Source organism: Cnephaeus nilssonii, assembly GCF_951640355.1.
Source record: "Cnephaeus nilssonii genome assembly, chromosome: 7".
Classification (NCBI taxonomy): domain Eukaryota; kingdom Metazoa; phylum Chordata; class Mammalia; order Chiroptera; family Vespertilionidae; genus Cnephaeus; species Cnephaeus nilssonii.
In genome coordinates, this window is record NC_137078.1 from 9,154,539 (window position 1) to 9,298,717 (window position 144,179).

A 144,179-nucleotide genomic window follows, 5' to 3' on the forward strand; every position below is an offset into this window, starting at 1 on the left:
AATAAAAACAGTGAATAAACATTTTAAAAGCTACTGCAAAGGTCAAACAAAAAAGTATCAAACTCAACTCACACTACAATAAGGAGTTAGGAGATACATAACCTAAAAAGATCTAAAACAGAACACTAATAACATAAAGTGTGTCAGGGAAGTGGGGGGTAAAAATGTAGTCCTTATAGAATATGTTCAAATTTAAATGCCTATCAGGTTAAAATAGCTGCTAAGATATGGAATTATATTCAGAAACCTCATGGTAACCACAAGTCAAAAACCTACAAAAGATATACAAAGAACAAAAGGAAAGGAACCCAAATAAAGCACTAAAGAGAAACAGTAAACCCCAAGGGAAGAAGTCAAGAGAGAACAAAGAAACAGAGAAGTATAAATGCAACCAAAAAAATAATGACCAAAATGGCAATAAGTACATACTTATCAATAATTACTTTAAATGTAAATGGATTAATGCTTCAAAAAAAAAGGAATACGGTGTTTAAATGGATTAAAACAGATGACACCCTGCATGCTGCTAATAGGAGACTCATTTCAAATCCAAAAATACATACAGACTGAAAGGGGTAGAAGAAGATATTCCATCTCAATAGAAACGTAAAGAAAGCTGTGGTAGCAATGCTCATATCAGACAAAATAGACTGAACAAAACTGTAAAAGAAAAAAAAAGACAAAGAAAGACATTCTATAATGATAAAGGGGTCAAACCAAGAAGAGGATATAACAGTCATAAATATCTACACAGCCAACATAGGAGCATGTAAATGCATAATGCGATTTTTAATGGACATAAAGGGGAAAATCCACATATACAATAATTGTGAAGGATTTTAACATTAATGAAAATATGGCCTTAATACCACATGATACCAGATTGACTTAATAGACATTTCTAGAACATTTCATTCAAAAACTGCAGAATACACATTTTCTCAAGTGCACATGGAACATCCTCTAGCATAGATCAAATATTAGGCCACAAAACAAGTCTTAATAAGTTCAAGAAGATTGAAATCATATCCAGCATCTTTTCTTTATATCACAATGTCATGAAACTAGAAACCTACTACAGGAAGAACACTGGAAAAAAACCCTCAAATATGTGCAGACTAAACAACATGCTATTAAACAACCAATGTATTGAAGAGGAATTCAAACAGGAAGTAAAAACAATCTTGAAACAAATGAAAATGAAAACACAACTTTTCAAACTATGGAATGCAGCAAGAGAAATTCTAAGAGTAAAGTACATAGCTATACAGGGCAACCTCAAGAAACAAGAAAAATACAAAATAAACACTCTAACTCTACACCTAAAGAAACCAGTAGAAGAAGAGCAAACAAAACCCAAGTAAACAGAAAAAAGGAAATAGTTAAGATCAGAACAAAACAAGAAATACAAAATTTAAAAACAATAGAAAAGATCAATGAAATTAAGAGTTGGTTCTTTGAAAAGACAAACAAAATTGACAAATCTTTAGCCAAACTCATTAAGAACAAAAGAGAGCCATTAATAAAATTATTAATGAAAGAGAAGTTACAACTGACACCAATAGATACCAAGAATCATTAAAGAATTCTATGAGAAATTATATGCCTGTGAATTTAGCAATCTAAAAGAAATGGATACAGTTCTAGAAGTATATGACCTCACAAGACTGAACCAGGAATACATTCAAAATCTAAACAGATTGCTTATTAGCAATTAAATTGAAGCAGAAATAAAATAAACTACCAACAAATAAAAGTCCAGGACCATACAGCTTCACTGGTAAATTCTACCAAACATACAAAGAATTAATAGAACTCCTTCTTAAACTATTTCAATAAATCACAGAAGAAGGAACACATCCAAACTCATTTTATGAAGCCAGCATTAACCAGATACCAACACCAGAAAAAAATCACCAAAAAAAGAAAATTATAGGCCAATATCCTTGATGAACATAGATACAAAAATTCTCAACAAAATATTAGCAAACCAAACTCAACAACACACTAAAAGGATTATACACTATGACCAAATGGGATTCATCCTAGGGATGTGAGTATGGTTCAACATCTATAAATCCATCAATGTGACAATGATACAGTTGTAATTAGGAAGTTATTAATAATGGGAAAGGAGCAAGGGAAAGGCCAATATTATAGGCATGTCATTTAGACAGTTTCACCAGGAAGATGCAATTTCACACTCCCAGGGAGGGAAAGGATCCAACAAAAGGAAGATAGATGCAGGCCCCTTAAAATTGTGATGACATAAGGAAGATACTTGATTGTCAATCACACCTGGGAACAGAGATGGTTGGCCAGAATGGGCATGGCCACTGCAAGTGCCATTTGGAATACATAATCAGCTGAACAAAAGAGCTCATTTTCTTGTGTTTTCAGGACTCTTGGGACTCTTATTGCTCAGAACACACTCTCTTATTTGTCTTGCATTCACCCGTATGGCCCAAATACATGCATACCCCACATGCAATGGATTAATGGACTGCAGCGGGCCTGATGCTAAATTGGACCTAGCTCAAACATGGAAAGGAAACTCTGGACACTGGCTTTTATTTTAGCTTTACTGAAACCCCAGCTACACTTCCATGAATGGACTAAGGGAAACGGGTATTTGGAAACCCAAGTGTGTAATTCAACAGAAATAGAACTTTCTATCATATCTCATCCTCCCCTGGGGGTCTCCAGAAATGCTTATTCCAGTGGTACCCCAAAGACCCCACTCCTACTAGCAATGGGGGAAGATGAGGCACACTCCCCTCCAATAACAATATATCATATTGACAAAATAAGAGATTAAATAAACATATACTCATCTCAATCGATGCAGAAAAAGTTTCTGACAAAATTCCGCATCCATTTATGATAAAAACTCTCAGCAAAGTGGGAGTAGAGGAAACATATCTCAACATAGCAAAGGCCATAAACAACAAATCCACATTTAACATCATACTCTTTGGGGAAAAGCTGAAAGCCTTTTCTGTAAGATCAGAAACAAGACAAGGATGCCCACTATCACCACTTCTATTCAACATAGTACTGGAAATCTTACCCACAGAAATCAGACAAGAAAGAGAAATAAAAGGCATCCAAATCAGAAAGGAATAAGAAAATCTCTCATTATTTGTAGGTGCCATAATACTTTATATAGAAAACCCTAAAGACTACACCAAAAAATGATTAGAACTAATAAATGAATTCAGTAAATTTGCAGGATACAGAACCAATAAACAGAAATATGTTACATTTCTATACACCAATAACAAATGAGCAGAAAGAGAAATTTTAAAAAACAATCTCTTTTATAATTGCATCAAAAGCATAAAATGCCTAGGAATAAATTTAACCAAAGAGGCGAAAGACTATACCATGAAAAATATAGGGCATTGAAGAAATTGAAGATACAAATAAATGGAAGAGTTATGCTTTGCTCATTGATTGAAAGGATTAATATTGTTAAAATGTTCTTACTACCTAAAGTAATATTCAGATTCAATGCAATCCCTATTAAAATGTCAATGGCATTCTTCTCAGAATTAGAACAACTAATCCTACAATGTATATGGAACCTCAAAACACTCCATATAATCAAAGAAATCTTGAGAAAGAACAAAGTAGAAGGTATCACACTTGTTAATATCAAACTATACTACAAAGCTACAGTAATTAAAACAGTATGCTATTGGCATAAAAACACATACAAATCAATAGTATAGAATAGAATACCCAGAAATAAATCCTCACTTACGTGGTTAATTAATCCACAAGAAAGGAGGCCAGGACATATAATGCGGTAAAGGCAGTCTCTTCCAGGAGTGCTGTTGGATAGAGTCATATAAATAAGTAAATAAATAAATAAATAAATAAATAAATAAATAAATTCCTATATAATAAAAGCTAATATGCTAAGTGTCCAGTCATCCATTCAATCAATCAAAGTGTAATATGCTAATGATATGCTAAGGCTGCTCAAGGGCTCACTATGACATGCATTGACCACCAGGGGGCAGATGATCCAACTGTTAGGTTAGCTTGCTGCTGGGGTCCAGCTGATCAGTACTGAGCGAGACGGGCCGGACACACCCTGGAGCCCTCCCACAGTCCCTCTCCGGCTGGCCAACTTCCCGCATCTCTTGTGTACCGATAGGGTCCCTTGGCCTGGCCTGCGCCCTCTCACAATCCGGGACCCCTCAGAGGGGCACATTGACTGTCAGGTATTTCCATCCTATATAATAAAAGGCTAATATGCAATTAAACCAAATGGCGAACGACCAGTTGCTATGACATGCACTGACCACCAGGGGCAGATGCTCTGCGCAGGAACTGCCCCCTGGTGGAAAGTGCGCTCCCGCAGCGGGAGTGCTGTTCAGCCAGAAGCCGGACTCATGGCTGGCGGGCACAGCGGTGGTGGTGGGAGCTTCTCCGACCTCTGCAGCAGCCTCTTCCACCTCAGTGGCAGCACTAAGGTTGTCCGACTGACAGCTTAGTCATGGGGGAGTGGGCTTAAGCCAGCAGTCGGACATCCCCTGAGGGCTTCTAAACTGTGAGAGGGTGCAGGCCAGGCAGAGGGACCCCTTGTTCCCCGAATGCAGAATTTCGTGCACTGGGCCTCAAGTAAGTAAGTAAATAAATAAATAAATAAATAAATAAATAAATAAATAAATCTGGACCATTTTCTTCCACCATATACAAAAACAAACTCAAAATGGATTAAAAACTTAAATGTTAAGACCCCAAACAATAAAACTCCTAGAAGGAAACACAGACAGTAAACTCTGACATTGCCCTTAGCAATATCTTTTTGGATATGTCTTTTCAGGCAAGAGCAACATAAGAAAAAATAAACAAATGGGACTACATAAAACTAAAAATATTTTTACACAGTGAAGAAATCATCAACAAAATAAAAAGGCAATTCACTGAATGGGAGATTATATTCACAAATAATACATTGATAAAGGGTTTATATCCAAGATATATAAAGAATTCAGACAACTTAACACCAAAAAATTTAAAAAAGGGCAGAGGACTTGAATAGAAATTTCTCTGAAGATAACATACAGGTGGCTAACAGACATATGAAAATATACTGACTGTCACTAACCATCAGGGAAATGCAAATTAAAACCATAGTTTATCACCTCACATCTGCCAGAAGGGCTATCATCAATAAATCAACAAACAAGTGCTGGTGAGGATGTGGAGAAAAGGGAGCCTTCATGCACTGTTGGTGCAAATGCAAATTGATACAGTCACTATAGAAAACAATATGGAAGCCCCTGAAAAATTTTTAAGAATAGAGTTGTCATATAACCCAGCTATTCCACTTCTGGGTATTTATTTGAAGAAATCTAAAACACTAATTTGAAAAAATATATATATATATGTACCAATGTGTTGGTTTCAGAATTATTTACAACTATGACCTGTTGCATGAAAATTCATGCACTGGAGCGGGGGGTCCCTCTGCCCGACCTGTCCCCTCTCACAGTCCAGGAGCCCTCTGGGGTGGGAGGCAACCTGGCGATCAGGGGAAGGTGAAGCCCCCATCACACCTCTGCTGCTGCCACTGCCGGCAGCGTAAGCCTTGGCAGCCCTGGTTACCTGAGCCTCAGGTGGCCCTGGACAGCTGGGCAGCCACCATCCAAGGCTTGCCTGCACCTCAGGCCCACCCTGGGAGGCTGGGGAGTCGACATCCAAGGCTTGCCTGCGCCTCGGGCTGGCCCTGGGCGGCTAGTGGGTTGAGGGGACTGGGGGACTTTGGAGGCAGGCATGCAAAGCGGCCAGACCCACCTGGGGGCGGGCCCGGCTATGCTGCGTGCCCTATATTTTTCATGGTATAGTCTTTTGCCTCTTTGGTTAAATTTATTCCTAGGCATTTTATGCTTTTGATGCAATTATAAAAGAGATTGTTTTTTAAAATTTCTCTTTCTGCTCATTTGTTATTAGTGACGCCATCTTTGAGGGCATGGTAGTCAATTAGCATATTCCCTCCTTATTGGCTGTGGGTGCCGCCATCTTTGTGAGGGCATGATGGTCAATTAGCATATTCCCTCTTTATTAGATAGGATAGCCAAGATATGGAAGCCACCTAAGTGTCCATTGATAGACAAATGGATAAAGAACATGTGATATATATACATACCATATAATTTCACTTATATATGGAATCTGAAAGATATCAAAATAAAATTATAAACAAAACAGAAACAGACTCACATTTATAGAGAACAAATTGATGTTCACCAATGAGGAGGAGGTCATGGAATGGGTGGGAAAGGGGTAAACCACTACAAAAAGAAAAAAATGGAAGAAAATGATATTCACATCCTTCTCATCTCAGAAGGAGATTTATTTTGATTTATTTTATAACCTCAATATCCTTAACTCTACAGAATAGTTTAAATGAATGCTGTAGCAAAACCTGCTCGTTGTCTTCAGTGCTCCCTTCTCTGTCTCAGTAACAGACCCCTCAGGTTTAGTTAGGCATATGGTTCCAATGTTAAAAAAATAATTTTGTTGACCTCTGTAACTAGGTATGGCTGTGTAACTAAGTTAAGGGCAACAGGCCATGAGTAGGAGAGGAGTGTAAAACTGTGAGCAATCTCACTAAAGATAAATCCTCCTGCCCCCTTCCTACTGGTTAGGAATGGCAAAAATTGAGCCCTCTTGGAGGTCATATATTGAGGATGGCAGAGCCACTGTGCCAAGTTTAGTCCACTCGCTTCTGGACCAGGACCATCAATAGGAAAGTAACTTTGTTTTACTTAATCTACTGGATTTAGGGTCTTTTTTTAACAACAGTTTAGGCTATAACTTAACTAATTAAAAGACAATTTTATAACAAAAAGTCTGTGTGTGGGAAGCGAAGGGATAAGAGTAAAGTGAGGAACAAATGATGGGGCAGAGGAAACAAGATAGCACAGGTGCAAGAGTTCAAGGTGAGATGTCTCCTGAGCACAGCCTTGAAGGACAGGCAGAATTGCAAGAAGCCAGAGAAGTGGAGGGCGTTGTGGGCTTTTCTAAGGGAGTCCTGTACAGAGCATAGCATCACTCAAACAGTAGGCACTCAGTAGATATCTCAGTGAGGATTGTGTAGGGCTTGAATGTCCGTCTGTGGATGGAAACGTCTCTCTGTAGGCAACTGTAAAGCAGTAGAGTGATATGGTAACAGTGGTGCTTGAGGAAAATCAACTTGCCAGAGGCATGCGAATTTGGATGGAAATATGGAAAAAAAAATGGGGGAAAAAACAAGCAAAAAAAAAATCTGTAGTCCAGTGTAATAGAGAGGATGGCCACATAATTTATCAACCAAACTTCTGGGTGAATGAGGTGCTGTTAATAAATACACTGGTACATTGGGCATAAGCTGGGATTTCCCTGGGCAAACCACCGTGCACAGTCAACTTGGAAATTGATCACATGAATGGACTTCTTAGGGTGTACTCCATGATTTCCAATACCTGTTTGGACAATGCCCATCCCCAAGACTTTCTATATCTACCCAATGCCAGAAATATCTTCATACTGGCTCCAAAGGTTGGGGCCAATATTATAATATATGCTCCATTGTGTTAGGTGAGAAAAGACAGTATTTTTCAAGTTTTCTCATGACCTACTACTCTTTTATTATCATAGAAGGTAAACATTGATTATTTTTTATTATTTTTAATATATTTTATTGATTTTTTACAGAGAGAAAGGAAGAGGGATAGAGAGTCAGAAGCATCGATGGAAGAGAAACATCGATCAGCTACCTCCTGCACACCTCCCACTGGAGATATGCCTGCAACCAAGGTACATGCCCTTGACCGGAATTGAACCTGGGACCTTTCAGTCCACAGGCCAACGCTCTATCCACTGAGCCAAACCAGTCAAGGCACATTGATTATTTTTTAATCATCTCTTTTTTCAGCATCCTTCTGGAGCAGTGGGTTTGTTAGATTTAAAACCCAAGCAATAAGTAAATTCCTGTGTTCCCCTTTTTTTTTTCTCTCTACTCGATTCAAAGAGGTAGACTGACTTTCTCCAACTTGGTACAGAGAAAGATGAGGACAGCATCCTGAGGATCCCTCCCTATGGAAATGCACAGGCCCAGACAATATTCAGAAAGGAGATAGCCACAGAAAGGGTAGTGGCCATGAGAGCTCCCCTTCAGGAGTTTTGGGATTCATTCCACAGGGTTGAAATTGTTACTTTTTCCCTTTAAAAATATTTCATATTAACAAGTTTTCAGCACTGAATCCTTTGGAAATATCTGGAAAAGGATTTACTTGGGTTACACTATTATACATGACACAGGTATTTGTAGATATATCATTTTAGCAGACAAAGCCCAATATCCCTGTGCTGGGGTGTCTTGCAGAGGTAAATTCCAAGGCAGGAAGGTGAGCCAACCTTTCCCCACAGGGGCTCCTTTGAATGCCTGCCTCAGATTCAGGCAAGGTGAGCACTGCCACTGGTGGGTGTAAAGTACTTGAGAGATTTCAGTTTATAAGTCAAGTGTAAACATGCTTGAGCTGCCACCCAAGAATCAAGTATTTACTTGTTAAAGCTCAACAGCTTCAGGGCCATGCATACACCCTGTGCCACCTAATGAAATTGTAATGAATTCCAAGACTTCATAGCCCCCACCCACCCTCAGTCCAAAATGGAAAGGACTGAAAATGTAAGGGACCTGAGAAATCTGAGACATCACTCAGATCATTTATAAATGTAGAACAATGCCTGAAAAACCAACTGGCTCATCCAAAGTCACCAAGTAACGGCAGTGCTGTGTTACTGGCTTTGCCAAGTTCAGGGTACTGAGCATGTTAGAAGAATTTGCTGGGCTGTGGATAGGGGGATAAGCCAACAGAAATAAGGGACACAAGGAGGGAAGAAGAGGGACCTCCCAGGCTAGTGACCTCTCCGGAGAAGCTAGGAACGTGTTTATAGTGCTGGGCTGGCCGATGGTGTCTTTGGTGACCACAGACCAGTGCTGGTCCTGCAGCTTGCCAGGAAGTCAGAAATGCATAAAAAATGTCCATTACCTACTGGTTCTGTCCAATTAAAAAAACCAAAGTTGTAGCATCCTTACAGATTTTAGAGACTCATAACCTATCTCTGAGAAGAAAGGCCCACTGAACTTGTTGTTTAGTTGGATGACTTCAGTGGTCAAACCAATCATTTTCCATTTTAATCCATGGGGTTTCCCTTCCTGTGCCTGTCTCCAATATTAGTCAGACTTTTATTTTATCCAAATATCAAAGAACAGCTCTTTTTTCAGTGTATTGGTACATGGTATAGTTTATTACAAAATATCTGAATGAATTATCACATAGATTCATACTCTATTCAGAAATTTACCATTTTATACCAACTCAACACTGGACCCATGTGAAAGGAGAGAAGTCAGGGAGTGTTCATTGGCTCTTATTTAAGAAGGATGTATCTGCTTGGAGCCCCTTATAAAGAGACTAGAAAAGAAAGAACCCTTTTTTTAAAATATATTTTATTGATTTTTACAGAGAGGAAGGGAGAGGAATAGAGAGCTAGAAACATTGATGAGAGAGAAACATCGATCAGCTGCCTCCTGCACACCCCCTACTGAGGATGGGCCCGCAACCAAGGTACATGCCCTTGACTAGAATCGAACCTGGGACCTTTCAGTCTGCAGGCCGATGCTCTATCCACTGAGCCAAACCAGTTTTGGCGAAAGAACCCTTTCTATTCCAAAGTCTGGTCAGGCCCAGGTGGAGCCAGGAACTGCTGACATCTCTATACACAGGTATGGGCGCTACTGCATGCATGTGCCCACCAATGGCCAGACACATTTACCATTATGCTCTATGCTGCAACTCCTGTGGGCTAAGAAATTAAATGACAGCATAAAGAAAAATAGATTACATATGGAGGCAGAAGGACCATGGCTTACAGGCTCCAGGACAGAAAGATAACCACATTTGAGTAACAAACCTAGCTGTGAGAATTTTAGTAACCAGGTCTGAAATGAAAAACAAGTTTAACTATAATGTTTTCATTGTCTGATAACATAATATGCAGATTGCAAGGTAGTCTCTTTTTATAGAACTGAATGCAGATGGTAATGGACCTACTGGGACTGAGGTGGAAGGCAGTCTCACGTGTGGGATCAGAACAGGACCCTTGCTCACTTCTCTCATCCAGACCTCTGTAATGGGGGGGACTTGGCAATAAGATCTGGGTGCTTTAGACAGAAAACAGGCCAACTTCCGGACTGCACACATTAATCAGCTTCCGAGGCTTTAATAGTAGCACTAACTTGCCAACCGAGAGCAAGTTAGGTATGCCTTTCCACACTCAACAGGAGTATGATCCCTACACATATTGAATATGCATTTTCTGTATCTTTATAATAAACAATAATGACCATTTACCAAATTATTTAATGGAAAACTGAGAAATGGAGAAAAATGGAGATGCTCTGGACCCCTGTATACTGGTCAGAATTCTTTTTTTTTTTCCTCACCTGAGGATATGTTTTTATTGATTTTTAAAGAGAGAGGAAGGAGAAGAGGGGAGAGAGAGAAACATCAATGTGAGAGAGAAACATCCATTGGTTACCTCTATTTATGCCCTGACTGGGAATCAAACCTGAAACCTTTCAGTGTATGGGACGATACTCCAACCAAGTGAGCCACACAGCCAGGGCCTAGTCTGAATTATAAAATTTTTTTAAAAAATTCTCACCAAAGTATATGTTTGTTTTCTTCTGTTTTTTTTTTGTTTGTTTGTTTGTTTTTTGTGTTTTTTTTGTGTTTTTTTTTCCCCAATTGGTTTTTAGAAGGAGAGGAAGGGAGATAGAGAGAAACATCAATTGGTTGTCTCCTGTACGTGTCTAGACTAGGGATCAAACCCACAACCTAGGTGTGTGCTCTGAATTGAACACACCTTTTTGGTGTACAGGACAATGCTCCAACTGAGCCAACTGGCCATGGCTGGTCAGAATTCTGGATGACTAATAATAAAATAGACTTAGCGTGAAGTAAAATAGTAATAAAAAAAAAGAATAGAGTTTACTAGAAAGTAGATATAGAATCATCAGGAATGCCAACTGTGAGGTTCGCAAGGGAGGGAACAAAGACAGAGAGTCCAGGCCAGTCAAAAGGAAGTTTAATCTTGCACTCCCGGGCGAGGTTCACCGGTCCTGAGGGTAGGGCTGGAGAAGTCGCATTGGGCGGGAGCTGAGGCACTTTTTTTATACAGGTGTTCAGTGAGGGCTGAGGACCATGAGCTGAGGGCGGGTGGAATTTCCGCCACAGGCAGGGGTTCCAGGAATGGAGCCAATATCTGTGCCACCATTTGCCTGGAGCACTGGTTCGTCATGGGTTCCAGGAAGGGACCAGCATTTGTGTCGCCATCTGTCTGGTGCACAAGTCTGTTATCTGCGTCACCATCGGTTGCCAGCATCGGCTTCTGGAATTCCTCTGACCTAACACCAACAACCAGGCTTGTAAAATAGGTAGGAAGCAAGATCTTCTGGGTGGCTGAGGAATGCCCAAGGCCCATCCACAGAACCAGCTCTGCCATGACCCTTCACATGGATCGTCTCCTATAAGCTTTGCATCTTTTAACTTCTTTTTCAATATTGAGTCCCACATGAACCAGACAGTTGACCAAGTCTGGCCCACATCCAACATACCACAGATGGAAGAGGTCATGAATAGCTTTTTGAGGGTAATGGACAGAGTACCCTGCCTCCAACTAAGATGCATGCATCAGGGGAGACAATAAAGAAATACTGATACTGGCCAGCAAAGCAATAACAGCAGCAGCAACAACCACAAAACCTAGCAGTTCTCCACTACAGGGAGAACTAATCAAGTATATGTGTGTGCATGACTTGGGGAGGAGGCAGGTAGTGGCAATGAGGCATACTGATGCGGGGCAAGGGACGGGGATGTGGTTACAGGGAGAAGGCAGAACCAGAAAAAAAAAGGAAAAAGAAAACTGTGAGAAAGACTGAATTCCATCATCATTCCCATGGGCTGTATATGATTTCTTTAGTTGAGAATTTTCAATGAATATCCTCAAACTGTTACTGGTGACTGGATTCTTTAAATCTCCCAGGATAGAAATTAAAAGAGATCATCAGACCCTGATTATAAAGCCCAGGGCACTGGCTGTAATCAAACCCAGGCCTTCCATATGACAGGTAAGAATTCCACCACTAGCCCTGGCCAGTGTGGCTCACTTGGTTGGGCATCATCCCATACACCAAAAGGTTGCCAGTTTGATTCCTAGTCAAGGGCACATGCCCAGGTTGAGGCTCAATTCCCAATAGGGGGCATGCAGGAGGCAGCCGATCAATATTGCGCTTCCACATCAATGTTTCTCTCTCCCCTCTCTTTTTCTCTCTCAAAATCAATAAACTATTCTTTAAAAAAAATAGAAAAGGAAAGAAAAGGAAAACAAAAGATTTCTACTACTAAACCCTCTGGGTCCTTGTGAGGTCCCAAGATGGAAATCAAGACAGAGCACCAGAAACTGAAAGTGAGAAAGATCCACTTGTGCACAAGGGAAGCCAGAACTGCAAAGGGAAAGGAAACCATCTGCTCCCCAAACAAAGGCTGGGGAGAATTTAACGTTTAGGCAGGAAAAGTGACACCTAAGCATGTAGGGGTGGGGGCTTTTTGGCACTTGTACAATTTAACTACATGCTTCTTCATGCATTGCATGTCTTATTAGCATGTTAAACCTCCATCAGCGGAGGCAGGGGGTAGCATTTAGATGAGGGAAGGTCATCAAAAGAACAGTCTTTCCCGCAAGCACGCTTGCCAATAGCAGTGTCCTTCAGCCTAGTCACTGATTGGCTGTAAGGAGAAGGGAAGACACAAGAGGTTATTAATGAGTTCTTGGTTTCCTGCCAATTGGGCCTAAGGATATGAGAATGGAGGAAATCTTACTGAATTACTCTCATTGTTTTGTAGTCATATCTTGTGTAAAATAAGATATGCTTTCAGGGATTTGCTTCCAGTCAAGATGGTAGAGTAAGTAAATGCTGTGTTCACCTCCTCTCACAACCACATCAAAATGACAACTAAATTATGAAACAACCACCCCAAGCCACCTGTAGACTAGCTGAACAGAACTCCTATTACAAAAGACATAAAGAAGAAGACTGGTGGGAGAGGTGGAGAAGTAAAACAGGCTGGTATCACATCCAGGTGTGCCAGTTAAGAATGGGGAGGAATGTCCTACCAGGGTGGCTCAGTTGGTTGGAACATTGTCCCCTACATGTTCACCAAAAGGTTGTGAGTTTGATTCCCAGTTAGGGCACATACTGCAGGCAGCCAACCAATGTTTCTCACATCAATGTTTCTCTCTCTCCCCCTTCCTCTCTAAAAATCAATAAAAACATATTCTCGGGTGAGTGTTTAATAAAAAGAATGGGGAGGAATATCTAGCCTGCAGAGATCTACCTGAGAAGTGAGGCATCCTAGCACTACACTAGGCTCCCCAGCCTGGACCACCAGTGCCAGAAAGAGGAGTTCCCACTTCTGGCTGTGAAAAACAGCATGGATTCAGCCCATGTAAGATAGAGGGCTGGTGAAGTCCCAGGCATTCCTCTTAAAGGGCCTGCACATAGACTTACTCACTGATGGATGCACTCATTCTGAGCTCCAGTGCTGGTTCAACAGCTCAAAAAACAGCCAGGGACATAAGGGGAGGAACTGAATTGTCTGGCTTCAGGGAGTTGGCAGGAAGGGTTGCTGTATCTTAAGACTAAAGTATCTGCAGGTGCTTTGTTGACCCCACCACCCAATGAGGCAGCAGTCTCAGGTGAGGGCCATATCTGAGTTTCCATCAAACTCATGCCATCCTGGTACTTTCCTGAGTCCCTGCCCCACCCAGCTCAGGCAAAGACTGGAACCTTTTTCAGCTGGTGTTACTCAAAAATGGATGACCTCAGCCCCTTCCTATCTCCAAACCAAAAACAAGAAAGAAAAAAAAAATTATAGACCAAGATCCCTGATGATGATAATGCAAAGGTGGTACAATATTTGTAAATCAATAAATGTGACACATCACAAAAACAAAATGAAGGATAAAAATCACATGATAATATCAATAGTTGTAAATAAATCATTTTATAAAATCCAGCAATCATTTATGATAAAAGCTCTCAGCAAAGTGAAAATAAAGGGATCATACATCAATATAATAAGGGCCATATATAACACACCCACAGCCAACATCACACTCAATGGGCAAAAACAAAAAGCATCTCCCTCAAGAACAGGAATAAGACAGGGATGTTCATTTTCACCACTCTTATTCAACATAGCACTGAAAGTTCTAGCAACAGAAATAAGATAAGAAAGGAAATGAATGGCATTCAAATTAGAAAAGGAAGTAAAATTATAATTACTCACAAATGACATAATACGGTATGTAGAAAATCCTAAACACTCCACCAAAAAACTACTACAACTGATAAATGAATTTGGTAAAGTGTCAGGATACAAAATTAATATCTAGAAATAGGTGGCATTTTTATACCCCAATAATGAGCCATCAAAAAGAGAAATTAAGAAAACAATTCCAATTATTATTGCAACACAAAAATTAAGGTACCTAGGAATAAATTTAACCCAGAAGGCAAAGTCCAGTACTCAAATTATTATAGGATGCTGAGTAAAGAAATTGAGGAAAATACAAGTGGAAATATATATACTGTGTTTATGGATAGAAAAACTTAACATTATTAAAGTGTCCATACTACCCAAAGCAATCTATAGATTCACTACAATTCCGATTAAAATACCCATGGCATATTTCATAGATCTAGAACAAATATTCAAAAAATGTATATGGAACCACAAAAGACCCCAAATGGCCTCAGCAATCTTGAGAAAAAAAAGAACAAAATTGAAGATATCATAATACCTGATGTCAAATTATACTACAAGGCCATAGTAATCAAAATAGTATGGTGCTGGCATTATGACAGACATATAATTTAATGGAACAGAAGAGAGATCCCATAAATAAATCCTTGCCTTTCTGGTCAATAATTATTTCACCAAGGAGGTAAAAATATACCATGGGGTAAAGACAGTCTGAAATAAATGGTGTTGGGAAAATTGGACAGATACTTGCAAAAAATGAAACTAGACAATCAACTTGCACCATACACAAGAATAAAAACAAAATGGATTAAAGTTTTAAATGTAAGTCATGAAACCATAAAAATCCTAGAAGAAACCATAGGCAGCAAAATCTGAGACATTTCTCATAGCAATATTTTTGCTGATATATTTCTTCAGGCAAGGGAAACAAAGGAAAAAATTAACAAATAGGACTACATTAAACTTAAAAGTTCTTGGACAGGAAAGGAAACCATAAACAAAATGAAAAGGGAACCCATTGTATGGGAGAACATATTCACCAATGATATATCAGATTAGGGGGTGATTTTCAAAATATATACAAAACTTACACAACTCAACACCAAGAAAACAAACAATTCAATTAAAAAATGGGCAAAGAATCTGAATAGATACTTCTCCAAAGAGGACATACAGATGACCAATAAACATATGAAAGGATGCTCAATGTCATTAATTATCAGAGAAATGCAGATTAGAACCACAATGAGTTATCACTTACACTTGTCAGAATAGCTACTATTAATAAATCAATAAACAACAAGTGCTGGTGAGGATGTGGAGAAATGGGAACCCTCCTGCACTTTTGTGGGAATGCAGACTGGTGCAGCCATTGTGAAAAAAGTATGGACTTTTCTCAAAAAATTTTAAAATGGAATTGCGTTATGACCCAGCAATTCCATTTCTGGGAACATATCTGAAAAAAACCTGAAACCCTAATTCAAAAGAATATATGCACCCCTATGTTCATTACAGCATTATTTACAATAGCCAAGACATGGAAATAGCTCAAGTGCCCATCAGTAGATGAATGGATAAAAAAGCTGTAGGACATATACACAATGAAATACTACTTGGCCATAAAAGGGAAGGAAATATTACCTTTTGCAACAGCATGAATGGGCCTAGAGACTATCATGCTAAGTAAAATAAGCCAGTCAGAGAAAGACAAATACCATATAGTTTCACTTATATGTGGAATCTGATGAACAAAACAAACAAACAAACAAAATAGAAATAGAAGCATAGATATTTAGAACAGACTGACAGCTGTTAGCAGAGGGGGGTGTCGGAAAACTGGGTGAAAAAAGGTGAAGGAATTAAACAATATATAAAACACTGTACAATGATAGCCAGAGGGAAAGGTAGGTCCAGGGGTGAATGAGGGCAAAGAAGGGATAAATTGGGATGAAAAGGGACCTTACTTTGAGTGATAGACACATTATGAGTATGCAGATGATGTTTTGTTGATTTGTACACTTAAAACATGTATGATTTTGTTAATCAATGTCTCCCCAATAAACTCAATTAAAAATAATTTTAAAAATAGATTAAATACATATACTTTAAAGAAAACAAAAAATAAAATAAGGAATAATGATGGGAAATTTCCTTAATCTGGTGAAGGGAACAAATATACAAGTCCAGGAAATGCAGAGAGTCCCAAACAAGATGAGCCTATAGAGACCCACACCAAGACACATCATTAATTAAAATGGCAGTTTAAAGACAAAGACATAAACTTAAAATCAGCAAGAGAAAGATAGTAAATTACCTACAAGGGAGTTCCCATAAGACTGCTGATTACTCAACAGAAATTTTGCACACCATAGGGATTGAGACAAAATATAAAAAGTGAGGGAAAACAAGAACTTATAACCAAGGTGAAGACCTTTCCAGATAAGAAAAAAGTAAAGATGTTCATCACCACCAAATCAGTATTACAAGAAATGTTGAAGGGACTACTATTTTTTTAAGATGGAGAAGGAGAAAGGAGGAAGAAGAAGAAGTACAAGAAGAAAGAGAAGAAGAAGAAGAAGAAGAAGAAGAAGAAGAAGAAGAAGAAGAAGAAGAAGAAGAAGAAGAAGAAGAAGAAGAAGAAATTTTAAAATATGTCTAATAAAATGTCAACAGTTACATGCCCATGAATAAATATTTTAAATGGATTAAATGCTCCAATCAAAAGACATGAGGTGGCTGAATGCATAAGAAAACAAACCCATTCATATGCTGCCTACAAGAAACCCATTTCAGATCAAAAGACAAGCACAGAATGAAAGTAAAGAAATGGAAAAAAGATATTTCATGCAAATGGAAATGGAAAAAAAAGCTGGGCTAGCAATACTTATCTTCTCTCTATATAAAAGCTTAAGTGACCATTGCAACTGAATGGACAACCGAACAGGCTGCGTGGGGTGACTAGGCCAGCAAGGGTGTTAGTGAAGGGCAACCAAACTACTGAGCAGCAGGCTGCGTGGAGCAACCAGGTCGGCAGGGGGCTTAGTGAGGGGTGACCAAACAACCAATCAGCAGGCTGTGTGGGGTGACCAGGACCACAGGGGAGGGGCAGTTGCGGTGACCAGGCCGGCAGGGGGGAGCAATGAGGGACGACCAGGTCAGCAGGGGGTTTAGTGAGGAGTGACCAAACGACTGAGCAGCAGGCTGTATGGAATGACCAGGGAGGGCAGTTGGGGGTGACCAGGCCAGTGTGGGGGGCAGTTAGGGGCAACTAGGCCTGCAGGGGGGGCAGTTGGAGGTGACCATGTCAGCAAAGGGGGCAGTTAGGGGCGATCAGGAAGGCAGGCAGGTGAGCAGTTAGGAGCCAGTGGTCCCAGATTTTGAGAGGGTTGTCCGACTGCCAGTTTAGTCCCGATCCCCCAGATCTGGCCTAAACCGGCAGTCGTACATTCCCCAAGGGGTCCCGGATTGAAGAGAGTGCAGGCTGGGCTGAGGGGACGACCTCCCCAATGCATGGATTTCATGCACTGGGCCTCTAGTCCTATATAATAAAAGCCTAATATGCAAATCAACCAAACAGTGGAACGACCGGTTGGCAGGGCGTGGGGCCAGCGAGCAGGTGGCGCCAGGCCAACCAAGGTGGGAGCCAGTGGGCAGAGGGAGGGGATGGAAATTGGGGGCCGGCAACTGGTGGTGGCGAAGGGGCGACTGGGTGGGGGGAGGTGATGGCTGTTTGCTTGCTGGTGACAGCCCCTGATTGGCCCGCAGTTCACCTCCCACAGAGGGAGGCCAGACTGTGGCTTAGGCCTGCTTCCCATGGGAAGCAGGCCTAAGCCATCAGCCAGACATACCCAAGGATGCCTGGTCTGTGAGAGGGCACAGGCTGGGCTGAGGGTCCCCCCGAGTGCACAAATTTTCATGCACCAGGCCTCTAGTATTAGATAAAACAGACTTTAAAACAAAGGCTATAGAAAGAAACAAAGAAGGGTGTTTCATATAATAAATACATCAATCAAACAAGAGTATATAACTCTTGTAAACATGTATGCACCCAACATAGGAGCACTTAAATATATAAAGCAAATATTAATGGACATAAAGGGTGAAATCCATAATAACACAGTCATAACAGGAGAATTTAATGTCCCACTGACATCAATGGATAGATTATCCATACAGAAAATTAACAGTGGCCTTAAATGACACATTAAAACAAATGGATTTAATTGATATTTTAATAAACATTTCACACAAAAACAACAGAATATACATTATTTTCAAGAGCACATGGAACATTTTCTAGGATAGATGATATGTTAGGATACAAAAGAAGTCTCAATAAATTTAAGAAGACTGAAACAATATTGAGCATTTTCTCTGACCACATTAGTATGAAATTAAAATCAGTTATGAGAAAGAATATGAAAGACACACAAACACATGGAGGCTAAACAGCATGCTACTAAACAATGAATGGGTAAACAATGAGATCAGGGAAGAAATCAAAAGATACCTTGAGAGAAATGAAAATGAAATCACAATGACCCAAAATTTATGGAACACAGCAAAAGCAGTCAACAAAAGAAAGAAAAAAAAGAAAGAAAAAAAAAGAAAAGAAAAGAAAAGAAAAGAAAGTCTCAAATATACAATCTAACCTTACACCAATAGAAACTAGAAAAAGGACAATAGAGAAAACCCAAAATGAGTCAAAGAAAGGAAATAATAAAGATCAGAGCATAAGATTGAAATCATATCAAGCATTTTCTCAGACCAAAATGGCATAATATTAGAAATAAACTACAATAAAAACATTCCAAAAAATCCAAACACTTGAAAGCTGAATAGCATGCTATTAACCCTTTGGACTCGCTTGCTTTTTTCTCGATTCCTGCTACCGATGCTAGACATCTGAGTGCAAAAGGTTAAACAATGACTGGGTTATCAATCAGATCAAAGAAGAAATTAAAAACATTCTGGAGACTAATGACAATAAAAACACAACCATGCAAATGCTATGGGACACAATGAAAGCAGTGCTGAGAGGGAAGTTTATAGCTCTACAGGCCTACCTCAAAAAACAAGAAAAAATGGTAATAAATCATCTAACTCAACAACTCAAAGAATTAGAAAGAGAGCAACAAGAAAAGCCCACAGTGAGCAGAAGAAAGGAAATAATAAAGATCAGAGCAGAAATAAATGACATAGAGACGGAAAAAAAAATACAAAAAAATCAACAAAACCAAGAGCTGGTTATTTGAAAGGATAAATAAGATTGATGAACCTCTAGCCAGGCTCACCAAGAAGCAAAGAGAGAGGACCCGAATAAAAAAAATCAGAAATGAAAGAGGTAAAATAACAACAGACTGAAATACAAAGGATTGTTAAAAAATACTATGAACAACTCTATTCCAACAACCTGGACAACCTGGAGGGAATGGACATATTCCTAGAAAAATATAACCTTCCAAAACTCAATCAGGAAGAATCTAAACATCTCAATAGGCCAATAACTATGGAAGAAATTGAAGCAGTCATCAAAAAACTTCCAGCAAACAAAAGCCCGGAGCCAGATGGCTTCACAGGGGAGTTTTACCAAACATTCAAGGAAGAACTAAAACCTATCATCCTCAGACTATTCCAAAAAATTCAAGAGGAAGGAACACTTCCAAGCATCTTCTATAAAGCCAGTATCATCCTAATTCCAAAACCAGATAAAAACAACACAATGAAAGAGAATTACAGGCCAATATCCCTCATGAACATAGATGCCAAAATCCTCAACAAAATTCTAGCAAATTGGATCCAGCAGTACATCAGAAAAATCATACACCATGATCAAGTAGGATTTATCCCAGGGATGCAAGGATAGTACATTATTCGCAAATCAATAAACGTGATACATCACATAAACAAATTGAGAGATAAAAATCACATAGTAATATCAATTGATGCAGAAAAAGCATTTAACAAAATCCAACACCCTTTCTTGATAAAAACTCTCAGCAAGGTGGGAATAGAAGGATCATACCTCAACATCATTAAAGCCATATATGACAAACCCACAGCCAACATCATACTCAATGGGCAAAAACTAAAACCATTTCCCTTAAGAACAGGAACAAGACAGGGATGCCCACTCTCACCACTCCTGTTCAACATAGTGCTAGAAGTACTAGCCATTATGATCAGACAAGAAGAAGAAATAAAAAGCATCCATACTGGAAAAAAAGAAGTAAAACTGTTCTTATTTGCAGATGACATGATACTGTACATAGAAAACCCTAAAGACTCCATCAAAATGTATTAGACTTAATAAATGAATTTGGCAATGTACAGGATACAAAATTAACGCCAAGAAATCTATGGCATTTCTATACACTAATAATGAATTTACAGAAAGAGAGGCTAAAAAAGCAATCCCATTTACCATCGCACCAAAAAAATTAAGATACCTAGTAATAAACTTAACTAAAGAGGTAAAAGACCTATACGTGGAAAACTATAGGACACTGAAAAAAGAGATAGAGGAAGACATAAACAGATGGAAGAACATACCATGTTCATGGATTGGTAGAATCAACATCATCAAAATGCCCATACTACCCAAAGCAATCTATAAATTCAACGCACTTCCCACTAAAATACCAATGGCATATTTCACATACCTAGAACGAACTTTCCAAAAATTCATCTGTAATAAAAAAAAAGACCCCGAATAGCTACAGCAATCCTGAGAAAGAAGAACAAAGTAGGAGGGATCTTAATACCAGATATCAAGCTGTATTACAAAGCCCCTATTCTCAAAACTGCCTGGTACTGGCACAAGAACAACCATATAGATCAATGGAATAGAATAGAGAATCCAGAAATCAACCCAAATCACTATGCTCAATTAATATTTGACAAAGGAGGCATGAACATACAATGGAATCAAGACAGTCTCTTCAATAAATGGTGTTGGAAAAATTGGACAGATACATGCAAAAAAATGAAACTAGATCACCAACTTACACCATACACAAAAATAAACTCAAAATGGATCAAGGACTTAAATATACGACAGGGAACCATAAAAATACTAGAGTAATCCACAGGCAGCAAAATCTCTGACATATGCCGAAGCAATTTCTTCACTAATACTGCTCCTATGGCAATGGAAACTAAAGAGAAAATAAACAAATGGGACTACATCAAAATAAAAAGCTTTTGCAGAGCAAAGGAAACCATCAATAAAACAACAACAAAGCCCACTGCATGGGAGAACATATTTGCCAATGATATCAAAGAAAAGGGTTTAATCTCCAACATTTACAGGGAACTTATACAACTAAATAAAAGGAAGATAAATGATCCAATAAAAAAATGGGCAACAGACCTAAATAGAATCTTTTCAAAAGAAGACAGAAGGAAGGCCAAGAGACACATGAAAACATGCTCAACGTCACTAATTATCCGAGAGATGCAAATCAAAACAACAATGCGGTACCATCTCACACCTGTCAGAATGGCTATCATCAACAAATCAACAAACGACAAGTGTTGGCGAGGATGCGGAGAAAAAGGAACCCTCGTGCACTGCTGGTGGGATTGCAGACTGGTGCAGCCACTGTGGAGAACAGTATGGAGTTTCCTCAAAAAACTGAAAATGGAACTCCCATTTGACCCAGTAATCCCACTCCTGGGAATATATCCGAAGAAACTAGAAACACCAATTAGAAAGGATATATGCACCCCTATGTTCATAGCAGCACAATTCACCATAGCTAAGATTTGGAAACAGCCTAGGTGCCCGTCAGCAGATGACTGGATCAGAAAACTGTGGTACATCTACACAATGGAATACTATGCTGCCATAAAAAAGAAGGAATTCTCATCATTTGCAGCAACCTGGGAGGAATTGGAGAACATTATGTTAAGTGAAATAAGTCAGTCAATGAAAGAAAAATACCACATGATCTCACTCATTTATGGATAATAAAGAACATTATAAACTTGAACAAAAAGATAGATACAGAGACAGTAAAGCATCAAACAGACTGTCAAATTACAAGGGGAAGGTTAGGGAGAGGTGGGGGAGATAAGAGATCAATCAAAGGACTTGTATGCATGCATATAAGCATAACCAATGGATGCAAAACTCTGGGGGGTGGGGGCATATATGGGAGTGGGGTGTGGGGAGGGCAATGGTAAGATATGTACACATATAATACCTTAATAAAAAAATTGGAAAAAAAAAATAAAATAAAACATCTATAGATGTAAAAAAAAAAAAAAAAAAGAAGAAGTACAAATTGTCAGTTACAAAATAGTCATAGGGATGTGAATTACAGCATAGGAAATATAGTCAATAATCCTATCTATTAAAAGAGTAATATGCAAATTGACTGTCACTCCAACACACAAGATGGCTGCCCCCATGTGGTCAAAAATGGTTGCCCCCATGTGGACACAAGATGGCCGCCACAAGATGGCTGGCAGGGGACGGCAGTTGTGGGTGATAAGGCCAGTTGGGGGGAACCAGGCCAGCAAGGCAGAGCAGTTATGGTAGACCAGGCCTGCAGGTGAGGGCAGTTAGGGGTGGCCGGGCCCTCAGGGGAGGGCATTTGGGGGCAACCAGGCTGGCAGGGGAGGGCAGTTGGGGAAGACCAGGCCAGCAGGGGAGGGCAGTTAGGGACGATTGGGCTGGGAGGGGAGCAGTTAGGTGTCGATCAGGCTGCTAGGGGAGTGGTTAGGGGGTGATCAGGCTGGCAGGCAGAAGCGGTTAGGGGCAATCAGGCAGGCAGGCAGGCAAGTGATTGGGAGCCAGCAGTCCTGGATTGTGAGAGGGATGTCTGACTGCCCGTTTAAGTCTGATCCTGGTCCCGGTGGGACTGGTCCTAAACAGGCATTTGGACATCCCTGATGGGTCCCAGATTGTAGAGGGTGCAGGCTAGGCTGAGGGACACCGCCCCTGTGCACAAATTTCATGCACTGGGCCTCTAGTCTTGTAATAAGTATGTATGATGTCAAGGGGGTACTAGAGTTATCAGGGGGTTCACTTTGTAAGTTATATAACTATCTAACCACTATGTGTTATGCCTGAAACAAATATAATATTGAATATTATCCTTGTGGAAGCTATATAGTTGTTCTTGTCACCACTGATTTGTGCCTTGTACTATATTTCCTTTCATAATAGATACATGTCATCCTCTCTAATAAAATGGTAATATGCAAATTAACCATCACTTCGCTACATAAGCCACGCCCACCAGCCAATCAGGGCGAGTATGCAAATTAACCCCAATCCAAGATGGCTACAGCTACAGAGAGCAAGGTTTCCCAGGTAACAGAGGAAGCCAAGCTTTCCATAGCCGTTGCAGGCCTAAGCCTCCACTTAAGCTACAAAGTTTCAATTATAGAAGGTAAACAAATTCAAACAAATGGCGGCAGAATGGAGCTTGAGAGAGCAGGCCAGGGTTGCCGGCGGCAACAGGGGAAGCAAAGCTTTCCGCACACCCTGGCCGGGCTCACCCGCTTAAGGCTACAAAGTTTCAATTGTAGAAGGTGAATTAACTGCCACAGGCTTGGCTCCACTCCAGGCTACAAAGTTTCAATTGCAGAAGGAAAATAAATTCCAGATACCAGGGCCTCCCCTTGGGTTGCCAGGGGGCGTGGCCGGCCTGCAAACCACCACAGGCCCCTCGCTCAGGCCACCCCACACCACAAGGGAACCCCCACCCTTATCTGTGACACCCTTCAGGGCAAACCAGCTGGCCCCCACCCGTGCACCAGGCCTCTATCCTATCTAATAAAAGAGTAATATACAGATTGATCATCACTGCAACACACAATATAGCTGCCCCCCCATGTGGTCAAAGATCCTGCCCCCATGTGGACACAAGATGGCCACTACAAGATGGCCAGCAGGAGAGGGCAGTTGGGAGGCACCTGGCCTGCAAGGGAGGGCAGTTGGGAGGGACCAGGCCTGCAAGGGAAGAAGTTGAGAGAGACCAGGCTTGCAAGGGAGGGCAGTTGGAGGTCATCAACCCTGCAGGAGAGGGCAGTTAAGGGTGACCAGGCTGGCAGAGGAGGGAGGTTGGCGGCAAACAGGCTGGCAGGGGAGCAGTTAAGCATCAACCAGGCTGGCAGCGGAGTGGTTAGGGAGTGATCAGGCTGGCAGGCAGAAGCGGTTAGGGGCAATCAGGAAGGCAGGCAGGCAAGCAGTTGGGAGCCAGCAGTCCTGGATTGTGAGAGGGATGTCCGACTGCCCGTTTAGGCCCGATTCTGGTGGGATCGGGCCTAAACGGGCAGTCGGACATCCCTCCAGGAGTCCCAGATTGGAGAGGGTACAGGCTGGGCTGAGGGACAACCCCCCGCCGTGCACGAATTTCATGCACCGGGCTTCTAGTTTTATATAAAGTCTTCTGTAGTTTTACAAATGCAGCCCAACAACTTGGGGAGAAGGTGATTTAAATTGAAAAGAAAAGCCCCTAATACCATCTGCATGACTTTGTTACCCAGAGGTCTGGGCCACCATGGTCCAAATACACCTGTCCTGTACACTACACACACACATCTCACCTTCTACTGTCTAAAGACCTGATCTCCCTGCTTCTCATCAATATGTCTGGAAAGCATGTTTTCCCAAGTGAACTTGTTCTAGCTCAAGAATCCTGACAGCCCTGGCCGGTTTGGTTTGGTGACTAGAGCATCAGCCTTCAGACTGAAGAGTACCAGGTTTGATTCCAGTCATGGGCAGGTACCTTGGTTGCAGGTTCAATCCCCAGCCCTCATCAGGGTGCTGCCTGTGTGGGAGGCAACCAATCAATGTGTCTCTCTCACATCGAAGTTTTTTTTTTTTTTCTGTCTCTCCCTCTCCCTTCCACTCTTTCTAAAAATCAATGGGAAAAATATGTTTAGGATGAGGGTTAAAAACACACACACAAAGAATCCTAACATTCCATTTAGATGAAAAGGCATACTGTTGGGAACTAGCTGAAGAGAGACAGACAGGGTTACACATAATGTCATAACTTGATATTTTCACATCTATGAATGCAGCTCAGCAGTGACAGACTATTTAGGGGCAGATGGGAGAATGTTTTGAGAAAGTCAGTCCTGTGAAATTACATCTTGACATTCTAGAAGATAGAGGTAAAATGTCTACACCCACGGACACATACCTGATACAGTGATTTGCTGCACACCCATACCCCTTTTATTTCACGGTATGGTGAAAAAGTACAAAGCTCAGCTTCACCCATTTCAGTCTGTGGTTGATAGACATGAAGTGGAGGATACCCATTAGGCTTCTTTAGCTCGAACCCATCGAGCAAACCAGCACAATTCTCAGACAGTGCTTACAGAACCACTGAGCAGGCAGATGTGAAGGTATGCTCAGATCTCAGAGGTTAGGTCTCAAAGAAAAAGAAGACACCTCCTGTTTGGAGAAATATGCTTTCAGAGTTGCTTAGCTCACTGTCAAGAGCCACCTTTGGAGGCCTGGAGCTCAGAATTTACGGGATGGATATGAGGTGCTGCTTTAGTCTTTGCTTCCAGCTCCTAAAGCTTATAGACAGCTCAGAGGATGGCCAAAAATGCTTAGGATCCTTTTGTTTCCTCAGTTTTTTTAATTCCAAAATAGAATTCTTTGATAAAATATCTGACCCCAGCCAAAACCGGTTTGGCTCAGTGGATAGAGCGTCAGCCTGCAGACTGAAAGGTCCCAGGTTCGATTCCGGTCAAGGGCATGTACCTTGGCTGTGGGCACATCCCCAGTATGGGGTGTGCAGGAGGCAGCTGATCGATGTTTCTCTCTCATCAATGTTTCTAGCTCTCTATTCCTCTCCCTTCCTCTCAGTAAAAAAATCAATAAAATATATTTTTAAAAAATATCTGACCCCAAAAGACAAGAGGTCAGGATTACTATTCCCCCCAACTTCAAATGAAAATGTGCTATAGTGCTTTTCTTTCTTTGACTGTTTAAAATTGCCAGAGAATGCCACAGACAGTCTTCAGTATTGGGTGTTAATTGCTAGGAATTTACTGAAGTATTAGGGCCATGGAGTGACTGTAGGCCACAGTCTTTCCAAAACAGAAATTCAACTGGCCACTCAGATGAAAAACAGAACATAAGTTCCATGGAGTTTGGGGTATAGCATTGTTTGTGAGAATAACTTCTTTGGTGAACTTTCATTCACTCTTCCCAGAAGAGAGAAAAATGATTGCCGAGGTCACTCTGCCTATTGGGCTGGTTTTCCCAGAGAAGCCTCGTAGAGGCCAGTCCCCTGGTTCATCAAAACTATGGGTGATTGCCTTTGTCTCGCATGTCCAGTGTCCAGTCAGCTATAGCAGTGGAAGTAGGGGTTTCCTCTAAGACCTGCCATGGCCGCCCTCACAGAAAGAAAGGCTTCAAAGCTTACTAACCTCTCAATCTGAGGCCACAATGCAGGATGGTCTTGTTAACCACGTGTTTCAATGACTAAGGTCAGATCTATTTTTCTGCAAACTCACATTGAAACCCTTTCACTAGGTGCTCTCAACTGTTTAGATACAAGATTCAAGCCTGCTTCATCAAGTATCTAATTGGCCTATTTGTTCAATCAGGCTGACAGCACCCTCACTTCTGGAAGGACATCCTGGTTTTTGAGGTTGTTTTGGAAACTGAAGAAAATGAGATATCTGCCTCACCAGCAATGGATTTTGAATCCCAGTGAACAAAGAAGACCACAATCACTGTGAGTATCCTTTCCTGCTGACTCAGTGACCCACAGCCTCAGTTTCCAACAGAGACCTGGGACAGGAATCTCTTCAGCAGGTGGTAGAGCACACTACGATTGAGAAGGCTGGCTTTTGGTTTAGCTGGAGGTATTCACACTTTGTCATTTAAATACAGAGAAGCCTGATAACTTGTCACTAAACTAGCAAGTCAAAGGACAATTTTTGTAGGAACCTGGTGACACAAATGTTCTAAGGACCATATGAGAAATTGTGCCAGGTACAGAGTAGGGCACACAGCTCCTTTCCCCAGGAGCATGCTCTTTTATACCATGAAGCACTGAAGAAACACTCTGACAGGGTTTACCAAGGGTCAGAAGAGAGACCCTGACCTAGAAATTCTAGTCATTCCTTGAAGCAGGCAGCTGGTTTTGGGTAGATGTTGAGGAGCAAATGGAGTAGAATCTAAAGGGGATTTGGATTTGAATATTTGGGGACAAATAAGTGTATCCCATATCTAGACAGGAACCCTCTCTGTAAGCCTGTTTCCTAGAAGGAAGATTTTAATTTAAAGTTCTGGGTGGCACCACCTCCTGTGATATTTCTAAGTAGCCCCAATGACTGACTTAGCTAGACCACCATAGCCACCACCTACCTCCAACAGCTCTTTCCTCTGCCTCCAGGGCCCAGTCTCAGTCTCATTCCCTGCTTGCTCCTTGCTAATGTTCCCAGTCAGTTGGCATATTAGAACCTCAGATTGGCATGATTCAACAATCCTTTCTTTGGCTCACATGATGGGTCCCCATGTGTTAGTCATAGAGTACCAGGAATGCCCCAGAGGACTGGAGAATATAGGTTTGTTATTTCCAGCACTGACACACACGACAGGCACAGCACTCAACACTAAATAAACAGCACTAAGTCCAGGATGCTACAGCCTTAGGGACAGAATAGTTACAGACTGAATTGTTAGATTAGTTTAATTTAGACTTTTGAGAGGTCTTAATTCTGGATTTAAGAATATTTTCAGTGATGCTCTTAGACTTAGACTTAAGAGTGTGTGTGTGTGTGTGTGTGTGTGTGTGTGTACACGTGTGTGCACATGCTCTTGTGTGATCTAAATACTTTACAGGCATAGGAGACCTGCCTGACCTCTAAACTATTTTCATTTGACCCCAAATATTTTTATGCCTTTGCAATTAGAGAGCCATCGTCACTTGGGCTTAAAAATGAAAGGTGGAGTATAGGAGGAGCAAGAAGTTATGTCATATCTATATATATATAAAGCCAGCTACCAAAATGACCAGAACGACCAGAGACCAGAACACCATGACCCCTCACCCAGGCTGGCCCCACCCCCAGGGAGCGGTTAGGGGCACCCCTAGGCAATGTGACAGGGTGCGAGTTTGATGGGGGAAAGTTGAAGAAATAGAGGGGAAGGTCTTAAGGGTCTGCGGTGTTGGGGTGGTCAGCCGGGAGTAGGTTTGGAGTCTGCTGGGGAAGGGAGAGAATGATTCGATTGGAAAAAGGCTCAGCACAGAACTTTTCTCATTGTGAGCCAGGATGGCGCCAGCTGTGGACTGAATGGGCGATCATTTCATGAGTGTGCTTGGGACTGACATGTTCATGGCAGCAGCAGTACTCCCAAAACTTCACTGATTCCAAATAGTAAACAGCTATCAACATCAAATAACAGAAAAATCCTCTCCAACTAGAGGCCCTGGACTTGCAACCTGACTGCAGGAAACACCATTTAAGGAGGAGCTAGAAAAGCTGAAAGTATGCAACCAGAGAATTGTGGGATTGTGGAGGATGCCTGGGCGCCTACGCTAGACCATGAGCCTGTTATTGCGCATATACATAGTCAGCCCTATAGTCCTCAGTCTCACAGTATTTGGATGTGACTTCTGGTGGGAAATTATTTCTATTGAGGTTTTCTGTTCCCTTGTGGGGAGGAAAATCAGAATGAAAGTTTTCGTTCATTACCTTGGTTTGAAGCAGAGGACAAGAGCCGCGAGTATGACCAGCTCTAGGAGGAGTATACACGCACCTCCCAGGAACTGCAGATGAAGCACACCACAATTGAAGCCTTCAATGAAACGATCAAGATCTTCTAAGAACAGGGCCAGACTCAAGAGTAGTGCAGCAAGGAGTATCTGGAGCGCTTCCGGTGTGAGTGCAATGAAAAAGAGATGCAGAGGATCCTGTTGAACTCAGAACGGCTCAAGTCTCACATCGCAGAGATCCATGAGAGCCGCATGAAACTGGAACAGGAGCTGCAGACACAGGCCTTGGACAACCGGGAGATCAATAAGCGCATGAACAGCCTAAAGTCAGACCTCATGCAGCTGTGCAAGATCCCAGACCAGTACCGGGTATGGCTCACCCAGAAAGGCGCCCGGCAGAAGAAAATCAATGAGTGGTTGGGAATCAAACATGAGACTGAAGACCAGTATGCACTGATGGAGGATGAGGATGACCTCCCCCACCATGAGGAACGAACCTGGCATGTGGGCAAGATCAACCGCATGCAGGCTGAGGAAACGCCGAACGGCAAGCGGGATGGTACCTTCCTCATCCCTGAGATGAACCAGCGGGGCTGCTATGCCTGCTCTGTGGTGGTGGACGGCAATACCAAGCACTGTGTCATCTACGCACCCCACTGGCTTGGATTTTGCGGCGCCCTACAACCTGTACGGGTCTCTGAAGGAGTTGGTGCTGCATTACCAGCACACCTCCCTCATGCAACACAACGATGTACTTATCGTCACACTGGCACATCCCATGTGAGCCCCGGGTATGGCCGTGACCCCCCCATCCCCAAACACACACACACACACACACAGCCCACTGACTCATACAGAGCAGGACTCCATCTTTCTGTCTGTATGTCTCTCTTTTTTGTGAATCTTTCTCTGTCTCAATCTCTCTCTTGCTTTCTCTGAGTCTTTCTCTTCATGTCACTCTTTCTATCCCCATTTTTGTCCTCTCTGTCTCTCTTGTCTCTGTACCTATAAGTCTCTGTTAGAGGAGCATACCTCTTCCATCTCATGCCCCTTTCCCCATGGGCAATTCCCTCCCCTGTCTCTGGCTGCCCCAACCAGTTCCTACAGTTCCACCAAGCTCCCCGTGTCTGTACCTGCCATGTTTACAAAGGCCCTGGGTTGCTCAGCCCCAGCTTAGTGCCCTGATTTTTAAGCCATAGACCTGGGGTCAGGGCAGGAATGAACTTCACTGGGCCACTTCCAAGAACCTCAGCTGTGACATTTGGGGCCGGGCGGGTTGGGTGGGTTCCGCCCACAGACTCAACTTCCCCTCCAAACCCTGAAGTGAAACCCGCACTGGTTACCCCCACATGGAGCTGCTGCCCAGAAGCCCTCCGTCCCCAAAAGCAAAATTATTAAAAATACTCCAAGAGCTGGGCCTTATCTGACCCCAGGCTTCCCGGAAACTGAGGTCACTGCAGGTACTGCTGGGCCAGCCAAGATACACCGCTGCCCACAGCACCTCCGCTCAATGCTGTTTCAAGGCTTCTTCTTGATCATGTTGGGTTCTGATTTTGTTTCCTTGACTGTAAACCCATTTTCTCCTCTTTTGGGACAAGAACCCTGGTTTTCTATGCTGCCATAGACTACCCTCCTGCTTTCCCAGCTAGGCTGGCAGGTGAGTTTTGTATGGTATGTTGATACTGATCTATACTAATAAAAGGGTAATATGCTAATTAGACTGGGAGACTTTCTGGGAGACCTTCTAGACAAAGCCATGGTGGTGGGGCCGAGGCAGAGGCAGTTAAGGGTGATCAGGCCAGGAGGGGAGGGGAGTTGGGGGCAAGCAGGCCGGCAGGGGGGCCAGTTGGGGGCAAGCAGGCCGGCAGTGGGGGGCAGTTGAGGGCGATCAGGCCAGCGGGGGAGGGGGCAGTTGGGGGAGAGCAGGTTGGCAGTAGGGGGGGCGGGCATTGGGGGCGATCAGGCCAGCAGGCAGAGTGGTTAGGAGCGATCAGGAAGGCATGCAAGTGAGTGGTTAGGAGCCAGTGGTCCCGGATTGCGAGATGGATGTCCAACTGTCAGTTTAGGCCCTATCCCAGGGATCGGGCCTAAACTGGCAGTCGGACATCCCCCAAGGGGTCCCAGATTGGAGAGGGTGCAGGCTAGGCTGAGGGACACCACCCCCTGTGCACGAATTTCATGCACCGGGCCACTAGTGTGGATATAAAACATTGAACTAAAAAAAAAGGAAAATGGGATAGTGACGAATAAGAAACTTTGGAGACAGTGAAGGGCAGTTGTCTAGACTGTTGAGAGCTAAGAATTAGAGTTTAATTGGATATAAATCCTGCTAATAGCAGCTGATGCCTGAAATCTGAGCACTCTACTTTTAGGTTTTCCAGTTCAAGTTTTTGGAGACTGCCTATTAAAACATTCCTGGTTGGAAAGTGTTTGTATAGAAACCCATAAGTATTAAGTATTTGCTGTGTTTACCATGCTTAGCTCTCTGTAAGGAAATGGAATAATGTTAAATGCCTCATGTTCTCAAGAAGCTTGACTTTTAAAATAAAAAATAAAGAAGAAATATAAATATTAAAAATAAAAAAAGAAGAAGCTTGAGTTTTAGGGGCAAAATCAGGCAGACAGGCAGAGCGGTTAGGGGCGATCAGGCAGGCAGACGAGTGGTTAGAAGCCAGTGGTCCCTGATTGAGAGAAGGATGTCCGACTGCTGGTTTAGGCCCAATCTGCGGGATTGGGCCTAAACCGGCAGTAGAACATCCCCAGAAAGGTCCTGGATTGCAAGAGGGTGCAGGCCAGACTGAGGAACCCCCTCACCCAGTGCACAAATTGTGCACCGGGCCACTGGTTATATATAAACTAGAGACCCAGTGCATGAAATTCGTGCATGGAGGGTGTCCCTCAGCCTGGCCTGCACCCTCTCACAATCTGGGACCCCTTGGGTAGGGAGGGTCCCTAGGCCTGGTCGGCGATCAGGGCCTATTGGGGCTTTCCTTCCTCCTGCTGCTGGCATCTGGCCCTGTCCCCACCGCTGCCACTGCTTACCATCTGTACTGTGCTGCCTCTCCCCTGCCACCAGTCACCTCACTCTGTGGGCAACGGGTGTGGGGTGTGATCGCTTGGCTGGCCTGGGCCTCCCTCTGTGGGGTGATTGCTGGCAGCCCCACCCACCCACTGCCAGTGTCACTGGCTGGTGGCCTGGGCCTCCATCTTTGGGGCAATCGATCACTGGGCTCCTTGATCAATTGCCCAGCATAGGAGGCCCCACCCACCCAGCTGGAGCTCTGCGATTGGTCGCCAAGCAGAGGGTGGCCTGGGCCTCCCTCTTTGGGGCAATTGCAGAAACTGCCCCCCTGATCGATCACCCCACTGGCCGGTGGCCTGGGCCTCCCTCTTTGGGACAATCATGGGGTGATGACAGGGCCCCCCGACCAATTGTGTTGCACCTGCCTTGGCTGGCCTGGCGCCATTGTGTGTCATCTGGAAGGTAATCTGGACGGTCGTTCTCCTGTTTGGTCATTCAGTCAATTTGCATTATTACACTTTTATTATTATAGATATCCCTCTCTTTTAATCAGATATTTCTTTCCTTCTCAGAATAAAAGTGCCCCATTGATCTTTTACTGACATTTTATTTTAATTGGAATATGCATATTTTATGGGTGAGGAAACAAGTCTGTGGTCAACAGATGAGGAAGGAAATCAGGTCTTCTGACACCCAAGCAGGCATTTTTCTTGTACCTTGATCTTTAGCACCTCACTTTTCTCCCAAAACACAGGGTGGGGCAAAAGTACATTTACAGTTGTGAGTACATGAAACACACAGTTTATTCTTGTATTATTGTTTGTTAACTAGAGGCCCAGTGCATGGGTAGGGTCCCTAGTGGCTGCCGACTGCTGGCCGGGGCCTCCCTTCCCCAGCTGCCAACTGCCAGCCAGGGCCTTCCTTCATTCCACATCGCTGCCTGGTGGTCAGAGCATGTCATAGAGAGCGATCAAACTCCCAGTTGGTCAAACTCCCGAGGGGACACTTTGCATATTAAGCATATATATATATATATATATATATATATATATATATATATATATATATATTATTGTATTACTTTCCAAATGGACAACTGTAAACCTACTTTTTCCACACCCTGTAAGCCAGGTAATATCTTCCTTAAACTCAAGAGTCAGGAGAAGTGATGGCTACCCCTAGAGTTCCCATCTGATTTGAAGGGAGTGGTTTGTTAGCATGCAGTTATGTGGAAACATACTACATAAAGTATGAGACACAAACTTCACACTGCAATAACTTCACAACTTCAAGATAAATATGTTAAGTACTGTACTAAATAAAATCACTATAGTATTGAGAGGAAAGAGAGCTCAGGATCTCCACCATAATAGTTCCGGAACAAGATTCATCCACACTTCTATATTTGTTATTTTCCAGGTCCTGTGAAAATTATTTTGTTTTATTTTATTCAAATAGAATTTGTAGGAGCAACATTTGCACTCACTCTTGTCATCTTTTCTTACACATAGAAAAGTGAGAAATCACTAAAATGTAAATTTTATAAAAGAGAGACTGTGCCTGTCTTATTCTCTATTGTATCCAATCACAAACACAGTGCCTGGCACATACCAAGCCTTCAGCAAATATTTATTTATTAAGTGAATAAATGAATAAATAAATGGAAAGTAAGCGTAAATAAAATATATTTCATAGGGTTCTACTTTGTATCAAAGATTATATTATGAGATTTGGGAACATTATGGTATTTGTTAGCTCAATCAAAACATACCATAAAAAAGATATGATTTATGCATAATTACACATATAAATGGATTCCTCAGGTAGAAATGTTTCCAAAATCTGGTAGTCAAAAAGAGTACAAAGACTTTAAATTTATGGAAGTGGAGCAGTAGCTCCCATTAGACTAGCTATCCCATAGATAACAACTATAAACACTGGTCAAGAAAAAAAAAATTGAAGACACAAATAAATGGAAAGACATTACATGCTCATTGATTGAGAGAATTAATACTGTTAAAATGACCATACTTACCCAAATCAATCTACAGATTCAATGAAAAAGCTCATTAGAGAAACAGACATTTATTAAGAATCAAATGGAGGATAGTCAGGTCCAAGATAGTGGCATAGGAGGACATTGAGCTCACTCCCTCCCAAGAACACATCAAATGTACACCTATATTTAGAGCAATTCCTCCCAAGAGACAGCTGGGGGCCAACTGAACAGCTTCTGCACAAGAAATAAGAGACAGAGAAACTGCATAGAGAGTGTTGGGGAGCCTTGAGGGTTTTCCCTGCACTTGAATAGTGAGTGGGAGCTCTTTCCAGTTGGCCTGGCCAACCTATAGGACTGCTATAATGTGTCTCCAGCCACTCCTCCTGAAGCTAGCTCCAGCAGGAACAAGAAGATACCATAGCACATATACACAGGACTCCATCATCATGAAATTTAACCATTAGGTACATCAGGGCACTGCTGCACACACACACTGGGATGCCCTTGTATATAGGGCTACCCTGTGCAGCGAAAGTATGAAATCAACAGGGTACAGCTGTGCACACACAAGGCTTTCCTTTCAGGATAATGTGTGGAACCAGTAGGGTGCTATGGTGTGCACACAGGGAAGCCACACCCAAACCTGGATTGTGCAGCACATGATTAAAGTAATAGGGTATTCCAAGTGCACATTGGGCAGTCCTGCCCAAATCAGAAGAGCAAGGAAGCAAGCACACATCAGGCTACCCCCACTCTGACTCTGTTCTGGCCATGGACCACCCAAACAATAGGAAGCTACCATATATACATATACACCAGTCTGTCCTACCCAGAACTAGCTTTTTCTGGGCAGACAGAACACCAGGCACTTCACACACGTGCCCTAACTCCAACTAGACTGCCAAAACCATCCTGCACTTAGTCTAGACAGAGGTCACCTCTACACAAGACCACTTTTTTTTTTTTTTAAGATTGGGAGACATAATTATTTCATATAATTCATAGGAACAAACTCAAAAAGTCAAACAAAATGGGGTGACAGAAGAATATGCCCCAAATGAAGAAACAAGAGAAAAACCCAAAGGGAAACTCTAATAAATGGAGATAAGTAATCTGCCCGACAAAGAATTAAAAGAAACCGTCATAAGGGTGTTATACAAACTTGAGAGGAGAATAGAGGAACCCAGAAAGAACTTCAACAAAGAGTTAGAAAATATAATAAAAACTATCAGAAGTGAAGACTACCATAACTTAAATAAAGAATACATTAGAAGTACTTGACAGCAGATTAGTTAATACAGAGGAAGGAATTAGCTTCCTGGAAGACCAATTAGTCAAAATCACACACTCAGAACAGCAAATGAAAAAAGAATTTTTAAAAATGAGGATAATATAAGAGACCTATAGGACAACATTAAGCACTCTAACACTTGCATTATATAAATTCCAGAAGGAGAAGAGAGAAAGGGGCAGAAAGTATATTTGAAGAAATATTGGCTGAAATATTTTCTAATCTTGGGCAGGAAGCAGACAACCAGGTAAGATGAACCCAAAGATGCCCAGAGCAAGATTTATTATAATTAAAATGGCAAAAGTTAAGAATAAAGAGACAATCTTAAAGGGAGCAAGAGGTAATCAACAAATCTCATACAAGTGAAACCCCATAAGACTATCAGTTGATTTCTCAACAACAATTTTATAGGCCAAATGGGAGTGGCAGGAAATATTTAAGGTGCTGAAAGAAAGGAACCTACAGCCTAGAATACTATGCCTGGCAAGTTTATCATTCAGAATTGAAGGAGAGATAAAGAGTTTCACCAACACCAGGCTTTACAAGAAATGTTAAGGGGTCTTCTTCATGCATAAAAGAAAAGGCCATAACCAATATTAGAAATATATAAGAGCCCTGGCTGCTATGACTCAGTTGGTTGAGCATCTTCCCATGCACCAAAAGATGGCAGGTTCAATTCCCTGTCAGAGCACATACCCAGGTTGTGGGTTTGAGCCCCAATCTTGGCATGTGTAGGAGGCAACCAATTGATGTTTTCTCTCATATTGATGTCTCTCTCTCTCTCTCTCTCTCTCTCTCTCTCTCTCTCTCTCTCCCTCAAATCAATAAAAAAATACAGGAAAAGAACACACTGGTAAAGTAAATATATAATAACCACAGTGAATCAACTAATTGAAAATTTAATTTAAAGATTAAAAAACAAAAGTAGCAAAATTAATTAAAACTACAATGAATAGTCAGGGAATATACAAAACAAAAAGATATAAAATATGTCAAAAACATAAAGGCATTGAGATGGGAGTAAAAATGTAGTGCTTGCAGAATGCATTAAACTAAAATGCCTATTAGCTTAAAGTATACTCTACACATATAGGTAAATATATACCTCATGGTAATCACAAGCCAAAAATTGACAAAAAGTACACAAAAATTAAAGAGAAGGGAACTCAAACAGAATACTGAACAAAAGTAGCAGCCAAAAAGGAAAGAGATCAAGAGGAAAAAAAGAAATGGAGGACAACTATAAAAACAAAACAAAAAAATTTAGCAAACTGAAAGTAAGCACATATTATCAATAATTAATGTAAACTGACTAAATGTTTCAATCAAAAGAAATAGGGTAGCTGAGTGGATAAAAAAATAAGACCCATCTAAATACTGTACTTTAGATTGAAAGACACACACACAGACTGAAAATGAAGGAATGGAAAAAGATGTTCCATGTAAATAGGAACCGGAACCAAAAGAAAGCTGGGGTAACAATAATTGTATCAGACAAAATAGACTTTAAAACAAAAAAATATTTAAAAAGACCAAGAAGGACATTACATAATGATAAAGGGTTCAATCCAAGAAGAGGATATAACAATTGTAACTACCTCTGCACTCAGCATAGGAACACCTAAGTATATAAATCAAATATCAATGGACATAAAGGCAGAAATTGACAGTATTATAATAGTAGGAAACTTTAATACTTCAACAAATAAATCATCCAGACAAAAAGCTAATATGGAAATAATGGCCTTAAATGCCACATTACCCCAGATAGATTTAATAGATATTTCTAGAATATTTCATTCAGAAACTGCAAAATACACATTTTTCTCGAGTACACATGGAATAATTTCCAGTATAGACCACATTTTAGGCCACAAAACAAAGCTCAAACAATTTAAGGACTCTGAAATTATATTAAGCATATTTTTCTTTTTTACTTTTTTCTTTTTTTTTTTTTGTATTTTTATTGATTTCAGAGAGGAAGGAAGAGGGAGAGAGAGATAGAAACATCCGCAATGAGAGAGAATCATGGATTGGCTGCCTCCTGCACTTCCCCCACTGGGGATCAAGCCCACAGTCCGAGCATGAGCCCTTGACCGGAATCAAACCTGGGACCTTTGAGTTTACAGGCCGACGCTCTATCCACTGAGTCAAACTGGCTAAGGCTAAGCACATTTTTCAACCAGGGTGAAATGAAACTAGAAATCAACTACAGGAAGCAAACTGGAAAAATAAAACACAAAACAATGAAAATTAAACAGCAAGTTACCACCAATAGCACCCTTTTTTCACTTTAGCATCTATAATAATCTATAATAATAAAAGCATAAATGCTAATTAGACCAGACAGCCAAATGACCTTCCGGACGTACTTCCGGATGACCTTCCAGATGAAGCCGCGGCAGCGGGGGCTGAGACAAAGGTGATTAGGGGTGATCAAGCAGGCAGGTGAGCAGTTAGGGGCGATCAGGCAGGCAGGCAGAGTGGTTAGGGGTGATCAGGCAGGCAGGCGAGTAGTTAGGGGCAATCAGGCAGGCAGGTGAGTGATTAGGGGCGATCAGACAGGCAGGCAGAGGTGGTCAGGGGTGATCAAGCAGGCAGGCAGGCAGAGTGGTTAGGGGTGATCAGGCAGGCAGGTGAGTGGTTAGGGGCAATCAGGCAGGTAGGCAAGTAGTTAGGGGTGATCAGACAGGCAGGCAGAGTGGTTAGGGGCAATCAGGCAGACAGCAGAGTGGTTAGGGGTCATCAGACAGGCAGGCAAATAGTTAGGGGCGATCAGGCAGGCAGGCATAGTGGTTAGGGGTGATCAGACAGGCAGGCAGGCAGGTGAGTGATTAGGAGCAAGCGGTCCCAGATTGCGAGAGGGATGTCCAATTGCCAGGTTAGGCCCCACGTGGGATGGGGCCTAAACCAGCAGTTAGACATCCTCTGAGGGATACCAGATTGCGAGACGGTCCACGCCGGGCTGAGGGACCCCCCCCATGCACGAATTTCGTGCACCAGGCCTCTAGTATATATACATACATATATATCCTATTTAATAAAGAGTGAATATGCAAATTGACCATCACACCATCACAAAGATGGCGGCACCCACAGCGGAGGCGGGGTGTTTGTAACACAAGATGGCTGCACCCACATCGGAGGCCAAGTTCCCATAATGAGCCTTAAGGAGCAATCAGCAGGGGCCTGAGGCTGCAGGGACCTGAGGCTGCATGGCGCTGGGCTAGGGCAGGGGACCTGAGCCTGCACCCCCACCCAATGGGGCTTGACAGGGGACCTCAGGCTGCACCCCCTGCCCCAGCACTGGGCCAGGGGATCTGAGGCTGTGCTCCCCACCTGGTGGGGCTTGACGGGGGACCTCAAGGTGCGCCACCCCGCCCTGGTGCCAGGCCTGGGAACCTGAGGCTGAACCCCCCACCTGGCATGGCTTGATAGGGGACCTCAAGGCACGCCCCCCCCGCCCCTGCCCGGGCCACTCCCCCCATCCCGGTGCCAGGCTGGGGACCTCAGGCCATGTTCCCCACCCAGTGGGGCTTGACTGGGGACCTCAGGCTATGCAGCCCACCCTGGCACCAGGACGAGGAACCTGAGGCTGTGCCCTGCACCCTGTGGGGCTTAATGGGGGACCTGAAGTTGCACCCCCCGCCTGGCAGGGCTTGACGGGGATGGGGCCGGCCAGGTCTGGATCTCACCCAATGGGGGTGGGTCTGACTGGGTCTGGGTCTCGCGCAATTTTAAGGCGCAGTGGGTGGGCGGGGACTTGACTCTGGGTCCCGCAGCACACCCTAGACTCTGACAGGAGGAAGGTTTTTATATACACTTTACTAATTTTCTTTCATCTCTGACATTTCTATTATAGAGAAAGGGCAAATAGCAATATTAAAGTATTTCCTCTAATGAATCCCCTTTTAATGTGCACGGATATATATATCCATTTGAAGTGGTCCCAAAGCCCAGAGATGCTCTTGCTTTTTTTTCAATTTTTTTCTATTCTATTTTCTGTTTGTGTATCATTTGGACAGTTTACATTGCTGTCTTTGATTATACTAATCTTTTATTCTGCCATTAATGCTATTAATTTGATCCAATGTATATTTTTAACCTCATATTTTAGCTTTCATGTCTAGAAGTGTGAAATACAATGGAATACATGTTTTAATATCCTTGACTGCTAATTCTAATATATTTCAATTATGAGTTGGTTTCAGTTAATTGATTATTATCCTTACTAGAGGCCCGGTGCACGAATTCTTGCATGGGTGGGGTCCCTCGGGGTGGCTTGCGGGTTCGGGCCCCAGCTCATGCCCCCAGGCTCTCAGCCCCAGCTCATGCACCCAGTCTCAGAGCCCCACAGCCCCGCCTGGCACCCCACTGTGGCCTGGCGCCACCGCCTCACCTGCTCCACCATCCCACCTGCAGGGCAATCCATCAGGGCCTGGCCCCCTGCCTGGCTCCCTCAGCGCCTGGGAGCTGGGTGGCAGCCCCATCCCCCGCTACCACCGCTGGTCACCATCTGCAGGGTGATCAGGGGGGCAATCGGGCCCCTGCTCACACTTGCCTTGGCCTGGTGCCACCCAGTCACCTGTTCCACCATCCCGCTGCGGTTCCGCTTTCATTGGGCCCATCAGGGCTGGCAGTGCCTCCACTGCTGCCCGCTGCTAGAGCCGCATTGCCGATGCCCGCCATGTTCCTCACCGCCCCCTGGTAGTAAGCACGTGTCATAGTGAGCAGTCAAACTCCTGGTCGAACAATTTGCATATTAGACTCTTATTATATAAGATTATGGGTCATGTTTTCATGCTTATATGTTTGGTAATCATTGCGGGAAATTTTATTTTGTTGGGTACTGGATATTTCTGTACTAGGAGTATTCTTGATCTTTGTTCTAGGATGCAAATAAAGTTTTTTGGAAACAGTTTGATTCTTTTAGTTATTGCTCTTATGACTGATTGAGTCCAGAGCAGTGGTCCACCTAAGGCTAATAAATTCTCATTGCTGAGATAAGACCTTTTTTGAGTATTTTAATGAATATCCATAATTTATGTTTTTTTCAACCTGGCTAGTAGGAACATGCACTATTATCAGCCTTGTGTGAGCACTGTGGACCATCCTCAATCCTTTCAGAAGCTTCTTCCTCAGGATCCCTTAGTTTCCTTACACACATGTGCTTATCAGTACTATGTTGAATAGTCAAGAGGGACCCTCTGAGGACCCCAGAGTTGTCTCTGTGGCTGTCTTCTCTTCAATACTCTGTTCTAAAAACTATAGTTGCTTTGTTTTCCTTGAACATTAAGCTCTATCTCTTCAATTCAGGGAATCTTCTTTTCTCTGTCTAGGTTATCTCAAGGCACTAAGTTTAGGCAATCATAAGGCTCATCTCATTTGTTTCCCATCTCTCAGGGACCTTGGTCCTATGCTATCTGACATCCAGAATCTTGAAACCATAGTTGTCTTCCTTCCTTCCTTCCTTCCTTCCTTCCTTCCTTCCTTCCTTCCTTCCTTCCTTCCTTCCTTGCTGGTGAACTTCTACTATAAAGCTATGGGTGTTTTTTTTTCAGCCCAGCCTGGTTCTTGCCTCTGCATCCATCCCCCATTGTGAGAATCCCTTGATTGTCAACAACTCCCAATTCCCTCAACCAATCCTGATCTGAATGTAGAGGGAGGCTCCACTCATGCGTGCTGATGGCTCCTGTTATCATCTCAACACTTGACTGCTTTTCCTTGAGTCTGTATAACTATCCATGTCATGTACTTATATTACTTATATTGTTGAGTATCAAGTTGTACTTATACTCAACTGTCATTCCATACATGCAAAGGGAATGGTCATGACTCTGGGGTAAATTTGCCTCCTAGTTTTAGTCTTTCCCTCTCACTCTGTGCTCCATCCAACTGAGCCAAGTCCAGCCTAAAGTAGGACATGATGTACTCATATAAAATGAAGGGGATAACTGTAGCCTACAGGAGATGGCAAAGTAGTACTTCTTAAATTTTAACGTTTCTTAATCTCTTAAAGAATCAAATTAAGGCTAAGGACTCTCTCCCCTAAAAGAAGTTTGTACACACAGCACTTGGTTTATAATATTTTTTGGAAGGGTGGTGATTGTAGACCTTTGAAAGTACATCCATGTATCCTTCTAACTTAAGAGCTCTGGCTTTGAAATTGTGGTGAAATGTTTTCTTTATGATTAATGAAGTGCTTACAGTGAAGATGTTCCCTAGGCATGCATTTCTACCAGTATCTTCTCAGGGGTCAACTTCTTTGTAACTATACATTGTATAGGGGTTCAAATGATTTGAGGTTGATTAAGGAAAAATATATGATAAGAAGGGCAGTGACACACAAAAGTTTTATTAGGCAGTGGTTAGACAAGGTTTCATGAGAGTGGAATTACCTAAGAGCAGAAGACTATCCAGAGGTTCACAGTAAGGAGGTCACCATCCAGAAAGGGAAGAAAGCAAGTGCATTCCTGTGGATCAGAGAAGAGGTTTGCCTGTCTAAAGTGAAGTCACTCAGAGCATGGTAGGGAGGCCCTATTTTATTGATGAATAACAGCTATCAGGTGATGCTTCATGGGAATACAAAGCAGACAGGCCCTAAATGACCAAAATTCTGCTTGTTTGGACTGTTTTAAAAATAATTGAATGTGTAAAAATTTGAATTTTGTGCCCACAGGCTTTTGTGCTAATGGGTCTCAGCCTTCAGTAGAGAAATAACCAAGAGGCCAATACAAAGAGGTCACCTTTGTCTCATTTATAAAATAACAATCATATAATTATATGAATTTGTCAAGGGGAAAGATAATTAATTATAAATTATCAGAGACTCTAAGCTTACCACAGTTCAGTTATGGATTGCATAGTTTGTTTTATTTCATATTTTAGTACCTTGGTTGACTATGCATAAAAACCATAAGCTGATAAAATTAAAAAAAAATTGTTCCTATTAGAAGCCATATAATTTAGAGTAGATTAGAGTTAGGGCGGGACTGGTTTAGAAAACAGAAATAAAGCCCACTACTGATCTTCATTTTTCACATGTCTAAACTGAAGCATCAGCTTTCAGTGTTTAGTAACATAAGTGAAGCTGAAGAAATCAATTGGGTTAATGCCATTGGCATTCGGTCTTAAAGATATGTCATCCATTCTTTCAACCAACATGTATAGCAGAAGATGGAATATGATGGTGAAAAAAGTAGACACACTCTCTGCCCTTATGAAAGTCTAGGGGTAGAAGACTCACACTTAGCTCATGATAATGGGTGTGTGCTCTGTGTAAGGATGGGAGGGGGAGGAATTCAGGGCACAATGAGACCACCTAGCAGAGGAAATAGCCCATTTCTAACTTGGGCAATTTCTGACTCCTTCAAATAACCAGGATAATTTTTTTCAATCTGGGAATGTACTGAGTCAATGACCAGAGATCTTAAATAAGTCACTTGACTCTTTACTTTCTCTTTTTCTGGGTATTTCTAATGTCTAATGGGCTTGGGACAAAATACCATGCTTGACTAATAGAGCTGACTTTTACACTGTGCTGCAATGTAAAACTTACTATTTCCAGTTTCAGGTCATTTACAATGAATTACTCTCCTATATTGCAAATTTTACAGTCTCAAATTTCTGAATATACCAAGAATGACTGATACTAGAATTTAAAACAGACTATTTAGGTGTCATTAGAATTCTTGATGCTGCTATTGTGTAATGTCACTCTGAGGGATTTTTGCATTTCACTTGATATTACAAAAGCAGTAGATTATTTTTAAAAATTCCACTCACTGTATATATAAACCAAAAGTCACATTGCATTACAGAACTTAGTGTCTAGCACAGCCAGGTTCTGAGGTGCTTTGTGGTTATCAAACAGAAGTACATTTTGATCCTTTGCTCAGATACTAATATATCTATTAGTAAATGTCTGCACCAACCCAATTCATGCCCCATCTCTAGGCATATTTGGGTTCTGTTAAAGTAGCAGGCATTGTCTTTTTCTAAGGTGTATGAGTTTGGATTGAAATACATTAATCACTTTTTTCCAAGTATTTGTGTGGCAATTACAATAAACTAGATTTCAAAGCAGGTGGTGATTCTGTCAACCAGGAGTGGGTTTCTGGCATGTCTTACTGAATTCTTTGTGCCATTAAGGAAAGTGTTTGAAACAGGAGAGAGAATCCAATTATGCCTAGCTGTTGAGAGTTGTTGTGTGGTGTGTTTTTTTAATGTCGTGTTTTTACAGCAATTTAAGCTTTTGTGCCAAGCCATAAATATTTCTAATTTTAACTCAGATCCTCAATTTCAAACATTGTGTGTATCTTTGTCCATCTGATTCTTAAACTCTCAAGTTTGTAAAAGCCCAGGGAAAAGCTTCAGTTGTTATCTGACTTTGTGCCTGGTCACTGACAGCACTTCTGACGGCTCCCATAATTCTAGGTGGCACAGCCTGGTGCCTGTCAGCTCTAATGGATTCATCACCATTAATAAGTTAGGCGCCTAATTTACTATGAGTTGGCACTAGCAGCGACGCTAAGAAAAGATCACATGTCTGAGCTGACATGCTGATTCTTCTCTGCAGAAATGGGCCTTCATGCCAAAGTCAATGAGAAGAACTGACAGTGCCAAGTGACTAAGCCACCATCTCGTGCAGAGAAGTTGGCAGCTGGCATCTTTGTGCAAAACGCAGCATGATTTTTAAATTTCTCTAAATAATGATGCTAATAATAAAGAAGATATTTAACAAGAAGTGAAAAGACTAGTTTTATATTCTCTGTATGGAGCTTGCAGAAGTGGGGTTGATGTTGGCAGCAAGGACTTCAAATCACATGTCACCATGGATTGATTTCCAAGAGCCTGAGCCACGCTTCATTTGCCTGTGCTGTTGGCCAAACAAACATGTCTCATTGGCCCAAGTTGAAAGGCTGATTTCAAGCTACAGAGAATGAAGACCTTTAATAAGCCTTGTAGTCTCTTTGTTCTAGAGAAATGTCTTGAGAGCTGTATACTTTTTTTTTCTTTCAGTAGCTAGACATGCCTCATCCAAGTAATGATGTCCAAAGAGCTTATGTGATTTCACAATTTTACCATCTCTAGATGACCTGGGCATGCCGTAGGCATTGAATTCTGATTCTGAGGACATGCACTCAGCAAAGAGACAAAGGATAATACTTAAGACAATGGAGGTCATTTCTTGTTATGTCCGAGGCCTGGAGAAAAAGGCCACAAAAAATTAAATGATCCAGCTTTAGTTGTTGCAAAATTAAGATCTCCCTTTTGGAAAGAAGAAGTCATTGAGGTTTCAGGACTCCTTTTATTTATTATCTTGAGGGATCAACTGAAAGCTAATGCAAACAAAAGATAATGAACTTTCTTCAATGTCATAAAATTTGTGCTTTCTTTGCTTGCAAATGAATGCCATGTTTTTAAGTTCAACAGTAAACTAAATTAAATTTTTTGTTTTAGAGTTAAAATTTCTATATGTTAAATTAAAATAATTTAGGACCAACAAAGCCCTAAAAAGAAGTGATCTGATCATATTCTATGAGGACAAGAAGAATGAGAATATAAGAGAAAAAATGGTTTCCATAATAACCTCAGGTATAAGAAGAAGCAATTGAATACTTGAACAGTCATGGAATTATGTTTTCTAATGATACACAAAGCAAGAAAAAAGTATTGGTAAGTACTTGAATACAGATGTTCGATACATTTTCACTTTAAAGTCTTTGTACTCTTTTGAACTTCTTGAATATATAAAATTATGTCTTTCACCAAATTTGGGGAATTTTTGGCCATTATTTTTTCAACATTATGTGCCATTTCCTTTCTAGTCTTTTTTTTCTAGGACACTAATTGCACTAATTGTATGTATTTTAGATCCGTAATTTTGACACCAAGGCTTTATTCATTTTTCCTTCCATCTGTTTCCTCTTTGTTCTTCAGATTGGTTGATTTCTATTGATCAATGTTCAAGTTCACTGAATCATTTGTTACCTCCACTGTCCTATTATGTCCACCTAGTAAAGTTTTCTTTTTATATTCTGTGGGTTTTTTTGGATTTAGTATTTCCAACTGATCCTTAATAAATATCAATTTCTCTGATGAGCTTCTCTAGTTCATTTATTACAAGTATGATTTCCTTTATGTCCTAGAGCAGAGATTAAAACTCCTATGTGCTAATTACAACATCTAAGTCATCTTGGGTCAGTTACCATAGAAACTTTTGAGATTTTTTCAAATTTTCTGCATATGATAATTGACTAGAGGCCTGGTGCACAAAAATATGTGCACAGGGAGGGGTATCCCTCAGCCTGGCCTGCACCCTCTCCAATCCGGGATCCCTCAGGGGATGTCCAACTGCCTCTCACAATCTGGGACCGCTGGCTCCAAACCACTTGCCTGTCTGCCTGCCTGATCACCCTTAACCCCTCTGCCTGCCTGCCTGATTGGCCCTAACCACCTCTGCCTGCCTGCCTGATCGCCCCTAACTGCTCCCCTACCAGCCTGATTTCCCCTAACTGCTCCCTTGCTGGCCTGATTGCCCCTAACCACCTCTGCCTCACACCACACCCTGGACCCAGGATTCCCTCCTCAGGTTGGTCGCAGGCACCTGGGACCTGAGCTACCCTCCCTCTGGCCTGCCACAGGCACCCAGGACCCGGGCCGGCTTTGCCCGGGCTGGCTGCAGCCGCAGGGGACCATGGGTGGGCGGCTTTGCCTGGGCCACAGCCGCAGGTGCCCAGGACCGTGGGGCGGGCTGCTTGTCCCTCTCCTGGGCCGCAGCCTGGCTGGTCCCCATTCCTCTCTCCCCAGTGTTGAGTGTCTGAGCCATTATGTTGTGACAGCATGAGGGCATGATGACCATTTGCATATTAGCTCTTTATTATTTAGGATTTGTTAGAAAGACTCTGGATTATGGTATGTTCCTCTAAAACAAGGGTGGGAAACATCTGGCCCATGGACTGCATAAGGCCCATGAAATCATTTGTTCTGGCCCTGCCAAGGCATTAGGGATGAGTTAATAAATGTTTGACCATATATAGCAGGGCTAGTTTTAAATTGATAATTTTGGATGGCCCTCAAATTATATTATAAATACCCAAATGGCCCTTGGCAGAAAAAAGGTTCCCCACCCCTGCTATTGCATTTTTGAAACTGCAAACACTATCTAGTGAGTGATTTCCTTCTTCCAAGTGTGGACTCCCCTACACTTCTGCCTGCCTCTGGTCTCTCTGGTGCCTCCAGGTAGTTGTTTTTTATATTTTGACAAATGTTTTTTATTTGTTTTCCTCAGGAGCTTTTTTTTCCTCAGGATTTTGTGAGAGATACTTTAGGGCAAATAAATAATGCAATTAGCTGCTCATCTCTTAAAAGTTTTGGTAAATGACTAAAGAAAAAATTATGGGAAGGATTAAAATAGCACTTTAGGGTTCTCCATTGAAATTTTTTTGCTGTGTGTCATATGTGGTCAAGACAGCAGCAGACGGCATAAAAGAAAGGGCTATTTGTACCCATGTTAGTGTGGGGTTCGGATGAGGATGGGGTTGTTTATTATTAATACTTGTCATAGTATTTGTAAGGGGGAAGAAAAAATAAAATCCCTTCATCTAATTTTTCATATTTCTGGACTATCAGGTGAAGGGACAAGGATAGGACTGCATGTGTCTCAGAGAATCTGCTCTTCAATGAAAAAAAGTACTTCTTTCATACTGGGAGCTAGGATCTAGGAGAACATTTTCTTTCTCTGGGACCACAGCATTTAAAAAAAATTGAAATATATATAAAAAAATTGATATATAACAATGTATTAGTTTTAGGTTTGAAATGTAATGATTTGATATATGTATGTATTATGAAGCAATTATCAAATAAATTTAATATCCATTATCTCATATAGTTACAATATTTTTCTTGTGGTAAGAAATTTTAAGATCTACTTTCTTAGCAACTTTCAAATATATAATACTGTGAACTATAGTCATCATGCTGTACATTACATCCCAGGATTTCTTTATTTTATAACTGAAGGTTTGTACTTTTGTACTGCCTTCACGCATTTTGCCCACTCTGTCACCCTCTGCCCCTGGCAAACACCAATCTGTTCTCTGTATCTATGAGATCAGCTTTAAAAAAACAGCAAACAAACCCCACATTTAAGTGAGATCATACAGTATTTGTCTTTCTCTGAGCTATTTCACTTAGCATAAGGTCTATTTACATTGTTTCAAATGGCAGAATTTTCCTTTTTCTTTTGCAACTACATTTCACATTCAATATTATTTTGTATTAGTTTCAGGTGTACAGCATAGTGGTTAGACCATCATATACTTTACAAAACGATTCCCCCAATATTTCTAGTATCCATCTGGCACCATACATTGTAATTACAATATTATTGACTATATTCCCTATGCTGTATGCTGTATTTTACATTTCCATGAGTATTTTGTGACTACCAATTGTATTCTTAATCCCTTCACCTTTTGCACCCAGTCTCCCAAGTCCCTTTCCCTCTGTCAAACATCAGTCTGTTTTCTATATCTATGTCCTCCTTTTTTATGGCTAAATGATATTTGTATATTTCTTCTAGGAGTTTTGCAGTTTCAGGCTTGCATTCAAGTCTTAATCTATTCTGATTTGATTTTTGTGTATGGTGTTAGATAATGATCCTTTGTATTTCTGTGATGTTATTATTATTCAGAATATTTTAAAATTAAAGTATTGTTGGTGTACAATATTATGTTTTTAAGTGTATAACATAGGGATTCAACATTTACACATCTAACAATGTAATTACCACATTAAGTCTAGTAACCATCTGTCACCGGGCATTGTTATCACACTATATTGACTGCATTTCCCTTCATCATTTTCATCCATTTCTCCACCCCCTTACCTAACTTAATCCTATCCCCTTATCTCTGGCAACCATCAGATGGTATTTTTTCTCTCTATATATAATCACATATTTTTTATTTTTTTATTTATTCATCTTGACTATTATAAATAACTAGAGGCCCGGTGAATGATATTCATGCAGGGGGGGTTGGGGGGGAGTCCCTCAGCCTGGCCTGCACCCTCTTGCAATCCAGGACCCCTCGGGGGATGTCCGACTGCCGGTTTAGGCCCTACCCCAAACCAGCAGTCAGACATGCCTCTCACAATTTGTGACCACTGGCTTTTAACTGCTCGCCTGCCTGTCTGATCGCCCCTAACTGCTTCTGCCTCAACCCCCACCTCTGAGGCTTCATCCAGAGGTCATCCGGAAGGACGTCCAAAAGGTCATTCAGCTTCCGGTCTAATTAGCATATTATGCTTTTATTATTATAAATGTGTAAATAAAATGTGTGACAACAATGTAATAAAGGCATGAGGGATGAAATGGAAATAAACAATTGTTAGGTTCTTATACATTTATTGACATAATAGCACTTGAAGGTAAATTGTGATAATTTAAGATCTGTACCATATATTCTAAAGCAACTACTAAAATCACAAAGCAAAGAGAGTTAATAAACCAACAAGGAAAATAAAATAATAATTAAAATTCAGTCAAAAAATGACAGAGAAAGAAAATTGAATAAGATTCAGTGGGTAAACTATAACAAAATGATGCATTTAAACCTAATAAAAAAGATCGCATTAAATGTAAATCATCTAAACACACCAACAGAAATTGTCAGATTGGATAAAAGAGCAGGACCAAACACTATGGTGCCTCCAAAAATACACTTTAAATATAAAGACACAAATGAGTTAAAAGTAAAAGGATAGAAAAAATAAGTTACAGTCAAAAAAGTTGGAGTAACTATTTTAATATCAGACAAAGTGAATTTCAAAGCAAAGAATATTCCCAAGTCATTTAAGATCATTTGAATAATAAAGGAGTCAATCAATCAGGAGGACATGGCGATCCTAAGAAAACAATAGAATTGCAATGAAAAATAGATAAATTCACAATTATAGTTGGAGATTCCAAAAACCTCCTCTCCATAATTGGTAAAACAAATGACAAAAATATAAAAGATTGAACAATACTATCAACCACCATGATCTAATTGACCTTAACAGAACATTCCATCCAATAATAGCAGAATATACATTTTTTTCAAGTGCACACAAATCAAAATATAGACCTACACAAAGGAGTAAAGAGCACTGAAAATGGTAACTACATGGAAAATAGGTAGTTTTGTGCAAAATTAAGAGTGTAGACCAATATTTAACCAAGATAGGCCATATTCTGGATCACAAAACAAATCTTAATAAATGTAAAAGCATTTAGGTTGTACAAGTTATGTTCTCTGATCCTAATGGAATTAAATTAGAATTAATGAACAGAAATATATCTGGAAAATTCCCAAATATTTAGAAACTAAATATCACAGCAACATGATCACCTATGTAGAAAATCTAATGGACTCTAAGTCAAATTGATGCTAAAATTAATGAGTATTAAGGGAGAAGGGCACAGACCAATATTAAAATATCAAATGCCTTTTTATATACTGCAATGAATGAGAATTGGATACTTTAATTAAAAATACAACACCATTTACAATGACATCAAACTTATGACTAAATCTGAGGCAAGATGTGCAAAATCTATGGAACATTGCTACAAATAAAAAATCAGTCTTATGTTAATGGAGAGCTACACCTTGCTCTTGAGTTGAGAGACTCAATGTTGTTAAGATGTCAATTCTCTTCAATTTGTTCTGCAGATTCAAAGCCATCCCAATCAGAATCCCAGCAGGCATTTGTACACCCCTCTGTTCAAGCCTTTCTTCACAAAGAAGTTCTATCCAGCTTTTGTCAGTTTCTGAGACAAAACTCAAACTCAAAATGGAGGAGGCTAATCATGGACACCTGACACCTACATCCAACCTTTGGTCATCCTTTCCTCTTCTACATCTCACTGATTAGTTCTTTTCAAAAAATGTTTGATGTTGGGAGAAAAAAAGAAAATGTGTTTGTTACAGAAAGATGATTAACTTCTTTAAGGGAAGAAGTGGCTGGGATTGAGACTGGCCAGATAAGGAAGGACTTGGTCAATGAGAGTTCATCCAGTGGTGACTGTGCCAATTAAAGTTCTTCCAAAGAACTTGATATTTTCACAATCTTCTTTGCAAAGCCTGGGAGCAGGTGTGCTATACAAGGTTTGTGAGCTGGAAACCTGGCTCCATTCACTCCCAAACAGCATCTGTTTGCTGGGAGAAAAGCCCTTTCCTTCACACCCTCCTCAGAGCAGGAAGAAGGATGCTTTCAAAGCTGTGTCCATTAACACGCTGGACTTAAAACTTTTTGAATTATATACCCCAACTTCAGGAAAATCTTTGAATATCTATATCAAGTAGGTGTATATTTATTTGTAAATTATAAATATGTGTATGTTCAACTATATCAAGATATTATGTAAGTTGTAAAAAGTTGCAGAAATGACTTCTTTAAATATGAAATAAAAACAAAGATGTTCTCACGTTTTCTTCCCACATGTCCACCATCCCTCTGGAGTTCCGGCTCCAGCCTGCGCCTCATGCCCATCAATGCCAACCTGGACATGTGACATCAAGCAGGAGCTATCAAGGTCCCACCTGCCTCAGCAGCATCAGCAGCATCGGCCTCACTTTAATCAGTCCTGTATGTCAGAGGCCTGCTGATTAAATCAGTTTTGAAAACCATTGAACTAGTTGTTCCCTAAGCTTCTTTTTTGTGCTCAAAGAACCTATTTCCTCAATGAATTTCCTTGCATCTCAAATGTTATGAATTCCTGCTCCCAGACATGCAGCAGACTATGCAGCACTGGTGCCTTAGCTTCTGAATAAAGAAACATACTGAGCTTCTTCCATTTCTGCTTTGCTTTGTTTGTTAGCATGGCCAGCCTCAGCCACCTCACTACCCTGCACAGGGAACTAATAAGAGAAAGGGGGAAAATAACTGTGAGAAAGATCTAAACAGTCAAGTGAGGCCGACTGTATAAGCCATTTCTTTTTATATCAAAATTATCCTAAGAAAAATTCCCAGAGGGACACTCACATAGATGCAATCCTTAATGTGTATCTTCCAGGAAATAGCTCCCAATGGCAAATGTTACTGTGAAGGGGGTGGTTCTAACCAAGGGCTACTGAGAGTCACCCAGGGATGTTGTTAAAGTGCCAGTTTATAAAAGGAAGGAAACACAGCGTGTGTCCAGCATGTGTCTCCTGGACAGCAGGGCCCTGGGGCTGCATTTCAGGACTGAGGGGGGCAGCGGGGAGGGCTTTGCTGTGTTTCTAGTCAGAACCCCAGAAGGCAAGAGGCCACTGACTTTGGGGAACGTTTGTTCCAAATTCCCAAAGGCAATTCGATAAGTCACCAAAACAAAAGTCTTATTTTCTGACCCTGCAGTTTCACCCCTGGAGTGAGGTGCTCTATGAGTCAGTCTCCCTCAAGGGCAACCTGGGGAAAAGAGTGCTCTTCTCCTTTAATCAGGGGCACTGAACAATCCAGATATAGGAAACAGCCTTCATGCCAACTCATAGAAGTATTTTCAGGACTCTGCCTGTCCCTATCTTTCGCCAGGATGCCCTAGGTGTCCAGCCACTGTTGGAGCCAGCTGAACAGCTTCTTCCTGCTCACTAGGGCAGGGAGCGTTCATGTGAGCAATGGCCTAGAGATGGTGTACATAAATTCAAAGGCTAGTCACCCTCTATCCCAGATTGTAGCCCCAGCATGCTTACCTCCTTACTGAAAGCACTGTACAGACAACTAATGCTTCCTGTGGTTCTGCCCCATCTCCACTTGTGAGCCACTGCATTTCAAGGGGGCCCCCGCATACTTGGCCCTCACAAGAACTTGAATGAAGCTATTTACTCAAAGCTCAATTGTCTGTAAACTAGCAAATCCCAGACTTCAGGGAGCACATCCACAGATTAACTGCAAGTGACTGTTGAAGGCAAAGCCTCATCTTTGCTGTCAAGAACCCCTCTTTCCACCTCAGAGAAGAAGGCTTTAATTCCTGTAAATATGTGCAAAATGGTTCCCCTCCAGCTCACCATGTCCAAAAATGAAATCACCAGATACCGTGAGGGATTGGCCGAATGAAATAGGATCCATAGACTAGAGAGGGGCTGGTTATCTCTCAGAAGGCAGAAGGAAGTAGGTGTGTCAATGTACTAATATACTAGTAGCTCTCCTCCACCGTCAGCACATGGAACAGTTGCGCATCCCACAGTCATGTCCTCGGTGCATACATGTACCTGCACACACACACACATGCATATCCACATACATACACAGATACATATATACATACTAGAGGCCTGGTGCACGAAATTCGTGCATGGTGTAGGGGGTGTCCCTCAGCCCAGCCTGTACCCTCTCCAATATGGGACCCCTCGAGGGATGTCCGACTGCCCGTTTAGGCCCGATCCCACCGGTGGGATAGGGCCTAAACGGGCAGTCGGACATCCCTCTCACAATCCAGGACTGCTGGCTCCCAACTGCTCGCCTGCCTGCCTTCCTGATTGCCCCTAACCACTTCTGCCTGCCAGCCTGATCACCCCCTAACCACTCCCATGCCAGCCTGATTGATGCCTAACTGCTCCCCTGCCAGCCTGTTTGCCCCCAACTTCCCTCCTCTGCCGTCCTGGTCACCCCTAACTGCCCTCCAACTGCCCTCCCTTGCAGGCCGGGTGCCTCCCAACTGCCCTCCCCTGCTGGCCATCTTGTGGTGGCCATCCTGTGTCCACATGGGGGCAGGATCTTTGACCACATGGGGGAAGCCATATTGTGTGTTGGAGTGATGGTCAATCTGCATATTACTCTTTTATTAGGAAGGATAGAGGCCTGGTGCATGGGTGGGGGCCAGCTGGTTTGCCCTGAAGGGTGTCCCGGATCAGGGTGGGGGTTCCCTTGGGGTGTTGGGCAGCCTGAGCAAGGGGCCTGTGGTGGTTTGCAGGCCAGCCACGCCCCCTGGTGACCCAAGCGGAGGCCCTGGTATCTGAAATTTATTTACCTTCTACAATTGAAACTTTGTAGCCTGGAGCAGAGCCAAGCCTCCTGCATGCTCCAAGGCCCACAGCCATTTCTGTTTGGGTTAATTCACCTTCTATAATTGATACTTTGTAGCCTTAAGCGGAGGCATGGGCCAGGCCAGGGTGTGCGGAAAGCTTTGCTTTCTCCATTGCCGCGGGCAACCCTGGCCTGGTCTCTCCAGCTCAGTGGCTGCCGCCATTCTGTTTGAATTTGTTTACCTTCCATAATTGAAACTTTGTAGCTTGAGTGGAGGGTTAGGCCTGGCAAGGGCATGCGGAAAGCTTGGCTTCCTCTGTTGCCTGGGAAACCTTGTTCCTTGGCTGTAGCCATCTTGGTTGGGTTTATTTGCATACTCTCCCTGATGGGCTGGTGGGCATGGCTTGGGCGTAGCGAAGGTGCAGTCAATTTGCATATTACCCTTTTATTAGGTAGGATATACACATATGCATTTACACATACTCACACATACACATACATACATAATTAACGAGAAAGAGACAGAGAGGAGAAGGAAAGATGTGGGGTGCCTCCCAGCCATTGCCCTGCCCCTGCACAGCTCTTTTCCTCTCCAAAGTGATCCTCCTCTCCCCACATCCCACAGTTGGTCAAGCTACTCTTCATTGATTGAAAGCTCAACTTTTCCTACTTGGAAATTCAATGTGGATTCATTTTTGTGGATGTACAAAAGTTTTTAAAGTTGTACTCAAGAACAAAAGTCAGAATGGGGAACCCTGGGTGGGATGTTGTCATCCTACTTCCTAGGGGCCCATGCATCTCTGGCCCCCATTGCCCAGATGGCCCTGAGCCCCGCACAGTTGCTCTGTTCCTGAGGAGCACCCAAGGCCACTCACAAAGTCCCTTCTGATGTTGGCCTGGGCTTGGCAGCCTTGCAATTTGTGGCCACTTTCCTCTTTGAGATCAGTTTCTGGATCCCCAGGGAGCCCATCTGGATGGTACGATATAAGGAATCTAAACTAATAAAAGAGAAAGATGCAAATTGACTATACCTCCGCAACGCCCACCAGCCAATCAAGAGTGAGTATGCAAATTAACCCGACAAAGATGGTGAGTTAATTTGCATAAGCAGGCGCTGAGTGGCCTGGGTCCTGGGAACATCCTCGGGACACAGGCCACTCCTAACCTGTAGGCCCGTACGTAGGCCCTGAGCAGCTGGGGTCCCAGAACACCCCCGGCCACTCTGGGCCTATGGCCGCTTGTGCATGCGCCAGCAGCAAGTGGTGGCCCGGGTCCACGCCCCCAGCCCGGCACCCACAATGCGTGGCTGGCTGCTGGCCTTGTGGGTGTGCCCCCCCCCCCCCGGGCCATGGGGACACGCCCCTAGCCCAGTGGACACAACACAGGGGGTCCTCTGCACATGAGCTGCAGAAGAAACACCTTTTTTTTCAATATATTTTATTGATTTTTTACAGAGAAGAGGGGAGAGGGATAGACAGTCGGAAACATTGATGAGAGAGAAACATCGATCAGCTGCCTCCTGCACACTCCCCACTGGGGATGTGCCCCCAACCAAGGTAAATGCCCTTAACAGGAATCAAATCTGGGACCCTTCAGTCTGCAGGCCGATGCTCTATCCACTAAGCCAAACCAGTTCGAGCATAAACACCTTTTCTGACTGCTCATTGGCTAAGTTCCCTGTACGCCGCCACTTGCAGTATTCTTGGTAACTTGGGTAATAAGAATCCAAGAAGGTGATATAGGGTTTTTCCACCTCACTCCTGGAGGAAATAAAGAAGGTCTGCTGCTGGAGGGCCTAAGAAATGTCATATCCTGCCCTAGCAGATTTGGCTCAGTGGATAGAACCTCGGCCTGCTGACTGCAGGGTCTGGGTTCGATCATGATCAAGGGCATCTACCTAGGTTACAAGCTCCTCCCTGGCCGGAGCCTAGGTCAGGGCTCATGCAGGAGGCAACCAATCAAAGTGTCCCTCTCACATTGATGTTTCTCTCTGTCTCTCCCTCTCTCTTCCACACTCTAAAAATCAATGGAAACATGAGGATAAAAAAAGAAAGAAAGTAAGAAATGTCATATCCTATGAAAGAGACATCTTGAAAATGCCTAAAGAAAGTTGTCATTTTTTCATGGTGAAGGGACTGGAGTCCATGTTGATGAAAACACCTTGGCAGCTGCGGTGGCTGGCAGTGGCTGCAGCAGTGGGGTGATGGGGCTGGCACCTTCCCCTGATCAGCCCGGTCGCCTCCCGCAGAGGGAGGCCAGACTGCGGCTTAGGCCCATGGTGAGTGGGCCTAAGCCATCAGTAGGACATCCCCTGAGGGCTCCCAGTCTGTGAGAGGGGACAGGCTGGGCTGAGGGACCCCCCCCCCCCATCAAGTGCACGAATTTCGTGCACCGGCCCCTAGTGTGATTATAAATGGTCACATTACCATCTTGCCTGTCATCTTGGAACCCCAGTCACAGCAAATCAGCCACAGGCTCAGATCCTGCCTCTCAAGGACACCTCCCCCTAAGCATGGCCCCCACTGCCTATCCAGGCCATTTTCTGTCCTAATTCACAGGAAAGGCAATTAAATACTTGGGCTATGCCTATGATTCCCCACATTTTTATTGTAGATGAGTAACAAAAATGGAGCTTGTCAATGCTGGTTGAGTAGCTGGGTGAGACCTGTACATGGAATCGTTCTGTGAAGAAAGTTTCCCAAATGCAGGTACAGGCTAGGGCTGCCAAGATGGAATGGCCATGTAATCCCATCTAGGGCAGGCCATACACTCTTCACCCCTATGCACCCTACACTTGCTTCTTACCATTCTAAGGGCTGAGTGAGTACTTTTTTGAGTCAATGGGCAAAGCAGCCTCCGCAGGCCCATGGAGCTTTACATGAGGCAGGCATGTCCTCATTAAACTGGAACTTTAATAACATCCCAGCTGTGAAGCAAGGCAGGTTGCTGCAGCCGGGCCTTGGGCCTTCTTTTGGAAGCTTTGAAGCTCTCTGACCCAGCTGCAGTTTGTTAGGTTTTAGGCTGCAAAAGAACAGGCCATTCATATGCAGAAGCCACTGCGCAGAGCTTGGGTGGGGTTATAAATTGTGTGGGGCGGGGTCTCAGGGAATCACCAGGGAGGAGCAAACAGCAATGGCTGTCAGTCAGCCCTGCACCAGAGAGGTCCCTGGGTCTCTGTGTCCCGCGGCCCCATGCAGGAACAATGATCGCTGCAAGCACCTCTGAAAGAAAGCCGCCCTCGCATTCCATCCTGATGCCAGACAGTCCAGTTTCTTCCTGTATAAGTCTGGGTCCCCAGAGTCTCACTTGGAACTGGAGTTCAGAGCAATCGGGTGCTTGTATCTCCCTCCCAATTGAAAAAAAATAGCACACCAGGTTGCCAGCCCATTTCGCATGCGCCTCTGCACCTCCGCACCTCCGCACCTCCACACCTCCTACCAGTCTCAATGCACATTTTTCTTTCCTTCTGGTTGTAGAAGTTCCACTCAGCCAGCTTTCCCATGGTTCTGGATGATATTTGTTTTGTCTTTTAGTTCTAGTTTTGATGTGGTTGTGAGAGGCAGCAAGTACAGGTGTTTACCTGTGCCGCCATCTTGGTTCTCTGTTCACATGTTTTTCATGCTTATCTATGTACAATACTTCATAGGACAAATATTTATTGTCTATGATACACATTTGACCACCTTGTTGCATTTTGTCTTCAAATTAAGACGGTAGCTAACTATACACAGCAGGGTTCTGAAAGTGTTTTCTGTGAAGGGCTAGATAGTGGGCATCTTAGGCTTTGTGGGCTGTGGGGTCACTGGGGAGGACTATTAAACTCAATCTATATAACCCAACAGCAGCCAGAAAAAATCACAGACAAGCACAGGCTGAGGGTCAGATTTGCCTGCTGCTATTGTTTGCTGACTCCAGTCTACAGAAATGGCACTGCTTTGAGGGGAGGAAAAGCCTCGAAAGCAGCCAAGAGACAGTAACAGGTTGGAGAACTAAAACTTTTCCACTTTATACATAGAATAGCTGCTCATAGTCCCTACTGATATACTTATTTTTTTTTTAATTTTCTTATAAGCTGCATATACTTATTCTGCCTATTTTTGTAAATAAATTTTTGTTTGCACACAGTCATTCACATTTGTTTATGTATCATCTCTGAGCACTTTCCTGATGCGATAGCAAGGTGGGTGGTTGAAACAGAGACTCTGTGCAAAGCCTGAAATATTTGATATTTGGCCTTTCAGAGGAAATGTTTGCCAACCCCTGCCTTAGATGACCATTCTGAGGACTAGACTTTGGGAAATCATGACCTCCAACATGGTTGTTGGTCATATCTCTCCCTCAACAGTTAATAAAGGGCACATTGTTTATATATGTTTATAAATATAAAATTCCTAGAAGGAAAACAATCATGGGTCTAATAATTGGCAAAGAAGTCGGTTAAGATAGCTCAAGTAGGTACATCTTACACAAATAGGCTTGGCACATTGAGTCTAACCATCCTAAAATATCTATTCATAAAAGTGTCCAGCTTTCACACTCAGTATATTTGCTTTGGTGCTAGCTACTCTTTATCATTCCCCAAGTAAATGAAATGTATATGCAAATATTCATTAAATGCTATGATATTTTCCATCCTCTGACTTTTTAAAACTTTGAAGTGTGGGATTCTTTGAAGCTAGAAAAGTTAAGGTCATTGTGAACCCCATCAAAAAAAGACTAGATAATTATTAATGATGAAAATGTTAATTAAATGGTAAAGTAAAATGCATGCAAGTATTATTTGGAGTTTGGGGAAGTAATACAATATAAGGATGAATGGAAATCTAGAAGCAAATTCAACCAGTTCTCAGGCTGAACAAACTTAACAAGTAAGTTTCTATAGTAGCTGACATTCAACCTGAACTTGTCAATGTGCTTCTGTCTACCTACACACTTCTCATGATTGTCAATGATAAAAGAAGTGAAAAGAGGCAAACTATCAAAAGCTAGAAATGGGTAATTATTCAAAAAATTTTAAGGAACTTGTATTTGGAAACAATGGCCTCAGCGTGGCCCCTTTTCTTAGCCGGATTTCTCTCATCTTCTCTGGCTCCACACACCTTCACCCTGTCTTCCTCTCTTTTCCCTATCCTCTCCTCTCTCCCCTCTTTTCCTTTATTTCTCTTACTTTATCTTTTGTCTTTCTGTCTCTTTTTATTGCCAGACCTCTCCTTGCTGCTCGCCTTGGTAGAGCAGGGAGCTCAGGTGGCCTCCCTCTGGTCATGAGTGTGATGGTGATGGAAACTCTGCTTTCCTGTCACTGAGGTCACAGTGTAGGATGCCACCATGTTTTTCTGGCTTCATCCAGAAACAGATGATTTCTGGTACATAAAACTTATCCTTTTAGGTAACATATCCTGTTTTAACATTTTAATGTTGACTGGATTATGGGTGTTCAACTATATATACTATATCCTCTTTAATCAAAGTTATTTGTATTGTTATCTGAGATCCTTTGCTCCTTCCTTCAATTACAATCTAATTTAAGAGACAAAATTAAAGTAAACCTTTCAGAAAACAGTGAATATTTCAAAAGCACTAAGGGATAGGATGAAATAAATAGCGTGTATAGCATTCTACATTCTTTCAAGGAGTTGATAACCTGGAGTCCATGAGCTCCTCTAAATGTACACATGTTTGTGTTTGTGTGAGCAGTGTTCAGAGAGAAGAGCAGATAGCTTTTTTCCATTAGTACTGTGTTCACCCCCTACACACACACACAGACACACACATGCAAATAAAGAATCTATTATATGCCATGACCAATGTTGCTTAGTGGTTAGAGTGCTAGATCTCCATGCACTGAAGGATCATGGGTTCAATTCCCAGTCATGAGTATGTACCTGGGTTGCAGGTTTTATCCCTATCCCGGTCAGTGTGTGTGTGGGAGGCAACCAATCAATGTGTCTTTCTCACATGGATATTTTTCTTTCTCCTCTCTCCCTCTCTCCCTCCTCCCTCCCTTCCACTATCTCTGAAAATCAATGGAAAAACTATCCTCTGTGAGGATTACAAATAAATAAATAAATAAATAAATAAATAAATAAATAAATAAATACAGAAACCAAAACACTCATTTGATCAAATGTGTTGAAATATAAATTTTGCTTTGGCTATGTTAAAGCTGAACTTTACCACCATGACAAGAAGTTTCATTTTTTATAGAGCATGATACAGCCACATGGATATTCAAAGCAAGTTTACAAATAGCATATACCTGTTGTGTCTTATTTCCAGATAGTTTTTTTTAAGTCTTCCACAAATTTAGTTGTAGTGTCAATGTCTTTAACTGCTATGGAGAAAAAGTGGTTACACTGTAAAGCTGATGTTGATGGAATTCAAGTTTAAGAGAGTTTAACAGCAAGGGAAAATGATTTAAAGCATATCTGGGTGTTTGAGTTATTAAAAGTATAAAGGTCCTAAGTGAACTACTGAAAGACACTTAAGCACCTATAGTAATCAGCAGATATGAAAGTGATGATAATTTTAATATCAGAAACATCTACAGCTGTAGAAACAATTTATTCTTTTTAGTTACCTTAGTTAAAATTGAAGGAAACCACTCAATGCTTTGGGAAATAGGTAAACTTGTCTCTCTTTTCTGTCAAAAATAAGAAAGAAGTGGAAGGGGAAGGAGAACACTGAGTTAACTACAAAATTCATTATTATATATGTCTATGTTGACCTGAAAGAGAGCCCATTTTAATTTTATATTAAAGGATTTCATGTGACATTTATAAATATGAAGCAGATTAAAAATCAATATGCTATTTTTATAAAAATAAACTTGGGGTAAATATTCAAAATATGTAAGCTTGCTATTTTTAGTTAAGCAAAATAATTTAAATGTTTATTATTTTATTGTGACAGTAGCTGTCCTCCTAATAGTACAGTGTGTAAAAATATCCTCTCCAAATCCATAATTGATGTGTAATTAGAGATGTTTCACCTTGTCATGACTGGATAAGTATCCACCTCAATTAGTGACCATATACACATAAACCAAATGAAATAGCAAGCTTCCTCATTTAACTGCCAAATTAATCTGCAAAAAGTAATTAAGTAAGCACTATTTTAAAATGAACAGTGTGCCTTCATTCTTCTTTTTCTCCAACTCCTCCTCCTCCTCTTTCTCCTACTTCCTAAATGAAAATTGATTTAAGCAAAACAGAAGGCATTAAATTAAATCTACCTAAGCTCAATCATAAGTAAAACTTAAGCTAGTTTTTAAACCTTGGCAATAAACTATTTAGACAAATTTATGCACTGGTTCCTCAGAAAGCCCGGTAGATGATCTAAGCATTTGTCTCAGACTGCTTTCATGCTTAGAGGCTCTGTTCTGACCTATATCAAACCTAATGTGCCCGGAGCTCCATGCACTACAACTCTCTGAATCAGAAAGAATGTTGTCAGACCCTGAATCAACCATGTTAATTCTTACACTGTAGACAAAATTTGGTGACTTAAACATTTTTTTAAAAAACTGATCCTTCTATTCAAGAAGCAAAATGGTAAGAAAATACCTGGGTTGATTTTAAGCCAAGCTTTTTAATGCTGCAACTCTAAGCATATTAGAATTGCTTCCAGAAGGAGGTAGTGGGAACTTGACTGAGACAACTCTGGTATAACTGGTTCAAGCCCTGGCGAAAACTGGCATCGCCCTGTCGCTGAGAATGGAGCTGGTGAATTCCTGGGTCCTTTCCTGGGTCATGAGTATATCAACCCGGTGGCAAACAAAGTTGGTTCACATTGAGTGGCTATGAATCTCTTTCCTATGAAGTGTTCTCCTCCCTCTAGAAAAGCCTTCCCCTCTCCAAACATCTCCACCCATTCACCCAAAAAGGACTCCTTCATTAGTCGAACCCACCCCTGTGGCTGTAAAAGAAAGAAAAGGAACCACTTTGATTCTATGGGTACAGAACAGGGAAGCAGGAGCCATGTTAGAATTCACAACAGTGAGATGATTATGACATGGGGCACCATGGGGCCTCAAGGCTGTATACCCTGGCCTGTGTGTAGCTGGTGGTCCCCACTCTCCATGAGAAAGCAGCTGGGGTCTGTATGCAGCAGGGGTACCTATAGGTGACATCTCTGAGCCCAGAGGTCTGGGCTGTGGAAAAGGCTGATGACGATGCCTGACCATTGGGAGTTTCATAAATTGAAGAATTATGTGGTTTTGGCAAAGATGAATGATCCTTTTCTACCAACACAACGGCTCTCAAACTTTGGAATTTGAGGCAACATAGTAATAGTAACAACTAGCTTCTATAGGGCACTCACTCCCAGTCATTTTTTTAATTGCTTTATTTCAATTTCTCTAAGGTAAAGAGTTAAGCAGTGGTAAATATTCAATAACCAGTTCTATGAAAACATGAAATCTCTGATGCAGAGCATTTGCTAATTTCTGTGGTGTAAATACTCCTATTAGGACTGCCAGTGTGACCTCACTAAACCAGAATAGAGAAGACCCACAGCTGGCTCTCTTATCCCCATTTCATTGATGAAGAAACAGACACTAAGAAGTCCTAGACTTTCCAAACACAAGTCTCTAGCAAGAAAATCTGGGCATAAATATTTTCATTTTATCATCTCCACTGGTAGGTCTGATGTTCCCTAAGATAAATAATGCTAAGAGCCATAATGGTGTATGGGCCACCACATCAGCTTAGGGATCAAGCTCAGGGTGTGTGTTTGTGTTCTTGGCTGAGCCAATTTCAGCTCCATTCTGTGGAGGGGACTTGGACCACATGAGGAAATAAAAGTTGTAATGCTAGGTCCCAGAAGAATATCACCACCACCCCCGCCCCCCAGATAACATAGTGAAAATAGTATTGTATAGTCTAGCTGCCCTTCTTCCCAACTACCAGAGGAAGGAAGAGAACTGGAAACTCCCTAGAGTCCATTACCAATTCCCTTGGACAGTTATTCTCAAACTTGGACTCAGGACTCATTTATATGCTTAAAAATTATTAAGGACCCCTAAAGAGTTTTTACACACACACACACACTGACAAAGTTTTAAAATATTTATTAAAATAAATCATTTATTTAAAATAAAAAAAGAAATTCATTAAGAAAAATCATGTTTTGCCCAGCCGGTGTGGCTCAGTGATTGAGAATCAGCCCATGCACCAAGAGGTCACTGGTTCAATTCCCGGTCAGGGCACATACCCAGGTTGCAGGCTCAACTCCCAGTAGGGAGCGTGTAGGAGGCAGCCAATCAATGTTTCTCATCAATGTTTCTATCTCTCTCTTCCTCCCCCTTCCTCTCTTTCTAATAAATGTATTTAACACCAATAAAATGTATTTAAAAGAAAAACTATTAAAAATTCAAATGAGAAAAGTGGCCTTGTTTGACATTGTAAATCTCTTTCTGTCTGGATTCTGATGTCAGCTTTGCATTCAGTAGTCTGCAATATGCTTGTTTCGCTCAAGCATATGAAAAAAATCCAAACTCACGCATATGTAAATACTTAATTGGGAATGAAAAAAAATCTTAAATGCCTTTTCAGATAATGTGGATTTTTTTTTTTTTTGATGCTACATCAAAACTTGAGAAGTAGTAGTTTCTTAAAGATGAGTTTTAATGTGGAGTCTGAAACCATGTCAAAGAACTCTTCATACTCTGCTACCTTAAAAGCCATTGCTCTCTCTTGCGTGATTTTAAAACATCATACATTTGTCATTTGAAAAATATGGGTTCATGGATCTATACTGTTAGGTCTTCCAATGTTGAAAGATTTCATTATATAATATTAAAAATTACCTCCATTATATTGTCTCTGACCATATTAGAAAAGTCTTTTGTTGTTGTTGTTAATTCTCACCTGGGGATATTTTTTCATTGATTTCTACAGATAATTAAAAGGTGGAAGGAGAGAGAGAGAGAGAGAGAGAGAGAGAGAGAGAGAGAGAGAGAGAGAAGAGAGACACATCAGTTGGTTGCCTCCCATATGCACCCAGACCAGACCGGGGATCAAACTTGCAACCCAGGTATGTGCCTTTACTGGGAATTGAAACAACAATCCTTCAGTGCACAAGCCCACATTCTAATCACTGAAAAACACTGGCCAGGGCTAGAAAATTTTTTACGTATTCAGCGACAGGAACAAATTAATCTGCAGGTTTAATGAACCTTTGCCTCTTGACCACCATGTTGAAAATTCAGTGACTCGGGATTTTAAAGCCCAAGTGCTCTGACCAGCACACTATTTATTTCGGTCCTGCGTTGGTGATTTTAGATGCCAGGAACCTCTCAAAATCTAAGAAGGTGAGACAGACTCTGGACTGTGCTCTGCCTCTTTCTGAACAGTTGGCAACACACACTTTGTTTATGGCCCAGACCCAGAACTCAGACAGTCGTGGATCTCTCCAACTCTTCACAGCTGCTTCTTCCTCATCTGTCAGTGGGAAAAATAATAGTACCTACTTCCTAGGAATATTATAACCTTTAAATGGGGTAATGCATCGAGAATGCTCAGCACTTTGGCTGGCACTTAACGAGTACCCTCTCCCAGTCAGCTATTTTAGGCACTTATGAAAGCAAAGTTACCCACCTTCTCACATTTTTTTAATGTCATACAGAAAGGAACTTCAACATTTTCTGCCTTCAGACACTACCTAACAGAAGGAAAGTTCCACCTGGAAAAATGTGTGCTGACACCAAGAAATGGAGCCGCATAATAGTGTTTAATGATGCCCAGTATAAACAACCAGACTGCGGGTTATGTAAACTCTGCTAATTTATTAGGCAGGGAGTGGCAGATAAAGGATCAAGGTTGATTCATTCATGTCTGGGACAAGGAAAAAGTCATGATTTTCAAGTCTAACCATGTCAAACTATGACGGTTAAATGGGCGAACCTAATGATAATCTCCAAACTAGCAGGCCATGAGCAGGAAGGAGAAGGGCTTGGGTGAGCAGGAAAGCACTGGATTGTCCCTGCGCAGAATCTTTCCCTACACACAAGCCCTCCTCAGATAACTGTCACACCCACTCTTGGCTGCAGCTCTAGTTCCTGCAGGCTCTGAGTAGGATGACTCAACCAAATCCTCCAACTAAGCAGGTTTTAACCCATGTGCATTGAATGGGCTCTTAACAGACACAGACTTCCAAGAAAGGTGTTTATAAAGTGTGTGTTTGTCTGTAACAGAAGAAAGAGAGTGGACATCTACTCACGTGTAATAAAATATTAGAGAGATTATCAATTAGGGAAGCACTGAGCTGCAATGAACAGAAAACCCAACTATAATAGATTTGAAAGAAGGGTTCATTTTTTGACATAATAAAAACTTTCAATGTAAGCAGTTGCTCAGTAAAGTCAGCAGCTCAGTAATGCCATGGCTTACATCTCTCTGCACTTCTTTTACTCTTTCCCTTAAGGTTGCAAAATAGTTGCTGCAACTCCAACTACCTCATTTGCATTTAAGTGAGGAAGAAGAAAAAAAAAACACTGGCCACAATCTGCTTTTATCGGGAAAGAAGCAGCATTCCCAGACCTCCACAGCAGATTTGTGCTTATGTCTAAATAGAGGCCCGATGCAAGAAAGTCGTGCAAGAGTAGGCCTTCCTTCCCCCAGCTGCCGGCACCAGCTTCCCTCCAGCCCCAGCTTTGTCTGGAATGACGTCCAGAATGACATCCAGTCTAATTAGCATATTACCCTTTTATTATTATAGACTAGTGGCCCGGTGCACAAATTCGTGCACATTGAAAGGGGATTAATTAGAAGAAATATTTTAATATCACTATTTTCCCTTTCTCTATAATAGAAGTGTCAGAGATTAAAGAAAATTAGAAAAATGTATATGAAAGTAATATATAAATTTATTCATAAATAAACAATAACAATCTATCTGGGCCCTGGGTGTGGGTGAATGGGATTCCTGGCTGTCAGGCTGCTAACAACAAGCTGACCAATGGCCTATTGCCCAAGGGCCGATTCTGCTGGGGGGCCAGGCTGGCCTGGGCTTGGGGCACCAGCAGTTTGCAGACCAGCCACACCCCTGATCAGGGTGCATATCCCTGCTGAGGCCGCAGTGTTCGGGTCTCTGGACCTCCTGGTGACTGGTTGTTTGGTCGTTTCACATTATGGCGTCATGGTCACAGGCCTTTTATTAGTATAGATTGCCTTAAACTGTGGCATCTGTCACTGGGACGAATGTGTCATCCCTAGTTATAAGGGAGGCTTAAAAAGTAAGCATCTGAGTTTATTCCCCTCTCCCAAAAAATTATTGGATTTTTGTTAGCAAGAAAGTGGGAATAAGTATAATGTAGGAACTAACAGATTCCAAGGAAACTCCTTTAGAATCTTTATCATAAACACACTTACTTTCATTATGCATAGCCACCAACACTGGTGATAAAGTTAATTTGAACAATATATAGTTGTAAAGTTGCTGTTGTTCCAAACAATGATGATCATAAACCTTCATTATTCTCCAAACACCAGGATTACTACCATTCTCTTCCCCCGAGGATCCTTATTACCAGAGGCCCTTGATTATTAGAAAGGAATAAACAAAGAAAAGAAAAAGTGAAACTGTAACCAGTCACTTTGTCTACTAGCTGGAAATGCTTAGCATTTGGGGCAGAAGAATTGAAATAAATGAATGGTTATTTGAATAACCATTCATTAAAAGAATTGAAATAAATGAATAGTTATAAATAAAGTTGAGGGTACATTCATTCAACTGTGCTTATTTTTCTTATTTGGCTAAAAAGAACAACTTAAAGAAAACTGAGCCTCTGGAACTCACCAAAAGATGAAGGAAAACCTGTTATGAAATCAAACTTTGGCCTGTTATAGCATTTATTTTGCTGGTCTAGATTCCTATTTTGAGGTCTCTAAGTGTGTTCAGGTAAGTGCAGTAGAACCAAAATTTGCAAAATTAAATTTTTGGCAAAACAGGTAAAGGAATGCTGTACTTCTTAGAGTCCATCAGTAGTAAATGTTTCAGTAGTGCCTGGGGCAAGAAGACAAATACTCCCCGCCTTCTCAGAGGTTTAATTAAGGTTTTATAGGAGACAAGCATATTGTGTGCTCTTAAATATGTGCAACATTTAATAAAATTAAGTGAGTTTTCCAAAATGAAGGATAAAGAACATGTTCAGAAGTTATCAAAGTGGATGGTGCAACCTCTTCATTTATATGCAACTATAAATGTGCATATCATTTTGGGACTAAGAAAACGATTCTTAATCTATGTGGGAATTGGATCCTAGGAGAAGGGAAAGAACAAAGACAACACAACAAAAAAATCTCACAAGTAGATAGCTAATCGACCTATAGGAATAAGGAGGGGAGGTGAACCATGGTATAAAGAAAGAAGCAGAAGGGATAGATAAAATAATGACACAAAGAAAAGGTGAGGGAAAATAATGTTCCTCATAAAATCAGCAAGTTGAACAAAAAGGAAAGGTGAGCCTGGCCAGTGTGGCTCAGCGGTTGAGTGTTGACCTATGAACCAGGAGGTTGATTCAGATCAGGGCACATGCACAGGTTGTAGGCTCCACCCCCAGTGTGGGGTGTGCAGGAGGCAGCCAATCTATGATTCTCTCATCATTTTTGCTTATATCACTCTCTCCCTCTCCCTTCCTCTATAAAATCAATAAAAATATTTTTTTTAAAAAAGAAAAGGTGAGTGAGAGATTGACAGGAGAAGGAAAATGATAATAGAATCATGGAACATCAGAGTTGGAAAATCCTAGAAGCTATCTAGTATGAACCTCTCATTTACAAGTGATGAAACTGAGATCAGAAAGTTTAAGAGACTATACTAATGTTAAATAGGACAAAGGTCTCAAGATTTAAGCCCTTTCTAAATGTTAAAATGTAGCATAGTATTTTATAGATGCAGCTGTAAATGGCATTAGTTGACAGGAACTCAATCAGATGAAAGTAGCCAACTGCAAAGAAGAAATCAACATGTCAGTGCCAGTGTGCATAAGCAATAGTTAGCCTCCGTTGGGGAGGCAGAACTTTGAATATGAATCCCCTATATCTTTTACTTATTGCAGTAAATAAAACTACCTTGGGAAAACCATGTCATTGTTTTTAATAGATACCCCAAGTGGCAAACCCTTTGAGTTTGGTAACACTAAAACAATAGGGTTAGGATTATGGCAGAACCAAGAGCAAAACCCCAGCTCTAAGAAGTTCTTCATCCCTTGAAGAATGAATAAATCAACACAGGAAATGAGCCCCAGATGAAGCCAAGGGGAGGGCAGTAAACTGGATTTCCTGTAACGGGAAATAACAATGAGTAGGAGCAGGAAAATCATAGAGATTGGGTATAGAGGGACAAAGCCACTACCACAACTATTTAATTTGTACTATTTTTTTTTCTAAATTTTACTTTACAAATATATGACCTTCCAAAAGTTTGGTTTATAATCTTGAATTCCAATGTATTCTTCTGGAACAAATGACAAATTTAGGTTGACTGCCAATATGGGACCTAGAAAGAGAATCTCTGCATAATCTATGTGATATGTAACTATAATACTAGAACCTCTGAAAACCCCATATATAGAGTTAAAATGTATACACAGTAAATTTACTCTTGATTAGTAACTACACCATTCATTTTCTCTGAAATTTTGTTTTACCTCTTTTAACATTAAAACCTCTCATTTACAAATGATATGGTATTAAAAATAAGAAGAATGCATTGGCCGATGTGACTAAGTAGTTAGAGCATTGGCCTGCACATAGAAGGGTCACACATTTGATTCCTGGCCAATGGCACATACCTGAGTTTCAGGTTCAATCCCTACCCCCAGTCCTGGTATGTGCAGGAGGCAACCAGTCAATGTGTCTTCTCTCACACTGATGTTTTGAAACCAAAATGTAGGTTGTTTGAGTCCAAGTTTGTTGTCTCTTGAAATCGAAGAATGAAAAATAAAGTCATGGACAAAATTGGTTAGCAGAACCGAAGTTTATTGAGAGAAGCCAGTCCTGGGAACGGTGCAGCTGGGATTCCAGGAGCAGGCCAGGGTCCAGAGCTGTTTTCCATGTTACAGTCAGATGTTAAAGTCAATTGCTTCATGCGTAGAGTCCCACATGACCATTCTTGGGTTGAAGCATGTCTCCTGCCATCAACCCAAGAATCTAGAATGCCAAGGAGAGAGCGAGGGCAAGAGGAAGTGCTCAATTTTTAATCTAGGGGGGTGGACACAGCCTTGCTAGCTCCTGATTGGTCTTTTAAAGAATTTTGTCTTAGCACCATTCTTGGAATTGGTTTATATGTCTTATTGCCTTGTGATTGGTTATCTGCAAATTTCTTGTCTTAGTATTTTAAAGTTTGTCATTCACGCATGCCCTTCTTTCCATGCCCAGCTGGGTTCCCCAGTTTTACTTCCTCTCCACTTCCCCTATGGTCCCAATTCCTGACTACCTAGCTTCCTTCTGTCACCTCAGTTTTTCTTTCTCTTCCCTTCTTCCCTCCCTTCCACTCTTTCTGAAAAGCAATCAGAAAAAAATATCCTCAGGTGAGAATTAACAACAACAACAAAAATAGGGAGAAGAAGCAACTGTCAAAGAGAAAAGCTCAATAAGTTATCACTTCCACTTTACCTCCACATCTTCTTCCATTCTTGGACAAGACACCTCTAACTTAGATCCAATAAAGTGGCATTTTCTGAAATCACAGAGATCTTCTAATCTTTTTGCCAATAGGCTAGTATATTTACTTGAGAAATTCTTAAACTTATGCTTTTGAGATTAAAACACCAAAAAATTAAAATTTTTAGTAGACATCAAAAACTTATAATGCACTTTTTGAAAAATATAGCTGTAGTGAAGTAATAAGAGATTAACTGGATAGGAAGAAATGAACACCTAGGGAAACTGGTGGAAACAAATTTAATCTCAGACACAAGAATTTTGATTTTGTTAATAAAAATCTCTAGTTTCACAAACAGGGAATTAAATATTGATGGAAATTCAACAAAGGGTTATTTATTCCTGGGATTGAGATATAAAATAGATGCTAATTGGAAGAAACTGAACAAGGGAAACAAGTTGAGAGGCTGCTTTGTTAATACAGTTGTTGTTCATTTATCAAAGATAATTTATAAGTATCTGTAGTATTAATGGCTCTTTATGAGATACAAATTAATGCTTACTTGAATGAGAACAGTGACTACAGAAATAGAAATAGTCCTATTGAATATGAATAAAATGATTAAACCAGGAAAAAAAAATCTATGGTCAGTAGTCATTGGACATTCAACTGATACCTAGTAAGTTCCAACAAGGTCATTGCTGCCGAATGAGCCATACCGGCCTCATTCAGAGACTCCACAGTCTAGCCCCAGAGAAAGAAGAGGCAGAACCACACCCCAAATTCTCAAATAGCTCCAATAAAGTCACAGGACCACTAGCACAGGAGTTGGAGGGTTTCTGACCCTAACAGAAGAAAGTCATCTGACCCAGTACTGACATCCCTTTCTCAGGCCAGTGGCCAGTGAGCACGCCTTCCACGAAGCCAGCTCAGTGCAAATGAGAACATTCTGATGGGCTGTTCATATGATTTTACAAACTCTTCTGATCTTTTTCTATCGGATTCTTGACTGACAGCTGCCACATCTTAAATAATTATGTCAGAATTTGCTTTAGTGATGGCTGGGTCAACTTCCCTTTTATGTTATACATACCTTTCATGCTAAGTGTATAAGGAGGTAGGGGCTAAGGTTTTCATCTCAAGCATTAATGGAGTCAATTAAACCACATATTGTGTGAATTAAATGCTTACACTTAACAGATTAATTAGTTTCCTCCCCTGAACTTCCACCAATACTCTGTACAAATATTATGCATGCAAAGGGTATCATTATACCACTTAGATGTTTGCAGTCTATTACTTAATAACCCTAAGTGATATTTATAGTGTCTACTAATAGGTAAGGCTGGGGCCGGGGAGCGGGGGGCGGGGAGAGACAGAAAAAAAACAGGGGAAATACTTAGAGCTAACACAACAACCTGTCTCAGAGGGGAAGCTTTAAGTGGGAGATGTGGCTTAATGTCCACAATCACATCCCCTGTCAGTAGTATGGGCCCTAGAGCTCTGGGGTTACTTTGAAAGGTTTTTGTCATTGGGGTCTTTGCCACTGAAATCAAACTGGTAAATGGACATAAAACATCCAGATAAACTTTCAGTTAGTGATACACTTTGCAGACTTCAACTTTCTCCAGAAGAGCCCCAGGGCCATCACTGGGATTCTCAAGCTTCCACCGGAACAATTGAGCAGGGTCTTCCGGCCCAGCTGTATCACACTGACTGGTGGAAATAGGAAGCACTGGACCCAGGCAAAGAAAGTTGCTTGAATCAATGCAACTTTTTATTCTTGTGAAAATCTTACTAAACTAGCCAAAGATTTTTTTTTTAACACATCAACGCATGGGGAGAAGAGAAACAGCTGTAACATTTGGAAACTGGAAAGCATGTGTGAAATTATTGTAAGGAACAGACCCTGGAAAGCTCACTTCACAGCCAGCAGTGGGAAAAGGCTGAAATCAACCCAGATTACATTAGAATATCACCAAAGCCTCAGGAGCTTTCATAACAGGCCCTTTTAGAATTGGGAACTAAAAGTAACTAAAATAAGGAAAACTGGACAACAACCATCTGAGAAGCACAGTCATTAGTCACCTTTTCCTACAGCCCCATGACAACAGGTGACCAAAGTGAGAAAAAGAGAGGGCTTCTTTTCAGGGAGTCCAAGTACAGTGAATACCTGATTACTGCATATGGAACAGGGGAGTGTAGGAGACCCCACAAGGCTGTACACAGACCCCCTGTAGCTTTCACTGTCCCTCCAACTCCAACACTGCAACATGTCAATTGAAATTCCCATGCCTAGGGTTACTGCATCAGCCATAAATCCATCCCAATGCACTATAATTCAGCCCAGGATATCAGAAGACATCATAAAGTTCCATGTCAAAACTAAAGCTCATTTGATGTAATTAAGCAACCCACTGCTCATTTATTTGGGGCTTTAAAGCCCTCTTAATGGCCCTCTATTTTTCCTATTCCTTTGAGTTTAGGGGTGGGTTTTTTTTGGGGGGGTGCTTTTCTGTTGTTGTTATTGTCAGTATTACATATGTCTGCCATTTTATCCCTTTATGCACCCTTCCACTCAACCCTCTCCCCACCCCAGGCCTTCCCCATTCTATTGTCTGTGTCCATGGGTTATGCATATAAGCTCCCTGGTTTATCTCTTCCCATCCCCCCATACATTCTCTCCTCTGAGATCTGTCAGTCTATTGCATGCATCCTTATTTTAGTTCCTAGTTCTGAATGGACTTATTGTGTTCCTCAGTTTATTTTGTTCATTAGATTCTACACATAAGTGAGGTCATTTGATATTTGTCTTTCTCTAACTGGCTTGTTTCACTTAGCATAAGAGTCTCCAGGTCCATCTATGCTGTATCAAAGTTTCTCCTCCAAGGAAAAAGCAGATGTGAACTTAGGATTGAATAATTCCATGTTCACACTTTCACCTCAGCTCAGAGTCCACATCCCATGTGGCTTTTCCTCCAAACATGGCTTCTTGAAGACCTCTTGTTGTGTCCTTAGCATTGTCATAAGCCACAGCTTCGTCTCTGCTTTTGCTCTCCCACACCACTTCTACACACCCACTCCTCCTGACTGCATGTAACCTTGGCTATTGGCCCCTCCTTTTATTTTCCCTTTAAAATCTGAGTCATCCAGCAGCTCCAATGTCAGCATTAATTTTTCTAGATGCTGTTCCTTCTTTCTTGTTGACATCACATGTGATTATATTGTCTGCCAATCATTTTTTAAAGCCTCCCAGCCTTATTGAACCAATTCCCCACTCAGATGCTCTGACCATAGATCACAAATAATCTTTCCTCTGAGTCAGGTGTTGCCTGGCATTGCCAATGCCTCTGCTTCTTCTTGACAAAGGCTGGGTAAAGCCCAGTGAATCAGGAGAGCAGACAGGATGAGGTCATTAAGAGGCCAAGTCAGCCCTTCCAGAGCTTGACCTTGTGGTTTCAGATGCCTGGAGGTTTCTAAGATTGTCTCAGACCACTGGGCTAGGCCCACCCCTGCTCCCTACTGTGTCATGTCTAGAAATGGAACCACCAAAGTGGTAGAGCTGTTGTGCATTCTGTAAACACACAGAAAAATCTCTGAACACAAACAGCTTGTCACCCCATCCCTGTCTGTTCTGGCTCCCTGCTTCATCCTCTCTTGTGCTTCCCTGGGTGAACTGGCCACAGCTAGGTATTTCTCATTTAGGTCTCACCTACAGATGCAGTCAGATGTCAGCAAAGGCGGCAGTCACCTAACATCTCAGCTGAGCTAGATGTCCAAGATGGCTCATTCACACGGCTGGGAGCTGATGCTGGATTGGCTAGGAGCTTAGCTGGGGCTTCTAATAAGACAGCCTATACCAGCAGGCACTGGGTTTCCAGAGAGCATTCCCACAGGCATTCTAAATGACCTAGGTAGACCTATGATGTAGCCTTGAATCCTCAGAATGTATCACCAATTTCCACTAGCCAAGCAAGTTGGCAAGGCCAGACCCAATTAAAGGGGAGGGAGCTAGACCATCCCTCTTGCTATGAGGCATGAACGTGGAGGGAAGGAAGGCTTTGGTCAGCCAGGTGTAGAGACTATCTGCCTCACAGTCCATCTCCATTATTGGCTGACATCTCTGAGGAGCCTGGTCTTAGATCTCGCAGCCTGGAGAGGCCAGGGAGCCCAGCCATAGATTCAAATGCAAAGAAGTGTGTCTCATTTTATACTTACCATAAAATGTGTCTATTCTCAACCCGTGTGATCCAGAAGGCCACTCCAAGCTGCCCCTCCTCTGCCCATCAAAACTAGAACCTGGAGAGGAATGGTTTCTCCTGACACTCTGTCTTGGATGGATTCATGCTGGCAAACGGTGACTCTCATTTTAGGGGAAGACGAAGAAACTAATCTGGAAGAGACATTTTTAAGTTATATTCTCTGTATCTATGGTAAGCTAAATAACAGCTCCCCCCAATATGTCTGCTTTCTAATTCCTAAAACTTGTGAAAGTTTCCTCATCTGACACAAGGGACTTTGCAGATGTGATCGAGTTAAGAAGCCTGTGACGGGAAGATTATGCTGTGAGCCAAGGAATGCAGGTGGATTTCCCTGTTGAGGCTCCAGAGGAACCTGCCCTGCTGGCGCCCTGACTTCAGCTCAGTGAGAGGACTTGGGGCTTCTGGCCTCCAGAACTGTTAGAGAATAAGTTTGTGTTGTCTTAAAGCACTGCATCTGTGGTAAATGGTTAGAACAGCTACAGGAAATTGAGACAGTATCCCATAAGATTTTTTTTTTTAATTTACATTTCTGAATGAATCCGGACAAGAGCCTAGAGCTTCCATTCTGTCCTAGAATTAAGTTTCATTCCTCCAACAAAATACCTTTGTTTGTGTTTGGGTCTCATACTTCATTCTGGAAATCTATTCCCATCCATGAACTACATAGGAGCAAGAAAGCCTCAGGAACACAGGAGACTATGATTCTAAAATTAATAGAGTTAATAATTAATAAATCATAATCACAACAATAACAGCAAACATTTATTGAGGTGTATGTGCCAGGTACTATTCTAAGGGCCTAATGTGAAAAATCGTGTAATAACCCTGCTTTGCAGATAAGGAAAATGAGACAAAGGTTCAATAATAAATCCACTCACTGATGATCTGCCCTCTACACAAACACACACCCATTCACACCATCTGTACACAAAGATCATAAGTAGTATTAGCAACTATTTACCATGTGCACACACTGTGCTTCAAATGTGTGAGCGCATTTAATCCTCAAATGAACACATGTGGTAAGTACTATATCATCCCATTTCACAGAGGAGAGAACAGACACACAGAGAGATGAGGAGATCAGCCCCCAGAAATGACAGTGTGGCTCCCACCCAGCAGACTGAGCCCAGAGCTCACACTCAGCCCCTGGGTGTGCTGCCACCTCCTAATGTGAAGAAGGGCCTGGAGATGAAAAACATGCCCACACCTGCTGGGCAAGGCAAGCAGTACCAGGAGGCCCAAAGAAAGACTCAGTGAGATGGACAGGGTCAGGACCCAGGGTCTGGGACAGAAACTCGCCAACATGGGGGAAGGCATGGTTATCTCAGGGCCCACCTTCTGCAACCAGCAGGCTTCAGCAACCAGCCCCACCTGAGAAAATGACTAACGGCAAGTGGGTCAAAATAGAGTAACACTCGGGGCCCAGCAGTGGGAAGGGAGGGCTGCCACTCACCCAGAGAACAATTGCGTCATGAAAACAGCCAAGAATCTGTAGAGCCAGCGGGGGTAGTGGAGATAGCACTGCAGAGTGGCTGCATGGAGCCAGTGCTGGGGGTCTGACAAGAACAAGACAGGGGCAGACTCCCTCTCAGTCCCTGCCACTCCACGTGTGGCCTTTGGGTCAAGTTTGACTTTCACTGGTCGATGGGGCAACTAACTTCCCTTCCAGCTATGATGTAAGTCTGTCTGCCCATGGGTTTATGTCCTTAGAAAGTTTAATAACAATTCTCTTATATCAACCAACTTAAGACCTTTGTTTGAACGATTTTGTTAATATGAATAACTCAAGTAAAGGTTAAAATAACTCAATTAAAATAAAACTGTTAAAATGACCCTAATTTACACTAAGACTTGGTTACAAAAATCTTATAGATTTTTTAAAGTTCAATTTGAATGTTTTTTAAAATTCAAATCATAGAATTAGACTTTGATACTAGCTCTTTAGGAAAATATATGAAATAAAATTCTTATTCTTTTAAAAGAAAGTAAATACTTGTCAAGCTTAAATAAGATTTAAAAATTGGTTTTCTTTAAAAGTTTTAAATGAATCCCTATAATTTTCTTTATTGAATTATTTGCCAAATTCTTTCATTGGCTGCTAGTTTGGAGTGATTCAATTCAACTTCTGTCTAAATTACTAAATAAATGAACTATAAAACTTCAGTTCAATTGGTTTGTATCACACAAATACAGATAGTTAACCAGATGTTGAAACTAGTAAACATCGACATTGGATAATCTCATCATCAATACAAATGATAAGAGGAAAAAATTCATTGTAAGGACTATACAAATTGCATTGTTAGCCACCCTGGGGAGCGGGAGAGAGGCACCCCGACTGCTACCCCAAGGCACATGAATATGGCTGAAGCCAATGTCAGCCTAGGAGTTTTGATATGAGCCACACAGATTTGTCAATAGCTATGCACCTCCTTTGCTTCAAATCTTTGGTACAAAGTCTTTGATTCCGCCTCCTCACCCCCTCCCTCTCAGTTAAGTGTCAAATTTAAATTGTTGCATGTCACTGCACTATTTTAATGCTATTTTGTAATTATCTCCTATTTCTTTCCAATTCTGGGCTGCAAGCCCTTCCTTGGTAGGATTCAGGTCTTTATAACTGTGCTATCTGGTACATATTTTGTGCTAAAAATATTGTTGGCTGAATAAAAGAAGGGCCCTTTATAAAACCACAAACAAGTATAAAAGTGTAGAAAATGAAGCATGCATTTAAACACATCTTATCTTTTCCTTAAAAGTCCTGATTGAAAAAGGAACTCTGTGCAGTCTGACTGTAGCAGGTGCTGTCCATGAACACAGCAGCAGGACAATGCTACTGAGCCCAGACTTCATGCTTTCATTCCTGGGCTTGCTGGAGATCCCGATGTGTCACTCACCCACTGTCCGCTGGGCAGCATGCTTGGGTAGTGGTCAATTTGTAGCTGCAGGCCTGCATTGCACAAGCTGTGGGCTCCTAGTGCTTATGTCAACAGGGAGGCCTTTACCCAGCCAATGATTTCATGTACTTTCCTCTTCCTTGACAATTAGAGCTCAAGTGTGGCATATTTGTGTTTCAGGTGAAAGGTTTGAGACACCAAGAGAGAGTCACCCTTGCTGTATCATCAACTGCTAATTAGCTGACGTTATTTCCAAATAGCCTTTGATTAAAGACTTTGAGGCAGTGACAGTAGAGAACAAGGTCTAAGTGTTCACAAATCAAACAAAAGAAATGTTGTCCACAACAGTCACATCTTGGAGCTCGCTGCCAGAAAAGTAAACCCATCAAAGACCAGCCATCACTCAAGATCATCTGAAAGCAATCTGCAAAAGTATCTATATCAAGAGGTGCAAAATGCACCTCTGAGGTGCCTAAAATAGAGGCTCAGAATTACTTACCAGAGAGCCTACAAGAAGCTCTGTTTGCCCCAGCAAACAGAGAATATAGGTAATAATAATGCATGTACTCTGGCAAGACCAACTCTCAAACACCTCCTCCAGGGTATTGCTGGCCAACAGCTGCAGGTTACAACTAGAACATGCATCATGTTGTACCTTCGGCCTTTACCTCCTGCTTTTCGTGTTTCCCTCCCCTCAACCTATTCCTGGCCTTCTCCCCTGCTGCTCCAGCCCCATGAACTCCTCGTTACCTCTTCTCTCCTCTCACATTTTATTGAGATCAAAGGCTGCAACTGATATCAATAATTACATCTAATGTAAAAATAATAGCTTTACCCAGATCAGCAGAGTTGAGTAATAAAAGAAAGTCTTAGCAGCTGGATAGAGGAGGGGGCGGACACAGGGCATCTTTCTGTTGAAAATCACTGGTTTAGAGGCAAGTAATTTGTGGGTGAGAAGCAAGAATCCTATACCTTTAAATTGCATATTAATGAAATTCAACCCAAAACTTGCAAATTTATTACCAACTCACCAACATTGAATGGAGTCACCCCTGCTTCTGCTGGGACCTGTTTTAAAGCCTCTTCATTCAGTTCAGCACCTACTGAGTTACTCCTCTGTATCAGGCACGGTGCTAGGCACTGAGGATGAAAAAATAGGAAAGACACATGCATTCTTTCAGGTTGCTTGGGTCTAGGTGGGTCTACTTGCAGGATTACAAGAATGGTCTTGCTGCGCAAATTCAATCAATGAGGTCAAGGAAAATAGTCTCTACCTCCATCTCCGTCAGAAATTTAGAACCTATTTTCCCTGGTTTGCTTCCAACTCAGATCTTCCCTGGTCCCATGTAGTGACAGCATTTCCACATACTAAGTCAATCATAGGCAGCTTCCTTAAGCTGGGTGGATTTCTTATGGAAGACTTTCTTCCCTAATTTTGTCCCACTTTGATCCATAAACAGTATAAATCTGTTTAAATTTTCTTGAAATAATATTAACCAAAACCTCAAGAGCCACCTTATTTCCAAACATGTTAGATCTCGGTCTTAAATGCCACCAATAACTCACCAGGTACACACAGTTTACTAACAAATGCACAAGATTTGGCTAAGTGAGATCAAGGAAATTAAAATAAAACTGTGAATGGAGAATCAAAGGTAGACAATTGTTCCAAAAAGAGTGACTAATTGGTGATGTTCAAATCTATTTAACCTAAATTGGCACTATTTATTCAAGGCTCATATAATTACCTACCATGAGAATCATGGTAAACTTAACACAGGGAGGTAATAAAATTTTTGAACCTGGATGGAGGCATTTTGATCCTTCTTTTGGGTTGTTATTCTTATTAGTTGTTTGTTGTGAGTTGGTAATAAATTTGCAAGTCTTGGGTTGAATTTCATTAATATGCAATTTAAAGGTATAGGATTCCTGCTTCTCATCCACAATTTACTTGCCTCTAAACCAGTGATTTTCAACTGAGTGACTACACCCCCAGGGACACTGAATGATGTATGGACACATTTCTGTCTTCACAACTTGGGAACAGAAGTATGAGGGTGCATCTGGCATCTAGTGTGTAGAGACCAGGGATGTTCCTAAAACATCTTACAGTGCCCAGGACAGTCCCCACAACAAAAAATTACACACCCCAAAATGTCAACAGTGCCACAGTTTTGCAACCTGCTCTAAAGAAATCCATTAAACATGCACAGTGTGTTCTGATCACACTGTGTGCCACTTTGCCTATCCCACAACTCCACCTTTTCTGTGTCACCCAGCTATGTTCACTAAGTGTCCCTCAAGGAAGTACCCATGGCAAGGACAACTACACAACGGCTTAGGTCTGGCCAGCTTTCAGTCTTCTCTTCCTTAGAACTGTGTCCTTGCCTGCTGATAAGGATACCAGAGTTAGCAGCACACTCCCATGAGCCTCATTAGCCCTCTAAACCCTTACAGTGTTCACAAGGGACCTTAACCAGAGTAGGACAATTTTTTTTAATTTACTTGAAAGGTTCAGAGAAATAGGTGGAATGTTCTAACTAGCAATACATGTTTGGCTCTGTATTGCCTGGGTGGGCAGGTCTAATCATACTAGACCAGCCATGTATGGTGTAAATGGACCCTTTCTGAAGAGCACCTGCAACTTGGCACACTCATTGTCTCCTGGTTAGAGTCTCTTTATGCATAGGTCACCACAATTACATTTGGGGATTACTAACCTGGTCAGACAAGACCAAAGATGGGTGTCTGGCCCAAAGGTGGTTCAGAAGGGAGCCTGAAACATGAGTTCTTAATACAAATGATTGATTGGCAGGAACTACCATGTTCTTTGGGCTGGAGTATTCATGCTACATATAAACAAGGACACAGATGGTTGAAAATCACAAATAAGGCAGTGGTCAGAATCCATGAATGGCATGGGTATCAGCAAGCAGAAACATGATGCAAAAAGAAGACAAATCTGTTACACATGCTTGTGAATCCCCAGTGTGTAGAATTATCACTGGCTTATAGGTGGGTGTTTAATAAATATGTATTTAAAGACTGACTTAAGAATAAGGAGTCATGCATAACTAGTAGCAGGAGACACCAAAGAGGAGCTTCTGACAACATAGTTTTGGAGTCCTAATATAAGACATTACAGGCACTACTGCTGAGTGAATGTCAAGGTAACTTGATCCATAGAGGTATCATACTATATAGCATCCATTTTTACCGAGTCCAGGCAAGGCCTCTGTAGAGGCTGCTTCCTATTTCTTACCTGTGGAATTTCAAAACAGAATGACATGGACTTACTTAGGTACTCTGTCTCTTGAAATGCAAAAAAAGATCCATGAGACCTTGTCAAAATGAGAAGGACGCAGAGCCCCTAAACCTGGGAATATTTTAAAATGGATGGAGGACCATGGAACTTGGAGAACTAAAAAATATATAAATCCTGTGGTTAATCTCCAGGACACTTTGACTTTCCTTCTAGTTCATGACTTGGATTAATAATGGGACATAATCTCTTAGTGGAACTAGAAGGAGAAAAAATGCTTTCCAGATGGTTCATTCCTTCTCCAGCTGCTACCACACAATGCCTGTTGCCAGATTCAATACAAGATTTTCTGTACTTCTTCCAGCATGATATAAGCAGGACTGAGGATTGCATGAGCCCTATCTTAGCTGAGACCTGGGGGAGAGACCAAAACTCTGTGCCCAGCCCCCTCCTGAATGAGTCAGCACAACTCGAATCATCCTATCATCAAAGCATGATTTATTCTGGAGCCCTGAACCCACAGCAAACATTAGATAATAATTAACCTATTCATAAGAGATGAAAGTGTTATTTTTACATTAGATTAACCTAGAAAAAAGCTGACTCAATTCTGGCTTAGTAAGATGACCAAGATTATATATATTTATAGCAACGGCTCACCTACTTATGTATTTAGCAGTGCTCAAAATAGCAGCACATACCTACTCTCATAGCTCTTTGTGGCATCTGATGGACACATATGATCTAGGTAAGAGTCACTTCTGTGAACAAATGCATTTCTTTTTCCTCTAAGAAAACATCTCAAAATCTATTTCAAATGCTGTGCAAACCAAGGCTGTAAGGATAATACAAATTCAATACAAGTTGCAATCTGACTACAGTTTCACACTGAGTTGACATCTGCTCATTCCTCTTTTGCGTTTTCTTTGATGTATGAATAGATGGGAAACACAGGCACATTACAATGCAAGTATGATTGCTGCTGTGGTTGTTATAGTAAAGTTTTAAATTAAGAATTCACTACTCAATGTCCACATGGAACTAACTTAAAGAGAATGAGGAAGAAGAAGACAAAGAATATTGTTTTGTTTTCAGAAAAAAATCTCTGTGTTTCCTTTAGATTCAATAGTCCTGACAATTATATAAATTAGATAGTATGCCCATTTTACAGATTGGGTAATTGAGATCAGTATACTCATGATCACAAAACATTTTCTAGTTGATTCAAGAATGAAGCCAAATTTTTCTCATTTTAATTTTAGTACTATGATCTAAATACATGTATTTCATTATCTGAATAAGTTAAATGAGACCAAAAAAAAAGAGAAATAGAGCTACTAACTCAAAATTATTAATATAGGAGTTTTATTTCTGTCTCTGATGTTTCAATCTAACCATCCTACTAGGAAAAATCGTAAAACCTGAAGAAATTACAAGAGAAGTTGTTGAAAGACTATAGACAGTAATAGACAGTAACCAAGTCAACAGAGAATTGAGGGGGAAAGATCTCAGAAAAACAACCAAATGAACTCTGTATTCCTCTTTGCTCTCTCCTTAAAGCTATATCCTAAACAACACCAGCACAAGCATAAAGCAATTTTCACCAGGTGTCAAAGAACAGAGGAGATGGAATTGGAGTCCAGGACTACCAAGGCAGCAGTACTGAAGAATGCAAGACTTTGGAGACACAGAAATCACAGATCAGTAAGCACAACATTCTGCATTGCTTTTCACCTTGAGGTGCCTGTCAGTTCCTAACCTATGTTCAAGGAGAAACCAATAAGAGAGTGTTGGCTAAGAGTCCACAAAACAGCAAAGCTTTCAGAAAACTCATGGTACCAGAGACAATAGAGAAACACCTGAAGATTAATGTGCTAATAATAAAAGAAAACTAGAAATAGACTAGCCCACATAAAGAATTAAAGCATCTCAATCCCTATTGGATCAAGGTGATCTGCCCTTTTGTAACTAACTGTCTGTTAAAAGGAAAGTAAATTTTCTGTGAGAAAAGACAGCATCATTCATAAAATCTACAATTTTTATATGCAATATTCAATCATAAATTATCAGGTATGCTGATAAACAGAATCAAATGAATGAAAACTAGGAGAAAAGTGTAGACAATGGCAACAAACATACAGGTGATCTAGGTCTTGTTATCAGATAGAATTTTTAAATAACTATGGTTAATCAAGAGAATAGATAACAAAGATGGGGAACTTATATTTTAAAATTTATGAAAAATGAAAAATCTAGAAATTAAAAATATAATTATCAAAATTAAGAATTCAAGGATGTGCTCAATGATAAACTAAACAGAACCAGTACAGAGAATTAGTGAATTGGAAAACTGGTTAGTAGAAAGAATGAAGCAAAGAGAGAAACAACTCTGGAAAATAAATGTAAGAGCATGGGAAGTACATGACAGTGTAAAGATCTAACATATTAGTAATTGTAGTTTAAAGAGGAGAGAGAGATAAAGGACCAGAAGCCATGTTTGAAGAGGTATTGGTCAAGAATTTTTCCAAAATGGTCAAAACATTAATCCACAAATTTAAGCAACTCTACAAAATTGAAACAGGGTAAATCCAAAGGGGGTGGGAGGGACTTTTAGATTCATCAGAGTTTACATCAAGCTAAAAACATCATAGTCAACATGCTGAAAACTAAAAACAGAGAGAAATCTTAAAAATAGCCAGAGATGAGAGGCAGGGACAATAAAGAGGGAGATATATCACATTCAGAATAGCAACAATTACAACTGTGGGTGTAAGAAAGAAACAATGGAATCCAGAAGATGAAGGAATGATCTTTGAAATGCTAGAAGAAAATAGTTGCCAAATTCTAAACCTAGAAAAATATATTTTTAAGTGAAGGTCAGATAAGGTATGTAGTCAAATCTATTGCTATATAGCAATATAGCATAGCAGAGAAAGTTTTAAATATTTGTTTAAAACATTATTTGTGCAATTCATGTTTTTCTTCTAATGTGTATGGTCTCTCCCACTAGGCTATAGACCTACAAGGAAACAGACAAGGTCAGAAACCACAAATTATTGTTAAGAGCAACCAACTAATGCATCTCATGTTTTTTCTTATTCCAATTCACAACTTTCACCTCTTCAAATATATAAAAAGTTGTGCTTAGGAAACTATTTATATATATATAAAACCCTAATATGCAAATAGACCAAATGGTGGAACAACCGAACAACCAAACAACCGGTCGCTATGACGTGTGCTGACGACCAGGGGGCATGAGTGGAACATGGCAGGCATTGGCATCAGGTGGCAGAGTGCGAAACATGGTGGGCATCGGCCACAGTGGGATGGTGGAGCAGGTAAGGGGGTGGGGTGTAGGCGCCAGACCAAGGCAGGACATCGGTTGCTGTCATAGGGGTGAGTCTCTGGTGGTTACTGAAAATTCTTTGCTCCCACGAGCCATGGTCCTGCCGGCACTCGCACCTGCTGCCAGCGCAGGCCCTGCTAGCACCTGCAGCCAGCACTGGAGCTGCTGCTTGCACCCGTTGCTGGCACCCGGTGCTGGTCCTGTTCGCTCAGCACCGTCAGCAGGTGCAAGCAGCGGCAGCTGCCAGCCCTGATCCCCCTTGAGGGCTTCTCCACCTCCCCCTGCTTCTGGGGGGGTGATGGGGCAGCAGCCACCCCTCAGACCTGCTGCTGGCACTGGCCCCAATTGCTCTGCGCCTTCAGTGGGTGCAAGCGGTGGCTGTGGGAGTGGGGCTGCCCACAGACAGGGGATCAGGGCTTCAGCATGAGGGGCCAGGCGGGGTGTGGAGGATGGGCCGAGACATGCCCCTTTGCCCACCGCAGCTTCAAGGCCCGCAGTTCCTTTCAAGGTGCACTAATTCATGCACTGGGCCCCTGGTATCTCTATATAAGTAAACTTCTTTGGTAATTGAAAAGCATGGTACCACACAGCAGCTGAGGAAGACAGGGACATTCATTGTCTTTCTGCATTATGTTCCTAATGTTCCTGCACTGAACAGAAAATGTTCAAGTGTGAGGTGTGGAGCTAAATAGAGGCATCAATAACTTTCTAGAGATGCATTGCCTGCTGAAGGTACTACCTGAAAACGTGATAGCACTTGTCCTTGATAATGTCCACAGAGTGTGAAGGGAAGATTGCGGGGCTTTGGCATCAGACAAATCTTTCAGTGGTCTCTTCACAGCCATCACTTTCCAGCTGAATGACCTTAACCAAAGCACTTAACCTCTTTACACCTTGTTTTCTTCATCTTTTAAATGGGAATACTAACACCTACCTCAAAGATCTGTGAGGATTAAATTAGATAATGAGTATAAGTTCCAAATACATTGCCTGACTCATAGTTGGCACCCAAATTAGGCGGTATTGTTTTTATTAAATAGGTATATTGGTCTTTCAGGTAGAAGAAAAGTACTGAAAAAAAGTTGGTAAGTCCATTGTCATGCAAAGATGATGAAGAATGGGGCTGGGCACCAACAAAGTAACATGGTATTTATGCATGCTGATTGCTCTCTTCTGCAAGCTGTGAAATCTGGTTGCCTTAGAGATAGAGTAGTTATTAGCCACCAGTAAAAATAAACACACTACTGAGAATTTATAGGAAAATGCATTTAATTAAGTGTCATCTGAGCCACCCACACTGTGAACAAGGATTCTGGCAACAAAGGGGTTATTATAGCCAAGTTCCTGCCAAATGTTATTTTCCTAAGTTAGTGTAGTGTGTGTGTGTGTGTGTGTGTGTGTGTGTGTGTGTGTGTGTGTGTGTTTCTTTTCTGAAAGAGACCTGAACAAAGAGTTCCAAGTGGAGTGAGAAAGCCTGGTCACCATAGACCAAAAGTCTGCCAAAGTCCAAAGAAGATTGGGAAAAGCTTTAAAAACACTTCCCTTGGAAGGAGGAAGGGAGTGGGTGCCACAGGCAAATTTAAAGTAGGAAACAATGGTGATTAAACCTTTGGGTGAATTCTTTGAGAATGCCAATTAGGTTTGTTCATCTTTGAATGTGCCTCCAGTGTGGGGCCTTTGCAAAGTACAAGATTATCACTAAGTGCTGGTGGGACTGGATTAGACAGATCACTTTTAGAAAAGACATTAGGTACCCAGTAACATAAACAACTATAACCAATCTATTAAGCACCTGTATGTTTCAGTCACTGTTAAGCACTTCACATGTATTATAAATTTTAATCTTTGCAACCACCCTATGACAACTTTATTTCACCCTCAATTTTTAGGTGCAGAAACCCAGTCTCAGAAAGGCAAAGAGTTTGCTTGTTATCATAGCTCTAGTCAGTAACAGAGCTGCCTCAAAACAAGGTTCTCTGAATTCAAAGGTCATATGTTACCACTCACTGAGAAAATGGGGCCAAGTTCCAAAAAGTCCACTTTTACATGAATAGGTAACTTAAAAAAAATCAATGTGTAAGATTAAGCCTGGTCAATAGGGCAATACCAGCTAATATGAGAATAGAGGTCAAGAAACTCAGAAAGATATCTGTCCTGTGTTGGGCAATCACAGGACAGTCTATGTAACAAAAAAACTTCAGTGTCATGGGATTAAAAGTAAAAACATTCCAAAAAGTCCCTGAGGGCCAAGTGTTTAACTCAGCCCCATATTTCCACTAGAGGGGCAGAGTTCACATCTACATCTTTTTACAGCCTCTTGTTTTCTTCTTAGCTTGTAGAAAAATGTGCATGTGCAAGTTGCAATTATAAATGAAAAACTTTTTAAGTAATTGTCAAATTTTCTTCTGGATGTCAGATGTAATGACAAAGAGACACAATGAAAGAGGTCTTGGTTTCATAACTTTATACAAATAGAAAATAATGGAATAGAGATAGTCAAAGTACTTAAATACCAGATACAAGTGCAAATTTGTCCCATAGGCATGACCTGCCTCCACCATGTCTAGATCTATCATCTATAAACTGAAGACCCCATATCACTCATAAATATCTCTCCTGAGCTGCAACTCCATATATCCAGTTAGCTTCCAGACAACTACAGTTATATGTCACAAGCAGTTCAAATCGTGTAGTCCAAATATGTTCTTTCTTTGGTACCCTCTATTCCAGTGAATAGCCCAGGTATTCTCACGGTCATTAGAGTTAGAGACCCAAGGGCCATCTTTGACTTCTCTCTCTCTTTCTCCCTTGACATCCAATCAGCCACCAAGTTCTGCCAGTTTCATCTCTGTATATTTCCTGATTTTATTTCTCTCTCTCTTTCCATTCCCAGTACCATTTTTTGTTCAGCTTATTTTCTTACCTGAAATAAACAAAGCCTCCCTGTCATTCTCCCTGTAGTATTGCTCTGACATACCCATTCTTCCCTGCATCCATAGTAATCTTTATAAAATTTAATCTGATCCTACCATCTCATTAGCAAAGAGCTTTAACTTTTTCTCTAGACACTTCTGTAAAAGATCCAAAAGTTCTCAAATGCCATGCTATATTCTTCGTGATCTGTGTCACCTTCTTATCTCTCCTTGTTTGACTCTTAACATTTCTATTTTGTCCTACTATAATCTAATCAAAGCAAATTCTATACCTTATTTCAAACTAGAGGCCCAGTGCACGAAATTCATGCACGGGGGTGAGGGAGATGAGGGTGCGTGTTCCTCAACCCAGCCTGCACCCTCTCCAATCGGGGAATCTGGGACCCCTCGAGGGAAATGGGCAGTTGGACTCCCTCTTAAATCCAGGACTGTTGGCTCCCAACCGCTTGCCTGCCTGCCTGCCTGATTGCCCCTAACCGCTTCTGCCTTCCAGCCTGATCACCCCCTAACCACTCCCCTGCCAACCTGATCGACACCAAACTGCTCCCCTGCCAGCCCAATTGCCCCCAACTGCCCTCCCCTGCAAGCCTGGTCCCCCCCAACTGCCCTCCACTGCAGGCCTGGTTCCCCCCAACTGCCCTCCTCTGTTGGCTCAGTCATCCCTAACTGCCCTCCCCTGCAGGCCTGATCACCCCCAACTGCCCTCCTCTGCAGGCCTGGTCCCTCCCAACTGCCCTTCCCTGTCAGCCATCTTGTGTCCACTTGGGGGCAGCCATCTTTGACCACATGGGGGCGGCCATCTTGTGTGTTGGAGTGATGGTCAATTTGCATATTACCTCTTTATTATATAGGATTGTTGTGCTCTTATCTCTATCAGTTTCCTAAAGGTTGACCTTTCAGAAACAAACAAACAAAACAATAGAAATTCTTTCATCGCTTTCTTACTCATTGCCTGCTAACCCCTTTCTACTTCTATCTCTGGTAACATTTCTTCCAGGAAATTTGGACTTAACATCCATCTTTTGCCCTCTCATAGTACTCTGTGCTCTGTCATGGTACTTATCTAATTGGGTTATGATAATCTTCCCAACTATGGTGGAAGCTTCTAAACAACAGGAATCTATTAAAAATAATAAGTGGTCAGTAAAAGTTTGTGGTCAATAACATTTTCTCTGCATTTTGAATTTGTTCAACCAATTTATTGAAATAATTTCAATGAATTGGAATTGCTAGGGCTAATGGTATTCAAAGTTTATGTTTTGATTCAAAACTAGCTTTCCCAATTGTAGATGCTCCTCATCAATATGTCTCCCAGTGTTCATTTATGAGAGTTTAAACTGCACAACACTGTTCAAAACTGAAAAACATTAGAAGTCACTGATTTTACTCTGTGAGTGTGATATTTCAGAGAAAGTATTCTTCTATCACTGTTCAGGACAACCATCATATGTGCTTAATCCTCAATCATCATTTGTATTATTTCATGTTCTTTTTTCCAGTTTCCTTGGATTATAGTGCTTCTGTTGCTGTTTTCTAAGAGCTTGTTTATGACTAAAGATGTTAACCATTTCTCATGTATTGCAAATGAAATATCATGTTTTTTTGTTACTATTTTACTGTAATGTTTTACTTTTTAGTTGTATCGAAGTTGTATATTAAATATAATCATGTTCTGCTTTTAAAAAACTTAAGTTAGAAATACAAGAGAAGAATTTCTTTTCAGACACATTTTAGCAACTATGAAACAAAGATGATTTGATATATTTTCAGGATTCAAGACTTCAACAGGGAAATGAGAAGAATAAAGAAAATCCTGATTTCAAAGACTTAAATAAAATAAAAATAAAATTAGATGTACAGATGGCCAATAGACATGTGAAAAGTTGCTCAACATCACTAATAATCAGAAAAATTCAAATCAAAAGCACAATGAGGTACCACCTCACACCTGTCAGAATGATGGTCATCAGTAAATCAACAAACAAGTGTTGGTAAGAATTTGCATTCTCACCTCATGTTCTGTTGGTGAGAATGCAAACTGATGTAACCACTATGGAAAACAGTGTGAAGTTTTCACAAAACATTAAAAATGACACTTTCTTGTGAATCATCAATTCCACTTCTAGAAATATATCCAAAGAAACCCAAAACACTAATTTGAAAGAATATATGCACCTCCATGTTCATTACAACATTATTTACAATAGCCAAGATATGGAAGCAGCCCAAATGCCCACCAATGTATGAGTCGAGGGGGAGGGGGAGGAAACAGCTGTGGTACATATACACAAGGGAATACTAGTTGGCCATAAAAAATGAAATCTTACATTTTTGGAACAGCATGGATGGACTAGAAGATATTATACTAAGTGAAATAAATCAGACATCTAAAGACAAAAACTATATGATTTCATTTATATGTGTAATCTAAAGAACAAAATTAATAAACAAACAAAATAAAAACAATACAGAGAATAGATGGTTGACAGAGGGGCAGGGTTGGGTGAATGGGATGAAAAAGGTGAAAGGCATAAGAAGTACAAATTGGCAGTTGCAGAATAGTCACAGAGATGTAAATTACTGCATAGGGAATATAGTTAATAATATCATGATAACAATGTACAGGGTGGGACAAATGTGGGTTTAGTTGTGAGTATGTGAAACACAGAGTTTATTCTTTTATTATTATTAATTCATTGTTGTATTATTTTCCATATGAACAATTGTAAACTTATTTTTGCTCCACCATTTATGGGGCCAGGTGTGTACTTAAAATATCAGTGGGAACACTTTGTAAAGTATATGCTTCTGTCACAACTATGCTGTATACCTGAAACTAATACAAAATAATATTGAATGTAAACTGAAATTGAAAGAAAAAAATACAAAATAAAAGAAAGACCAAAATTTAAGTATTTAATTTTCTAAAGACACAAATGGATTCATTAGCTGATAGGTAGACGATTCATTGATTGGTTGATTAACTGTTAAATAGATAATAAGTAGATGATAGAGAGAAAGATAGATGTTAGCTAGATGAATAGATTGATTGATAGAAAGATAATAATTAAAAAGATAGATGATAGATAATAGATAGGTGGATGGATAGACAGACAGATAGATAAATAGATGACACATAGAAAAGGAGGGGAGAAGGGTGGGGAAAAGGAGGTAAAAAAAGGAAGGAACCCTAGCAGCTGTAGTTCAGTGATTGGTGCAACAGCCCACAGACTGAGGGGTCACAGGTTGGATTCCCAGTCATAGGTGCATACCTGGGTTTCAGGTTTGATCCCTGGCTCTGGTTGGGGTGTGTGCAAGAGGCAGCCAATCAATATTTCTCTATCTCTTGCTCACCACCAAGTTTCTGTCACTACTGTAAGCACAGAACGGTGTTCTGGACCTCAAGGTGGATGCAGATACTTTTGCTGTGAGGCAAAAAAATAATAATTTATTATATCACCAACATCTTGGAGGGGATTGACCTGATTGAAAAAAGTAAAAAAACAACAACTAAAAAAACAGCATCCAATGGAAAGGTGTGGTTGCTGACTGTAACACTAAGAAGTCCTAGAGAGATTCATTTAAAACTTTTAAAGAAAACCAATTGTTTTAAAGCCTGTTTAAGCTTGACTTCTTAGTCAAGATCTTAAAGCCGAGTCTGAGGACCTAGGACTGAAGGAATAACAACTTGATCAGCAGAACTAGTAGCTGCAGCAAAGCATCAAAAATGGGATGGATTGACTCCATTAATAATAGGTTTTGCTTTGTAACTCATGAGGACATCTGCAATTGCTTTATCAGTGACACAATTTAGCCATTCAGGCACCTTCTGGTACAGAACTGGAGGCCCCTAGTCCAGAAATGGGTCAGAATGGACAAAAGAAATACCAGATTAATCAAGAATCATTCGGGCCCCATGCATGTGCTGCTTATAAATAGAGTCCAGTTCACTCAGCCCGTGGTTTTTCCTGTCCCCCCATTGGACAACCTCATGCAGCCCTTCTCTTAGCCCTCCACTCCTGAGGCTCTGCAGAAGCCCAGCCCCCAAAATCAGAGGCCCTTGGACAGCCTACCTCTGAAAGGGGCCAGGGCCTCCAGTACACACTACCACAGACTCGGCTTCAGCATTGATTAGTGTGAATATCATTAATGAGTTAATGTCTTCTGATGTGTTTCCTCTTCTGTGACTCTCCCACCCCAGCAGATGACTACAATTTTAATTTAGATGGTAATGAAGGAGTGTGTGACCTTTTTGATGTCCAGATACTAATTTATTAGATTCCAAGAAAACTTGGGAATGTTATCTACCTATCCATCTAATAAAAAGGTAATATGCAAATTGACCATCACTCCAACACACAAGATGGCTGCCCCTATGTGGTCAAAGATCCTGACCCCATGTGGACACAAGATGGCCACCACAAGATGGCCAGCAGGGGAGGGCAGTTGGGAGGGACCAGGCCTGCAAGGGAGGGCAGTTTTGGGTGATCAGGCAAGCAGGGAAAGGCAGTTGGGAGGCACCAGGCCTGCAAGGGAGGGCAGTTGAGAGGGACCAGGCCTGCAAGGGAGGGCAGTTGGGGGCGAACAACCCTGCAGGGGAGGGCAGTTAGGGGTGACCAGGCTGGCAGAGGAGGGAAGTTGGGGGCAAACAGGCTGGCAGGAGAGCAGTTAGACATCAATCAGGCTGGCATGGGAGTGGTTAGGGGGTGATCAGGTTGGCAGGCAGAAGCAGTTAGGGACAATCAGGAAGGCAGGCAGGTGAGCGGTTGGGAGCCAGCAGTCCTGGATTGTGAGAGGGATGTCCGACTGCCCATTTAGGCCCGATCCCACTGGGATCGGGTCTAAACGGGCAGTCGGACATCCCTTGAGGGGTCCCAGATTGGAGAGGGTGCAGGCTGGGCTGAGGGACACCTCCCCCCATGCACGAATTTCGTGCACTGGGCCTCTAGTAACTGTATAACATCGTAGACTTCCTAATAACCTTAGTATTTATAATGAACATAACACCTGTTTAGTTTGTGGATTCTGAAGTCTCATTCCCTAATACTTTCTTATTTCACAAACTTCAACCATGAAAACTATATCTTACAGAAGATAGAGAAGTATATGAGCATATTAAAGAGCCACATGGAAAACATAAAAAACAGCCCTAAATTTGGGAGAGAAGTGCCTCAAAACTTTAGGTATTTCCATGACATGTGAGAGGAAAGCAACAATATCCACTGGCATTATCTAAAATTATCAGACTACTTATTGTGCAAACAAGTACACTTTTGAGAGTGAAAGGGAAACAATTACCTTGGAATTGTAAGCATAAGTTGAGGCTACCCAGGGTTAGTTATGACATGTGATAAGGTAAGCATTTGCTCCCAAAGCTTAGCAAGATTAAACTCAGGACAAGGAAGTACGTGGTACCTGGCCATCAAAGACAGTTGGCACTATAAAATTCCTATACTTAAAGAGATGACCTATAGCTCTTTTGGAAAACCCAGCTATCCAAAACCTGAAATCTGCCTGACATTAGTTTTTACTGCAGCCTTCTCCACTTTGCCCCATAACTGACTTTGACCTCTCTCTATTGTGTCATGTCTGAATCTTCTATTGAGAGTCCCAGCTCAGATTCTGTTGTAGCCCTTCCCCTGATAAAACTTAGCCGACCCATGTTACTGTCCCATTGGACCCTATTGTCCACTACTCAACAGGAGCTAATCTTACCAAATTCAAAGGGTTTGCCACTTGGAGTGCTCTATTAAAAAACAAGACATGGTTGGTGCAAGGTAGTTTTACTTACTTGCAACAAGTAAAGGAGAGAAGGGATTATATCCAGAGCTCTGCTTTCCAGAAGGGAGGCTAACCATTGCTCACATATACTATTTGGTCAATTATACGTTGATTTCTTCTCTACATTTGGCTACACTTATCAAATGAGTTCCTGTTAAGTTCATCCTATTTACATCTGATTTGCAAAACATTGCTGCATATTTTAACATTTAGCAAGAATAACATTTAGAAATAACATTTAGAATTGCCCAGACCTTGAGACCCTCCTCCTACTACTAAGATAAAAGATTTGTGGAAGAATGAATGAGCTCTTGGTAAGACAGTTATATCTTAAGTGTTACTTTTGGGAGGTAATGCCTTAGACCAGCCATTTTCAACCTTTTCATCTCATGGCACATATAAACTAATTACTAAAATTCTGTCGCACACTAAAAAAAAATCCTACCTAATAATAGACAAATATGCAAATTAACCATACCTCTGACACGCCCACAAGCCACGCCCACCATCCAATCAGAGCGAGCATGCAAATTAACCCAAACCAAGATGGCTACAGCCACAGAGAGCAAGGTTTCCTAGGTAACAGAGGAAGCCAAGCTTTCTGCCTGCCCTTGCCAGGCCTAAGCCTCCACTCAAGCTACAAAGTTTCAATTATAGAAAGTAAACAAATTCAAACAAATGGCGGCAGAATGGAGCTTGAGAGAGCAGGCCAGGGTTGCCGGCGGCAACAGGGGAAGCAAAGCTTTCCGCACACCCTGGCCAGGCCCACCCGCTTAAGGCAACAAAGTTTCAATTATAACCCCAACACAAATGGCTGCCGGCCTCGGAGGGAGCCCCAGACTTGGCTCTGCTCCAGGCTACAAAGTTTCAATTGTAGAAGGAAAATAAATTCCAGATACCAGGGCCTCCGCTTGGGTTCCCAGGGGGTGTGACTGGCCTGCAAACCACCACAGGCCCCTCGCTCAGGCTACCCCACACCGCAAGGGAACCTCCACCTGATCCGGGACACCCTTCAGGGCAAACCAGCTGGCCCCCACCCCTGTACCAGGCCTCTATCCTATCTAATAAAAGAGTAATATGCAGATTGATCATCACTGCAACACACAATATAGCTACCCCCATGTGGTCAAAGATCCTACCCCCATGTGGACACAGGATGGCCACCACAAGATGGCCAGCAGGAGAGGGCAGTTGGGAGGCACCTGGCCTGCAAGGGAGGGCAGTTGAGAAGTACCAGGCCTGCAAGGGAGGGCAGTTGGAGGTGATCAACCCTGCAGGAGAGGGCAGTTAGGGGTGACCAGGCCGGCAGAGGAGGGAAGTTGGGGGCAATCAGGCTGGCAACAGAGTGGTTAGGGGGTGATCAGGCTGGCAGGCAGAAGTGGTTAGGGGCAATCAGGAAGGCAGGCAGGCGAGCAGTTGGGAGCCAGCAGTCCTGGATTATGAGAGGGATGTCCGACTGCCCGTTTAGGCCCGATCCCACCGGTGGGATCGGGCCTAAACGGGCAGTCGGACATCCCTTGAGGGGTCCCATATTGGAGAGGGTACAAGCTGGGCTGAGGGACAACCCCCCTCTGTGCACGAATTTCGTGCACCGGGCCTCTAGTCTATATATATATATAAAAGCCTAAGCAACCTTTACGACTGGTTAACCAAGCAACCGTTGACCAGTTGCTATGATGATGCACTGACCACCAGGGGGCAGACGCTCAATGCAGGAGCTGCCCCCTGGTGATCAGTGGCTCCCACAGCCAACCTCCTGAAGCCGACCAACCTCCCACAGTTCCTCCCCTCTCCCCCTCTGCTGGCCAGCCCCGATCACCCCTGATTGCCAGCCAGGCTGAGAGACCCCACCCGTGTATGAATTCGTGCACCAGGCCTCTAGTATTTTATAATTTTTGCTGATCTGACCAAAAAGTAGGTATAATTTTTATTTATTCACACCAGACAGCTATTGTTTTGTTGGCTGTTGTAATTTTTATTTTTTAATTTGACAATCTAAGGGAAAGAGATCAGTGCCTCTGACTAAATAGTCAGGTATTTCCTGTTTTAAAAATTCTTGTGGCACACCAGTTAACCTTTTGCACTCGGATGTCAAGTGGGACTCGACATGGTTAGCATCATTAGCAGCTCTTTTTATACTCTTTGAATGTATCAATAATTTGAAATATAAAAAAACCCAAATAAATAAGTTTGTATGAAAAGAAACTCCAGTTTTTTATTCTACTGCCGCGCTTTGTAAAATCTGGGGTATTTAAAAAATTAAATCCCGAGTAGAATAAAGGAATTGATAAAAAAGCAAGCGAGTGAAAAGGGTTAAAAATCACTGCCATAGACCAGGAATAACAAGAGTGAAGATGTCAGGCCCCTTCTGAGGGCATGTGAAGCTAGACTTTCAGGACAGCCCTCAAGCTGCAATTCTGATAGCTTCCTTTTGACTAAATATTGGCAAGTTCTCTGCCAGGTGGAATCCACCCATACTCTGAAAGATTTACCCAAGTGGGCCAAAATATTAATGGTTGCCAAAAAAAATATTATAGGATTGCAGGGAAGGAGGAATAGGGAAACTGGGATAGGGAAGTTAAAACAAGGCCAAACAGTATGGGCAACTTGCAGCCAGCTTGTGACTAATGAACTATTATCTCCCCAGCCAAGGACACTAGAACAAATGGTTAAAAAACTTCCCTAATGAGAGAATGCAGAAAGGAAGGGGGAAAGGGGAAAGGAAAAAAAGGAAATTTTACTCCCTAAGCAAAGAAACCAGCAGTCTGAAGGCTTGGCAAGATAAAGTTGCAGGTGCTTCTCATGAATTCTGGGAAGGCCACAATAAAGTAAAAAAAAAGAAAAGAAAAGAAAAAAACACGGAGGGGTGGCGGAGGGGCACTTGAGAATTAATCTGTACCAAAATATTCAGCAAAGGAATTTTGAAATCTATAGAGAGGAGGTTATACAATGCCTCAGACCCCCACCTAACCTGCTCCTCAGAGTAGCTGAGAGCCTGTCTGCCCTTCATAAGCCAGATGTATAGGTTTGCTTGCTTTGCTTTTTCAATAAAGGTGCATGCTTTAATAAATTGGCTTTTCACAATACAATCAAGGTCTCTCATATAAATTCATATTTATGAGAAGATCAGGATCAAGGTTGGGAACAGCCCTCTACCACTGACTCAGGGGTCTGTCTGGTAACACCTCTCTGGTGTTAGTGAGAGGTGCCTATAACAGAAAGATACTCTTTTGAAAGATAAGAAACAAATCTCGTGAAACCTTAAAAGTGCTCTGGTGAGAAATTTTGATCCAAGGGCATAGTGTGAAAGGACACTGGAGGTGTTGGTCACTAGAGTGTCTATTTCAACAAGTCTCTGTTCACGTAGATAATTAGATTATCGCAGAGCCTGACTTCATGTTATGACCTGATTGAAATTCAGACCTAAACCTGTCCTGGAGCATGTGATAAACCATATGAGCCTGGAGCTCAGTTGTCACTACCTTTTCAAATACAGGCATCTTAATTAAAAAATTGTAAGTTTGACTTTTGCCAAGGATTCAGATAAAATATCAAAATGGGGAGAGGAAGGTGTCTTTCTTTCAGTTAAAGGGAAGGTCAAAGGTTTGGTAATGGGGCAAAAATCACTCAGAGTGGGCTCCTGAGGTCTGGACCTAAGACTGACCAAGGGGTAGCACACCCTCAGCCATGGAAACTTCCCTATTTTTGAGAGAGATTGCACCATGCTGATGACCATATGTAAAACAAGCCTCTTCCCTCCACTGCTGAAGCTTGTCTCTGAAAACAGGCCTGTCCCAGCATGTGAGGAAAAACATGCAAAGCATGTTGAGCTCAGATATGAATCTGAATGTTGTGGAAAATAGCCAAAAAAGTGGCATCTTGTCAGCCACTAATAATACTTTAGATCCCTCTGTTCCTTTCAGGTAAATAAGAAAAAAAACTCACTCTTGGCTCCCAGCAGGAAAATAATTTAACACAGGGGCATCTACATTCATGTAAAAAAAAAAATTCAGTGCCTGGTAATTGATGCAGGAAAAGAACGCCAGATTTGTTAATGTCAAGGGTAGTCTTGGAATGACAAAATTGGTAAATGTCAACTATGAAGTCAAGAAAAAACAATCCTTCTCCAGCAATAATCTGATAATGATCCAACGTTTTTCAAAATTTGGGTATTTAACAAACAGATTTTTATAAAATGTATAATTAACACATAATGGTTGTTGATGAAGATTGAAATATTGAAAAGACAAAGAACTGAATTTAGTTTATCTTCAGTGCTCTCAATTTTTACTTTCTCTACCTTTATCTATAGAATGACCACATCCTCGGAACTTAGTCAAACCTAAGCAGAACCAGGGACAACCAACAGAGGAGGTTTAATGAGAACTCTCACATAAACCTCCCTTCACCTTGGTGCCCAGAATTCGGACTTTTCAAAGATTCAGGTATACATGCTTCTTCAGGAAGCTCAGTGAGTTCCAAACAAGATAGACCCAAAGAGGTCCACACCAAATACATCATAATTAAAATGGCAGTTTAAACACAAAGAGAGAATCTTAAAAGCTGCAAGAGAAAGGCAGTTAGTTGCCTACCAGGGAGCTCCGATAAGACTGTCAGATGATTTCTCAGCAGAAACATTCCAGGCCAGAGGGATTGGCACGAAATATTCAAAGTGATGAAAAGCAAGGACCTCAAATCAAGACTACTTTACCCAGCAAGATTATCACTAAAAATTGAAGAAGATATAAATAGATTCCTAGACAAAAAGAAGTTAAAGGAGTTCATTACCACCTAATACTATCACAAGAAATGTTAAAAGGTCTTCTTTGATAAGAAGAAGAAGAAGGAGGAGGAAGAGGAGGAGGAGGGAGGAGCATAGATATAAAGATTAAAATGACAATAAATACACACCTGTCAATAATCACTTTAAATATAAATGGCTTAACTGCTCCAATCAAAAGACTTGTGGTAGCTGAATAGATAAGAAAACAATACCCATATATATGCTGTCTTCAAGAGACCCACCTTAGAATGAAAGATGCATACAGTCTAAAGTAAAGGGATGGAAAAAAAATATTTCATGCAAATGGGAAGGGGGAAAAAAAGCTTGGGTAACAATACTTATATCTGAAAAAAACGGACTTTAAAACCAAGGCTATAGTAAGAGACAAAGAAGAACACTAGATAATGATAAAGGGAGCAATCCAACAAGAGGCTATAAGCCTTGTAAACATTTACACACCCAACATAAGAGCACCTAAATCTGTAAAGCAAATCTTAATGGACATAAGGGAGAGATTGACATTTTCTTTGACCATAACGTATGAAATCACAGGAATAAAAACTGAAAAACACACAAAGACATGGAGGCCAAATAACATCTTTCTAAACAATGAATGGGTTAACAACAAGATCAAAGAAGAAATCAAAAGATGCATTGAAACAAATGAAAATGAGAACACAACAATCCAAAATCTGTGGGACATAGGGAAAGCAGACTTAAGAGGGAAATTCATAACATTACAGGACTACCTCAAGAAAGAAGAAAAAGCCCAAATAAACAAGCTAATTTTACATTTATAGGAACTTGAAAAATAACAATAAGCAAAGCCCAAAGTGAGTAGAAGGAAGGACATAATAAAAATCAGAGCAAAAATAAACAAAATAAAGTCTAGCCAAAACCGGTTTGGCTCAGTGGATAGAGCGTCGGCCTGCGGACTCAAGGGTCCCAGGTTCGATTCCGGTCAAGGGCATGTACCTTGGTTGCGGGCACAACCCCAGTAGGGGGTGTGCAAGAGGCAGCTGATCGATGTTTCTCTCTCATCGATGTTCCTAACTCTCTATCCCTCTCTCTTCTTCTCTGTAAAAAATCAATAAAATATAAAAATAAATAAATAAATAAAGTCTAAAACATCAATAGAAAAGATCATTGAAACCAAGAGCTGGTTCTTTGAAAGGATAAACAAGATTCACATACCTTTAACAGAGTCATGAAGAAAAAAAGAGAGAGGACCCAAATAAATAAAATCATAAATGAAAGAGGAGAAGTAACAACTGACACCAAAGAAATACAAAGGATTGTATGAAAATATTGCAAACAACTATATGACAACCAATTGGACAGTTGGGATGAAATGGATAAATTCCAAAACTGAATCAGGAAGAATCAGAGAATCTGAATAGACAGTAATCAAAAAACAGTAATCAAAAAACTCCCAACAAACAAAAGCCTTGGATCAAATGGTTTCACAGGTGAATTTTACCAAACATTCAGAGAAGAACTAACACCTACCCTTCTCAAACTATTCCAAAAAATTCAAGAGGAAGGAAGACTCCCAAGTTCATTTTATGAGACTAGCATTATCCCAATTCCAAAACCAGATAAAGACATTACAAAGAAATAAAATTATAGGCCAATATCCCTGATGAACACAGATGCTAAAATCCTCAACAAAATGTTAGCAAATGGAATCCAGCAACACATTAAAAACATCAAACACCATGATCAAGTGGGATTTATTTTGGGGATGCAAGGTTGGTACAATAACCATTAATCAATAAATGTGATACACCACATAAGGAAAATAAACAATAAAAACCACATGATCATATCAATAGATGCAGAAAAAGCATTTGATAAAATTCAGCACCCATTTATGATAAAAAAAAACCTCTCAGCAAAGTGTGAAGAAAGGGAATACTAGTATACCTCAATGTAATAACAGCCATATATGACAAAACCACAGCCAACATCATACTCAGTGAGCAAAAACTACAAGTGTTCCCCTTTAAGATAGGGAACAAGACAGGGATGCCCACTTTCACCACTCTTATTCAACATAGTACTGGAAGTCCTACCTGCAGCAATCAAACAAGAAAAAGAAATAAAAGGTATCCAAATTGGAAAAGAAGAGGTAAAACTGTTATTATTTGCAGTGACATGATACTGCCTATAGAGAACCCTAAAGATTCCACCAAAACCTATGAGCACTGACAAATGAACTCAGTAAAGTAGCAGTATACAAAATAAATATCCAGAAATCTGTTGCATTTTTATACACCAATATTGAACTATCAGAAAGGGAAACTAAGAAAATAGTCCTATTCACAGTTGCTTCAAAAAGAATAAAATACTTAGGAATAAATATAACCAATGTTGTAAAAGATGTCTACTCAGAAAATTATAAGACGCTGAAGAAAGAAATTGAAGAAGATACACATAAGTCAAAACATATACTGTGTTCATGGTTAGAAAGAATTAACATCATATCCATGCCACCCAAAGCAATCTACAGATTCAACACAATTCCATTCAAAATACCAATGGCATATTTCACAGAACTAGAAGAGATATTCCAAAAATTTATATGGAACCATGAAAGACCCCAAATAACAACAAACAGTAAAGTAGATGTCTTCCTACTCTTAATTTTCCTTCAGTCCCCTAATCCTTTATTTTATATCATATATTTTAATTTTATTTATTTGTTTATTTATTTATTTAGTTAGTTAGTTAATTCTCACCTGAGGATATTTTTTTCCATTGATTTTTAGAGACAGTGGAAGGGAGGTAGGGAGGGTGAGAGAGATAGAGAGAAAGAATTGATTGGTTGCCTCCCTCACCTGCCCTAACCTGGGACAAGAGTCAAAACTGCAAGGCAGTACATGCTCTTGACCAGGAATCAAACCCTGGACCCTTCAGTGCTTAGGCAGATGCTCTAACCACTGAGAAACAATGGCCAGGGCTATATATTTTAATTTTATAGTCATTGGTTTATTTAAGATTTGTCTCTCTCATACTCCAGACTCCAGGAGGGCAGGAACCATATCCAATTTTTTCATCACTATATACCCAGTGCCCAGGACAACTTTTGACACACAGAAGGTACTCAATAAATATTTGCCAAATCAGTGACAGGAGAATAATTGCTCAATGGTGAAAGCTTTGGTAATGATGATGAGAATGAATGAATGAATGAATGAATGAATGAATGAATATGATCAGAGAAAAATGAGGCAAAGGAAAGGTAGCCTTTTCCTCTCTTTTAAAGTGAGTAGTAGAGAAGAAAGACTTTCTGCAAGAGGAGAGGTTTGATTGTCCTTAAAATATAAGTTGGTTATGAAAGTAGATTGGATGAGAAATTGGAAAGAGAATCTAGTTAGAGGGGACAACATAAGGAAAGTTAGAGGAATAAAAGAGAATGACCTGCTGGGAATCTGTAGTAGTTGGGTCTGGCAGGAAGGAAAATATAAGAAGATGCAGAGTAGGTGGCAAAAGCAATATTAGGAAGAGCCTTCTGGGTCTTGACAGGAAGTTTGGACTTCATCTAGGAATCCTTTTGAGTCTCTGAAGATTTTTAAGCAAAGAGTATCTTAGGCTAATTTGCATTCTGGAAAGCTGACACAAACAGTCTGTAGAGAATACATTGGACAAGTGGAAGAAATGTGGAAAGGAAGAGAAGGTGGTTTGATTGAGGCATGTCAATTAAACAAATAGCAGTTTGCACTGGGGAGTGGGTGTTGTGAGGGAAATTCAAGGTTGAATTCCAATTATCCAGCTTAAACAACAGAGGATATTGTGTACAGATCAATGAAATAAGGAAAGTACACGGCTTTGTAGGAGAAAAAGATAATGAATATCCTTTAGGACATGATCACCTGACCCCCTCATCATACCAAACGCATCTCTTTCTAGATGCCATGCTCTTTGAGTCTAGAAATCTGCTAAAAAGAAATGAAATAACTGGGTAAAAGACACTAAGAAATATATCCAGGCATTACCACCCTACAGGTAATCCATGAGCATTTCAATAGGGGCCTTGTTAAAAAATGAGCATGTTGAATGAAATTAGTTTGGCTTGTTGGGCTACCCAGCTATGTGTTGTTGTTTTTTTAATTTGCATTAATATATTTATATAATAAATAAAATCTAAGAAATAAAAGCAGGATAGCAAAGAAACAATATAGAAAAAAAGTCTGTCTATAACAATTTTTTTAAAGAGAGACTTCTAATGATGAAACCATCAGGAACCATGTGGGAGATATTTGGGGCCATCCGAGACATGGATTATTTCCTCTCCTGCTTCACATATCTAATGTCAAAAAACAGAGGCCTAGCACCTGAATTATTATAGCAACCAAATTCACAGGACAGCTCTGCACTTAGGTTTATACCCCAGCACTGTCACTTCCTAACTCTGTGACTTTGGTCTCCTTGTTTCATTGTGCCTGTTTTCTCGTTTGCAAAACCATGATAATAATTTCTACTTCACTGAGCTGTTGAGAAGATTAAATGAGACTACTGTTAATGCCCAAAGCACCTGACACACAGTAAGTCTCAAGATATGTTAGCTATTTTTAGTAGTGATAAAGTTTCCAGGGAATATTTGTGACTTTTTATGATTTACTGTTTCTACATGGTGAGTTTCCTCATGCCATCATAGGCTGAGAACGGTCACATTTCTTTGTCCTATTCTCAGATTTGGAAACAAGGCGAGGTCCTGAGCAGACTATGCAATCCCTAAGGAGCAGGAAGTAAACATTGCGAAAGACAAATAGAATCAAACACCGTGTAAACAACTGCGCAAAGCTCACAATGCCTTTGGTGATCCTTGTAAAGACAACAGGAACAACAATTATGACAGTGAAGCAACAATTATGGCAATTAAGTTTAATGGAGGTAATTAAGCCAACTTAAATCAATGAACATTCTTTAGATATCTTGCTTATTTCTATCACTTAAATGTTCTTAGGATTCAGAAGAGCAAAGCAATCATACAACCCAGTCTTTCCACAGAAAGTTTAGGGAGAAACCACCAAAGCTGCAGGCGTCCCTCCTTTTTGAGGGCCACAGCCCTCCGGATGGGGGATGGGCTAGGAACTGGACCCGGTTGCTCACGTGAGGCCCCTAGGCAGGGACCAGGCATATTTTAATAGTTTCCGTATTTTCACACCAGGAGAGCTGAATAAGAACTGCAATGCTGAGGCCTCTGGCAATGACCCTGGGATTCCCTCCAGGGTAAAGACCTTGCCCCTGAATCTCCCCATTCTCCTCAACAAGTTCTCTGCTGAAGCTCTACCTGCCCTAAGAGCACCTGGATGGAGCACAGAAGAAAGCTGTAGTGTTTATGCCCAGAAAGAAAAATAACCAAGGCTAACCTATCTCAGATAACAACCACGCTTTTGTTGAAGAGACTTATGGGGAACTGGATGGAAACTGATGCATATAAAAGGAAGGAAAATAGTACCTATGATCTTAAACACTTCCCAGTTCACTTCCAAACAGTCCTGCTGGTGTTTGAAAACAGTTCAATAGGATGCTAAACTACACAAGAGACAGAGGATAAAAAGCAAGGACTCAGATTTGCCTGGGTCCAAATCACGACTCTGTCACTTACAAGGTGAATGATCTCTGTCAAGTTACTTAACCTTTCTTTTTTCCAATTTCCTAATCTTTAAAATGGGAACAAGTACAGTACTCCTTATAAGGTTATTTAGAGAACTAAATTGAGTTGCAAATGTAAAATACATAGAGCAATTACTGACATCTACACAGCACTCCATAAGTACTAGTGTGGGACTACATACAAATTTAAAAACATTTTTTTTCATTTATTTCAAAGAGGAAGGGAGAGGGAAAGAGAGATAGAAACATCAATGATGAGAGAGAATCATTGATGGGTTGCCTCCTGCATTCCCCCTACTGGGGATCGAGCCCACAACCTGGGTATGTGCCCTGACCTGGAATCAAATAGTGACCTCCTGGTACATAGGTCGAGGCTCAACCATTAAGCCACTCCACCCAGGTTTCATATGCATTTTTAACTTCAGTCAACTATGAGCTTACTAGAGGCCCGGTGCATGAAATTCGTGCATGGGGGGGGGGGGTCCCTCAGCCCAGCCTGCACCCTCTCCAATCTGGGACCCCTTGAGGGATGTCCAACCGCCCATTTAGGCCCGATCCCAGTGGGCCTAAACGGGCAGTCAGACATCCCTCTCACAATCCAGGACTGCTGGCTCCCAACTGCTTGCCTGCCTCTGCCTGATTGGCCCTAACTGCTTCTGCCTGCCAGCCTGATCACCCCCTAACCACCCCACTGCCAGCTTGATCGATACCTAACTGCTCCCCGGCCAGCCCGATTGCCCCTAACTGCCCTCCCCTGCCGACCTGGTGACCACTAACTGCCCTCCCCTGCCAGTCTGGTCACCTCTAACTGCCTTCCCTGCTTGCCTGATCACCCACAACTGCCCTCCCCTGCAGGCCTGGTCCCTCCCAACTGCTCTCCCCTGCAGGCCTGGGTCCCCTCTAACTGCCCTCCCTTGCTGGCCTGGTCTCCCCCAACTGCCATCCTCTGCCAGCCTGGTCACCCCCAACTGCCCACAACTGCCCTCCCCTGCCAGCCATCTTGTGGTGGCCATCTTGTGTCCACATGGGGGCAGCCATCTTGTGTACTGGTGTGACGGTCAATTTGCATATTACTATTTTATTAGATAGGATTCCATCCTGTTACTACCAAATCACATCCTTCTGTGGGAATTCAGAGCATATGCAATACTCTCTCTTTTTGTTATTGTTGCCTTCAGGAAGGGGAGGACTTTTACACTTTGACTATCAAACATTATATATTTGATTTAGAAAGTCCTCTTAGATCACAGAATCTATTTTGGATGCCTACATGTTTGCTTTGAATCATTTGAATACACATGATCGCCTCTCTTACCCATGCCTTCAGCCAGGTCAACCTTTTTCTAACTGTGCCTCCTATTCTTGATCCTACCCTGTTGTCCATGTTTTATCTAACTCTTGGAAAAAATTTCCCACTTCCTGTTGAGGAACAGTGTTCCCTGTATATTTTCATGTTTCTGCAAGGTCAGTTGTTTGAGCAAAAGTTACTGGCAACTTGGGGTAAAGTATGATTGAATGGCAAACAAGTTATGAAAGTTAAAGATAGAAACTTCTGTCCTGGCTGGTTTGGCTCAGTGAATAGAACATCAGCCTGCAAACTGAAAGGTCCCAGGTTCGATTCCAGTCAAGGGCACATGCCTGGGTTGTGGGCTTGATCCCCAGTGGGGGACTTGCAGGAGGCAGCCGATCCATGATTCTCTCCCATCATGGATGTTTCTATCTCTCTCTCTCCCACTTTCTTCCTCTCTGAAATCAATAAAACTATATTTTTTTAAAAAGAAACTTCTTTAGATAGATAGAGAGAGAGAGAGAGAGAGAGAGAGAGAGAGAGAGACATTTACAGAAACATCTGTTAACAGTCCCAGGGCTGTAAACCTAGAGACCTTCCCAAGCAAATGTCTCTCTCTCTCTCTCTCTCTCTCTCTCTCTCTCTCTCTCTCTCTCTGTCAATGTTTCTCTCTCTCTCTCTCTCTCTCTCTCTCTCTGTCTGTCTGTCTCTCTCTCTTTCTGCCTCTCTGACTCTGTCTCTCTTCCCCAGAGAAGAGGAAAGGCAGACATGCCAGCAACTCCTATAGAAGCTCTGTGCTTCAACACTGTAAATCCCACATGCACAGGCATATTATCATGTGATGAATGGAGGCATGGGGAACTGAAACAAGTTGCTCTATGAGGAAAAGGCCTATTCCTTGATCCTTGGTCTCAATTTATATATACTATGAATTCCTAAAGAACTGATATCCAGACTGATGTGTATATGTATGTATTTATGTATGTATGTATACATGAATGTATGCATGCATGTATGTATGTATCTATCTATCCATCTACCCACCCACCCAACCATCCTTCTATCTAAACTGTGGCAGGCTAACATGTTATCTTGCAGGTGGGATAACATGTAAGACCCTTCACATTTTCAGACTTACCACTTCATGTTCACTGACACGCATCAGTTCACTTAAATTCACCTTCTATTGAAATCCATCAATGGATAAAATTACGAATTACTAAGGGACTAGTTCTATTATTTTATTTTATTTTTTTTTTGCTCCACAAACTTGATACCCTCCCCTTCTTTTAACAAAGCACAAATCCATAATAATTTTAAAAGTGCTCAGAGAACTAAAATGACAAAAAAATAAAGTAAAACCCAAATATTAAAAGACTCACAAAACCACACTGGTCTGGCATTAGTTTGGGTGCCTGCTTTGGGATGGTGTTGAGCTGTAGGCCAGGAGCCACTGAGCACAAGAGTTTGGAGAGTGTTGCAGGACTCCTGCCAGTGTCAGCCCTTCCCTCCCTCCACCACTTGCTGTACAAGGTGCGGACAGAGGAGCTCACACTCAGATTCCTCCAATATTTGTCAAATTGAAAACTGGCTTTGTATGAGAGCATGGTTTTCGTTGTTTGTTTTGTTTGCTTTCATTTTCTGCCTTAAAGGCAAAGCTACAGAAGCCGTTACAACTGTGCAGTAGAACAGGGTGAGAGGGCATGGCAGAGGGCAGGAGGGAAAGTGTTCCCATTTTTCTCCACCCTCAGCTCCTCGGGGCCTCCCTTCTCCTCATATTCTGGTTGATAGATAAGCTAATAAATAGTTTGGTAAGGAAACAAGCTGATGGGTGTCCTGCTGTCCTCTGCCCAGTTATGCCCATAGACAGAGACCCAGGAAGGAGAGAAGTTGGACCTCCTCTGAAAGGAAGGGCAGAGAAGCAACTTCTTGGGAAGAAGAAACAAGACTAGGGCAGAGGACAATGGCTGGGGTTCCTTTAGGAGGAAGGACTTGGGCAGCTTCTCTGGAGAGCCCTTGGCAGTGGGAAGAACCTCAAGGAGGCACAACTACAAGGACCACCCTGGAGGACTAGTTCCATTATTTTTGTTTGCTCCCCAAACTTGATACCCTCCTCTTCCTTTAACAAAGCATAAATCCCAACCAGATGACCACAAGGTTACAGACCGATGTGTGCTAAAGAATGGAAACTGTCCCCTCCTCACTCCCAGCTAGCAAGTGGCAGAGGAGAGGTGCAGACTGATGCTGACAAGGCCTTATCTGAGTGCAGCCAGATCGTGCTATAGGGTTGGCTGGGACTGCAGCAGGTGGAATTTCTGGCTACCCTGGCTAAGTGAGGATTCCGTGTCAGATAGATTTTAATTTAGAAAAGTATTCTGCTTGCTGTTGTGGACTGTGTTGGTATAATATGAATTCCAGCTTCATAAATACGCCTCCAAGAAATCAACCTGTACATATTTTTCCATAGTTAGTTTGCCTTATGAATAGGACTGTAGTCATTTCAATAATTAGCAATTTTAAATCTCCTTTTTCTCTCTACATACAAAGGAGGGTTCATGCCTTGCCTTTTTTCTCCTGGCTGCCGTCTTTGAAGACCTCTGCAAGTGCTGGGGTAAGTCAATGGCAGTCCTGTCGGTGACAGGTTGGCTAAACCTGAGTGGTCAGCCTCCTTTCTGCTGCTCGGCTATATGTGGCAGGAGGAAGTTACAAAAGCATTGGTAGTCATGGCCAACATCTAGGAAATAAAGGGAGCAGAGTCCCCCCAACTCTTCTCGGTTCACCTTGAGGAACCTCCCCTGCCCTCCCTCAGGCGCATCTGTAAAGTCAGTTCCACCTCGTGGAACAAGTCGTGGGTCTCTCCTCTTGAGAGCCCTCTTTACCCTTAAACTTACATGGCTGCCCGTGCACTCCATTATCCGTCCCTACATCCTCCTTGGAGGTTTGCCAGAGTGCATTTGGAATTGCTCAACACACTCTGGGAACAAGTTCAATTCTGTAACTCTTTTAGTTGTTTTATGATCAATACCTCTTGCCTCAGGCTCCAAAGGAAAATTACAACTAAATAAGCCCTGTGTTTTTATAAACTGTGTGCAGCCTCCCTCTGACTTTGATCCATTCTCATGTGGCACAGTAACTGGGTGTGGTTATGGCCAAGTACAAGTTCAGAATACTGTATTAATACTGGGCCACACCCTCAGCAGATGGCCACACAGAAGCCTCCTTCCTGATGGGCTCACCTTTGCTGTCCTATGTTGGCCAGGAATCTTTTCATTGGACTCTCATTCCTGCACTCCTGTGCTCTGTGTGTCCCATGCCCCCGGAAGCCGATTCATTCTGGTATCGGGAGGAGGTGGGAAGGAGGCGGCCAGGGCCCAGGAGTGGGACTGCACTTCTCTGGAGCCCCAGAGGTTTTGAGTGTGGTATTTGCTCCATTTTAAACATAAAGTTCCAGAAAAGGAGAGTGCTAATAATAAAAGTTATAATCCACTGAGGGTCTATGAAACAATTAAAACTCACAAAGGGGGGTAAAGCAGATGTTCAGGAAGCCCCAGTGTCATATCAGCTCATGAGTGGCAGAGGAGAGGGCGAGCCAGACATGGCTGATGCCAGGTGCTGAACTCTGAGGCTGTGTTGCCTGGTGCCAGCCCGGAGAGGCTGAAGGGCCGCCCCTGGGATGGGTGGTGATGTCCAGAGAAGAGAGAACTCGAGGCTGGCCCAGTCTCCCTGCGCCTCTTCCAATACCTGCTAACAGGTAACCAATGGGGTGCCAAGAGGAGAGAGCAGCAGATCATGTAAAGGGAGGGGTAGCTGTGTTCCCATGGCCATAGACAGTGTTCGCTGCTGTGCTAAGGTTCTTGCTGAGCCTCTCAAAACCCCAGCCCAAGATAACACCCCAGAATTGTATGACACATGGCTCTCCCTGGAATGTCCTACTCTTGGGAACTGATTACTTTTGAGGCTCAATTCCCCATTCTGGAGAAATGCTGCCTCACAGACCCAGCCAGGTGATGGGCCTGGTCCCGATGCATCAGAAGACAGATTTTCCCCCCTCAAGCTACACTTGAGATCCCATATGGAACCCAGCATGGGATACACCTTCCCACTGATTTGGATTTGGCAGCAGAACTGAAACTACAGTAAAGAACTTCTGCAAAAGAAGGTCCCTAAGTAAGGTGTTTTTTAAATAAGAGAGGAAAATGTAAGGTACATATTTAAGGGGAGTGGTCATTTCTTAATCATACTCATGCTTCAGTAACAATCTGTGGAAGGTCAGTCTTCTGTCCCTATGAGACCCTGCGGTTGATGACCCCTTCCATCTGCACCTAAGACTCTTTTTGTGTGTGTGATGATAGTATAACTTTATTATCCAAACCTAATAGAGAGAGTAAAAAAAGAAAAACTCTGGTTCAGTTTAACTCAGTTGCTCATTCTAAATCTTCTGTAATATCTCTTAATTGTTGGCTTATTTAGCAGCCACATTAAGACCTAAAGACGATTGATGTCAATTGTATCTCTAGACTACTCGCAAATCTTCCCCAGCTTTCCATTCCCAAATCCTCCCAAATTTCCAAATTCTCATCACCTTTTCTGTCACTTGTATGGTCTCCAGCCTCATCCCAATCATCAAAGTCACTAGACCAGAGCAATGTTTCTCAGTTAGAGTTCTGTCACTGAGAACCTACGGTTCTCCACTCAAACAAAGTAAGTGTGGCTTCCTTGTGGCATACATACAGCTCCAAGCTACCTTACAGAATTAACTTGCACAGGTCGCCTCTGATCAAACTCAACTGCTCATTCTTTCCCTAACAAGTGCCAAGCCTTTGCTCATTCAGTGCCCTCTGCTTTTGATGCTTTCTCCCTCATTTCCCCTGTTGGGATCCTATGGTTCTTAGCCTTGGATATCCATTTGAGTCACCTAGGACACTTTTCAACATGTGCATGCCTATTACCTCACCTGTTCAACTGAAGCAACACTTCTGGGGGAGACGGCACCAGAATTTCATAAAAGTTTCCCCCAGAGTGAAGCCTGCTGGACCACTTGCCGGTGCTCCCTGTCCACAAAGCTTCTCCTGAGCCCCCTTGCACACACAAGGGCAGTTGTCAATATCTCCTTTCTGGCCTCCCCAGGGTCAGATGTACACTGGCTTTGTCTGCATTTTGCCATATCCCCTCACCTGGACTGTAACCTGGTGCAGCAGAGTGTGCCCTCATCTGCAGGACTCCTTGAGTCCCAGCACAGATCTCAGCCTTGGGCAGGCCCTTGACACACTGCTCAGTCACGTGTGGAGGCTGGATATTTACATACACACAGAAAGTTCCCCAATGCAGTCCAGAGGGCTTATTTTTTATCCACTGCCTCCTATCAGGGGTCAATTGAAAGCATTATTACCAAGCCTTATTTCCATAAATTATTATTGCACTAGTTCTTCTAATCAAGAATACTGTACAACACGCAGTAACATTTATCTTAAAAACTAGGAAACTTTGCGACATGCATGTCAGAGTGGAGGTCTGAAGTCTGACAGAAATTAGGGAAGAGTTCAGTATTTCAGAGGAACAGATGTGAGTGGAAGAGGTAAAGTTTGTTATAAGCAGAAATGAGACCACCAAGGTCTTGACACCAAGTTCAGGATTAGGGCCTTCATTCTGCATGCCACTGGGAGCTGTGGAAAGTGCTTAGCTATGCGTTTTAGGATGTGACCTGCGTAATGACCTCCAGGGCAGGTGCACTGGCAGCAAGGAGATGGGAGCTATTTCAGGAATCCGGTGTGAATGACTTCTGCCAGAACTAAGATAGTGGCACAGAGACAGAGAGGCCAACTGACCTCAAGAAGAACCTGATTTGGGTATTGAGGATAAAGAAGAGGGCAGACTCTGTGGTAGCTTCTGATCTTCCGGCCTCCTCACTGTCTAATGGTGAGGACATGCACTGGCTGAGTGACCCGAGGAGAAGCACTTCTGGTTGGGCGGTCAGAGTTTATGCCTGTGGGACATTCAATGGCAGAGGTCCAATAGGCAACTGGATGCCTGAGCCCAGAGTGGAGGACCCCATTTTGGGTTGGGTTCTAATCATATGGCAGCCATGATCATAGAGGGGCTCCCTAAAACCCTATGTCAGGACATGGCCACCCAGGGGGATAAGGGAGCGGGAGAGAGAAAGAAGCAGGGGATGGGGTTGGAAAGAGACAATGTTTTAGGGACAAGACACTGAGAAGAAACAAGTAGGAAGCCCAGCAGGGGGTGTGGGGACAGGCCTGCCAGCAAGAAGCGAGCATGCACGATGTCCCAGTGAGTGGATCTGCATTCAGGTCCAGTTTTGGAGGAGAGTGTGCAATTCCACACGGATCTCAGAAAAATGAATGTGAACGGAAAACTGCATTGACAGCGTGGTAATGGAACAGAACAAGAGAGGAGGGTGTGGAAAGTGCAGAAGATGGAGGGCAGAAAGTGGAAAAATGCAAGGAGCCCCGTAATCAGGTGGGAAGACTGAGAAAGAGCCAACATTCAAGCAGCGCCTGTGCTCACACATCCTGCTGCCTGAGGCACCCTGAGGACACAAGTGTACTCACTCCTCCCGGACTCCAGGCTCTGGGCCTGGTTCACAGCTCTTCTCCTCTTTAAGGTCCCAAGCATATGACAGTGAGAGGTCCCTGAGGCCCCTCCTCAAGTGCACTGTGTTTGCCTGATAATCCAAAAGTAGCCAGAAGCATTTCCTTACCCACCCCGCAGCCCTGGGTATTCTGTTCCGTCAAGAGTCCTACCAAGAGAGAGAAACCAAGATGGCGGCATAGGTAAACACCTAAACTGCTGCCTCACACAACAATTTCAAAACTACAACTAAAAGACAAAATGGACATCATCCAGAACCACAGCAAAGCTGGCTGAGTGGAAATTCTACAACTAGAAGGAAAGAAAAAAGCTCACGGAAAATCAGAGGAGCTGCAAAGGACTAAGGTATGGAGACACGTGCGCAGAGAGGAAGGGCGGCTGAGTGCATGGCTGGCTTTCTCTGGCAGGAGAGGAAAGGAAGCCCGCGACTGCACTGAATCCCAGTTCTGGGTGAAACGCCATAGACCCAGGCTCATACAAGGGGAGTCTGGACTGTCAGGTAGAGAGAAAGGCACACGGAGACTCGGAGACTTGGGGAAACCGTGGCGGGCAAGGGTCTGGAGGCGCGTGCGTGCAGAAAAGACTGACTGCTGAGGTTGCCGCTAGCTCTCCCTAGTGGAAGGGAGTCAGAAGCTCCTGACTGCACTGAACCCCAGTTTCGACTGCACTGAAGCCCAGTTCCAGGCGAGCCTGGGGGGAATCTGGACTGTTAGGCAGAAACTCAGAGGATCCGCGGAAGGCAGAGGTCTGGAGGCGTGCGCGCAAGGGCAGGGCTGACAGGAAGCCAAGACTGTCTGCTAAGCCCTGAGACTCCACCCCACCCAAGCTGAGCACAGAGGCTTTTGCAATTTTGCAAGTCTGGTCCTATAAGGTTGTCTCCAGCACAGGTCTCCTGGCATAGACACAGCTGATACACATAGCCAATTGGCCTGGAGGTCAGTTCCTCCCAGTGATACCAACAACAATCAAGACTTAACTACAACAAGGCTGTACACACAGACCACAAAGGGGTACACCAATAGTGTCCACCTCAGGTGACTGGAAGGCCGACCCACTGGGCCATATAAGAAACCTAGCACACAAAGCTACCCTACCAACTCAGGGAAGCAGCGAAAATGTGGAGACAAAGTAATAGATCACAAATGAAAGAAATGGAGGGGAAAAAATGACTGGATATAGAGTTCAAAACCACGGTTATAAGGTTTTTCAAGAATTTCCTAGAAAAGGCCGATAAATTTAGCCAGACCCTCGAGGATATGAAAAAGGACCAGCTAGAAATTAAACATACACTGACTGAAATAAAAAATATTATACAGAGACTCAACAGCAGACTAGAGGAACACAAGAATCAAGTCAAAGATTTGAAATACAAAGAAGCAAAAAACACTCAACTGGAAAAGCAAAAAGAAAAAAGAATCCAAAAAGTTGAAGATAGTGTAAGAAGCCTCTGGGACAACTTCAAGCGTACCAACATCAGAATTATGGGGGTGCCAGAAGAAGAGAGAGAGAGCGAGATACTGAAATGAAAACCTATTTGAAGAAATAATGACTGAAAACTTCCCCCACCTGGTGAAAGAAATAGACTTACAAGTCCAGGAAGCGCACAGAACCCCAAACAAAAGGAATCCAAAGAGGACCACACCAAGACACATCATAATTAAAATGCCAAGAGCAAAAGACAAAGAGAGAATATTAAAAGCAGCAAGAGAAAAACAGTTAGTTACCTACAAGGAAGCACCCGTACGATTGTCAGCTGATTTCTCAACAGAAACTATGCAGGCCAGACGGGAGTGGCAAGAAATACTCAAAGTGATGAATAGCAAGAACCTACAACCAAGATTACTCTACCCAGCAAAGTTATCATTCAGATTGGAAGGTCAGATAAAGAGCTTTATAGATGAGAAAAAGCTAAAGGAGTTCATCATCACCAAACCAGTATTATATGAAATGCTGAAAGGTATTCTTTAAGAAGAGGAAGAAGAAAAAAGTAAAGATAAAAATTATGAACAACAAATACATATCTATCAAGAAGTGAACCTAAAAATCAAGTGAATTAAAAATCTGAGGAACAAAATAAACTGGTGAATATAATAGAATCAGGGGCATAGAAAGGGAGAGGCCTGATAATTCTCAATTCTCAGGGGGAAAGGGGTATGGGGGGTGCAGGAAGGGACTGGACAAAAATTGTACACCTATGGATGAGAACAGTGGGGGGGGGGAGGTAAGGCAAGAGGGTGGGGTGGGAACCGGGTGGAGGGGAGCTATGCGGGGAAAAAGGAGAAACTATTGTAATAATCTGAACAATAAAGATTTATTAAATTTTAAAAAACACACAAAAAAGAGTCCTACCAAGGATCCTAAATATTCCACCAAAGAACTCTTACAACTGATAAATAAATTCAGTAAACTAGCAGATACCAAATTAATATTCAGAAATTGGTTGCATTTTTATACACCAATAATAAACTATCATAAAGGGAAGCTAAGAGAACAATCCCATCTACAATTGCATCAACAAAAATAAAATATGTAGGAATAAATTTAACCAAGAAGGTAGAAGACCTGTATTGGAAAAATTATAAGACATTAAAAAAAATTAAAGAAGATACAAATAAATGAAAGCATATACACGTTAGTGAATAGGAAGAATTAATATTGTTAAAATATCCATACTACCCAAAGCAATCTTTAGATTCAATGTAATTCCTATCAAAATACCAATGGCATTTTTCACAAAACTAAAAAAATAATCCAAAAATTCTTACAGAACCACAAAGACCCCAAATAGCTATAGCAATATTTAGAAAGAAGAACAAAATTGGAGGTACCACAATACTTGATATCAAACTATACTACCAGGCTATAGTAATCAAAACAGCATGGTCCTGGCATACAAATAGATGCATAGATCAATGGAACAGAGTAGAGAGCCCATAAATAAACCCATGCCTACATGGTTAATTAATATCAAAGGAAGCAAGAACATACAATGGTGTAAAGACAGTTTATTTAATAAATGCTTGGAAGAACTGGACAGATACATGCAAAAAAAATGAAACTAGACCACCTTCTTAAACCATATATAAAAATAAACTCAAAGTCAATTAAATACTTAAATATAAGACCCAAAACCATAAAACTTCTATAAAAGCAATTTCTGACATTTTTCTTAGTAATTTTTTGTGTAATATGTCCCCTTGGGCAAGGGAAACAAAACAAAAAAATTAAAAATAGAGTACTCTATGACCCAGCAATTCCATGTCTGGATATTTATCTGAAGAAATCCAAAGCACTCATTCAAAAAAGATTCAGAAAACTCAAATGAGCTTAAGAATGGCGGGCTAGTTTTGGTGGCTGGAGCAGTTGTGGTGGGCGTGCTGTAGTATTGTTACCAAGGTTATGAAGCACCTGGTTCACAGGAAGGTGCTGCGATGCTTGGTGGAAGAGGAAACTCACAGATACCAACCTACTACCTGAGCCACTTCATATCCCCAAATTATTCTGTTTTTGAAATCTACTTAATGAGAAATGAATTTGAAAGACTGGCTGCTGGACAACCACTTTAATTGCTTGGTATGAAATGATATGAACCTCCAACTCCTTCCTCGAGTCAGAAAAATGACATTACTGCATCCAGGAATGTGTAAACAATTCTACAGCCCAGTGAGAGTGTGAAGCAGTTCGAACGGAGAATCTGGAACTAATGTCACAGAGTGGATGCAATGCCTGGAAAGTGTATAATGAAAATCTTATTCAGATGCATGAGCATGCTCAGAAAGAGCTCCAGAAGTAATGAAACATATACAAGATTTAGACTGGCAGACAAAGAACCTGCAACTCACAGCTAAATCTAAATGAAGAGAAATGGAATCAAATTGGGTATCCCTGGTCAGTAAGAATAATGAGATTGAAAGGACTATTGTGCAATTAGAAAATGAAGTCTTTCAAATGAAGCAGTAAAAATGCAGAGGCCAATGAAGAAAACATCTGGAAAGACAAATGAATGCGGTTGTAGAAGCAATTCAGGCTGGCTTCCATAAAAGGTCAGACACCAGCCTGGTGAAAGTCAATAGCATCGTACGGAACTAGTCAGTGGTTAAGGGTTCAGAAAGCACAGAAAGTGGACTGCTATATTCTATTTGCACATTAACAAAATACAATTTTCAACTTGGAAAAAAAGACATATGCCCCCCTATGTTCATTGTAGTGTTATTTACAATAGGCAAATACTAAAGCAACCTAAGTGTCCATCAAGAGATGAATGGATAAAGAAGATGTGGTACATGTATACAATGAAATACTACTCAGCCATAAAAAAGAACGAAATCTTACCATTAGTGACAACATGGATGGAAGTAGAGGGTATTATGCTCAGTGAAATAAGTCAGACAGAGAAAGACAAATACTATATGATTTCACTTATATGTGGACTCTAAAAACAAACTAAACTAACAAAGCAGAAAAAGACTCATAGATACAGAGAACAAACTGATGGTTGTCAGATGGGAGGGGCGTGGGGAGCTGGGTGAAAAAGGTGAAGGGATTAAGAAGTACAAATTGTCAGTTATAAAAACAGTCACAGAGATGTAAAGAACAGCATAAGGAATTTGTTCCATAATCTATCTATATAAAGAGGTAATATGCAAATTAGCCAGGACACTGTAACAGTCATGACCAGTCAGGCGGAGGTTGCACGCACAGGTGAGTCCTGGAGCAGAGATGGAGACAGAGACAGGGGGCCTGCCCAAGCCACCATGGCTGAGGGCTGGCCCCGGAGAGGAGAGAGGAGTGGGGAAAGGGGAGAGGGGAGAAGAAAGAGAGGAGAGGGGAGAGGGGAGAGGGGAGGGGACCTGCTCTCAGCTGCTGTGGCTGAGGGCAGGCCCTCGCCGGCAGTCCCACCTCTGCACGTGAGCTGCAGAGGAACACCTTTTTTGACCACTCATTGGCTAAGCTGCCAGTATGCCAATGCCACTCGCAGTGTTCTTGGTAACTTGCCTAATAAGAATCCAAGAATGTGATCTAGGGTTTTTCCACCTCACTCCTGGATGAAAAAAATGAGGGTCTGCTGCTGGAGGGTCTAAGAAATGTCATATCCTGCCCTAGCTGGTTTGGCTCAGTGGATAGAGACTCGGCCTGCTGACTGCAGGATCCGGGTTCAATTCTGGTCAAGGGCATGTACCTAGGTTGCAGGCTCCTCCCTGGCTGGGGCCCAGGTCAGGGCTCATGCAGGAGGCAACCAATCAAAGTGTCCTTCTCACATTGATGTTTCTCTCTGTCTTTCCCTCTCTCTTCCACACTATCTAAAAATCAATGGAAAAATATCCTCAGGTGAGGATAAAAAAAAAAAGAAAAGAAAGAAGGAAATGTCATATCCTATGAAAGAGACATCTTGAAAATGCCTAAAGAAAGTTGTCATTTTTTTCGTAGTGAAGGGACTGAAGTCCGTGTTGATGAAACACTTTGGCGGCTGCGGCGGCTGGCAGTGGCAGCAGCAGCGGGGTGATGGGGGAGGTGCCTTCCCCTGATCAGCCAGGTTGCCTCCTGCAGAGGGAGGCCAGACTGCAAATTAGGCCCACTCTGCGGGGAGCGGGCCTAAGCCATCAGTAGGACATCCCCTGAGGGTTCCTGGACTATGAGAGAGAGAAGGCTGGGCTGAAGGACCACCTGCGCCCCCCCCCCCCCCCCCCCAGTGCACAAATTTCGCGCACCGGGCCTTTAATATTGTAATAACTATGTATGACGCCAGGTGGGTTCTGGACTTATCATGGGGATAACTTCATAAGTTATATAATATACCTAATACTATGCTGTACACATAAAACTAATATAAAATAATATTGAATGTCAATTCTAATACAAAAATAAAATAATTTAAAAATTTAAAAAAGAGTCCTCCCTCTGAGGACAAGCCAGAGGCATCACAAAATAACTTCACGAGGTTTGAAACACTAGAGGGCTGACAGCCAAAATTATTAATCAGACGGTGGTAGGTCTTCAAGGAGCATGAGCTTCAGACTGCCAATGGTGATCGTGAGCACCTCAAAACGTTTGGGAACTAGGCCAGTGCCAAAGCCAAGTATGTCCAGGTCTTAAGTATGTCAGACGTGCTGATTCTCTGCTACTTAAACTCTCCAATTCATGTTCACAGTATTTACTCAATGATTAGGAGTGAGCTTTACATAAACCTAAGTGACATTTGACTCTCTTAGAAATGGATTTTTAAAATAAACCAAAAATTACTTGCATTGTCCTTTGTGTTTGCACATGAATGATAGGTAACATTCCTTATAAAATACCTAAATGTCAGCACATTCTAAGCCCTGCACAGTGATCTCATCTGACTCCCCTCACAATAATGAGGTAGGTTCATTTTACTCATTCATTATTATATGAGTAGAGTTAAGCTCAGCCACTGTGCTGATCTGCCTCCCACCCTTTTGGAGGAGATGGTGTTAATGACCAACCATAGTTTTCCTCATGACACTCATGAGTGGTAGCCAAAAAAGAGAGCTCCATTCACCAAGTAAAATTTAGTAGTTAGCAACTTGAAACTTTAGATGTGCATTTAATGAGAGAAAAATGATAACAAATGTTAACTCTGTTGTTGTGGTTAAAATCCTCCAATGACTTCTTATGATAAGATTGGTTCCTAATTCCTCAGCAGAGAAAACTGACTGCTCAGGCCTTGTTCTTTGGCCAGCTCTAGCAGTCAGGCCTCAAAAGATGTCACGGCCTGCACACATCAACACTTTGCACAGGCTGTTCCTGCTCCCTGGCACTCTTCTCTGCCTTCAGGCTTCCAGGGCTAACGCCTATCCCTCCCATTCTCAGATTGGGTTATAAACCTTTCTGCCACCTACCACCCTCATTAAGTTAGGTCCCCATCAGTCACGTACTCACAAAACCCATTGGAATTTTTTCAAAATAAAATTGATCCTTTTCCTAATTAAGCACTCACTTGTTTAAATCTGTGCCTCCTCTTCCCTCTGCTAGGCTTCAGAGCATGAAGACAAGAGTCCTGTCTGTTGTTATCTGCTCTGTTTCAGCCCCTGGCATAGTACCTAGCCCTTTGACACTTGTCAAAGGAAGAAGGAAGATAACCTGTGTCTATTCTATCCTTTGAAATAACATACAGCAACAGCAGCAGCAATAAACCCTGGCCACAGGCTGCCCCCATGGCCACAGGCTGTCCTGCACATGAGCCCCTGAGGGTGAGTGGAGCTGAAATCCATCTAGGCTTCTTATCTAATTTGGGGCCAATGCCATCTCAGCCAGCAGCGGCTGTCTGTACTAACCATTATCCATGTTTTAGACACAGTTGTTGCTTCAACATGTTACTTAAACTTCACCATGACTCTGTGACTTAGGTCTGATTAAACGATTTTACAACAATATAGGCCACAGATAGATTAACTTGCCCAAGGTGTTCCTGGCCTCCTTCACTTTGGTGTTCTCTCTCTCTCTCTCTCTCTCTCTCTCTCTCTCACACACACACACACACACACACACACACACACACACACACACACACACATACACACATGGCTGCTAGATAGAACAAAATGCACCCAGTTTAAGTTGAATTTCAGATAAACAATGAGTAATATTTTTTAGTATAAGTATGCCCTAAATACTGCATGGGACATACTTATACTATTAAAAAATCTTTAAGACATTGAAGATTTTTATGGGAGCTCTAGATTTAGGGGCTTCCTCCATCCCTCAGCTACCTTGGATCTTTGCCCACCTCCTCCTAGATCCCTTGCTTCAGGGGTCATAGTCCTCATCCTGCTGTGTGTGGAGAGGACTGGTTCCCGACCCTCTCTCCATTCCTACCTCCTCACATCACAAATATCTTGCCTAGGTCCTTCTTTGTCTTTATTTTTTTTGTTTGTGCAACTTGTAGCTAGGTGTTTACAGCTTAAAGGAGAATGGAAAGAAAAAAATCTTTATTTAATCTGAAATTCATGTTTAATTAGGAGTCCTATATTTTTATTTGCTAAATCTACTAATACTGTTTGCTCAATCACACTTGTGCACTGAAATATAAAGGTCTGGAAAGTAGGAACATTCAACTCACTGGACCTCGTATAACATTCAGATGTTTTTTCATAATCACTCACCTTCTTCCCCACCAAGTATCCAAAGACATCTAACAACCCTATGTATGGCTGGCCACCTGAAAGGCCAGATGCTAACTGGAGGGAATTTCACTTCCTCAGGAAACTCAGCTATTTCTTCCCTCACTGGCAGGCCTTGGAGCTCATAGAATTGTCACCCCATAACCCCTCCCTGTTCCCCAGACTGACTCCTGCAGACCGTCACTTACCCCACTGCCCTTACTTTCCTTCAGAGTCACTCAGAAATATCTGGCAACATCTCTTCCCTAGAAAGTGGTGGTATTGCATAATGGAAGTTACTGGCTCATGTGTTTGTTTATTTCTACCTACTTTCCACTTTAATCACCTTTTTATATCAGCCCAAAATTTTTTACCTGTCTTTCTTAATATCTTAAAATCTTGCACTTTCCCAATTAGAACTCCTGCAGGCATTAGTTTTATTATCATTTTTTATTCTTTACATTATATTATGCATGCTCCCTCACTCTTATTAGTTAGTAAAAGAAAATTAAACTCAAAACCAAACAAATACACAAACAAGCCCAAAGCACACTCCTGCACCTGAGACTTCTGTGTGACTTCTAGGATATCCTCAGGTATCTCTGCCAAATGGCTGCTGAACATAGGTGTCTAATAAGAAAAAAATAGGCTTAGCAAATATATTATTTGATTCTTGGCATCCCATTTAAAGTGAGAATAGAATTGGGGTGGGGGGAGGAAAGACAAAGAGTAAGAAAAAGGAGAAATGCCTCCAGCCATAAGTTAAACAACTTAACCTTTGTCTAATGTATTAGTTGACAGTAATTTTTAATTGGATATATTTAACATATAATCATGCATAAATTTAAGGTTTACAACCTGGTAACTTGACACATTTATATATTGTAATATGATTGCCATTGTAGCTGTAATTAGCACCTATATCATACTACATAATTATCTTTTCTTTTTAACTTCAAATGAATCAAAGACTTGAACATAAGACCTGATACTATAAAATGACTTTTAGAAAATGTAGGGAAGAAGCTCCTAGACATTGGTCCTGGCAATGAATATTTTTTTGACAACACAAGAACAAAAAGGAAAGTAAAAGACTAATACATGAAACTAAAACACTTCTTCACAGCAAAAGAAATAATTCTAATAAAAAGGCAGAGAGACAAAAATCACACGATCATATCAATCGATGCAGAAAAGGCATTTGACAAAATCCAACACCATTTCTTGATAAAAACTCTCAGCAAAGTGGGAATAGAGGGATCATACCTCAACATAATAAAAGCCTTATATGACAAACCTACAGCCAACATCATATTCAATGGGCAAAAACTAAAACCATTCCCCCTAATAACAGGAACAAGACAGGGATGCCCACTCTCACCATTCCTGTTCGACATAGTACTGGAAGTGTTAGCCATAGCAATCAGACAAGAAGAAGAAATAAAAGGTATCCATATTGGAAAATAAGAAGTAAAACTGTCATTTTTCACAGATGACATGATATTGTACATTGAAAACCCTAAAGACTCCATCAAAATCTACTAGAACTAATAAATGAATTCGGCAATGTAGCAGGATACAACATTAACACCCAGAAATCTATGGCATTTTTATACACCAATAATGGACTCACAGAAAGAGAAACTAAAAAAAAACAATCCCATTTACCTTTGCAACAAAAAAATTAAGATACCTAGGAATAAACGTAACTAAGGAGGTAAAAGAGTTGTACTCAGAAAACTACAGTACATTGAAAAAAAGAGTTAGAGAAAACATAAACAAATGTCTTCTACCGTGTTCATGGATTGGTAAAATCAACATCATTAAAATGTTCATACTACCTAAAGCAATCTATAGATTCAATGCAATCTCCATTAAAATACGAACAGTATATTTCACAGACCTAGAACAAACACTCCAAAAATTCATATGGAATAAAAATAGACTCCGAATAGCCACAGCAATCCTGAAAAAGGAGAACAAAGTTGGAGGGATCTCAATACCAGACATCAAGCTGTATTACAAAGCCACTGTTCTCAGAACTTCCTGGTACTGGCAGAAGAACAGACATATAGACCAAAGAAACAGAACAGAGAACCCAGAAATAGACCCAAGCCAGAATTCTCAATTAATATTTGACAAAGGAGGCAAGAGCATACAATGGAGTCAAGGCAGTCTCTTCAATTAATGGTGTTGGGAAAATTGGACAGATATATGCAAAAAAATGAAACTAGACCACCAACTTACACCATACACAAAAATAAACTTAAAATGGATAAAGGACTTAAACATAAGACAGGAAACCATAAAAGTCCTAGAAGAATCCATAGGCAGTAAATATCATATATATGTTGTAGCAATATCTTTACCGATACAGCTCCTAGGGTAATGGAAACTAAGGAGAAGATAAACAAATGGGACTACATCAAATTAAGAAGCTTCTGCACAGCAAAAGAAACCATCAACAAAACAAGTAAGCCCACTGCATGGGAGAACATATTTGCCAATGTTATCTCTGATAAGGGTTTAATCTCCAACATTTACAGGGAACTCATACAACTTAACAAACGGAAGATAAACAATCCAATCAAAACATGGGCAAATGACCTAAATAGACACTTTTCAAAAGAGGACATACAGAAGGCCAAAAGACATATGAAAACATAATCAAAGTCACTAATCATCTGAGAGATGCAAATCAAAACGACAATGAGGTACCATCTCACACCTGTCAGAATGGCTATCATCAATAAATCAACAAATGACAAGTGCTGGAGAGGATGCGGAGAAAAAAGAACCCTCTTGGACTGCTGGTGGAAATGCTGACTTGTGCAGCCACTGTGGAAAACAGTATGGAGAGTCCTCAAAAAGTTAAAAATGGAACTTCCATTTGACCCAGTAAGCACACTTCACCAATCAGAAAGGATATATGCGCCCTTATGTTCATAGCAGCACAATTTACAATAGCTAAGATTTGGAAACAGCCTAAGTGCCCATCAGCAGATAAGTGGATTAGAAAACTGTGGTACATCTACACAATGGAATACTACACTGCTATAAAAAAGAAGGAACTTATACCATTTGCAATAGCATGAATGGAGAGCATTATGCTAAGCAAAATAAGGCAGTCAGAGAAAAATATCACATGATCTCACTCATTTGTGGAATATAATGAACAACATTAACTGATGAACAAAAATAGATCCAGAGACAGAGAAACCCCAATAGACCGTCAAACCTCAGAGGGAAGGCAGTGGCGGTGGGGGTTTGGGGGGAGGTAAGAGATCAACCAAAGGACTTGTATGCATGCATATTAGCATAACCAGTGGACACAGATACTGGGGCAGAGGAGGCTTGTCCTGGGGTTGGGGGATGGGGATGGGAGTGGCCAGGGAGGGGTGGATGGGAGAAAAGGAGACATATGTAATACTTTAAACAATAATAATAATTTTAAAAAAAAAGAATGAGAGAAAAAAAAGAGGCAACCTATAGAATGGGAGAAAAACTTCACAAATCATTTATCAAATAAGAGGGTAATAGCTAAAAATATACAAAGAATTCATACAACTTAATAATGGCAATAAAAACCAGTCTTTAAAATTTATAAATTGCCTTTTTAAAAACAAGGGTTTTGAATAAAGCAAACTGCACATATATTCTTATCTCACGTCTACCTAACCCTGGAGGTTCAGCGATGCTTCTGGGCGCACAGGAGCCTGCAGGTCCTGGTGCAGCCGCTGCTCAAAGAATATTGTCTAGAGAATGGGACCCCTCTCTTTCCACTTTCTAGGTCCAGGCTTTTCTCCTGTGCCCTAATGCAGTGCTCCTGGAGCATCAGTCACTATGTGGCACCTCCAGCGAAGCTATTCGAGGATGCCTACAGTAGAGATGAAGGGGAATCATGGGCCCCAGTGCTGGCCCAGCCACTTAATGGCCCTGTGACCAACCTTGGGCAAATCATTTCACTATGCCTCAGCCTCTGGTCTGAAAAATGTTAACCACGTTTTCCTTAAAATGATCTCATTTAAATCTTGTTTTCTTAACTATGTAATTCAAACTTCACAGAAAGACATTTAAAGTTAAATTTTTAGACTAATATTTTCTTATTAGGATAATGGCGGTTTTTTTCCAGTATGATATAATAGCCTAATTGGCTGTATAACCATGCAAATTAAATCCTATTAAACTCTGGTAAATGTAGTGAGAAAATCAGACAGATTCAAAATGCAAATGTTCTAGGTTCCAACCCTGATAATAGTTAGCCGTTGGTCCTTAAGCAACTTGCTTCACCCTTTTAGCACTCCCCTTACCCATATCAAATAAGAAGGGAGCTTAAGCACCATTACTGAGCTTTACAGCCTGAAAATGGAAATTATTTGAAGTGTCAGCATATGCAGACTATAACTGTATTGGATTTGCTAAGAGAGACTTGCAGAAAATGTACCCTAAAGAGATTATCTATGTCACGACCACATTGTTTTAAAAAATGAAAATAAAGCCCTGTAATTAGAAACATGAAGTGTGGCTAAGTTGCTAAAAACAACTAGCAAACCACAGGAATGCGTCTGTGAAACTTGTCTATCAAGTTGTTCATGTTACTTTCATGCCACATCCAGTAATGCCCACTAAAATCTAGTGAGGTGGGGCTGCTGGCATGAACAGAAATCTGGGTTGCTTCCTGAAACTCACCCTGGGAATAAAATATCAAAACTTCCATTAGAGGAGGTGAAAAAATGGCGGCGGAATAGACAGACGTGTCCCGAGTCTTGTCCCGGAACAGATAGAAAGAACAGCTGAGGGTCACACAGGGAGTGTTTGTTGGTGAGTTGAGGGACAGCTATACTCCAGGAGATGGTGAGGGACTGCTGGATGGGGCTCCCCTGACCAGGCAGCCCCCACTGCTGCTGGGTTCCCTCCCAGAGCAACTGGCTCAGAGGCGGAGACCACGCCATCTTGAAGGGGAAAGTAGATGTTATCGGAAGCCTGAAAATCTACAACTATGGCACCCACTGAACAGCTGCGAACCCCAGAACACTAGTCCCCAATTGGTGCAAACACGCAGATTCAGAGGAGCTCTATACTCCACCACGGAAAGGTCAGATTTTGCCTGGGATAAGGTGAGGTTTCTGGTCCCGGCAGGAGAGAGAAACACATGCACTGTGGGAGTTGGAGGACCGGGGGAAGTCTGAGCCTAGAAAAATCCGTGGCTGTTGGGGCTGGCGTGATCCGTGAATGTGGAAGGGGGTCCTCAGAGCTGCTAACCAAAGGGAACTCTAAAAAGCTACCCATTTTGATCTGATGCAAAAGGACAGCCTAAAAATTTTAAAAGTGTGCTGGCTGCTTAGACCCAAGGGGGAAAAAAAGACTGCACAGACTTGCATGCAGCCCTGGAGTTCGCACACATATGCTGGCTATTTTTTTTTCTTTTTTCTTTTTCCTCTTTAAATCCTTGCTTCTGATTACTAAGCCCAATACATAGGATCATCCAATTGGGGACACCCTAAGAGACTGCAGGGGAAAGTTGTTTTTCTGGAACCTGGGGATTAGAGCGGGGAATAACCATCAGAGAACCAGCTCTGGGGCAACCCACTCCCACAAACCAGTATTGAGTGCCACAGGGAAAGCAGGATCTAAGCACTGGCTAGAGAGGACCTGTAGACCTGGAGGTCAATCCAGAAACACTGCCACCCAGGGGTTGAATCACAAATTTACTCTTGTATAAACACAAATAAAGGAATACAAGAAATTAAGACACACTGCCTGCTTAAAAATCAGGACTGGCTTACCACACTGAGGAGCAGTGGAACACAGGGAACTGCAATACTGTCCTGACCAGGAAACAGGCGTGCCAAACACAACAGTAAAAGGAGTGAATGACCTTCACTACTGCACATTTTTTTTAATTTTTTTCATCTTTTACTTAAGAAACTATTTTTTTCTTTTTTCCTCACTTGATTTTACCTTTTTAATTATTACTTTTTTATTTTCAATCAGTATTATTACTATTACTATTTTACCTTTTTTTAAAAAAAGTGTCATTTTATTTTCTCTTTATTTTACTTTGGGATTCGTGTTCTACATTCTATTTTCATCTTTCCTTTAGCATCATTTTACTCTATCTCAACTTTATCTTTATGCCATCACTCTCTTCCTAACTTTTCCCCTTTTGTTGTCCTGTTTCTCTTACCCTTTTCCTGCTTTAGATTTTCCCTATTCTTTCTTTTTACCCCCTGTTAAAATTTCACCCTACTTATATATCTAATTTCCAATCCCCTGTTCCAAGTCCATACACACCCCTCTCTTCTCTGTCTTCACTATCCAAAAAATTGTTTTTCTCTCTGTCCTCTTGTTGTTGTTTGCTTGATTGTTGATTATATCGATTTTTTATGCTTGTTTGTGAGATTGTTTTGCTTATTATTTTTTGTTTGTTTGTTTTGTTTTTGTTTGTTTTTTGCTTCTGTTTTCCATCGCCTCTCTTGATATTAGTTGTTGTTTGTAGTTTGTATTCATCTCCAGGTACTTGTTGCTGGCATTTGTTGGGATTAGTGGCTGTTCTATTGGAGTTTTCTCCCCATATATATAGTTTGTTCCCCTCTTGTTTATGATCCTCTTTCTTTTCTCTCTTACTTTTTTTTTTTCCTTTTCCCAATTTCATTTTTGCACTCCTTTATTTTTTTCTCTTCTTCTTTCTCTCCTATCCTCTAATTTGCCTTTCTCTGGTGGTCATCTTTATTTGGGGTTATTAATATCGTGAATACATTTCTGTTCAGTGCCTTGTGCATTGTACCTGGTTGTGTTGTATTTTCTGCCTTTAAATCAACACAGGAGAGAGAGAGAACTACATAACAAGACACCTGGAGAAGAGAGACCATGGGGAGACAAAAAAAAAAATAGCCTGCATATGAAAGAAAAGCAGGCATCACCAGAAAAGGAAGTAAACGAACAGGAGGCAAGCAACCTGTCAGAGAAAGAATTCAGAGAAATGGTCATAAGATGGCTGAAAAGAATGGAAGACAAATTCGACAATATGTGTAAGAACAAAGAGGAAATGAAGAAGAACCAAGAAGAAATGAAAAATGACATTGCTTCTGTAAAGAACTCAATGGAAAGCATCAAGAGTAGACTAGAAGAAGCAAAGGACCGCATCAGTGAGCTAGAAGACAAGGTAGGAAAAAATACCCAAGTAGAGCAGCTTCTAGAAAAAAAAAATTAAAAAGCAGGAGGAGAGCCTAAGGGAACTTAGGGACAACATGAAATAAAACAACATCCATATACTAGGGGTTCCAGAAGGAGAGGAAACTGAGCAAGGAATAGAAAACCTGTTAGAAGAAATAATGACAGAAAACTTCCCTGATATAGGGAAGGAAAATACCCACACAAATCCAAGAAGCTCACAGAGTCTTAAGCAAAATGAACCCAAAAAGACTGATACCAAGGCACGTTATAATTAAATTGGCAAACACCGACAAAGTAAGAATTTTAAAAATGGCCAGAGAGAGACAGAAAGTTACCTACAAAGGAACCCCCATCAGACTAGTTACTGATTTCTCAACAGAAACTCCTCATGTCATAAGAGAATGGAATGAAATATACAAAGTCATGGAAAGGAAGGGTCTGAATCCAAGAATACGGGACCCAGTAAGGCTATCAATCAAAATTGAAGGTGAAATCAGGAGCTTCACAGACAAAAAAAAGGACTAACGGAATTTATTACCACCAAAGCAGCAACGCAAGAAATGCTAAAAGGTCTGCTGTAAAAAAAAAAGAAATAGGAAGCGAAGAAGGAACACAGGGGTAAAGAATAAAAATGGCGACAAATAAGTACCTATAAATAATAACTTTAAATGTAAATGGATTAAATGCCCCAATCCAAAGACATAGGGTAAATGATTAGATAAGAAAACATGACCCATATATCTGCTGTCTACAAGAAACCCACCTCAGAAAAAAAAGACGCACACAGACTGAGGGTGAAGTGATGGAAAAGAGTTTTTCAGGTGAATGGAAATGAAAAAAAAGCTGGGTTAGCAATACTTATATCTGACAAATTAGACCTCAAAGTGAAGGACATAACAAGAGATAAGGAAGGCCACTTCATAATACTAAAGGGAGCAATACAACAAGAAGAAATAACTCTGGTAAACATATACACACCCACTACAGGAGCACCCAAATATATAAAAAAACTCCTGGAAGATATCAAGGGAGAGATTGACATCAATACAATCACAGTAGGGGACTTTAATACCCCACTATCACCATTGGACAAATCCTCTAAACCAAAAATCAGCAAAGAAACATCAATCCTAAATGACTCACTAGACCAGATGGAACTAATTGACATCTTCAGAACATTTCACCCCAAAGCCACAGAATACACATCCCTCTCAAGTGCACATGTGTCATTTTCAAAGATAGACCATATGTTGGGTCATAGGCAAAGTCTCTTCAAATTTAAGAAGATAAAAATCATATCAAGCATCTTCTCAGATCACAGTGGCATAAAACTGGAAATCAACTACAATAAAAACAATCCAAAAAAATCAAACACATGGAGAGTAAACAGCATGCTATTAAACAATGCCTGCGTTACCAGAGAAATCAAATAAGGAATAAAACAAACATCATGGCAACAAATGACAATGAAAACACAACAATCCAAAATCTATGAGACATAGTGAAAGCAGTCTTGAGAGAGAAGTTCATAGCTCTACAAGCCTACTGCAAAAAACAAGGAACAATGGTAATAAATTACCTAACCCTACAACTCAAAGAGTTAGAAAGAGAGCAACAAGAAAAGCCCAGTGTAAGCAGAAGGGAGGAAATAATAAAGATCAGAGCGAAGATAAACGACATTGAGACCAAAAAAAAAAAAAAAATACAAAAGATCAACAAAACCAAGAGCTGGTTCTTTGAAAGGATAAACAAGATTGATGAACCTCTAGTCAGGCTCACCAAGAAGCAAATAGAGAGGACCCGAATAAACAAAATCAGAAATGAAAGAGGAGAAATAACAACAGACCCCACAGAAATACAAAGGATTGTTAAAAAATATTATGAACAACAAACTGGACAACCTGGAGGAAATGGACATATTCCTATAAAAATACAACCTTCCAAAACTCAATCAGGAAGAATCTAAACATCTCAATAGGCCAATAACTATGGAAGAAATTGAAGCAGTCATCAAAAAACTTCCAGCAAACAAAAGCCCAGAGCCAGATGGCTTCACAGGGGAGTTTTACCAAACATTCAAGGAAGAACTAAAACCTATCCTCCTCAGACTATTCCAAAAAATTCAAAAGGAAGGAACACTTCCAAGCTCCTTCTATAAAGCCAGTGTCATCCTAATACCAAAACCAGATAAAAACAACACAATGAAAGAGAATTACAGGCCAATATCCCTTATAAACATAGATGCCAAAATCCTCAACAAAATTCTAGCAAATCAGATCCAGCAGTACATCCGAAAGATCATACACCATGACCAAGCAGGATTTAGTCCAGGAATACAAGGATGGTACAATATACGCAAATCAATAAACGTGATACATCAGGTAAACAAATTGAGAGATAAAAATCACATAATCATTGATAAAATCTCTCAACAAGGTGGGAATAGAAGGATCATACCTCAACATAATGAAAGCCATATATGATAAACCCAAAGCTAACATCATACTCAATGGGCAAAACTAAAACCATTTCCCCTAAGAACAGGAACAAGACAGGAATGCCCACTCTCACCACTCTTGTTCGACATAGTACTGGAAGTACTCGCCATTGCTATCAGACAAGAAGAAAAAATAAAAGGCATCCAAATTGGAAAAGAAGAAGTAAAGCTGTCCTTATTTGCAGAGGACATAATATTGTACATAAAAAACCTGAAAGATTCCATCAAAAAACTAATAGACTTAATAAATGAATTCGGCAATGTAGCAGGATACAAAATTAATGCCAAGAAATCTATGGCATTTCTATACATCAATAGTGAATTTACAGAAAGAGAGACTAAAAAAGCAATCCCATTTACCATCGCACCAAAAAAATTAAGATACCTAGGAATAAACTTAACTAAGGAGGTAAAAGACCTATATGCGAAAAACTACAGGACACTGAAAAAAGATATAGAGGAAGACGTAAACAGATGGAAGAACATACCATGTTCATGGATTGGTAGAATCAACATCATTAAAATGTCCATACTACCCAAAGCAATCTATAGATTCAATGCAATCCCCATTAAAATACCAATGGCATATTTCACAGACCTAGAAAGAACTCTCCAAAAATTCATCTGGAATAAAAAAGACCCCAAATAGCCACAGCATTCCTGAGAAAGAAGAACTAAGTAGGTGGGATCTCAATACCAGATTTCAAGCTGTATTACAAAGCCACTGTTCTCAAAACAGCCTGGTACTGGCACAAGAACAGATATATAGACCAATGGAATAGAATAGAGAATCCAGATATTGACCCAAACCACTATGCTCAATTAATATTTGACAAAGGAGGCATGAACATACAATGGAGTCAAGACAGTCTCTTCAATAAATGGTGTTGGGAAAATTGGACAGATACATGCAAAAAAATGAAACTAGACCACCAACTTACACCATACACAAAAATAAACTCTAAATGTATACAAGACTTAAACAAAAGATGGGAAACCATAAAAATAATAGAGGAATCCACATTCAGAGAAATCTCTGACATATGGCAAAGCAATTTCTTCACCAATACCACTCCTAGGGCAATGGAAGCTAAAGAGAAAATAAACAAATGGGACTACATCAAAATAAAAAGCTTTTTCACAGCAAAAGAAACCATCAACAAAACAATAAGAAAGTCCACTGTATGGGAGAACATATTTGCAAATGTTATCACTGATAAAGGTTTAATCTCCAACATCTACAGGGAACTTACACAACTTAATAAAAGTAAGATAAATTATCCAATAAAAAAAAATGGGCAATGGACCTAAATAGAATCTTTTCAAAAGAAGACAGAAGGAAGGCCAAGAGACATATGAAAACATGCTCAAAGTCACTAATTATCCGAGAGATGCACATCAAAACGACAATGTGGTACCATCTTACACCTGTCAGAATGGCAATCATGAACAAATCAAGAAATGACAAGTGCTGGTGAGGATGGGGAGAAATAGGAACCCTCGTGCACTGCTGGTGGGAATGCAGACTGGAGCAGCCACTGTGGAGAACAGTATGGAGTTTCCTCAAAAAACTAAAAATGGAACTCACATTTGACCCAGTAATCCCACTTCTAGGAATATATCCCAAGAAACTAGAAACACCAATCAGAAAGGATATATGCACCCCTATGTTCATAGCAGCACAATTCACCATAGCTAAGATTTGAAATCAGCCTAAATGCCCATCAGCAGATGAGTGGATTAGAAAACTATGGTACATCTACACAATGGAATACTATGCTGCTATAAAAAAGAAGGAATTCTTACCATTTGCAGCAGCTTGGATGGACTTGGAAAGCATTATGTTAAGTGAAATAAGCCAGGCAATGAAAGTAAAATACCACATGATCTCACTCATTTATGGAAAATAAAGAACATTATAACCTGACTAGAGGCCCGGTGCACAAAATTCGTGCACTGGGGGGCGGGGGTGTCCCTCAGCCCAGCCTGCTCCCTCTCCAATTTGGGACCCCTCGAGGGATGTCCAACTGCCTGTTTAGGCCTGATCCAGGTAGGATTGGGCCTAAACGGGCAGTCAGACACCCCTCTCACAATCCAGAATTGGTGGCTCCCAACTGCTTGCCTTGCCTGCCTTTCTGATTGCCCCTAACCGCTTCTGCCTGACAGCCTGATCACCCCCTATCCACTCCCCTGCCAGCCTGATTGATGCCTAACTGCTCCTCCGCCAGCCTGATTGCCCCTAACTGCCCTCCCCTGCAGGCCTGGTCACCCTCAACTGCCCTCCCCTGCAGGCCTGGTCACCCCTAACTGCCCTCCCTGCAGGCCTGGTTCCCCCAACCGCCCTCCCCTGCTGGCTATCTTGTGGTGGCCATCTTGTGTCCACATGGGGGCAGCCATCTTGTGTATTGGAGTGATGGTCAATTTGCATATTACTCTTTTATTAGATAGGATAGAGGCCTGGTGCACTGGTGGGGGCAGGCTGGTTTGCCCTGAAGGGGATCCCGGATCAGGGTGGGCGTTCCCTTGGGGCATGGGGTGGCCTGGGCGAGGGGCCTGTGGTGGTTTACAGGCTGGCCATGCCCCCCAGCAACCCAAGCGGAGGCCCTGATATCTGGGATTTATTTATCTTCTATAATTGAAACTTTGTAGCCTTGAGCAGAGGCCAGGGCTGGCCAGGGCAGGTGAGAAGCTTCCTTCCTCTATCGCCGGGGCAATCCAAGCCTCCTGCTCACTCCAGCTCCATGGCCCCCGCCATATTTGTTGGGTTAATTTGCATACTCACTCCTAGTTGGCTGGTGGGCATGGCTTGTGGGCGTAGCAGAGGTACGGTCAATTTGCATGTTTCTCTTTTATTAGATAGGATGAATAAAAAGATAGATACAGAGGCAGTAAAGCACCGAACAGACTGTCATATTACAGCAGGAAGGCTGAGGAGTGTTGGGGAGGGAGGGAAATAGATTAACCAAAGGACTTGTGCATTCATATAAGCACACGAATGGACACAAGACACTTGGGGTTGGGATGAGGACATGCGACAGGGGGTAGGAGAAGCTGGGGGAAGGTCAATGGGGGAAAAAAAAGGCGATACATGTACTAATATATGTAATACTTTAAACAATTAAAATATTTTTTTAAAAAGAAATCATCTGAAAAAGCTTTGCACAAAAAGGTATTCACTGCAGGGAGGTAGAGCTACTGAATGGAATTAAGGTCACCTCTAATTATGATATACTATTAAAACAAAGAACAGGATATTCGGAATCAGTAGCATTTCAACCACATAAAACATTAAAAGAAAATTGACCCCATAAAGTTGACAATGGCTATCACATGTGGGCATTATAGTTGCTTTTTCCCCCCTTATTCTTCTTTATATTTTTCTTTGTTTTCTACAATAAACACAGATTACTTTTGTAATAATAAAAAAACAACACAACTTCTGTTAGATGCAGTGCTGTGTTCCCAACTCCATGTCAGTGGTGCCACACCTGTAGCTTGAAGTCAAGCAGCATTTACAGTATAAAAATCAGCAAAAACAACAAATCAGAGCCTTTTAGCTTCCACTCTCTCCTCCCCAGCTGGTTGTTAAAACATATCAGCACTTCATATTAGATATCTTGTTTGGTCCAACCAAAACACAAAATTTCAAAACAAAAAATTAGACCGATCTTGAGTGAGTCTTACTAATGAAATTATTTATGGAGACTGACCATTAAAATGAAGTAGAATTTATTCTATGTGTGTGTGTGTGTGTGTGTGTGTGTGTGTGTATGGATTATATATGTACATATATTTGAAATTAATAAATATGTTTATGGAGAACAAAGGCCCCATCCAAAGTGAGAACCAGGATAAATAAATAACTGGTGCTTACCTCAGCAAGCATGTTATCTTCCTTATTGTATTCCTTGCCTGGCCTTATGCTTAAGTCTCTAAATTTCTCTATATTATTTACTGATTAATTAGTTATCTTTCTTTTTTCTTCCTTTCTCATTTATTCTCCTACTTGTTCTGTGAAGAATGTATGATGTATGGACAAAATCCATGAGGAAAGAGATAGCAGGAGTAGACAAAAATATATCAGGCAAATACAAACAAGTTGAAAACAAGAGTCAGAACAGTAATATTACTAAGATATACTTTAAAAGTATATAAAGTTTCTTTAATTCCATAAGCAATATATATATATATATATATATATATATATATATATATATATTCCATAAGCAATATATATATATATAAACCTAAGTGACCGTTATGACCAAACGACCGAAATGACTGGTCGACCAGTTGCTATGACACACTGACCACCGGAGGTAGATGCTCAATGCAGGAGCTTCCCCCTGGTGATCAGTGCACTCCCACAGTGCGAGCGCCGCTCAGCCAGAAGCCAGGTTCACGGCTGGCGAGCGCAGCTGCTGCAGTATCGGGAGCCTCTCCTGATGCTGAGGCAGCACTAGCAAGTGGTGGCAGCAGGCGCAGCAGGACAGGATGAGCATGAGCAGTGCAGCACCCGGCCCTGGCTTGGGCTCCTCCCTGGCCACTGGCCACTTGGTGCACTGCTACATCCCTCGGGGGTTGTCCAACTGCCGGTTTAGGCCCTATCCCAAGGGGTTCCACATTGCAAGAGGGTGCAGGCCAGGCTGAGGGACACCCCCCACTCCCATGTACAAATTCGTGCACCGGGCCTCAAGTAATTATATAATGGTCTTAAATATGTATTCACCAAAAACAATTACAACAAAATTTGTTGATACACTCTTTTTAGAATTAGATCTATAGAAAAAGTAGTTAGGATATTGTGATTATAATCCAACTACAGACCTGGTGCATGAAATTCGTGCATGGGTGTGTGTGTCCCTCAGCCCAGCCTGCACCCTCTCCAATCTGGGATCCCTCTCACAATCCAGGACTGCTGGCTTCCAACTGCTCGCCTGCCTGCCTTCCTGATTGCCCCTAACCGCTTCTGCTGCCAGCCTGATCACCCCCTAACCACTCCCCTACCAGCCTGATTGATGCCTAACTGCTCCCCTGCCAGCCTGATTGCCCCCAACTACCCTCCCCTGCAGGCCTGGTCACCCCTAACTGCCCTCCCCTGCAGGCCTGGTCCCCCCCCCAACTGCCCTTCCCTGCAGGCCCGGTCGCCCCCAACTTCCCTCCTCTGCCAGCCTGGTCACCCCTAACTGCCTTCCCCTGCAGGCTTGATTGCCCCCAACTGCCCTCCCCTTCTGGTCATCTTGTGGTGGCCATCTTATGTCCATATGGGGGCAGCCATCTTTGACTACATGGGGGCAGCCATCTTGTGTGTTTGAGTGATGGTCAATTTGCATATTACTCTTTTATTAGGATAAAATTAGAAAAATGTAATAAAAATAGTTTTCTTAGAAACCAAAATATACCTTTGTAATTAATCAATTTAATAATTTGAAAATAAAATTTAAAATTAAATCCAACTATAAAGCAGTCAAATAATACTTTATACCAAAGCAGATATAGCTAAAGCAGTACTAACTGCTTTATCTTAAGACATTAGAAAAAAAGTCTAAGATAAAAACATAGAATCAATACAGATATAATCTGAAATTAATTTAAAAAATAAGAAACAAAAAGAGTAGAAAAGACAAATCCTAATGCTGATTATTTAAAGAGACCAATAAAGATTAAATAGATAATCTTTTCATGGACCTCATTAAGAAAAAAATAGAGTAAAAAAGATACAAAATCAGGGAAGAAAAATACAGATACAGAAGGAATTATAAGACTACTAAATAATTAGTATGTTAACTCTGTGGCAAATAAATTGAAACCTAGAAAAAAATAGTGATTTTTCTAACATATAATAAGCCAAAATTTCCCCATGAGTAAGAAAAAAATTGCCTATATCATTGCCATAGAAGAAACTCAAAGAGTATTTAGAGAGCTACGATCATAAAAAGATCCTAGGGCCAGTTGGCTTCAAAGCTGAGTCTATGTAATATTTTTTAAATTTAATTTTAATGTTATGTTCATTTATCCATGGCATATTAAAAGGTAGAAATATTCCTAATTCATTCTCTAAATCTAGTACATCCTTAATAACATAACTTGATAAAATTGGTATACTACAAAAAAACAAACACCTATAGACAAATCATTATGAATAAAAACGTTTAAAATTCTGAATAAAAGGTTAACAAATGAAATCCAAAGTATCCCAAAAGAATAACTTAGTATGATCAAAACCAAGTTTAATCCAAAAATAAATGCATATGTACTATTTGGAGACACAGAAACACAATTTATTACATTCATGAGGAGAATCAGACAAGCACACCAGATGATACTGAAAATACCTTTTGTAACAATTCAGCAGCTGTTCCCACCACAACTTCAGTTAAATAGGCATAGAAATTGAATAGCTAATACATCAGAGAGGACCAAAATACAACCAAAATCACTATAAATGAAGGAATACTGAAGTTATCTCCACCACCATCAAGAAGAAACAGGAATGTTCACTATCACCTGAATTATTCGTAGCTTTAATGATCTGGCAAATTAAATGAGAAAACAATCCACGTAAGTATTAGAGGAGTAAAGACAAAATTTCTTGCTGGAGATATGATTCTATTCATTAAAAATTCAAGATAGTTTGAGAATAAAACACTATTAGAATTAAAGAATTTGGTACAAGATAAGCACACCAAAGCCCTGTTTTTCTAAGTTGGTATTATGTAGCTAAAAAATAAATAAAAACCAGCTCTAGACCAATAGAAAAATATATCATGTTCTTGAATGAGAAGATTTAATATGAAAAATTGCCAATTATCCAAAAATTAATATATAATTGCAATTTAAATTCTAGTGGATTTGAGAGGAATGTGGGTTAAATAAAATATTTTAAAGTTTATATGGAAAAAATAAAAAAGTTTTTAAGTGTGTGTGTGTTAGAGAGTAAGGAAGAAGTGGACTCACCTTATCAGCCAGTAAGACACACTATAAAATCACTGTAACACTATAATCAAAATAAAATTTTATTAGCACAGAGATAGTCAAAGAGATTAATGAAACAAAACAGAATCCTAGACACAGGTTTTAATTTATATGAGAACTTAATAAATATTTGGTGTGTAGACATCTTTATGAAATGAATGATGCTGATACAAATGGCTATCCATCCTGGGGAAAAGAAAATTGGACCACTACCTCACACTACATATAAAGCTAACACCAAATGAAGTAAGATTTAATTTTTTAAAAATAAATTAATAATAAGTTAGTGTAATTTTAGGAGCATATACAAATGACCTATTGGATAGGGGGAAAAAAGTGGGAGGAAAAGGGAGCTAAAAATGTATACAAAATATACACGCACACATACACATCTAATTGCAGAAAGAAAATTAAATAGGCAAGGCAAAAATCTACTCTAAATAAAATGTAAAGGCATATGATACACTGGAGGCAAACACCTGTCATGTATATCATCAGGGAAATTATTTGTAAAGGCACTTATCCACAATATATGTAGTGCATTCACGAATTGACATACAACCTAAAAGTAAAGTGGTCAAAGGAAATGAGGTGATTCACAAAACACATCCAAATGGCCATCACGTGTATAAAAAGATGCTCAGTCCCACCAGTGGTCAGGAAAATGAAAGAAAATAACAATTAGTAAGGTAAATGTTTGAACAAGGTAAGACCCTAACCAGCAGAGAAGTTGGTAAAAATACTCTCACACATCTGGTGGATATGTAATTGGTTGTAGTCTTTCTGCAAAGCAGTCTGGCTTATCTATTAAATAAATGTAAAGAAATACATGTACTTCAATATAGCAATCCTATAACTGAACAAAAAACTCAGGTTTGGCTGCCCACTGCAACAAAAGCCAAACTCATGAGGCAGGTGCTGGTGCAAAAGGAAAGAGGTTTTATTCAGGTGTCATGTGACCTGAGAGAATGGTGAACTCCCATCTCAAGGACCATCTCCCTTTCTGCTCAAGCCTGCAGTTATTACGTGGATTGGGAGGGGAGGGCTTTTCTTTCTCTACCCAATTATCTTGCTAGCTTCTGGGTGCACTAGGGGCCCTATCCATTTATATTCCTAACTTTGGGGCACGCAAGCCCTTTCCATACATATTTCTAGCCTTTGGCACTCAGGCTCTATCCATTCATCTCTCTACCTTTTGGTGGGCTCAGTGTAGGAATCTGCTCCCTTTGCCATCTTGGTCAATGGGGGAGACTCCCTGGTGCTCTGACTGACTGTCTAGGGTAACAATCCCATTTCCAAGAATCTAGCTGACAAAAATAAAAGCATCAGTGGATTAAAGAATTTTTAAATCATAGCAATGCTCATAGTAGCCAAAAGTAAGAGAGAGCAAGAGAGAACTTAATCTATATATATATAAAAGGCTAAGTGACCAGCTGACTGGCCGACGGGCCAACCGGCTGGCTGGTAGATCTGACACACACTGACCACCAGGAGACAGACGCTCAACGCAGGAGCTGCCGAGCTGCGGTGACTTGACAGTGGTGGTTCTCTGGTGATGCACCCCGGAACCAGAGAGGAGGGAGCCGGATTGCTTGTGGGGCCCCGTGATTCCACCTTAGGCCATGAATTATGTTGTTAATGGGGCTCTGTCGGCACTGAATCTGGTTTACTGCACATTTGCATTTGCGTTCCACACCCTGTATGACAGCAACTTTGCAGAGTGACCTCTCGCACTTCGGGATCCCTTGGGGGATGTCAGAGATCAGGTGTCAGCCCAATCCCCGCAGGCCAGGCTGAGGGACCCCACCTGCCAGAGGGACCCAGCTCACTCTGGAGATGCCCTTCAAACTGCGGTGCTGCCCCTGGTGTGGCTGGACAGGGAGGGACCACGGGATATTGGCTCCAGGGAGTGTCGGACCCATCTCACCCAGTCCTGCCCTGACAGCCAATTTTTAATTAATTTCCTTTTAATATAGCATCTAATAAAAGAGAACCATTTGAATAAATTTTTGTTAATATGCTCAATGAAATACTGCAGTCGTTTTAAAAAAAAATGTGTGGCATAGCAGTTTTCTATATAATAGTCCCAAAATAGAAATAGTCCAAGTGTTGATCTACTAGAAAATGAACAAACTATTCATCAAATGGAACACTGCTCAGGAAAAAAGGAGGGAGGAGTGTAGGGGAACTAAAGGAGGACAAACTCCTGCTATGCAACAGTCTGGATGGGTTTCAAAAACACCCAGAAGTCTTATACAAGACACACCCTGTACAACTCCATGTGCACATGCGAAGTTCTGGAGGTGGCAGAAATAACCTATAGTGGGAAAACAAGAATAGAGGCCATCTCTGGGAACTGAATGCAGAGGGAGATTTGGGTTACATAGGCACATGCCTTTGTCAAACTCATCAGATGCTACACTCAAGGTTAGTGCTTTGGATTATATATAAATTCACCTCAAAAAGATAAAGTAAATATTGAACATTAGCTAGTGGTATGTATGAGAGTATTTAGGAAAGTGCATTGATGTCTACAACTTACTTTGAAATACATTTTTTAAAATGAAATGTGATGGAAGGATGGATGGTTAGAGGTATAAATAGATGGAAAATCAAGGTTAACCATTAAGAGGTAAATGATGGGATCTAGGCAGCAGGTATAAGAGTGTTTTCTATAAAAAAAATTCCACTTTTTTATACTGTTTAAATTTTTGTCCACACTGTTCATTCATTATCTGCAATTTAAAAGGCTATTTATATTTTGGATAATCATAAAACCGAATAAACACATACAAAAAAAGAAGTTTGTATTCTGAATCTTTAAGGGCCCCAAATCATCTCAGCCTCGGGCCCCCAGAAAGCTGGACCCACTCCTGCCTACAGGACTCCGCCAGGGTTATCTGATATCAGCTCTGCTCCGTGCTGCAATGGCCACAAATTCACTGGGAAATGGGACCATCCACCACCAATGTTTGCTTTCCATAGTCTTCAACCAGCCAGGGTGCGCACCCCCACGAAGACTCCCGAAAGGCTGCTGGCTGGCTTCACCAAAGGCATCTGAAAGCCCCGAGTCCCCCCAACCCGTTTCAAAGCTGCGTTCTGCAGACTTTGGCCTTTGCCACCTCAGAAGTGGGGCCTCCGGAGTGCTCATGCACAGGTCACGTGGGACTGTCCCTGACTGCCTCCCTAGAGCCACCAAGACAGAAGCAAGTGCGGGAAAGAGGGCACGGGAACAGTTCTCTGAAGGCTGGATGCTGTGGCTCAGCACATGGGAAATGCTGCCTCATGTTCTGCTGCCCTTTGAGGCCCAGGGGCAGGGTACTCACGGCCCAGGCCTGGGGACAGAGAGGACCCTCCAGACCTTCCCTGAGAGAAGTTGCCCTCCAGTATCTGTCCTGGAGAGAGTAGGGTCATCACCCTGGTGGCTCTCCTCCCTATGCCATGTCTTGGCCCAGGGCACCAAACGTGGTGGAGAAGCTAAAAGGGGCAAATGAAGATTCCCAGGCTGCATCTTCTAGAATCTACACCAGTGGCAGCCATCCTCATAAGAGCTGAGCGCTCTCCTTCCCTCCCAAATGAAAGGGAAGCAGAAATGCTGCCTGTGTCTGAAATCAAAACAGCCTTTGCTTTCCTCCCTGCTGCCTCAGTGAGGCCCTAGCTTCTAATATATCCCAGACGGTCTGGGCAGGGGGAGTGACTGGTCAGAGGAACAGAATACAAGAAGGCGGTATTCTCAGGTTGGTACCTCGCCTGATTCACTCTAGTCCTGGCGATGCATGAACACATAAATACGTATTAGGGGAAGCAGGTAACATCAAGTACGTCTGTAAGCAGCATTCTTTATGTCCAGGTGATGCTCTGAAACACAGCAACTGTGACAACAAGCTTTGAAATGCCTTCGCTTTGGTGTCACTCTATAAACGGCTGTCCACCAGCATGCACTGAGCACCCCTTCTCCTGGGCTGAGCAAATTTTAAAACAAAATACTTTCAACAAGAAAGATAAAAAAGTAACTAACTAAATAAATAAAACAAGGATCTCAAGTGGCACTTATAAATTAGAAGCGAAGCCTAACCACCCAGGGTAGCTGTCCTTCATCCTGCCACGCTGCGTGCATGGGGGTTAAGAGCCCATATTCGGGAGCAGATAACTAGGCCTCTAGGACTGTGTGATGCTGGGCAGATGAATTTTCTGAGCTAAGCTGAAGCCTCATCCACAAATGGATGTTACAGAGGTGGCCTCAGGGGACAGTTAAGAGATTTAAATGACATCATACAAATGCCTGACACAGAGTGAGGAATCAACCAGTGTTAGCCATTTTATTATTATTTATTATGATATGCATATTGATAAAAACATTTTGTAACTTTTCTAAAATGTAAACTCACCATCAATGTTTTCGCCCTTAATAATTGCTGCCAGGAGAATGACGGTGCCCATTGGGTGGGTGTTTTTAGGTATGAGAGAGAATATATATATATATATATATATATATATATATATATATATATACTAGGGGCCCGGTGCAGGAAATTCGTGCACTGGGGAGGGGTCCTTCAGTCCAGCCTGCCCCCTCTCACATACTGGGAGCCCTCAGGGGATGTCCTACAGATGGCTTAAGCCCGCACCCCATTGGGAGTGGACCTAAGCCGCAGTCTGGCCTCCTTTTGCTTGAGGCAACTGGGCTGATAAGGGGAAGGCGCCAGCCCCATCACCCCTCTGCTGCAGCCACTGCCAGTCACTGCAGCCGCCCAGGTATTTTCATCAACACAGACCCCAGTCCCTTCACCATGAAAAAATGACAACTTTCTTTAAGCATTTTCAAGATGTGTCTTTCATAGGATATGACATTTCTTTATTTTTCTTTTTATCCTCACCTGAGGATATCTTTCCATTGATTTTTTTCCCCCTTCCCTCCGATCCCAAGCTCAGCCCCTTCCCAAGCCATAGCCTCCTCCCCAGGTTTAGGCTTGGGAAGGGCCCACCCCCGCCACCTCACCTCTGATCGCAGGCTCGGCCGCTTCACAAGCCTAAAGCCTCCACCCCAGGCTTTAGGCTTGGGAAGGAGTTCCCCACCTGCACCTCCAATCACAGGCTCGTCCCCTTCCCAAGCCTAAAGCCTCTGCCCCAGGTTTAGGCTTGGGAAGGGGTTCCTCCCAGGACCTCCCCAAGCCTAAAGCCTCCACCCCAGGTTTAGGCTTGGGAAGGGGACCCCCGCCCCTCCGATCACAGGCTCGGCCCCTTCCTAAACCTAAAGCCTCCACCTGATGGCCGGCTGGGAGTGACCTGGGTGCCGAGGAGGTTCCCCGGACCCAGGTATGTATGCAAATTAACCGCCATCTTGATTGTGTTAATTTGCATACTCACTCTAATTGGCTGTGGGCATAGCGAAGGTATGGTCAATTTACATCTTTCTCTATTATTAGGTAAGATATCAACATACTCATCCATGGTTTTTCTACAGAAAATATTTCCTAGCAAGAAAATGGTATTTATAGCAAGTCAGTTATTTTTTAACTATACCTGTTAAGACTAAGAGAGAAAAAAAGCCTTCATCTGTGTTTCTCAACGGTTAGAGCATTGGTCCTCCCATTGAAGGGTCACGGGTTCGATTTCTGGTCAAGGGCATGTACCTCAGTTGCAGGCTCAATTCCAGGCCCTGGTCTGGCATATGTGGGAGGCAACCAATCAATGTTTCTCTCTCTCTTTCTCCCTCTCCTCCCTTCCCTCTACTTTCTCTAAAAAACAAATAAACAAACAAAACAAACCAAAAAAAAATCATTAAAAATATATCCTCAGGTGAGGATTTAAAAAAAAAAAAAGGACAAAAAGACGTTGTAAGCATGAGTTGCATAGCCTTATCACTAATTAACTGTTGCACTTATCTAAACATGCACTTGCCTTTGAACTCAGACCATTGTGTGGCCCTAGTAGCTGAATGAGTACCTGGCCCACCTGGCCTGGCAGGCTCCACTACAGCCTGAGTCTTCTTCCATTCTGTATCTCCAAAGCCGACAGGCTGCCTAACACAGTAAATGTTTGCAGAATTTAAGCTAAACCCCCCTCGTGATTCTCTGGATTTATTCTCCCACAGCCATCTGGAACCTGAACCTCTGATACCTCCTCCCCTGGATAACAAACCTCCCTCTATTAGTTCCTCACAGTGAAGGGGCTGACTTCACCATCTGTCTTCAAAATGAGCTACTTTTAGGAGCTACCACTTCTTTCTTATAGCATTGACAAATCTCTACACCACATAATGTTCTCTTATAGGGCGTTTTAAACAGGGTGTTGTCATAGTCTAAGAGGCAGGGTATGGAAGCCTCACAAGGGCCAAGACTGGAAACAAGCTCATCTCAAGGGGTTTTGGAGTGGTAGCCGGGGAGAGGCTGGGAAGCTGAGCTTCGGGTCTCAAGTCTCAGACCTACAGGGCCACTAGGAGAGTAAGCCTCCATCCTGAAACTCCCTGGGTCCTAGGAAGATTCTAAAGATATACTGACACTGGGACCAGAGCACAATCCCATCATTAGAACTGGGCTAAGTGGGACCAAGGAGAGGTCTGGTATCAGACCTGGCATATGAGGTCATACCCACAAGTAACAGAGTGTTGATCTTAGCTTATATTTAAATCAAACATCCCAAACATCCCTTTCCATCTAATGAAAATCTAACCAACCACTTTTGCACAATGCAGCAACAAAGAAAAAAGTAAATTTTTTATCTATAAAAAAAGTTTTATGATGTGTAAGTATACATTGTACTAGGTAATTTGCAATGTTGCTTTATTTAATCTGTGCAAACATTCCACTAGAGAAACATTATTATCCAAATAAAGAACTAGAAGGTGGTAGAGCTGAAATTCAAACTCAGCTTTTATCTGATTCCAATCTTCATGTTCTTTTTATTACATGTCATGGGCTTTCAGCTATTCACGTGCATGGCAGACCTCTCTCTTTATTTAGATTTTAATATCTGAAAGGGCAGAGGTGTGCCTTAAATTGAATGGTACTGCTTGCAGTACTGAGCCTAGTTTTGATTACAAAGGAGGTTTAATAAATACACTTTAATTAACTGATGATAAACCAATGGTCATCAGTTTTCAGGAAAGCAACTTCAATGGAAAAATATTACTTCACAGTGCCCAATCCCACTCCCTTAAGTGTGAGCTCACAAGTGTGAGCTTAGATGTCTCTCCATCTAAGAAGCACAATATTGCATAAATATGAAAACTGCTACCCAAACCAATACATTGCTTCAGATGCTGTATGTGCAGCTTCATACCAACTATCTAAAAGCCACAATACAGTTACACTGCATTCATTGGCTGATTCAGCACAGGGGGGAGCCTAAAGTAACCACCCAATAAAAAGCATGGCTGATGGCTGGTCCTCAGCATGAAGAGAGGGCCTGCACAGTTTGGTCCAGGTCTCCTACCTGACTTTAACCAGAGCAATTCCACTGTACCTATTCCCAGTGGGGGACATGCGGGGCGGGTGGCCTATCCATGGTTTTCTTATCATTGATGTTTCTGTCTCTCTCTCCCTCTCCCTTCTTCTCTGAAATCAATAAAAATATATTTTTAAAAGTGAAAGTTAACATTTATCATGTTGTTACAACAGATTTCACCCCCAAAACTTCCACTCTGGCTTTGAGAGACATCTGGCAATGTTTGGAAATATTTTTGGTTGTCACACAAATCCAGGCACTGTGTCCAGGGCTTTAAGTGTTTTTCATTTACAACTTACAACAATGCCTTGAGATAGGTACAATTACTCTCATTTTTAAAATGAGAACACAAAATCTTGGCAAATTTTTGGAATGTTCTTCTCAAAACAAGTAAAGTGGTGGGTCTGGACTTTGAGCCCAGGAGGGCTATCCACACTCTGATACAGCATTTGTAAATAAAACACCTTTCAATTTCCACAGGGCAAGGCTCTTTCCTTGGTGCCACTTAATTCCTTACTGTGTTAAATCCTCTAACCAGAAGCCACACAGATAAAGGCCTGTCCAAACAATTTCTCCAACTGGTATTTTTAAAAACAATAAATAAATACACATAGACAGTGTGTGCTGATATTATAACATTACAAACAGAACACTTAATTATTTAGAAAACATTAATAACACATTTTAGAATAAAATAGCATATATTTTCAGTTATGAAATGTGTAGAACAATGTTGGGAATAGGGTATTTTTACTGAGCAATGTCGGCGATAGGAAAAAGCAGTGGTTCTCAAGGAAGATTTAGCCCCCAACACTCCCACTCTGGCTTTGAGAGACAGCTGGCAATGTTTGGAAATATTTTAGGTTGTCACACAAAGGATGGGGATGGCTCTGGCATATGGTGGGTATCAGCCAGTGATAATGCTCAACATTCTTGAATATTACAGGACAGCCCCCAACAACAAAAGATTATCCAGGCAAAAATGTCAATAGTGCTAAGGCTGAGAAATCCTGAGACAGAGGTGGGTCCATCCAGAGGTAAGTAAGTACCAGTAGGTAGACAGATGGGAAGTTACTTTAGACTCAAAACACTAACTGAAAGTATCATAATTATCCTCCCCATTATGGTATGTTTACTGTCCTGTGGCTACTGGTCAAATCACTCAAATTTAATATCTATCTAATAATAGAGTAATATGCAAATCATCACTCCGCTACACTCACAAGCCATGCCCACCAGCCACGCCCCAGCCACGCCCACCATTCAATCTGAGTGAATGTGCAATTAAACTGAAAACATGGCGGCAGCCCTGCCCCCCAGCCTCTCCAGGTCTCTGGGAGTTGGAGAAGTCAGGTGCCAGCGCCTGAGGCTGGCTGCAGCCACAGAGACCAAGAAGCCGCCCGCCCCATGATCCCAGGCTGCAGCCAGTCTCAGAAGCCTCAGGTCCGCCTGCCCAACATCCTGGGGAGACGGAGAAACTGGGCCCCAGCGCCTGAGGCTGGCTGCAGCCACGGAGACCAAGAAGCCACCTGCCCCATGATCCCAGGCCTCAGCCAGCCTCAGAAGCCTTAGGTCCGCCTGCCTCACATCCACCTGCCCCACGTCCTGGGAAGACGGAGAAACCAGGCCTTGCGCCTGAGGCTGGGTGCAGCCGGGAGACGAAGAAGCTGCCCGTCCCATGATCCCAGGCTGCAGCCAGCCTCAGAAGCCTCAGGTCCGCCCGCCCCATGTCCTGGGGAGACGGAGAAACTGGGCCCCAGCACCTGAGGCTGGCTGCAGCCACGGAGACCAAGAAGCTGCCTGCCCCGTGATCTCAGGCCTCAGCCAGCTGGAGAAGCGGTTCACCCCACGTCCTGGGGGAGACAAGAAACCAGGTGCCAGTGCCTGAGGCTGGCTGTAGCCCGGGAGATGAAGAAGCCACCTGCCCTGTGATCCCAGGCTACAGCCAGCAGCAGAAACCTCAGGTCCGCCTGCCCCACCTCCTGGGGGAGACTGAGAAACCCGGCCTCAGCGCCTGAGGCTGGCTGCGACCTGGGAGATGAAGAAGCCGCCTGCTCCGTGATCCCAAGCCGCAGCCAGCTGGAGAAGCCGCCCTCCCCACGTCCTGGGGGAGACAAGAAACCGGGTGCCAGTACCTGAGGGTGGATGCGATCTGGGAGATGAAGAAGCCACTTGCCCTAT

At 41.6% G+C, this 144,179-nt stretch overlaps 2 pseudogenes across 2 annotated transcripts; both read left to right on the forward strand.

The window, feature by feature from the left end:
• The first annotated feature begins 29,278 nt into the window (after positions 1-29,278).
• Positions 29,279-89,979, forward strand: LOC307102731 (transcription factor E2F5-like; annotated as a pseudogene). The gene is made up of 3 exons: positions 29,279-29,883; positions 89,020-89,265; positions 89,340-89,979. The product of its transcript is annotated as a transcription factor E2F5-like (transcript).
• A 23,326-nt stretch (positions 89,980-113,305) lies between these two features.
• On the forward strand, positions 113,306-113,787 carry LOC307102732 (pre-mRNA-splicing factor SPF27-like; annotated as a pseudogene). The gene has a single exon. The product of its transcript is annotated as a pre-mRNA-splicing factor SPF27-like (transcript).
• Positions 113,788-144,179: the final 30,392 nt, after the last annotated feature.